Below are 113,343 nucleotides of genomic sequence, written 5' to 3'. Positions count from 1 at the left end.
CAACGTGGCTATACTCCTGGATCCATATATATATATATACACATAAAAAAAAAAATCCTCACCCAAGGATATTTTTGCACTTATCCTCAGATTGAGTGGGAGGGAGAAAGAGGAAGAGAAAGGGAGAAACATCGACATGAGAGGGTCCTGCACAACTGGGAACAAACCGCAACCAAGGTACTTGCCCTTGACTGGAATCGAACCTGAGACTCATTAGTCCCCGGGCCGATGTTCTAACTGCTGAACCAAACTGTCCAGTGTCTGGATCCTTTTTTAAATCCTCACCGGAGGACATTTTTGCATTTATCTTCAGATAGAGCGGGAGGGAGAGAGGGAGGGGGACAGAGAAACATCAATGTGAGAGACACGAGTGGTTGCCACCCACACAACCCCAACTGGGGCCCTGGGACAAACTGCACCCGAGGTACATGCTCTTAGCAGGAACCAAACCCGGGTCTCTCTGGTCTGAGGGCCAACGCTCTAACTGCTGAGCCAAACCAGCCAGGGCCTGGATCCTTTTAACTTTTACAAATTCCACAACTTTTTCACAAATGGCTGTCAACTTGAGCCAGGTAATTTCTTCCATCTTTTGTGTATTTATTTTTTAAAGAATTTTAAACATTTAAAAAACTGTTTTGATTTTTTAGAGATAGAAACATAGATTGGCTGCCTCCCACACGGCCCCTACTGGGGACCGAGCTCACAACCCGGGCATGTGCCCTGACTGGGAATCAAACAGGGACCTCGCAGTCCATGGGATGACACTCAGTCCACTGAACCACACTGGCAGGGCTTGTATACTATTTCTTTAGGTATATTATCTTCTTTCTTCAATATTGGCAAATATAGAATTTCATTTTTTGAGCCATCCATCCTTAGGAGCTAAATTGTTTCCAAATCTCCACTCAGGAGGTCAGAAATGTATTATTCATAGAAGCTCTGATGGGCTATTTGTGACATACTTACTTTTTGAAAATTTAATGTTACCAGACATTTAATCTGTTATAAACATCAAACTTCTATCATCTATTTCTACACAAAAGCCCAATTTATGTACCCTCTATCAACTCTGCTGTACACACCAGTCAACTTTGTAAGGATTTTAAAATTTGAAAACTTGAACTTTTTAATGTTTTAAGTTCCCTCTGAGGAAGATTCCACAAGCATTCAGAAGTTTCTTATTTACTATTCTGGATCGATGTTACCTAAATTACTTTAGTTTTCCTTTTGTGGTTCAGAAAAGAAAATATATTTCATTTATTTCAACAGAACTCGAGAAAGATTAAAAAAAAAAGTCACATATTTTCTTCCAACAAAAAAGGCAAAAAAAAAAAAAAAAAAAAAATCTCTTGTGAAGATCAGAATATTCTCCATGTAGGACACAAGCCAGCTTTTGTTCTATGTACTTAACCTGTTCTGATGACCTGTGATTATGCAATAAGCCCTACATTGCCAATGACAAGGTAAGAAAAATAAAACACTATGATTTTTTTAATGTAAAATTTTATTCAGATATTCAAAAAGACTAATCAAAATAAATTATTTCTAGTAACAGAATCATAAGAGAATGAACTCCTGAGAATATCAAAGTTTTTGTTTCCATACCATTTGTCAATAGGTGATGTGTTTGTACATTTTGCACTCTGTACAGAATCATAAGTTTATGAATGCATTTATTTTATTTTTGTTACAGATGTTTTTTTTCCCCATTGACACCTTCCTCCCCATCCCCCACACCCATCCCATGCATTTATTTATTTAAGTAATTTTTTTTGTTATAGATGTTTCTCCTTCTCCCTCAGTGACACCCCCTCCCCCATTTTGGCTGTATATGAAAGCATTTAATACATGTTGATAAAGATAGGATTAAAAGATTGATCTCACTGACCCCATTTTCTATAAAAAAAATTTTTCCCTTTGATTTTTAGAGAGAAAGAGATAGAACCATCGATGAGATAGAACATCAATTGGTCACCTCCTGCCTGCCTCCCACTGGGGGCATGTGCCCTGACCAGGAATCAAACTGGCGACCTCTTGGTACATGGGTCGATGCTCAACCACACAGCCCCACCGGCTGCGCAGATGAATCCTATTTTCAATGCAAACAAGTCGCCCCTCCAGTCCATGTCCTTCTCATCCCTGAATACTTTAAGAAAGTGAGCACACGCATGTGTGCGCACACACACACACACTCAAACAAAAACTCCCCAAGATCTAGAGTAATTCAGTTTTTCAATTACATTTTAAAATTACTTAAAACCAAATTGTAAAACAGGAAGGCATCAAGATTAAGCTCACCGTCAACCTTTACAAGAAGATTATACTACTTGCATACACTATTCAAGTGAATCTAGACTTGGATGCCCTTGGTTCAAACAAGAACACTTCCTCACATAGGAAGGGAATTACTTAAACAAGCAACCTGGAGTTCAAGTTCTAGGCAGCTGCTCAAGTTGTGATCTACTTCAAACACATAGCTCTAAGTTTATGGGACCAATAATCTACTCTAAGCGAGCCATTAAAAATATCAGTTTCAAGTGGTTTTGGTTCTTTTTAATAATACTTTATTCTTTGTTAGTTACAAAAGACTGAAAACCCAATACCTCCTGGAAAGTAAAATACTCCTAAAAATATAATTAGGATATGACCTGATGGGGAAGCAAAGAGGCAGACAGCACCTTTTACCCACAGAGTCTAATAAAATCTAAGGCATGTGAGTTTTATTTTTGACTCTCACACCTAAATCAACCATCTCCCATGACCACTTCTCATAATCATTATGTTCCTACTGTCACACCATTTTGGGAAAACCCAATCTTCTTCTAGCTAGAGTTCAAATCCCAATATAATAATCCTACCAATTTACCCTATCTTTAGGTGATATCAGCATTCATTTGGACTAAATGGTATTTGGAAAACCAGGTTGCATGGGCAGAGGACTCTCCTAAATGGGACTTTTTTAAATGGTAATTTGGGGGGCTTGAACTCTAGTTCTTGATGTGCACAATAAAGCCTATGTGCAAATCCCAAACTCCATTCTTTACGGGATCTTCTGTTTTTCAGTCATGCTTCACATCTTCTCAAATGTTGCCACTTTGGCTACAGGTTTCAGTTTCTTTAAGTCGTATTTTAAAATGATGAGATTTTTGGGTATTTGCCTTCAAAGATCCACAATATTGTATGGGCAGAGAACCATACAGATACGATTTGAAATGACAGCAGTTCAGTAACTTAATTAAAAAAAAAGAGAGATAACAGAAAAGAAAAAAGGAACCTGGCTTATAATATCAATATATCAAAACTATTTGTGATAAAGAAGTGGCACTGTACATCCTATAACCAAGGAGATACAGAAATATATATCTCAATTATATTCCAGTTTTGGAAAAAATGTGTGTGAATATAGCCCTTAGTCCTAAGAACATAGAAAATAATGAAATCTTCATTTTCCACGTAAAGGTCAATGTTGAATTTGGTGTCCAATCAACACAATGGATCAGGAACATGGGCCACAGAGAACCAATCCTTGCTTTCCCGGAACCACAAGAAGCCATGCAGGTTGTGGCTATCTGTCTGAAGTAAGGGCTACTTAAGGCTATTCAGAAATTTGGCATGTTCTTCTCCTCTTGGTAAAAGGGTTTCTCCTCCTATCTTTGGACCTGTCTTTTCCTAGAAAAATGAAAATAGTTTCATAAGAAATGGGTGAACATTTGCACAGGTCACTAAAATCAGTCACCTCATAAATGCCATACCTTTAGCATTGCGTCCTTTTCCCATTTGAAGAGGCCACAGTTACTGAAACAGAAAAGGTAAGATTTACTCGGCGGTGAGCTATGCATGGGCCCACACACAGAGAGACACATGAAGAGTATTCCCCACTCAAGCACAAGCTGATCAAAGCGACACTCACATTACAGGCTAGGCTAGAATGCTACTGAAAATACACATTACCAGTGATTTGAGAAACAGTCTTCATCTCTGTAATAAGCCGGAGACATCAGAAATGGAATTTCTAATGATAATGTGACAGAGCTGTATGCATGGTATGTGATGAATGCAACCTTGGTTCCTATATTCACTGGGATGACAATTTAGAAAGCTAGCCTGAGGCTTACCCGACCCCTTCTCTTTTTCTTGAACTAAAAGGTAGGGATAAAAAAGGATTAATCAGCCCTGGCTGGTTTTGTCAGTGGTTAGAACATCAGCCCATGGACTGAAGGGTCTCAGGTTCTATTTCCAGTCAAGGCCATGTACCTGTGTTGCAGGTTTAATCCCTGGCCCCTGTTCAGGGTTGTGCAGGAGGCAATCAATCTATGTGTCTCTCTCACAACCATGTTTCTGTCTTTCTCTCTCCATCCCACAATGTCTGAAAATAAATAGAAAAATATCCTCAGGTGAGGATTGGGAAAAAAAAAAAAAACATTTAACTACACATTAGACCACTAGAGCAGGACTACTTAGAGGGAAGTATGACCGGCAGTACAGGTCTGTTCACACTGGCATCACCACAAACACAAAGGAATGCCTTGCTGGACAACAGGACGGCGATGGCCTGACAACAGATACCACATCACAACAGCTGTGCCATCACTAGACAGGAATTTTTCAGCTCCTCTATAATCTTAGAGGACCACCAACCCATATGCGGTATGTCGTTGACTGATCCATCATTATCCAGCATGTGACCGTACGTAAATGAGGAGAGCACTGAATCGACCAGTGATGGTGTACTACAAGCTTTGTGTGATCAGCCACCCTGAACTCCACAGAGTGTCGTTTATGTTGTATTCTATGTGAACACCACCCAACACAGTAGCTCTGCTTCTGTATCTGAAGACCTCACAAAAGTAAAAAAAAACAACAACTTAAGAGTAGGTGAAAATCCCAACTCCCTCAGCAAATACACATATTCCCCAATCCACCTTATCCATACATTATTTATTCCACAAATGTTTCTGAGGACCTACTACAGGCCAGGCAACAGGTATTGGGAATAAAGTAGAGAGGAGGGCAGGGTCCCTTCTCTTCAGGAGCTATAAGAAGCATAGAAATAAGGCTTGACTCTTACAAAGGACTGTGCAGTGTTTTGATGTTAACAGTATCACGTGGGAATGGAAACAAGGGTTCAAGAAGTCTAGATGGGACAAGGAACCCCAGGCAGTCCTCATACCTGCAATGCTTTTTGGGAAGCCTGTCAAGAGAGATGCACCTATTTCCACAGGGACACTTGAAAAACCTTTTCACGCCATCATGCCAATGGTAGTCATGCTGCTCACGGACGCAGGTCTCCACAGGCTTGAAGTGGGTGTAGGCACACTGCACAAGACCAACAGAAGGGCACAGAGCCAGTAACAAACTCTGAAGGAGAAACCTGCCAGCTATGACAGCAATCTGTCCTCTCATCATGACCCAGGTGCTTGCTAGTGGAGTGACCACCTTATCTTCCAGGCGCCATGAGCCCTGTGGTTTCTTGGGTCCCCCATACTGATACCACTTTTTCTCATGTTTGCCCCAATTTCTCGTCAGGCATGAAGCACAAAATAAACTTCTGTGACATCAAGACAACAGAAAGGGCAGGGGAAGAAAAATACTAGAAACTCAATAGCCTGGACAGGGCTGTCCCAGTCACTGCAGTCCCCTGGTCACGGGACACTGAGGCACGGGGCCCACTGAGGAAGTGGATCAGCAACTCATTCCCTTTTTCTTACAAGGCCTCTGAAAAGAATATAACCTTGTTACTATTCTTATTTTTTAAAGTCGCAAAACCAAGACAGAGATACAGTATTAAGTAATTCATTTAATTTTGATTCTCAAAAGGACTGAAGAGAATAAGAAATGGTGGGTGAAGCTTGAAAGGGTGCAGAGATAGTGCAATATTAATTTCTGCTAATTACACCGAATCTAGATAAATAATTTCAGACTTTGGTAACCTTAAACAGTGCAGAGCAGCCCCGGCCAGTGTGGCTCAGTTGCTTGGAGCATCATCCTATGCACAAGGTCACGGGATCGATTCCTGGTCAAGGCACTTACCCACATGCCTAGGTGGCAGGGATATGCCACAGTGGTAGGCAGAATAATGCCCCCTTCCCCCAAAGATGTATATACCCTATTCCCTGAAGCCTATGAGTATGTTATTAGGTTAAGTGGCAAAGGGGGGATTAAGGTGGCTAATTAGTTGATTTTAAAACAGGGAGATTATTCTGAATTATGTGGGTGGGCCCAAAGGAACCGCAGATGTCTTTAAAAGTGGAGGTGGGACAAAGGAGAGGAGGTGGAGTGGTGCTATTGCTGGCTCTGAAGAGAGAGAAAGGGGTTATAAACCAAGGAATATGGGCAGGATCTCGAAGCCAGGAAAGGCAAGGAATGGGTTTCTCTCCAGAAAGAAACACAGCCCTTGAGGATACCTAGATTTTAGCCGTCAGACCCGCACAGACTTCTGACCTACAGACCTTTAAGATAATAAATTTGGCCCTGGCCAGTTTGGCTCAGCAGTTAGAGCGTCGGCCTATGGACTGGAGAGTCCCAGGTTCGGTTCCCGCTAAGGGCACATACCTCGGTTGGTTTGTCCCCAGCCCCAGTTGGGGTCGTGTGGGTGGCAACCACTCAGTATGTCTCTCACATTGATGTTTTTCTCTCTCTCTCTCTTCTTCCCTCTCTCCCTCCTGCTCCATCTGAAGACAAATGCAAAAAAATGTCCTCGGGTGAGGAAAAAAAAAAGATAATAAATCTGTGTTGTTTTAAGCTACCACATCAGTGGTCATTGTTACAGCAGCAACAGGAAACTAATACACCATCTATCTATGTCCTTAGGTTTGCCACTGTGCCAGAGTAAAGCTGTCATCTGAGGTAAAACCTTCACTTATTCTCCAAGGTCTGAACTTTCTTAAGGAAGTCTTTTTGGTTGTGGCTGGTTCAGGACCACTCACTAAATGTAAAGGAGAATCTAGGGCTTTAAAAAGAATAAAGATAGCCCTGGCCGGTTTGGCTCAGCGATTAGAGTATCGGCCTGCGGTCCAGAGAGACCTAGGTTTGGTTCCTGCTAAGGGCATGTACCTCGGTTGCAGTTTGTCCCCGGCCTGGTTGGGTCATGCGGGTGGCAGCCACTCGATGTGTCCCTTTCACATTGATGTTTATCTCTCTCTCTCTCTCCCTCCCACTCTATCTGAACAAAAAACGAAAAAACGTCCTCGGGTGAGGATAAAAAAATAAATAAATAAAAAGAATAAAGATAGAAAAAAATTGTACCTGGTAAGCTAAGCCTCTTCCTCCTCTTACATGCAAATATAAGGCTGACGAGCCAAGCAGGGATGAAATGAATGGTAACAATACAGTACTGAGAAAGAGCTTTTTGGGGGCCTTTTTTCTTTTGTAACTTATTGATTTTGAAATTTGAGAGGGATAGAGGAAGAAAGAGAAAGAAAAAACACTGATTTGTTGTTCCACCCATGCATTCACTGGCTGATTCTTGTATGTGCCCTGGCTGGGGATTGAACCTGCAACCTTGGCATATGGGGATGACACTCTAACCAACTAAGCTACTTGGCCAGGATGGGGGTTGATGGCATCATTTTTAAATTAATGTTGAGAAATAGGGAATTTATTATTTCCTAATAGATGTAGGATAAAAATCCTGCAAATATAGACAATAATACAGTTCATACTCTGCCTCGGGATTCAATTTAGTGGGTTAAGCCCTGAGTAGAAAGAAACAACAAAGGAGGGACACCTTATTGTAATACTTTCAACAAGGTAAATTTATAATAAATAAAACAAAAAATTCTGGCTGTTCAAATAATATTTTGAAGATAAATGAAATAAAAAACTTAATCTTAAAAAAAAAAAAGACAACAGTAATTGGTCCTACCATGATATCCCAAATCAAGTCATTCAACCAAAGCCCCAGAATATGTGACCTGAACCCTGGCCAGTTTGGCTCAGCGGTTAGAGTATCGGCCTGCGGTCCAGAGAGACCCAGGTTCGGTTCCCGCTAAGGGCACGTGCCTCGGTTGCAGTTTGTCCCCGGCCCAGGTTGGGTCATGTGGGTGGCAACCACTTGATGTGTCCCTTTTTTTTTTTTTAATCCTCACCTGAGGATATTTTTTCTATTTTTTGTACAGATAGAGTGGGAGGGAGAGAGTGGAAGGGAGAGAGAGAGAGAAACATCGACGTGAAGGGACACATCGAGTGGCTGCCACCAGCACGACCAACCAGGGCCGGGGACATACTGCAACCGAGGTACGTGCCCTTAGCGGGAACCGAACCCGGGTCTCTCCGGACCGCAGGCCGACGCTCTAACCGCTGAGCCAAACTGGCCAGGGCGATGTGTCCCTTTCACATTGATGTTTCTCTCTCTCTCTCTCCTTCTCCTATTCTATCTGAACAAAAAATGGAAAAATGTCCTCGGGTGAGGATAAAAAAAAAAAGAATATGTGACCTGAGAGTGTGATTTCTAGACACTTGAGAAAGATGTAAGAATAATTTGGGTCCAATGAGCAAAAGGGAAGAGACGTTAAAAACTCATCTGCAGAACTGGGAGCTGAGGTCAAATGAGAGAAAAACCTCACTACAATGCTCCCCTCATCAGAGTTCATTGGTCAGGTCGGCATAAAGTCAGATCCTGGGCTATCGTAAGCAGTTTCATTTCCAATGTAAATAAATGACCTAAGCAAGTCTCTGGTCACAAGATATGGCCCAAAAGATATCCCATAGATTCTCCATGTTTTGCTGAGTCACAACAGCACAAAATAGGGCCCACGGTCAGACTGTCTTCCTGCACTCACCGTCTTGCATGTCACTACTCGACATTTCACTTCTTTGATGTTTCTCATCTTTTCTTCCATTTGTTCTTTTTTCACCAGTGGCTCAAAATAGAGTTCTTGCAGCTCAGCCTCGGCCTGGAAAGACAAGGCATACAGGAGACCTTGTACCAAATCAACATATACTCAGACAACAGTACAATAACAGAACTGAACAGACAAACTTCCTGTCAATGAGGATACTTGATAATAGTTTGCTAAATGCAAACCAAAAAATGATCATAAGGCCAGGGCATATTTTTTCTCTTAAAGACCATGCAAATGTCACTCTTTTTTCTTTTAGCTATACAGTTCAACTGTGTAAAATAGTGTCTGGCACACTGAGAAAAAAAAAGTGGTCATAAGTAGACACAAGTTTTCGACACACTGAAAAAAAGGGTACAGTAGCATATAATTTTCATTCATTCATTCCTTATTATTTTTTATCCTTACCTGAGGACTTTTTTTTTTTTTGCATTTCTCTTCAGACAGAGCGGGAGGGAGAGGGGGAAGAGAGAGAGAAACATCGATGTGAGAGAGACACATCAAATGGTTGCCACCCACACGACCCCAACCAGGGCCGGGGACAAACCGCAACCGAGGTATGTGCCCTTAGTGGGAACCGAACCCAGGACTCTTTGGTCTGCAGGCTGATGCTCTAACCGCTGAGCTAAACTGGCCAGGGCAGCACATGATTTTTAGAACACTAAATAAAAACTTAAAATACTACCATTACTAATAGTGTCATCATGTCAAGTGTGCACCAGAAGGGAATTAGTCCTACTATCCCAATACAGACTCCAGCTATGGAAGGTATTCGATGCCTCCTTAGCAACAGCAGCCCACTCTATTCTATACTCTTCTCTAGACCAATACTTGGTAGGAGCAACCTTGGCTGTTTGAAACAACAGGGAGGAGATTGAGGGCAGTGAGATATTTACAGCAGAAAGTGTTCACAGGTCTGGAGGTTCTGGGGTCTCTGGTGGCTACAAAAGGAAAGAAGTTCAGCTCTACAGTCATTTGAACATCTCTCCTGATTTCAAGTCCAATAAAAGATATAATATAGCCCTAACCAGTATGGCTCAGTAGATAGAGCGGCAGCCCTCACACCAAAGGGCTGTGGATTCGATTCCAGGTCAAGGGCATGTACCCGGGTTGTAGGTTCGATCTGGCCCCAGTTGGGGCACTTGTGGGAGGCAACCAATCAATGTGACTCTCACATCAATGTTTCTTTCTCTCTTGCCCTTCCTCCTTCCCTTCAACTATCTCTACAAAAAAAATCAATGGAAAAAATATCCTTAAATGTTAACAACAACAAAAAAGATGATATATAACCTTCTCATTAGTCATTTGCTAACTGAAAGAATAGCAGATCTTTCAGTGTATCAGCATTAAAAAGGGGCAATAATGCCCCCAAGAGGACATTTGAAAATCTGTGGGAACGTTTTTTTTGTTATCTCAATGACTGTTACCCTTGCTACTGGCAGGGGCCAAGGCTGCTACACCATCTGCAATGCACAGAAGTCCCCCACACAAAGGATATTTCTGAATGTTTTTTGGGACATGTAGATGAAAAACCTGATTACAACCCTTGAACCTAACTGATTTATAAACAAACCTACAATATTTGTGCATAGTTTTAATGTACATTGAATACCCTAAGAGTGCATCTAGGCAACTCCCGTGTATATGGAGGGAGAATTGCACTTCAGTGTCTTCAAATGTTTCCCAAGATTATTCAGTTTGAAAAAACATCACATTTTTGTCCAGACGGTATGGTTCAGTGGACTGAGCATCATCCCATGGACTGACAGTTCTCGATTCAAATCCCTGTCAGGGGACATACCTCACTTTTGGGCTCAATCCCCAGTAGGGGGCATGCAGGAGGCAGTCAATCTATGTTTCTCTCTCACATCGATGTTTTTATCTCTCTTTCTCCCTTCCTCTCTCTCTAAAAAAATCAGTGAAAACATATTTTTTTTTAAGAAACACACATTTTGAAAGAAATAGGCCTATGGAATTTAAGTTACCAAGAAAACACATTTCTATGAGTCTTCCTTTCCACCTGTCTCAAATATTTACAACACTTATAAATACAACACTCTGAGGACTTTATTAGTTCTACTAGGGTGTTGTGTCCAAGTATTTTCATAATAAAATACATATTAAAAAAAATTTTTCCTGGCCGGTTTGGCTCAGGGTTGGAGCATCAGCCTGCAGTCCAGAGAGACTGGGGTTTGATTCCCGCTGAAGGCATGTACATCGGTTGCAGTTTGTCCCTGGCCCTGGTTGGATTGTGTGGGTGGCAGCCACTCGATGTGTCCTTTTCACGTCAATGTTTCTCTCTCTCTCTCTTCCTCTCTCCCTTCCACTCTATAAAAAAAATTTTTTTTTCTTTATTGATTTTAGAAAGAAAGAAGGGAGAGGGAGAGAGAGAGAGAGAGACAGAAACATTGATGAGAGAGAACATCTATTGGCCGCCTCCTGCATGCCTCCTACTGGGGATGTGCCCTGACCGGAAATTGAGCTGGCGACCTCTTGGTGCATGGGTCAATGATTGTCCACTGAGCAACACCAGCCAGGCAAAATACATATTTTTAATATAAATATTTTCTCTTTTCTTCTTTACATTATAGTTAAGAAATTAACATTTCAATATAATTCCACTAGTTAGGTGATATCATTATAAATTTCATTTCAGGACAATAAGAGAACACAAAATATTTTTTGTTAAAAAATATTGGGCCCTGGCCGGTTTGGTTCAGCGGTTGGAGTGTTGGCCTGCGGTCCTGAGAGACCCGGGTTCGGTTCCCGCTATAAGGGCGCGTACCTCGGTTGCAGTTTGTCCCCGGCCCTGGTTGGTCGTGTGGGTGGCAGTCACTCGATGTGTTCCTTTCACATCGATGTTTCTCTCTCTTTCTCTCTGTTCCTCTCTCTCCCTCCCACTCTACCTGAACAAAAAATGAAAAAATGTCCTCGGGTGAGGATAAAAAAAAAATATATATATTGGGAGCATTGAGTTGATAACCACTGATTTAGAGCATTTGAAATGTTAATATAAAAATATTTGAATGAAAAAATTCCTTTTCACATTGCAAGACAAAACAGTAGAGAGTGGTGAGCCATTTTTAAAAACATTAAGTTCACAGCCATAATTACATATAAACACTTTTATAACACTAAGTCTATTTAAATAATGTTAAATAATATCCTACAATGAAAGGGCAAAGGCAAAACTAAAATGTATTGGAAATATTCCTATTCTTCAAAGTAAACTCAAATAAACTGGCATGTAGCTACATCCTAGCTGAGGTCAGAGAAACAAATTCTTAGTCCCACAACAAAGCTCTGGGAGTCAGAAGGGAGGTTCTATTGTCTTTGATCTTTCGAGCTCTTACCTCTTTTAGGATCCCTGTGTGCTTCGATTTTGCTTTTAGAATTTTCTGAAATTCTTCAGATTCCAGGTAGGCAAGCTGTTCTCTCCTTTTTTTTCTGGCAGGTTCCAGTTCATCCTCAGCTAGAGCAGAAAGAAAAAGCATCAGCTGGTACAGCCCAACTACTACTGTCAGAAAATAGTGTGCCTCATTGACTCAGTTTCCTCCATTCTGTCAGCTTCTGCCCACCAGGCCTTTCAAACTTAATTCACCCCACTAGCTACCAGCAGAGGAAGGTGAGCTAAGAAGTAGAAACTAGAATATGGGAGGTAGCAAATTTAACCACTAAATTAAAATCTCTTTTTCGCCTTAATACAGGTGCTGATTATAAGAGATAACAACAAATATCCTATTTACAAACTGATGTTAAAATGACATTGCCATGGTCTTTTTGCAGAGTTTTAAAAATAAAAACAGGGCAATTCTAAACAAAGGAATTTTACTTCTTTCAAAGTAAACCTTTATACTAACATGTAAGTACAAAGATCCAATCAGTAATCCTTTTCTCAAGTTTTCAAATTATGCATAATTTCAATTTAATACAAGTGTATAAAACACAGTTCCAGTTGCGGAAATTCAATTTAGGTATTCTACCTAGAGGTAAACTGATGTAAAATAACTTCCTATCAGGAACACCGGCTATGGCTTAAATATTTCCTTCTCTTTCCTACTGTGAACTCTGATATCTGGAGTACCTTGAGAAGAGAATGTGGTATTCTTTTCCACACGCGCCTTCACTTCCAGGATATCCTGGGGGTCACTTTGCTTCTTTTTAATGCTGTTTGGATTTGTTTTTGAAAGAATTTGTCCTTTTGCCCTTAATTTGGTTATAGCAGCTAACTAGAAAAAAGAGAAGAGAGGGAGATAAAAAAATCTAAAAAATGAGAAAAGCCATCTGTAGCTCTGTACCCCTTTCCAGTTATTAACCAATGAAGTCTGTCAGCTCTCAAATATAAATTGGCAAAATATATCTTCATTGTATTTTGCATTATTATAATCATTAAACTTTAAAAGCATGAGACAGGTCTATAACTTAGTAAATAAAGTCTCAGTTTATTTAAATATCATTAGGTTTAACATTGGCTAGTCTGTAGGCTTCTAGACCCACAGAGGAAGCACATGAACATTTTGGAAGTTTGTTTTAAAACCAGACAGAATAAGGATAGGATAGAATTCCAGCTCTGTCACTTACTGATTTGTAACATTTACAATTAGTTACAACTGTTCAGCCTCAGTCTCTACATTTATAAAATGGGGATGATAGCATTTCTCTACCTTTTAGAGTTGTGTGAATGACATGAGGTAATGCATGCAAAGCATGCACCTGGACACAGAAAATAGCATGTACACATCTACCACAGGTACAGAGTAATAGTGATGAAGACGTGCAATTATTATTAGTGTGGGTACGGCTTTGGCTTCTAGCTCACCTTTGCCTTTCATGTGGTTCTGGCTGCTAATTGAGCAAAGAGACACGGCTGGAGACAGGGTGACTCAGGAAGGGGAGTGGTGAAAAGTGCTGAGCAGTGGGGTTCTAAGCACCCCCAACTCCCACTTCAATCAGAGCCACTTGGTTTTTATGTCTACAGACTGGGCTTCTATGTAAGATTTCTTTCAAAGGATTCTTTAAACCACTATTTTACTATCTTGCCTCAACAACTCCAAGATTTGTTTCCCTAACGTCAGTGTCTCCAGTTGTGAAACAGTATCTTCTTCTAGGAGATCTCCTTCAGCCTGACACAAACGTGTTGAGATAATGGCCAATTTTCTTGGATTAAATTAATGACATTATGTTGATACCATTATAATTTAAAATTTCATTGACTTTAATTATCATGATCAATAAACAGCTGCCATGTGTCTGTCACTCCTGATTATAGGTAGTATAAAGTGTGAAACTCCAGTTATGCCTACGGAAAGCAAACTCAAACAATGAAGAAAACAAATACCAGTTACCTTTTTGGCTTCTGCTAAAGCACTCAGTTTTGGTTTTGGAGGTGGTGACTCATCAAAAAAGAGAACATTATCTCCTTCTGAGACACCTCGCCCCAGCTTGGGTGCCTGTGTGGCTGAGGTTGCTTCCAGCCTGGGGAACTTGGCCCCTGTTGGTGGAGACTGAGAAGGGGGCTGCTGAGAAGATGATGGCACAGCTGGGCTCACGACCTCATTGGAGCTTTGCAAAAATCTTTAAAGAAATATGTAGTCACAAACTCTGTAAGCACTAAGTAACAGACGGGAGACTGCAGGTAGGTCACCAGCTGATATACAGTTGTCAGTAAAATAATTTCCCTTTCCTGATTAACAATTCAGATTAGCATGCTATAAGAAGAATGCTAGTTTCTTTAACTCTTCAGTTGTCTGATTTTTTCATTGAAAAAGCTCCAACTGTTTTACCAGTTTAGAACTGATTACTGTTTTTATCAATTGGCTTGTCAGTGGGTGCTATCTATAGAACACAGCCCTCAAGGTGGGCTATGAACTATATATTCCTAGCCATCTGGTTAGTGTAGGATCTTTAGGAACTCACCATCTCTCTCTGTATTTTAGTTTTCTCTACTGGGAAGAGATAACTTGTGATTAATTTGGAAGCCTTTAACAGAAAGGTTCTATAATTTACAGGGTGAATACTTTTTTTTTATCCTCACCCGAGGACATTCCTTGACATTTTGTTCAGATAGAGTGGGAGGGAGAGAGAGAGAGAGAGAGAAACATCGATGTGAAAGGGACACATGACCCAAACAGGGCTGGGGACAAACCGTAACCAAGGTTTGTGCCTTAGTGGGAACCGAACCCGGGTCTCAGGGTAAATGCTTTACATAGGTTAAAGAGCTATTTAAAAACAACAAAACATCAGAAATCCTCTAGTCCAAACCTCTCACCTTATAGATGAAGAAACTGAGGCTCAAGACCCAATTGTGCATAGTGACAGGCTCAGGATTAGTACAAGGTAATTCAAGGCTAGTATTCTTGTCACTATCACAGGCCCACTCTCGCCAGCTCCAGGCCAAGCCTGCAAACTGCATATCACATCCTGCCCAAAGATACGTTTAACTTGTTCAGCAAAATTCTGAAAAACTACAAATTATAATGCCTTTACACCGACAGGTGCTCTCTTATTTCCCATAAGGTCCACAACTCCATATATATATTTTGTGTGTGTGTGTGTGTGTGTCATGTGTTGGCACATGATGAAAACCTCTACATATACCCCATCTGCACTTCACAGATTATTGTAAGGACTAAATGAGACACTGTGAATAACAGTGCTTGCTATATGTTAAGCACCTATAAGTAGTAGGTCTTACTTGAGCTAAAGAATCTTTGGGATGTTCACCTAATAAATTATATAATGCCTAATCACTGGGTTGTACACTGAAAACTTAATATTGTATGTCAACTGTAACTGAAAAATAAGAAAAAATAAAAAATTATTTAAAGTTATAAAAAACAAAAGGATCTTTGATTTGTTTACCTTCCATATCCATTTCCACTTGATTTTGCCACTTGATAATGATTTCATTTTCAGTGTCTCATTTTTATCATTTACCTCAAGAACTACAAAATCTACTCACTGGCTCAGGCAGTAATTAAAAACCTAATTGTGGCAAACTAAGAAACAGGAGCCAAACGGGTCAACACACGCTTCCCCCTTCCACAGACCCTTTTCAGATGGCATTCCTTTCTCTTCCACAGTGATATTAATTACTGTAACTTGCATCATTCAGTCTCAGGATTTGCTAACCTAAGTCAGAAATATATAACTTTAAATGCTATCTATTTAGGTTATGCTCAAATTAGTGTAACACTTTCAAAGTTAAAAAGGCAGCCAACCATCCAAAATCTAAAGTGCATTTTTGAAACCTCTGAAGACATTCTGAGGATTCCTGAGATGAGTTATCCAAGCAGGGATATTAAATGTTACTCTTACCGTTTCTTGATTTCTTCTGATTTCTTTCTCCTCATCTCCAACATATGCTGCTTCTGTTGCTTCAGGAGGGCTGATGCAGAGATAGACTGAAAGGTAGGTTTTGGGCTCCCCATGATCCCTAAAACACAAGCCACAGATTGAGGGGGTCCTGAGAGGCAGTGGGAACTCAGATATGAATGCTAAGCAGGTGCAAGCTAACTACCTGATGACTTGGTTTTGGCTAAATGTTGTTTCAAGTTTCTGGCTCCAAATGTAGGCAAGTCCATCAATTCTCTGAATTCCTCAGAGCAAGACAAGCTCTTCTGGGCTATTTCTGGAATATAAACATCAGCTTTAGAAGATTTGAAATTTAGACTGTTTGATGTCATGTGGTTATTTTTATTTTTAAAGATTAATTAATTTATTTTTGTTACAGATGTTTCTCTCATGTAACTTTTAAACTCTGCCTTCATAACTTAGTCATTTGTAAATGAAGTACATGGAATACCAAGAGAAAAAAAGGATCTTTAACCTCTAACATCAGACTAGTAGGACTGCAAGAATATGGTAAATATAACTTATTTTGAGTAATGATTAGAATGCTCATATTTGCGGGGCCACTTGATACACTATTTCTGGAATATGCATTATGGACAAGGATCCACAGTAGGCCCTGACCACTGTTATGAATAAAGTCCCAAATGAAGGATGAAGGCAGCATTTTCTGACCTAGACCTGTTTTAACGCAAGATAAAGGATGGGTCTGACAGGAATGTGATACTATTTATTCTAATATTGGACATTAAGAGGTAGACCCAGATATATCAGGAAATTTTAAAAAGTACACTAAGCTAAGAAACAGCCAAGATTAATATGCTGTTTTTTCTTAAGATGCTGCCAACTAAGCATGATTCCTTCAACTTAGGCCATATTGCTCGCTGAGACAGTGATGAGTGAATATTTATAATTTAGAGTACAAACTGTGACCATTTTCAATCCTATAGACTACACATTTAAGCCGGAGAAAGAAATGTAGTCTTGAGAAACAAAGTTACCGAGTTTTTGTTGAGTTTCCTGAATGATCAAATCTGTGCCCTTCACAACCAGATTAGTCAGAGTGGTTTGAATCTTCTTTTTAGGAGCGGTAGCTGCAGCCCTGTAATGACAAAAGTCAACCTCAAAAGGAAATCACTGAACTTCAGTGCTCTGATGAAGTGAGGAAGGCACTGACGTACTCATATTACAAACTACCAAAGTTCCTTAAAACAGCACATAACTAGACTTTCTTAATACCATGAACCTACAGCATAACTGGTGAAAACATTATGTTATAGGTGTAAAACAACAGCAACCTGAAAATTTGCTTAAAGCCATGTGGAAGGATAATTTGGCAAAAGAAATAAAAAATATGCCAACACTTTAGTCACATAGTCTAGGAATTTATCTTAAAATAATTAAAGATTATGCATACCCTGACTGGTTTGGCTCAGTGGTTAGAGCGCTGGCCCGCGGACCAAGAGTCACGGGTTCGATTCCGGTCAAGGGCATGTACCTCGATTGTAGTTCGGTCCCCGGCCCTGGTCGGGGTCATGCGGGAGGCACACAATTGATATGTCTCTTTCACATTGACATTTCTCTCCGTCTCTCCCTCCCACTCTGTCTGAAAATAGATGGAAAAGTATCCTTGGGTGAGGGTTTAAAAATAATTAAGGATTATGCATAAAACAGGGTATTAAAAGCTTTGTTATATTAAAAATTAGAAACGCTATTAAGGTTTAGCCATAGGGAGTTGCTTAAATTATTGTAGAGCCATGTAAAACAATACTATGTAGCCACTAAAAATAATGCCACAAATATTTGATAAAGAAAACATTAATTACTTTGTGTTAAAAGAAGTTATAAAGTATAGAAACAGTATGATTTCTTTTTTTTTTTTAATCCTCACCTGAGGACATTTTTGCATTCATCTTCAGATATAGAGTGGGAGGGAGATGGGAGAAAGAGAGACAAAGAAACATTGATATGAGAGAGACACATCGACTGGACTGGTTGCCACCCACACAACCCCAACCGGGGCTGGGGACAAACTGCAACCGAGGTACATGCCCTTAGTGGGAACCGAACCCGGGACTCTCTGGTCCGTGGGCCGACACTCTAACCTCTGAGCCAAACTGGCCAGGACAGTATAATATCATTTTAAATCACTAAAAATGTATACATAAGGAAAAAAACAACAACAAAAAAACTATCTAGAAGCATATATAACAAGGAAGGAACATATACATACATATTTCTAAATAATATGTATTGCTTTTTGCAGTTTGAAAAAACATAGTGATTTTTTAAAATTTAAAAACGAACTTGATATTACGAAATAGCAGAAAGCGAGAGTACTCTTGCCCAATTTCTGTTGGACATGGAACAAAATCTACACTTTGTTCTTGGATAAACTGTAGCTCCCTTGTGCCAGGTCCCCAGCTGTCACATCCTCAGATGTGCTTTTCACAATAAGGGACAAGGTCACTGATCACCTACTTCAGGGGCTCTGTGGAGAAACTGATATCCCCAGAAAAGAGGCCACAAACACCTACCTCTCCTACCCCTTAGTGAAGCTGTACTGCATATTCGTTTGCTGAATTAAATATGGATTTCAAGAGGTCTGCAATCTCACTCTAACCATGAGGGAAATGATTTAAAGGATGTCAACACAATGATTAACAATCTTTTAACTGCCAAACAATCAGCCCCTGACAAAGTTCCACTATTCACCTCAGAACCCAAACAGGAAGCATGGCCTTTCTGTTAGAGACCATCAACACATGGCTCAATTTCTCCCTGTTCTGTGGATATTCCTCTCTACCTTGTTTTAGGGAGTGAGTTATTAAAGCTAAAATCTGTACAAGTCTTCTAGGCCATTACAGAAATGTATAATCATTAGGTTCATTCCTATAAGACAAGTAAGATCCTGCTCCCAAAAGCAGACCAAGAATGTCTTACATTGAGGCTGCATAAGATGCTGAAGAAACTCCTCCATAGTAAAAACCATCCTGACACAACCGTTCTTTCAGGCTGATTCCTTTGCTGGCAAACTTCTTTGGAATGCGCCCTCCTGAGAAGGTGGACTGCAAGTCAGCTCGCTTGGCACTGAGCTTCTTATACTGGGCCTGGATGTGATACTGACAGTACTCACAGTCCTTCTGCAAAAAGGAAGAGAGGCTGCCTCAGAATTAGGGTTAATACACCAGAAAACAATATAAATACACAATCCCTTTCTCCCAGCTTTGTGGGACACCATTCTTTGTGCAGAGCCCTCCCTACTCACCTCCAAGGCAATTTATAAGATGCAGCCATGCAGTGACTAAAGGAAAGTTCCCTTAAATTCCAATTAAAACACTAATCACTGGAAGAAAAAGGCCACATATTGTATGGTTCCTCTTATATCAGATATCCAGAGCAGGCAAGTGCACAGAGTCAGGAAGCAGGTTAGGGGGTCACCAGGAGGTGAAGGTGAGAGGGATGAGGGGTGTTTTTATGGGGTGATGAAAAGGTTTTGAAATTAGAGAGAGGTGGTGGTTGCACAACAGTGGATATACTAAATATCACTGAAATGTACATTTAAAATGGTTAATTGAATTATGTGAATTTTACCTCAATAAAAACTAATTTTAAAGGTAAGACAAATCATCTTCTAGTGAGATTTTTCTATTTCTCTGGTTGACACTTGGACAAATGCTACTCAGTGAAAGGAACAAGAGAAACAGCATACTATTGTTCTATGGGGCGAGCCCTTAGATATGGTAACAATGAAGTTCTAGCTCTTATGTGGGGATCTTCAGATAATTCACTGAGACCTCTTTTTCCAACTATCCCTCCTTTATATTTCCTACTCACTAGTTCATCTGTGAGGCAGGAATGAGAAAAATAAAAAGAAATGAAACCAAAACTTGTCATTTAGTCCTTTCAAAGAGTTCCAAGATGTGCCACTTCACACCCACTAGGATGGCTGTAATCAAAGACAGATCAGTAACAAGTGTTGGCTGGATATGGAGAAAGTGCAACACTCACATACTGCTGGTGAGAATGTAAAAGCCATTTTGGAAACCAGTTTGGCAGTTCCTAAACATAGTTACCATAGGACCCAGAAATTCCACTCCTGGTATATACCTAAGGGAACTGAAAACATACATCTACACAAAACCTGTATATGAATGTTTACAGCAGCATTTTGTATAATAACCAGAAAGTAGAACCAACCCAAATGTCTACTTATTGATGAATACATATGGTTATGTCCATACAACGGATTATTCAACCATTAAAAGGAGTGAGGGCTGATGAATGTTATACCATGAAAGAACCTTGAAAATATTATGCCAAGTGAAGAGAGCCAGACACAAAAGGCCACATATTGTATGATTCCCCTATATCAGTGATTTTCAACTGCTGTGCTATAAGAATTTTTAAAACATGTTAATACCTGACTATTCAGTCAAGGGCACTAATCTCTTTTCCCTTAGATTGTCAAATAAAAAATGGCTTGCAGAAGCATGGATGAACCTGGAGAGCATTATGTTAAGTGAAATAAGCCAGTCAGAGAAAGACAAGTACCATATCATTTCACTCATATGTGTGGATGCTAATAAACACAATGAACTAAAAAGCAAAATGGCCCAGGCTGGTTTGGCTCAGCTATTAGGAGCGTTAGCCCATGAACCAATGAGTCACAGGTTCAATTCCGGTCAAGGACGCACGCCTCGGTTGCGATTTGTCCTCGGCCTTGGTCAGGTTGTGCAGGAGGCAAAAAACTGATGTGGCTCTATCACGTTGATGTTTCTCTCTCTCTCTTTCCCACTCTATCTAATGATAAACAGAAAATGTCCTCGGGTGAGGAATAAAAAATAAATAAAAATAAAAATAAAAATCAAAACAGACTCATAGAGAGCAGGCTGACAGCTGTTGGGGACGAGGGTGGGGGTTGGGAGGCGGGGTGGAGGATGGTGAAGAGATTGAGCAAAAAAGAAAAAAACTCATGCACAAGGACAACAATGTGGTGATTACCAGAGGGAAAAGGGGGATGGGTAGGTAGACAAGAGTATAGGCGGATAAATGGTGATGGAAGGAGACTTGATTTGGGGTGGTAAACACAATACAATATATGGATGATGTACTATAGTATTATACACCTAAAATCTATACAATTTTATTAACCAATGTCACCCCAATAAATTCAATAAAAAAGAAGGAAAAAAAATGACAACAGTCAACACAGTAACAGCTGTCAGGTGTGAATGAATCAAAACTATACCTATGCCCTGGCCAGCATGGCACAGAGGTTAGTGTGTCACCCCATGCACAAGAGTATTACTTTGGATTCCCGGTCAACAGCACATACCTGGGTTGTAGGTTCAATCCCTGGCCCTAGTTGGGGCTCATGAAGGAGGCAATCAATCGATGTGTCTCACATCGATGCTTCTCTGCACCCCTCTACCCTTGCTTTCCTTCCTCTCTCTTAAAAAAAAAATCATTGGATGAGGACTAACAACAAAAAAATTATACCTATTTTTTTTTGTCAGATCAGCAAAAAATATTTTTGGTGTACTGCAGAATTCTAGTATTTAGTTTAAGTGTGCCATGAGATAAAAAAAAAAGTCGAAAATCGCTGCTCTAGATGAAATGTCCAGAACAGGCAAATCCACAGAGATAGAAGGTACATTAGAGCTTACCAGGGGCTGGGTGAAGGGGGGGAATGGGGAGTGACTGCTAATGGGTATGAGTTTTTTTTGAAGGGGCAGTAGGGGTATTTAAAATGTTGTAATATTACATAGTGATGAAAGTTGCACAACTCTGAATATATTAAAATTATTAAATTATACACTTTAAAAAAGTGAATCGTAATGGTAGGTGAATTATGTCTCAATGAAGCTCTAAAAGAAGGTATAATAAAATTAAAGCTAAACTAAGGTTTTCAGTGTATTTCATCACAGCATTTGGTCTCTGGCACCTGGTAAGAGTTTAGAATTGAGGATGAACTAAAATTTTGTTTCTTATACCTCCTAGTCAGCTGGCAAAGAAGATCAGTTTCCTAAGAGGTTAAATCCCTGCCCTACTCTCAGCTTTTCAAACTGGCAATTATTAACCATATTGAATTTCCTCACTTTGATGCTTCCTGTCATGTAGAAAACTCAGTTCCAAAGTGGTCGTTACCACTAAAGTAGCTACAATTTATTCCTATTAATTCCTTTCTGTAGCAGAAAACATCCTAGCAGAGCTGAAACCAACCAAATTGACAGTCTGTGTACATGGTTCTCCACTCTTCTTCTTTGCTTTACAGGTTCCCAGGTCAAGAGCTTCACCCATAATTAAGACCTTTTGAGGATGATCAATAGATAAGCACACCTGCAGAAATGAAGTAGAATGGGAGTTAAAAGCAGATGAAGATATGATCTTTATCAGCTAGAATAGAAAACAAAACAAAACGGTTAGTGTAAGTTAAGAAGGCTTTGTCAGTCTGCAGCGGTTCTCAAGCTGTGGATCGTGACCCCTTTGGGGGTCAAAGGACCCTTTCACAGGGGTCGCCTAAGACATAACAGTAGCAAAATTAGTTATGAAGTAGCAACGAAAATACTTTTATGGTTGGGGGGTCACCACAACATGAGAAACTATTAAAGGGTCACGGCATTAGGAAGAGTGAGAACCACTGGAAAGGAATTTAAAGCTGGTGTCCTCTAAAAGAGTTTTAGGAATGGGAGGTACAGAAGACATTTAGTTTTCTACCCAGTATCCACCCTTTCCTGTGTCTTTGCTCTCAGAATCTTGATTTTATTTGGTTTGGCAAATGCTGAGCATAGGTTATTGAATTCTGTTCCCAGTTTTCCCAGCACCCTTATAGCTAGCAATGGTCATGTGACTATATTCTGACCAGGGAGATGAAAGCTGGGGTTGGTACAGAAGTTAGCTGGGGAAGCTTTTGCTTTATTTACTAAAAGCAGATAGAGGAGGTTGGCTCACTTTCTGCCTTGAATGGAGAGGTGATGGCAAGAGCTTCAAAGCTATCTTGTGACTAAAAGGAAAATGCTGAGACTCGCAGACACTGGTCCTAGTATCACTACTCTGCCTATGCCTAGTTTTTTTTTTATTTTAATGTGAGAGAAGCAAACCCCACGGTTTACTGTTAAAAAGAAACTATAGTCAAGTTTTCTGCTACTTGTAGTCAAACATATTGAAACAGGTAAAGATTTGTTGCCATTCTCTGATAACAAGGAATCAAAAAACTTTATCTCTCACTCCTCCTGATAATGATCATCTGTCTACAACAAAGTATAAAGTGTAGCTTCTTGCTGGGTCAAATGAAGAAACTGTCCAATTCATACTATATTTAGTTTTACAATTTACTAGAGAAGCAGTAGGTAGTGACAAAACTCTAATGATGCTTAAGATAAAAATTCACTTTAATTCTAAGTTGCAACTATAGTTGTACTAATCAGTGGAGTGAAGTCCTCTCAACTATGAAACTATAAAACCTTGCCATCTTGATACACCATGCAAATCTGAAGCTGAGCTAAGGAGATCTGAGCATAAGAGTTCAAAAAGCTCTAGGAACCTTGGAACTAGTTTTAAAAGATATAACAACAGAAGTTGATACAAAACACTTTAGAGTAGATGGAAATTCAGAATACTGGTAGGTGAGGAATGAACACACAAACAAAAAATCGTATTACCATTCAAGACGGCAGCCAACCACGGTCTGAGGTGGCCGTGGCTGTTACTGTGGAGATTGTGGCCGACTCAGGGCCTTCCACAAAACCGAGTATCGTCCTTGGTCCTAGAAGCGAGGACTTATTCCCAGGGCGACGGCACATACTCGCGCACGGCGTTGTACGAGCTTCTCGGTGTCCCCTCCACGGCCACGCAGGCCCAAATCAAGGCTGCCTATTACCGGCAAAGCTTCCTCTACCACCCAGACCGCAACTCTGGGAGCGCCGAGGCCGGCGGAGTGCTTTACACACCTCTCTCAGGCATACGGGTGCTGGGTAGTGCCACCCTGCGCCGCAAGCACGACTGTGGCCTGCTCAGCGACTTGGACCTGCGCGGACCTGGTGCCCGTCCCTCCACGACTCCCTCAGCGGAATCCGCCAGCTCCGCACCCGCTGCCCGCCCCTCATACCCACTGTTCAACTTTGACGCCTTCTACCAGGCACATTACGGAGAACAGCTCGAGCGGGAACGCCGCCAGAGGGCCGGGCGTGAGGCCCTTCGCAAGCAGCAGGAGCATCGGGCTAAGAAGGGCTTCCACTGGGACGAGATCCGAGACACCACTTTAGTCTTTTCTCCTCACAATCATCATCATAATGGGCATTCACTTTTAATTGGAACGAGATGGGAAGGGGATCAGCCCCCAGCCAGACCCCAGAAAATGGCCTTTCCTGCCTTGAACCCTTCGCTTTCCAGAGTCTACCTCTGCTGGGGTCTGAAGGAACTGCTCTTCCATTCCTCTTCCCCACCCGCCCAACTTAGCCTTTGACCTGCACATCCCTCCCCCTGCGGTCCAGAAAAGGAGGCTTTTCGATGCCCAAGAAGGAGGCTGCAAAATGAAGAGCCCTGAAAGCCCGAGAGGAAAGGGTTTTCTGGAATCCTTTGGGTGCCTGCTTCCAGAGTTGCCTTCCTGATGTCAACTTCTGGAACACTTGCTCCAGAAGTTGTATTGTAAAGCTCTGAGCAAGAATTGTGTGCTCCTGCCCCATGTTTGTGCCATGGGGCTCTGTAACCTTGAAACGTGCAATGTGACCAATTGTTGGTGCCAAAAGAGAAATTCTGAGGTTGCAAAAACAACAAAAAAATCATTACTGGAAATATAATAACATAAAAGCATGATTTATTACCTGAAAGTAGACCAACACAAATCTTGACAGAATTTGACTATGTTGCAAAAGCCCTGCCCCTAGTAATCATGGAAACAGTCTTACCTCCTTTGAACCATCCTTGGGCTTCATGGGGTTAGCATTGAGTAGCCCTATGACGGTACCCTGTTCAGTCTTCCAGAGTTCTTTGTGAACTTCTCCAAACAAGAACAATGACACATACTGCGTCAGGTCGCGAAGATCATTCAGTCGCCAGATGCTAAATGTTTTTCCCTGGAACAAATGTTTACCCTTAATTTTAATGGTTTTTTATTTTTTATTTATTATTATTATTTTTTTATCCTCACTCGGGACATTTTTCCATTTTTTGTTCAGATAGAGCGGGAGAGAGAGAAAGGAAGAGAGAGAGAGAAACATCGATGTGAAGGGACACATCGAGTGGCTGCCACCTGCACGACCAACCAGGGCCAGGGAAAAACTACAACCGAGGTACATGCCCTTAGCGGGAACCAAACCCGGGTCTCTCTGTTCCGCAGGCCGACGCTCCAACCGCTGAGCCAAACCGGCCAGGGCTAATGGTTTTTTAATAATGGGTCACACTGTCTCCATTTACGGTTCGAGTGTTCCATTGCAGAAAAACATGTAAGTATAATCCATCCCGACTATATAATCATCAGAATGTCTGTTAATTATAAATTAATTCTTTCTCTAGGCTTTAGTACTACTCTTCTCATTTAAGAGATGAAGGTGAAGTTAAGGTAAGCCTGTAGCAAACTTCTTACTAGAGTCTCTAATATCAGGTCTAAGTAGTAAATGGGATAGCATTGCCTTTCTAATCTTTGTCTCACTCAATCTCTCTCTCTCTCTCTCTTTCTCTCGCATAGCATTTAATAACTTACTGGTATAAATTTGGTAACTCTTATCACTAATTATATTATTAATATTAATGAGGTTTCAGCTCTATGCTTCTAAATCTCTGCTTAACTGAGAAGGAAAACAAAAGCATCATTTAAAGAAAACTGGTTGCATTTAACTGCAAAATTTCAGAAGCATTATTAAATATCTGAAGAAATGCAACTCAAAATCCTGACCAATTATAATATAAACCTCCACGCTTACAGATTTTTAAGAAACAAAATAATGTAAATAATACCAAACAAAGCTCTTTCACAAAGTCATCCCAGAGTGGGTATGGTTATAGGTTATTGTGAGTTATTGCCTTGACTTAAGTATTGTAATTATTTTTCCATGGATTTGTACAATGTCTTTATTGGAAGAGTTCATGTAAAATTTCACACCTATTATCTCAATGTTATTATACCCAGTTGCAATACAATTAAAAACTTAATCAAATAGAAACCAGACTTATTCATGTTTACCTAGACAGAACAGGGCTAGGGAAGGACTCAGAATCTAAAACTGAACTCCTGGTGTCAGAGTTCGTAAAAAATAATCTAAAGTTTGCCAAGCTCTAAATTAGAGAATAAAATCAGTACTGAGCATGAATAATCACAGTATTTGAGCAATGGGAGGGGCTTACCACATAAACAAACAAAAGCCAGTTCCTTCATTTTACAGATAAGGGAGGTCCTTAAGTAAGTAAGGGCCACTCTGTGGTCACATAGCTAGTTAAAGGAAGAAGGAGGCTTAGAACCCAGATTTTCGGAATTGCCAGGCCAAAAAAGAATTTTTCTGTTACACCTCAGTCAACTGCAATTTTAAAACTTGTTAGATCTTTTGTAATATCCATCACATTAAATATACCACACTGTGCTGGCACAGGTCAGTAATTTCAGAACTGTGATTAAAGTCTTACATCTAGTAAGGCTCTCAAAGGATCTGTGAACTTGGCCTCTTTGATTACCTGCCCCAGTCTTCCATAAAAGGGACTACAGTATCAGGGGTAACCATGTGTCCCCAACACAATGACCAGGGAAATGCAGTGAGAATTATGTGGGCAATGAAGAGCCCAAGAAATATATTACCCAGATCTTTTTTAAGTAAAGCATTCTTCACACACACACACACACACACACACACACACACACACACACCTGAAATACCAACCGGCAACTTGAGAACTTGCTAGCAATTATTTCAAAATGAAATACTGATGGGCTCTGGGTAACAAATCAAGAGCACGAGTCCCCACTGCCAGTTTGTGATGAAGCAGCTAAGAAATCAATAAAATGCCAATGACAGATCTGATAAGGGGTTAATTTTCAAAATATATAAAGAACTTACACAACTCAACACCAGGAAGACAAACAATCCAATTAAAAAATGGGCAAAGCAGCTGAATAGACAGTTCTCCAAAGAGGACAAATGGCCAAGAGATATCTAAAGATGTTCAACGTCACTAATCATCAGAGAGATGCGAAGTAAAACAACTGTGAGCTATCACCTCACACCTGACAGAATGGCTACCATCAACAAATCATCAAACAAGTGCTGCCAAGGACGTGGAAAAAAGGGAACCCTAGTACACTACTGGTGGAAATGCAGACTGGTGCATCCACTGTGGAAAACAGTATGAAGTTTCCTCAAAAAATTAAAAATGGAACTGTCATTTGACCGAGCAATCCCACTTCTGGGAATATATTCTAAGAATCCCGAAACACCAATCAGAAAGAATATATGCATCCCTATGTTCATAGCAACGTTATTTACAATAACTAAAATTTGGAAACAGTCCAAGTGCCCATCAGTAGACGAATGGATAAAAAAGCTGTGGTACATTTACACAGTGGAATACTATGTGGCTATAAAAAAGAAGGATCCCTTATTGTTTGCAACAGCATGGATGAACCTGGAGATTATTATGCTAAGTGAAATAAGCCAGTCAGAGAAAGACAAATATCACATGATCTCACTTACATGTGGACTCTAGTGAACAAAATAAACTGAAGAAAAAAATAGGTCCAGAGGTATGGATTCATAGAACAGACTGATCTCAGAGTGGAGTGGGTGGGAGGAATAGGAAGGGATTAACCAAATATATATGCATATATGCATAATCCATGGACAGAGACAATAAATAGTGTGGTGAAGGCAGGGAAGAGAGGGGAAAATGAGGGACATCTGTAATACCGTCAACAATTTAAAAAACAAAACAAAACAAAATCAATAAAATGGCTCACACTATTACAGCTCTGCGGAGTGACTTTCTTCAATATAACCCCAAATGTCACCCAGTCTATTTCTTCCAGCTTCTCACTTGCCATCTTTTCCTTGAGCTGAGACAGTCTGATCAGTTTTCGACCAGTCATTTTCTTGTTCATTTCTGTGGAGGACACTCGAGGCCGTCTGGGACAAGAAATCAGCAATTAGACTATCAGTCTAAATAACAGATTATCTGGCACTGTAGCAGGTTGGTTAAAAGAGGTGCTATAGACATAAATATCTGATAAACCTGTTTTCAAGGAGGTATGATTATATAATATGGACTAGGCGAACATATTTATGGCAGATAAATAAAAATAATACAATTTTTAAAACTAGGTTTGTGCTTCCTTGGAATTGGGGCTTATATAGAAAATAAAAAAATCACAAATTCTTTAAGTTAATATCAATTATGTTATATAATATCCTTTAAAAATGTCTTCTGACTTTAAACAATGTCATGAATTGGTATATATATAAATAAGATATTTAAATTTCCTCAGTTCTTGCCATTTGACCCAGTGACCCCACTTCTTGGAATATACCGTAAGAAGCCTGAAACACCAATCAGAAAGAATATAGTACCCCCATGTTCGTAGCAGCACTATTTACAATAGCTAAGATCTGGAAACAGCCCAAATGTCCATCAGTAGACGAATGGATAAAAAATATGTGGTACATATACACAATGGAGTACTATGCAACTGTAAGAAAGATCTCTTATCCTTTGAGATGACATGGAGGGACCTGGAAAGTATTATCCTAAGTGAAACAAGCCAAACAGAAAGACAAGTATCATATGATCTCACTTATTTGTGGAATATAATGAACATAACAGTCTGAGTAATGGGGTAATTCCAGAGACATGGAAGTGGGGTACAGACTGACAATCCCCCAGAAGAGGGGGTGGTGGGAGAGAGATAAACCACAGAACTTATATGCATGTATGCATGAACAATGGACATGGACAACAAAGCTGTGGGGAGGGTGGTGACAGGGAATCAGTGGGGGGAGAAAGGAGAAACATCTATAACAAAAATAAATTAATTTAAAAAAAGGGAAAATAAATAAATAAATAAATAAATTTCCTCAGTTCTGCAAAAATTGCACTGGTTCTACTATTTCTAATCAGATTTTTGTAAGCCAATATTTTTATATAATAAATAAAGGCTTTAACTTTAGCTTCAATTAATACATTCTTGTTCCTAATGACTTGGCTAAAACCTGGTAAATTTGCAAATATTTTTCTCTAGTAAATATTAGTATCTGTTCCATGTTTGATCATATTATATATTCAAAGACAAGAGAAAATACAAATAAATATGCCTTTAAACCCTGGCCGGTTTGGCTCAGCAGGTGGAGCGTTGGCCTGCGGTCTGGAGAGACCCGGGTTAGGTTCCCACTAAGGGCACGTACGTACCCTGGTTGCAGTTTGTCCCCGGCCCTGGTTGGGTTGTGCGGTGGTGGCCACTCAGTGTGTCCCTTTTACGTTGATGTTTCTCTCTCTCTCCTTCCCACTCTATCTGAACAAAAAATGAAAAAATGTCCTCAGGTGAGGATAAAAAAAAAAAAGCCTTTGATTCTTTCAGAAGTCCTCTAGAATAGCAAGTCCTAGAGCTAATTCTGAATAATAAATAATATTCTGGAGAAATCCTTTTCTTTGCCTGATTTCTGTGAGTTAGCAGGCCAGCATCAGATTACTATCCTTCGGAGTACTTTTAGGTTCTGAGGTTCAGGTACAACAATGGCAGGGACTCAAACAATTTTGCAATTCCCTACATTTGTAGGCCACTGAGAAGCTTTGGCTGAGCAGTTTCAACTATGTCTACTTTCATTCAATTCCCACGTGTATTACACATGCATCAGCAACATCTTTCATTACCTACTGGGATTGTCAAGTGGGAGCTGGTTGGGGCAGGAAGTATCATCTCAGGAAGGACATGTTTACCTTGACAAAGAAGCTAAAGCTCCTCAATGAGCTTTTACTGTATTTCATCCCTTAGACTCTGTCTCAAACATAATTAAAACATCAATTTTTTAAAAAAATTTGGTGTACTGAGTCTTCATAACACACGCCTACTGTATTACTTTACATACAGTACCATACTGCAGAATGGCAGCTACTTGTTCTTCCCCTGCTTAATAAATACAATTTAAGAGCTTGGCAGTTTTAGTTTAGATTAACAAAGGTTAGGTATTCTAGAGGGGATGCACTTGGCTACTCAAAAGGACTGTACTAAAAGCAATCTGGTCTCAGAGTAAAGATTACTACTCTGCCCTGGGCTTCAAGAAAAGAAATAATGGAGTTGCAATGGAGTAGTGGTATACAGCAGAGGAGCAGAGGATTTTTAAAAGTCCAGGCTTTTCACTGAACTGATCCTGGGATTTAATCCTATTTTAACTGAATATCTTAGTTCTTCCACATAATAGGTGCAAAGAATATAAATTTAAAAGTTATTAGAAAAAAAGAGCAGTTATTTTTCTTTTTTTTAATCCTCATCCGAGGACATTTTCCCATTTTTTGTACAGACAGAGTGGGAGGGAGAGAGAGAAAGAGAGAGAGAGGGAAACATCGATGTGAAAGGGACACATCGAGTGGCTGCCACCCGCACGACCAACCAGGGCCGGGGACAAACTGCAACCGAGGTACGTGCCCTTAGCGGGAACCGAACCCGGGTCTCTCCAGACCGCAGGCGGACGCTCTAACTGCTGAGCCAAACCGGCCAGGGCGCAGTTATTTTTCTTAACATCAATCTTAAGATACGATTATCCTGGTTAAACTGTATATACCTTTATAAATTTAAAAATAGTCTTTATTAGCCCTGGCTCAGCAGTTGGAGTGTCAGCCTGCAGATCAATTAGTGGCAGGTTTGATTTCCATCAAGGGCACGTACCATGGTTGCGGTTCGTCCTGGTCCTGGTCAGGTCATGAAGGAGGCAATCAGTTAATGTCTCTCTCTCATCGACGTTTCCCTCCCCATTTATGATGATAAAGGGAAAAATATCCCTGAGGATTAAAAAAACCAAAACAATAGTCTCTACCATTGTTTCTGTCAGTTTCTGATTAAATATACTATCAATTTCATATGTATACAGGTCTATATAAATACATATAAACATGTAAAAGTCTTTCTTAAACATTTCATATGCGAATGTACTGAGCCACACATCCAGTACTCAGTGCCCCTTTGTCAAGTTCCAGAGCTACTGGTATTATGTGGACCTGCTGAACAAATACTATTTCTAAAAGGCTTAGTCCTGCCTGGCCAGTGTAGGTTAGTGGATTGAGCATTGTCCTGGACTGAAAGGTCCTGGTTCTATTCCCAATCAGGGTACATGCCCAGATTTTGGGCTCTCTCCCTAGCAGGGGGCATGCAGGAGGCAGCCAATCGATGTTTCTCACATTGATGTTTCTGTCTCTCTCTTTCTCTCTCTAAAAAATCAGTGAAAACATATTAAAAGCTCAGTCCTCAGAAAGGTGGAAGAGGCATCTGGCAGGGCATGAGAGCAGAGGGGCTGTCAGTTACTGACCTGAGCCTCAGGCCGGAGAAGGCTTCTAAGCTGACCGGCTGAGCCGTGTCCCCAGAACTCCTGGGGGCCCCTGCACCCTCATCTCTAGTCATCCCACTAGGTTTGTTCCCATGAGTCATTCGGAGCGGCTGGGAGGGTGCACCTGTCATCCTTGAAGGTGAGCTTTTGGGCTCTAGAAAACATAAGGTGAAAAGAAAACCACACTGACAACTACAACATTTTAAATAGAATTGTTGCTTTTTCCATCCATACATGCAATAACCAAATATTGAAAGAACAAAAGAAGCCCACAGATCATTTCTGTACTACCCTCAAAATGTCTGTAACGATGGAAATGTTTTATACCGGTGCCGTTCAATACGGTGGCTGCTGGTCACTTGTAAATGACTACTGTTTCTAAGGAAATGAAAGTCTAATTTAGTTTACTTGAATTTAAATTTAAACAGTCACATGTGGCTAGTGGCTGCTGTATTAGACAGTGCCACTTTCTCCACACTGTTCCTGTACACTGACATTTACCAAGTATTCACCATACATGGGGCACTGCGGTAGATTTGAGCTCTCCTTCAGAATTCCTTAACTAGTGGGTATTTATGCTTGGATCAAATTCTACCCGAAGAAAATCCAAAGTTAGCTTCCTTTCTTTTTTGTTTTATTTCATTTCAATCCATTCCATTTCATTTGTGGGGTGGGGGGAACTGGGTGGATCAGGTATTCTACTGACATGGTTACTTTTCATATTTTAGAAGTATTTGATATTGCTCCTGAAGGTCAGAATGCTTGTGTATCTACTTCCTTAATAAAATGTCACTTTCTCTTAAACCAGATTTTTGTTTACCCTCACAGAGACTTTAAATCACTGCTCCCAAGCTAGGGGCCAGGGCAACCCTGAACTTGAGACTCTCTAGAAATCATGTCCATGCACCACCCCCTCAAAACCAAACTTTGGAAGTTACCTAATTAAATACTTTGGTGATGACAAACATCCTAGGGGGATGGACACTATTAATAAGTAGATACATAAAAGATAAACTTGTTTTCAAATAAATATGAACACTCAGAGGCTGCAATTATTCTCTACTATTGTGCCATATGCCAATGCTATTCAAAAGGACCTTTTGTTTAAAACACACATGGTCAAAAAATGCTGCATCCTCTAAGCCATGTCATCTACAGACCGTTTTGTCTTCCATCTTCCAAAGAACAATCACTTTGGGCAAACTGAGGCAATACAACAAATCAACAGAGAGAGCTTATAAATCTTTTTCATCTTATTTTGTGTGCATATATGTGTACACTGAAATAGGCTTTTATTTGAATACTGTTCCAGACTCCTGGCAGAGAAATCTTTTCAAATGAATCTTCTAATTTAACACAACCTACCTTCAAATAGAACTTGACCACTTTACTTTATAAAGGAATCTGTACCTCAGTCTCACAACCCCAAGATTAAATCTCTAGACTGCGAGCATGAGAACTCAATCCAGTGGTTATATTTACTGCAGTTCAAATCAACTACAGGATTAGAGTTAAAAGAAATTTCAACCCATTAAGTATTTACTACATACCAACTCTCTACTTAAAAATCATCTAAGCACTTTAAGATGTAGAGAAAGAGTACATGATAGAGCAGATGGTTCCCATTCCCAAGAAACTTTTCTCAGTGAGCAGATGAAACAGATGCCCACCCCCCACACATACACGCACAGATCCATGCGTGTGTGCACAGTAGTACCAAAATATATTTTCAATAGAATCAGAGTAGTGAGAAACCAGGTGGCCTTGAGTACTACACCTGCAAGTGAAACTTTTGGTGTCCGAGCCACCCGCTTGATTTTTGGCAGAGTAGGGACATCAAGCTCTGCAGAAAAGCATGCCGACTCCTGAATTCTCTGAACTTTCTTCTCCTTGAGAGGGGGACGTGGAGACTTATCTACTTGATTAAAAATAAAAGAAATTGGTAAAGAAAGTTTAGAAAGGGGCTCAACAAGCAGTTTTACAAGGAATGGGATGCAGAAATAATAATTTCTTAATGATACAAATGCATACTATTCCTAGAATTATAGTCTCATTACCAGGAGATTTATGTGGACAGGTTGGACTTGCAGGCTGTTTAATTGTTGTCATTTTTAGCTGTTCTTGTAAGGACTTCATTTGCTCTTGCAACTTCCTTAATTCATCTAGGGGGAAAAATATTGACTTAAGAACCAAACCAGAAAAAATATTATACATGATGAAAGTGATGGAATTATTTTTGGTGTCCACCCATCTTTCCCCAAAACCTCAAGACCTACAATATAATCACATACTAAGAACTCACAATTAACTTTTGCATTTCAAAGAGGTCCCTTTAGAGCAGAGGTTCTCAACCTGTGGGTTGTGACCCCTTTGGGGGTCGAACGACCCTTTCACAGGCGTCACCTAAGACATAACAGTAGCAAAATTACAGTTATGAAGTAGCAATGAAAATAGTTTTATGTTTGGGGGTCACCACAACATAAGGAACTGTATTAAAGGGTCATGACATTAGGAAGGTTGAGAACCACTGCTTTAGAGAAATAAAACTTATTTCAAGTAACCAAGGCTCTAATACCAAAGCTAGTTATGACTCTGTACTACTGACAGATACCACACCTATCTACAGTTAAGTTTTTAGGAACCAAGACATTATTACATTTATTTCACAAATTGATTATCATAATTAATACAACAAATGCTTGTCCTGTATCAGAAGAAACTGACAACTACTGAATTTTATTATAAATTCAAAATATAAGAGAAGATGCCAGAAATAAGGGCACTCCTCAAAAGCTTCTGTTCAGAAATGGTCTCCTGCTCAAATAGAATGTGTAGTAGCTTTTATAGACTTGTTTGTGGTTCCATTTGCATATAAATTACAAAGTAATGTTTTTTGTAATAAGCATGAAAAGTGTTAGGGTCACCTGGCAAAGGATCAACTATAGCTGGCTGTCTCTGACACATACATGTCACTGGCTATCACTCTGTATGCTGAAATGCTGGTCTTAAGTGTTTGACGTACTAACTCTGACAATTTTTTTTTTTTTTTTTACAAAGTCATTAATCTCCACCCTTCACTCAAGAGCTATCTTGATGAAAACTGTCAGACTGGTGGTCTTCATCTAATCTAGAGAAAGCAAGTAGTCAAGGCACCTTGTAACTCTTGATTAGTTTTCCCTTGATTGGGAGCAGGAGCAGGGAGGGCTTTGTTTTTAGTTGACTGCAATGCAGGAACAACTTCTTCATCTGATAAGTCCCCCATATCTCCAAAGACAGTAGCCAAGTTTTCCTTTTGGTCTTGAGTCTTTTCCACTTCACCATCATCAGCATCCTCTGTGTAAGATTCACCGTCACCATCAGCATCGAAGAGCTCATCAAATGCATCAGGTTTACCATCATCCTGGGTCGAGGGGCGGCTTTCTTCTGAATTACAATCCAAGGATAACTCATTTTCCTCCAGCAGTGCAGTCAGCAGAGACAATTCATCTTCCTCCACTAGGGGAAAAAGAAGAAAAAGGAGAGAAAATAAGCCCACCTGAGAAGAACTGCTAATGACAAGCATAGTTAACTAAAACATTCAACATTCATAAGGCAATTAAAATGACTCTAAATTCACCATTTTTCCTGGTATAATTACTGATCTTATCTCCACCATCTCTTTCCCAAGGGATTCTCAGAGGACTCTGGACTAAGGAAGAAGGAGCCAATATCTGCTTAGTAACCACACTGGGCCAGTCACTAGGCTAGATCTTTCCCTCTATATCAAACTAATGAGACAACTTCCTACATACCAACTTCAACTCACAAGGGAGTAACTGAAAAACACAATGAATATATATTTAGGCCCTTGATGTATATATTCCCCTAGTTTTTGTTTGAGCAATTTTTAAAAAATATAGAAAGGTACACACAATTACATAAAAAGTACTCATATCCCATCACCCAGAATTAACCATCACTAACATTTTGTCAAGTTTACTTTTAGCTTTTAGTTTTTTAAAAACTAAAAAAAAGAGCCCCGGCCGGTTTGGCTCAGCCATAGAGCGTCATCCTGCGGACCAAAGAGTCGCAGGTTTGATTCCGGTCAAGGGCACATACCTAGGTTGCGGTTCATCCCCAGCCCTGGTTAGGATTGTACGGGAGGCAACCAGTCGATGTGTCCCTCTCATGTTGATGTTTCTCTCTCTTTCTCCCCCTCTCACCCTTCCCCCATTCTATCTGAAGATATTTGAGAAAATATCTTTGGGTGAGGATTAAACAAACAGAAAAACAAAAAAAAAACCTATAAACAAAACAAAACAAAACCCTTATGCCAAACCTTATCCCAGCTCCTTAGCACTATACCTCCTGATCCCCACTGCAATACTATCATAATTTTGGTATATCATTCTAGTCCATTTTTCATACTTCTAACATAAATGTATAGATACTCATAACCATTACACAGTATTTGGTTGTTTTAAAAATATTTATATAAATTATTTCACACTGTATTACTCTGTATCCTATTTTCATTCAACATTGCATGTAAGATTGATCAAAATATAAACATATACTTGTTTATTTCGAATGCTATTCAGTAGTAAGAACGCATCACATTTTATTAATTCATTTTCCAATAAAGAGCATGTGGGCTATTTCCAATTTTTTTACACTATAATCATGTATACACCTTGCACATGTGTGAGTTTCTTGAAAATATATGCCAAAGGTCAAAGTCTTAGATTTCTGGGAATGAACATTTTCCAACTTTACTAGATATTGCCAAAAGTGGTTGTATTCTCATTAGCATTGTACTCAAGTTCCATTTCTCTCTACCACCTCATCAATATCTGATGGGTCACCTAAGATATTTTGCCAATCTACTGGATGATTTAAAAAAGCAGCTCATTGTTTTGATTTGCATTGCTGGGATTACTAGTGAGGTAAAGACTTGCTTATGTTAATCGGCCAGTAGATTTCTTTTTTTGATTTGTCTCTATTCTTTGCTCATTTTTCCCCCTATTCATGGCAGTGTTCCTTTATGAAATCAGAAGCATTTAAAGGAAAAACGTCAAGAATATTTGATTCACTCCCTCACTGGAAAGACAGGAGCTGAAGTCCAGACAGGTTAGAGGCCTGCACAGGATAATGTGGTGAAACAGGGCAGCATAGGAGCCTGGGTTAGGATGGAGAGCTCTAGATCTGGAAATCAGTTTCCTTTCTACTACTCTATACTCCTATACCAGATGGGAAAGAGACAACAGCCAAAGTTAAGGCCTACAATCTAATGAAAGGGTCTGAAGCTTGAAGTCAGAGGTTGCATAAAAATTAGTTTTGAGTGCTTAATCCACAAAGACTCTAAGACTGCAAGGTGCAGAAAGAGAGAAGAGGCAATCTGACTCCCTGTGCTCCAGGAGAGATGGTCATGTCCTGGCAAGTGAGCCTCCCTCTTGATCCCAGCTGCTGTAGAGAGCACCCCCAAAGAAGAGGCCTTGGCCCACACCACTGGGAATCACAGGTGAAAAATGTAACCTTGTGGTTCCATACTCTGGTCTTGAACCCATCTTCTTTCATGAGAGCAGTAGGGCTAACCAATGATGTCTACCATCCCAGTTTACCTCAGTCATCACCAAAAATCATCTGTTTTCCCCATGTTATGTTGACCCCATCTTCCTGCCTCCTTACGCACAAACCTCTGGGATCTGCTATCGGGAACTCAGAATCTACTACCAGCAAGTTTCCCTATACACTTAGTGGATGTTAAAACAGAAATCAGGCTTCCCCTTCCATGGAATATCTTTAATTGTCCATACCTCAGAGAATACTGTCCAGCATGCACCAGCCATGCAATAAATATATGGTAAACAACTCGAGGGCCCTGATGTCTTCTTGCCTACCACTGTCACTTTGGAGCTATTAACCTTTATTCAAGACCACACAACATGACATATGACAGATTTTTTTTCATCAAGAAGCCCTCCTGGTTGCTTTTCATCTATTAAATTCCCCTGGGATGCCTCCCTCTTCCCCTTTATCTTTATTAAAAAGTCCAATCTAGCCCTGGCTGGTTTGGCTCAGCAGTTGGAGCATTGGCCTGTGGTCCAGAGAGACCTGGGTTCGGTTCCCGCTGAGGGCATGTGCCATGGTTGCAGTTTGTCCCTGGTCCTGGTTGGATTGTGTGGGTGGCAGCCACTTGATGTGTCCCTTTCACGTCTATGTTTCTCTCTCTTTCTCTCTTCCCCTCTTACTCTGTCTGAACAAAATGGAAAAATGTCCTCAGGTGAGGATAAAAAAAAGAAGTCCAATCTACTGACCCTCCTACAATAGTTTTACCATCCCTCATACCCCATTTTTCCAGTTCCCACTTTGGAATCATGTTCCATCATTATAATCACTGCCTTCTAAGACTCTTCATTGTCATGCCCTCAGGTTCCTTGACAAAATCTTTTCTTTTTTATAGTGGCATGTGTTATTAAATAAATACAAAACAAAACTAAAAATATATACAAAGTGCCCTGGCCAGTGTGGCTCAGTTGGTTGGAGTGTCACTGAAAGGTTTCAGGTTCCATCCCCGTAGGAGTGTGTATGGGAGGCAACCAATCGATGTTTTCCCTTTACATCGATGTTTCTTTCTCCCTTCCTCTCTCTAAAATCAATTAAAAAAGCATATCCTCAGGTGAGGATTAAAAAAAAATACACACAAACACACACACATATATATACAAAGTGATACATAAATGATACCTCATGTCTAAATTCAGTTCTAAAGGTCTGTAGTAACCTAATAATAAACAGCTGACTACAGTCAAGTTATAACAGGTTAAACGGTGTCTTATCCTGCTCCAAAAGTACATTATTTTTTTTGTATTCATTTTATAGCCAATTTTATCATTCATAATTCACTGAATATTTTCTATAAACTTGTCTTTATACAATTTCTAAAATTTTATGAATGTTGACCTTGACAAAATCTTAACCCAGACTAAACCCAACAGACTGCCCCCTCCACACCTGTACCCCAACTGGTGAACTTTCCTAGAGAAACACCACCATACTGTTTTAACTTTCAATATATACCAGCCAAGAACACAGAGGCATTCAATAGTGCTTAAAAATCCCCACGCTGCCCTGGCCGGTTTGGCTCAGCAGTTAGAGCGTCAACCCGTGGACCAGAGAGTCCCGGGTTCAGTTCCCACTAAGGGCACATACCTTGGTTGTGGTTTGTCCCCAGCTCGGGGATGGGGTCATGTGGGTGGCAGCCACTTGATGTGTCTCTCTCACATCATTGTTTCTCTCTTTCTCTTCCTCCCTCTCTCCTCCAGCTCTATCTGAAGATAAATGCAAAATGTCCTCAGGTGAGGATAAAAAAAAAAAAATCCCCATACTTCCCTAATACATTGCTTTCCTATTCTTCAACCATTTCAGTATCTTCTCAAACCTCTGATGCTTCTCCTCCTTCTTTCAGATGATTTTGTCTCACACTTAAAAAAGAAAGGAAGCAATCAGATCTCATCATCTTTTGCTATGAAACCTGAACATATTTTCTCTGCTTTTCCTTCTATGAAAACGAATGAAGTGTCTAGTCCTATTTATGTCCAGTTCTTCCATTCATTAACTGGATCTCATTCCTCTCAGCTCCCCAAGGATTTCAGCCTATAATCACCAGCTCTCTCTCCCCCACATCACCATCTTTTTCCATTTTCTTGAGCATTTCTCTCAGCATACAAACTCATTCTAGTGTCTCTCGTCCTACCAACTACCAGATATTTTCCTTCCCTATTAAGAGTGTAAGCAGGAATGTTGTTCAACAGTGTTAACTCTAGCACCAGGAAACATTTTTTTTTGTTTGTTACTCCTCAACTGAGGATATTTTCCCATTGATTTTTAGATAGAATAGAAGGGAGAGAGGGAGGGAGATACATCGACCCTGACTGGGGCTGTAACCCAGGTACATGCCTCTGACCAGGAATTGAACCCGAGACCCTTTGATCTGCTCCAAGCACTGAGCCAAACTGGCCAGGGCCCAGGAAACATTTTGATTTCATCTATATTGTATCAAATTGTGAGGTCATGCCAACCAAATGAGATTTTATTAGATACAATAATTTCTTAATGAACATATACCCATTCACCACTTACTTTCATGACCTTCTCATGGCAAAAAAGTATACTTTATATTACATAATAAAGTGTCCTGTAGATAATTTGATGATGTTAGGAAATAGGAAACTATCATTATACTGAAGGTGCAATCAATTTCACATATCAGTGTTGTGAATTTCAATAACATTTAATTACACATTTTTTTTTAAAAAGGGCAATGTGTAATAGATCTGGACTTAAAAAAAAAAATACAGTTTCAGACAATGAACTCAATTACACAACCAGAAAAAGAATGCATTTTATTTGTTAGCATCTCTTCATAGCCAGCAGAGTTTTGCACTGCTCCCTGGCTAAGCTCTGCTAATTACAGCAACATTATTAAATAAATATCTGCACACATTCTTGCAAAATGAACAAAACTAGAAAGAACTACAAGAATTTAAGATAGAGTTAGACTAAAACCACTTTCAACAGATTTCTTACTAAAAAATTTTAATATACTCCTCTTTAGAGGGGAGGAAGGGAAGAAGGAAAGGAGGGAGGGTGGGAAAGGGAGGAAAAGGAAGGGAAGAGGGATGGGGAAGGGAAGAGAAAAGAGATACACATTGATTTGTTGTTCCACTTATTTATGCATTCATGGGTTGATTCTTGCATGTGCCCCTGATGGGGGACCAAACCTGCAACCTTGGTGTATTGCGATGACACTAACCAACTGAGCTATTCAGCCAGGGCTAAATAGATTTCAATATTAAATGTGAACTCTGAGACTGCCTGGGTTCAAATCCCTACTCTGACCGTTTCACTTGTGACAAGTTACTAACTTTAGTCTTTCTGTATATAAAATACAATTGCTATGAGGATTAACTTAGTTAATATAATTAAGGATCCTAGAGTAGTGCTTGGCACACTGTAAGTACATGTTACCATTATTTTCAAAGAAATAGATGCTGCCAGGAGAAGAAACCCCACTTGATTAAAACAAGTAACATTCACTGACTGAAGTGAACTACTCAGACAATATTTGAGGATGGGGTAGCTATTTTCACTATTTTGCAAATCCATAGACTGAAGGGTGATTTTCTGAAAACTGCCAGGACTTACCATCCATGTTGTCTAGGGAACAGTGGTGACAGTGAATTTCAAAGGAGGATTAGGTGCCCAGGAGACAGCAGTAGTGAAGAATCTTGGCTCTGTGAAATCATCGTTGGAGAAGTCATCCTTGATTCTCTCTTGCTCACACTGCATATCCCAAAGTCCAGAATCCTAAAAATCCTAGGGTCTCTAACTGTAGAATTCATCCAGAATACGATCATTTCTCATCCTCATTGCCAACACCATCTTCCTCCTAGTATGGAAGCAGCCCTCACCTCCCCCCTTTTGGGCAAACTATGGTTATAGAAATTCAGGTGTTGTACAGAGGAGTTTGGATACTAGATTATATGGATGAGACAAAGTGTGAACAGTACTATTGTGCTATCTATTGGGGAATCTGCTGAATTGTAAACTCTTTGAGGATTTAGAAGGTAGAAACTGTCTTGTTCATTTCTATAACCAACCACCCTTTCCACCCAAAACCATGTCCTTTCCTCACCTTCATATCTAGGGCAATCTGATAAGTGCTCTGGGTTCTAGCCCCAAAATAGTGCTCAAAACTTCAACTTCTCCCCAACTTTATTGCCAGAAGCCTAATCCAAGCCATCATCAATCTTGTGCCCCAACTACGCATTAGCGTCCAGTATTGGTCTCTTTGGCAATCTGTAACCTAGTCTTCGTATAACAACCACAGTAATCTTTTAGGAACAGAAATCCGATAGTGGTATTCCTTTCATAAAAATTCTTTAATGATCTTCCATTGCCCTTAGAACAAAATTTACAAAGCCCATGAGACAACGGATACTCTTACGTACTTCCATCCTTCCTGTGCGTCCACCCCTCCCAACTTGACCATCCCCTCAGACATGTTCCAGCTCTATCTGCCTGCATTCGGCTTCCCGAACACACGAGCGCTCCCAGGCCTCAGGCTCTTTGGAAGTTCTTTCCTAGCTCCTTCTCACCCTTCAGTCTCCGCTTAACTATAAACTTGTCTAAGCCTTTCCGGACCACTCCAACTCACCCTTTTCAAGATTTTACCACACCACTGTGTGCTTGTTTGTTTTCCTTTTTAGATTGTAGGTGTCACAGGGCATATAAATAATGTTTGGAGCCCCGTACACGGCACGTAGTCGGCAATTATTAAATTATGACTTAAAAAAAAACAAACCACGAATAAGTCCAAACGACATGCACCTGGCAAGCATTTTAAAAGTTACTTTAAAAAAGAAATCACTGCCCTGGCCGGTTTGGCTCAGCGGTTGGAGCGACGGCCTGCGGACTAGAGTCCTGGGTTCGGATCCCACTAGGGGCACGAACCAAAAAAAAAAAAAAAAAAAAAAAAATAGATCACTGGTCCCTTAAAGTAAACGGAACCTCACGACGAATTTCAGAAGGGCCGGCAACTGCGCAGCCCCCGGACCTCCCGGTGGCGCCCGCCCGGCGCTGTCCCGAGGCCGTCCCCGCTTTCGTCTCACCCACGCGCTCCCTGATCCCGGAGCTGTCTAACCTCTACCGCACACAGGCGGCCCCTTTCTCCCGTGCGCGGCGGCCCCTTTCTCCCGCCGCCCGAGGGCCGCTCACTCACCCAGTTCCGCTTCTTACTCGGTTCGGCAACCCTTCCCGAGCTACAGCCAGACCCGCCAAAATTCCACTTTGGCTCCACCCCGTCTCTGACGCTAGACGCACGCCTACGCACGCCTACTTGGGATCAAGCTGATTGGCTGCGTCAGAGCTCTAGGAGGAAACGACCCGGGGGGGAGGCGTAAAAAAAAAAAAAAAACCCTAGCCTTGCGTAGGGCAATCTGATTGGTTCACGTGACCGGCGCCCTCTTTGTTGGGGGCAAGGGGACTTCCGGTCGGCGAAGGCCTAGCCACCTTGAGGTAAAATAAAGTGTTTTGGTGCCCTCCAGCGCCGCGAAGTGTAAGTATTCTCTAATGGTATTTTTACTTAAGGTCGAAACTCAATTCCTAACACTCTTCCGGGATCATGTCATCCGATTCTGAGCCTCATTTTCTCTTTCTATGGCCTTAGGTATAGAAGGTATTGGACAAAGCTGTGATCCATACTCTAGGAATTTAGTCTAATTTGGTAGATGTGATATATGCGTAATTAGCATAAGGCGACTACTAATGAGTACCAGTCTTGCTGGAGAGGAGGCAACAAAGAAGACCAGCGAGAAACGTTGAAATAACGAATTATGTGGACGATGATGAGCTCCAGGTCAAGCCTTATTTTTCTGTAAGCAGTGAAAAGACACTGTTTGAGCAGGTAGGGGAGGATGGATGGTAGCTGTATAGAGTAAAGGTGTGGGTGGCTACGTGCTTAGACTCTGGAGTTAAGACTGCAAGATTGTGTGTGTTTGTTAATCCATACCCAAAGATCCTTTTCCATTGGTTTTAGATAGAGTGGAAGGGAGGGCGGGGCAGGGGGATGGGACATCATTTGAGAGAGACAGACACAGGAGCCAAACCGGCCAGGGCAAGACTGCAAGGTTTTTAACTGCCACATACTAACTGTGCAACCTTGGGTGAATTACTCAACCTCTCAGAGCCTCAATTTACTCATCTGCAAAATGGATGATAATCCCTATTTTATAGGGCATCGTGAGGATTGAGAAAACTTTGAAAATACATATACTGTGCCTAGCACATATAATCATTAAATGTGTATTAACTTATATTCTTACTTCTTTATAAGGCATTGCTTAGGAGATTAAGCTAACAAAGATAGGTACTCTGGAACTGAATGTACCAGAAACTGGAGGCAGAGAAGCACATTAGAAAATTGCCATAGTCCTAGACTGTAAGAGTTGAAGGGAAGGGACAAATAGGAAACATTATGAAGGAAAACCTATCTCCTTTGGAAAAGGAGACAGTGGTCATGTTGGCAATACCTGGGGGAAACTGGCAGAATTATAGAAATGGACTAGAAGTCTAAAGGAAGAGCTTGTTGTGGACAGAAGAGATGATAAGTTCAGTCTGAGGGGATGCTTTGGAGATTTCAGCAGATACCTCTAGATTTGTGATTGAAGCCAAAGGGACTTATCAGAGCTTTAAGTGTAGGTTTTGGGATGTGGCTTAGTGAATACAGTTGAGTTTTTTTAAGTAGAGAATGTAGAAGCAGAATATCTGGGTATGTTTACCTGGTTAATGTACCAGATGCCTAAATCGATTTTCCCATTCTTAGACCCAGCAGGAGGCAATGCTATTCAAAATCAGAAAATCAGACCTTCTACTGGGAGAAATAGCCAGTTTCCACAGCCCACTGCCCCCCATCTCTCTGTAGAAATGTGTTTACATTTGCCTTCACTTCTTCCAAGCTGTACTGTACAGACCTCTCTAGAGTCTTATCCCAAACTTGAATTTGTCCAACAAACTGGACAAAGACCCTGTACTGAGAAAAATGTTTTATCCTTGATCAGAGACAACCCTATACTTAGAGATGAATGGCCCTGCTGAGAAAGGGGAAAACCCAAGCTACTTAATTTTCATAACAGAATATTGTCTTTGCTGCTTTTCACTCAATCTACAGGTTAAACAGCATAGTATGATGTTTTCCAAGGGAATCCAATAAAAAACACTATCCTTGGTGGTTTCAGTGAACTCATTAGAATGTTCAATACCCAGGCCAGTTTGACTCAGTGGTTAGAGTGTTGGCCCTCAGACCAAAGGGTCAAGGGTTTGATTCCTGATCAAGGGCACATACCTGGCTTGCAGATTCGATCCCCAGGACCCAGTCGGGGTCATGTAGGAGGCAACTAATTGATGTGTCTCTCTCACATAGATGTTTCTCTCTCCCGCCCTCCCTCCCTCCCTTCCATTCTATCTAAAATATCAGTGGAAAAATATCCTCAGGTGAGAATTAACAACAACATAAAAAGAATGTTCAACATATTTCTTCTTCATTGTGCTAGGTTAATAACTACAATGTATATTTTATCTATGTGAAATACCTATATATCTAAAGGACAAAATTGCTACATAAATCTCTCAGTTCATTGAGACTTCCTGAATTAATACTTTTTGTATTATACTTCACATCTTTGCAATTACTTAGTTAGAAAAAAAAATAACACTTAAATTACTCAGCAGTGACCACATTTTCATAGCAAGAGTGTAATGTTATTTCAATAATTTTTAAATGACATACTATATAAGTCAAAGGATGCCAAAGATTGCTAAATTATTTCTACTTTTTTTAAAATCCTCACCCAAGGATATTTTTTCTATTTCTCTTCAGATGGTGTGGGAGGGCAAAAGAGAGAGAAACATTGATGTGAGAGAGACACATTGATTGGTTGCCTCTCAAACAACCCCAACCAAGGCTGGGGACCGAACTGCAACTGAGTTACATGCCCTTGACCGGAACTGAACCTGTGACTCTTTGGTCTACAGGCCGATGCTCTAACCACTAAGCAAAACCTGCCAGGGCAAATTATTTCTACTTTTTATTTGCCTTTCATAGAAAAGCAGTTTACCTTTTGTTGTTACACTAAAATACCTAAATATCAGTTCATCTACTTGATTTCTGATGATGGCATAATAAATTTGACATTTCATTAAAGGCAATTTCAAATTAGCCCATTTATTAATGGATCAAGTAGAATTATTAGCCAATCTTCACAAGAATCTTTATTTTATGATGCACACAATGCATTTTATGTGTGTTTATATTAAATAATCTTATAGCCCCGGCAGGTTTGGCTCAGCGGTTAGAGTGTTGGCCCGCGGACCACTGAGACCTGGGTTCGGTTCCCGCTAAGGGCACGTACCTCAGTTGTTTGTCCTCGGCCCTGGTTGGGATCATGTGGGTGGCAGCCAGTCCATGTGTCTCTCTCACATCGATGTTTCTATCTTTCTCTTCCTCCCTCTCTCCTTCCCACTCTATCTGAAGATAAATGCAAAAATGTCCTCGGGTGAGGATAAAAAAAAAAAAAATAAATAATCTTATAGTTCAAAGTTATTTTTCTCATTTTTTAGAAAATAATAAACTTTATTTTTTTAGAGCAGTTATAGGATTACAGAAAAATTGGGTGGAAAGAACAGAGAGTTCCCATATGGTCCCTTCAACACATAATTTCCGCTATTATTAACATCTTGCATTAATATGGGACATTTATTACAACTGGTACATTATTACAATATTCATTACAATATTGATACATTATTATTAACTAAAGTTCATAGTTTACATTAGGGTTCACTCTTTATGTTATACATTCATGCGGAATAATTTAACTGCCCTAAAACTCCTTCGTGCTCTTTCCTATTCATTTCTTCTCCCCAACCCCCAATTTTTGGCAACCCTAGTCCTTTTACTGTCTCTGCAGTTTTTGTGTAAGGGTAAGATCTATGTCTAGAATCAGTTTTTTTCTTTTACATGTGGCTATCCAGTTGTTCCAGCAGCATTTGTTACAAATACTATCCTTTTCTCCATCAAATTGCTTTTTTTCTCTATCAAAACCCAGTGAACTCTCTGGGTCTGTTTCTGGGCTCTCAGTGCTGTTCCTTGTATATATTTGTCTATTCTTTCACCAGTACCATGTTGTCTTGATTACTGCAGCTTTATAGTAATTCTTGAAGTCTGGTATTGTCTTCCAATTTTATTCTGAAATATTGTGTTGGTCATTCTGAATCTTTTGCCTCTCTATAAATTTTAGAATCAGTTTGTTGATATCCACAAAATAACTGGCTGGGATTTTGACTGGGATCATGTGGAATCTATCGATCAGGGTGGGAAGAACTGACATCTTGACAACACTGAGTCTCCCTATACATGAATGTGAATTATCTCTTCACTTAGTTCTTTGAGTTCTTTCATCAGATCTTGTACATATTTTATTAGATTTATACCTATTTCATTTTTTGGTACTAATGTAAATGACATTGTGCTTTTTAATTTCAAGTTCCAATTGTTCACTGCTAGTGATATTAGTAATTTGTGTCTTCTATTTTCAGTTAACCTGGCTAGCAGTTTACCAATTTTATTGATCATTTCAAAGAACCAGCTTTGGTTTTACTGATTTTTCTCTATTGATTTCCTGGTTTTAATTTATTTTTGCTCTAATTTCCATTATTTTCTTCTGCTTAGTTTGTGTTTAATTTGCAATTTTTTTCTAGTTTCTTAAAGTGGAAACTTAGATTATTGATTTTAGATATTTCTTGTTTTCTACATATGCATTCAGTGCTATAGATTTCCTGCTAAGCACTGCTTTTCGTTCATCCCCCACATTTTGGTGTTATATTTTCATTTTATTTGTTCAGATTATTTTAAAATTTCTCTTGAGACTTCTTCTTTAACCCATATAATACTTATAAATGTGTTGTTTAATCTCCAGGTGTTTAGAGGATTTCTAGGTATCTCAGAGTTGTGACGAGCTTAATATTTTTACTTCAACAAAGTAAAATAATATCCCCCAAAACTGAAATGTAAAATCATTTTCTATTTAGGATAATATAGAAATATATTTTCTCCAGTATAAAATAGTAAGGAAAAAAATTAAACCAGAAGCCTTAAACAAGAAATTAAAAGTAAAATTTTCATAGTTAATTTTAGAAATGTCTTTAACAAACATTCTCCCTGGGCTGAAGGGGGGGAAATCTTTTAATCTAAATTATTATTGAATTTGTACAACGTGTACTCTTGGCATGAAGACATAATTAACTATTTTGATTCCTGTTTGATTCCATATATGTGTGTATTAAATCAAGTTTACCTAGGAGAGATTCTTATGACAAAAGCAAACACAGGAGATATTTTAAAATCTCTTAAATGTTTTAGGTTCTAGATACCTAGGTCATTGTTTGCTTTTATGACTAGTCTGGTATTAGCTAATAACTGTAGGTTCACAAAATATGTCACATCCCTACCTTTTCACCTCCTTAGCAAGAACAATTTCTAATTCAAACAACCATACTGGTCTCTAGTAAAGAGATTTGCTCATATTCATAGAATTAGCAAAACAGATCTGAATGAAGTAATAAGCTTATATGAAGCTGAATCTAGAAAATGTACCCTATGAAATTAGCCAGTCACATATGAACAATGTAAAAGATTCATAAACAAAATTTTATTTTGCAATAACTATTTTTGTGATTATATAGCTGGATCTAGGAAGAAAATGCATAAATAGCCGTTCTTTTCAGAAATGAACAGACTTTCCACTGTACAAACCCACATGCCTGCAGCACAATGAAAGAACAAAGAAAACGTCTTTGCACTGTGGTTATATCAAATCCAGTGAACCTAATGTATCTACTTCATCTATGTCAAAAAATTTTCCCTTTGTCCTGATGACCAAGTAAAAGTTCACAGTACTTATATGAAAAAAGCCATATCATAACTTTGTACAATTACTTAGGCTGCAATAAAACTACAACATACACATATATACACAACCTCAAATAGGTCTGTCTTTAATGGATGAAGAAAAATAACAGTATAACTGATTTCACAAATACTTCAGAGACATTTTTCTTAAAGAAATCTGTGACCACTTCATTTTTCCAGCCTCCTTAAAATGTTCTTCAAACCTTGGCTGGTTTGGCTCAGTGGTTGGAGCGTCAGCCTGCGGACCAGAGGGTCCTGGGTTCGGTTCCCGCTAGGGGCACGTATCCAAAAAAAAAAAAAAAATGTTTATCAGCAATACTTCTTCCATCTAATTACATTTACTGTGTCCCGTGATGTCACACACTCATTAACTGCATGAACAGTTCAGTGCTTACATAAACCGAACATTTTAAAAAATGAACCTATTATCCGAAGAATGGTACATTAAGAATTCTATTTTGTGAGTTTATGGAAATTAACACACAGAAATGTCCTACATGAACATACTGATTTTCTTTCTCCTAAAACAAGCATAATGAGCCAAAATACTTGAGTGAAAACAAGTAACACAAAAAAGTAGACCACTTGGAGGAAAGAAATCTGACATTTACCAGCAATTTGGGGGAGGCGAAATGTCAACTCTTAAATGATGCAGTCCATGACATGAATTTGTAATGTATCTATGTCGGGCAGAACTTCTCCACATTTGGGGCAAGAATGAATTGGTATATTTTGCTGCTGCTGTAGCCGCCAGTTCATATCCTCAGCTCCTGGGAGTAAGCATTAAATGAAATGTTATTCCATTCCTTCCATGTTACCAGCAGTCTACTTTGATGGATTTTAGTAACAGATGGTTAATTTTAACATCAGTTAAACATTGAAATCTATACCTAGTGGGAAGTGAATCCAGGTCATTTTTGTCTTTTACTGAAGTAATCTACACACAGAAAATCTATAAAAGTAATACCTTCTTCCCTATTATTTTAAGATTTAGGCTCTATTCCAGGTTCTGGGTACATGAAAATACATAGTTTTATTTCTAGCTATCAGATAATACATGGATATTTGAGAAAAGAAAGAGATAGATGAGGATAATAAGCTGAAGAGGAAAGATGTGGAGAAAATGATGAGCAGAGCATGGAGAATATTTGAGAGAAGAAAGAGATAGGTGAGGGTATAAGCTAAAGAGGAGAGATGTGCAGAAAATGATGAGCAGAGCATGGAGAAGTGGTATCCTACAACAGTATGTTATCTCCTTAGAAGCAGAGCCAGTACTTGTGTTCATTCAGCAGATACTTTTGAGTACCTTGTGAGATGGAAGAGAAGGATTCAGATATGGTGGGGGTGTCAGACAAGAAAAGTGACAGCATGACATGTGAGGGAAGTACCATGGCTGTGTCATGCACAAGGTGGTTTAGTGGGAGGACAGAGAAAGGCACCTGGCTCAGACTGCTCCATGCAGACAGGCCCCCTGGATGAGGCCTATTCCACTTGAGGCTTAAGAATGAATAAAGGTTATCCAGGCAAAGTGAGGAGAAAGAATTGAAGAATGAGTCTGTCATTTCCTCCAATTTTGGAGCTGGACCGAGGTTCAAGTCTAAATCAAAGAATGCTTGAAATGAGCCTTCTCTAGGTAGGTTCCACACGTGCAAATTGTGATCAGTGCTGGAAATGACTTCTGGCTCCTTGATCTGACCTTTCTGGACAAATGCAAACCATTTTTGTTTTGTAGAGTCTCACCCAGATCTCCAGACTTTCATTCAATCCCCAAATGTTTTTAGGGGGATAACAGTGCAGGTAACCTTTAACATGGTTATTTGCTTCTGAGCATATTACTTGAATTGAATAACATGTGAGAGACTATTATAGATAGTTTGTATTCAGCAAACTTTAGAAGTACCCTTGAATAGAAATACTGATCACAAGGCATGATTTCTAAAACAGGGAGCTTTCTTTTTTTCTTTTTTATTGAATTTATTGGGGTGACACCAGTCAACAAAGTATACAGTTTTCAGGTGCACAACTCTACAACATACCATTGGTATATCACACTGTGTGCCCACCAGCCCAAGTCAAGTCACCCTCCTTCACCATTTACCCCCCCCCCCATACATTCCCCCACTCCCCCCCACTCCTGGCAATACCCACACCATTGTTCCTGTAGCAGGGAACTTTCTAATGGTCTCATTGTTCTACATCAGGGATCAGTAAACTTTTTCTGTAAAACGTTTACTGGAAATCAAACTGTCGACCTCTTGGTGCGTGGGTTGATGCTCAACCACTGAGCCACACTGGCCAGGCTGGATTTTTTTTTTTTACCCTCACTCGAGGACGTTTTTTGATATTTTGTTCAGATAGAGTAGGAGGGAGGGGGGGGGGGGAGAGTGAGAGAGAGAGAGAGAGAGAAACATCGATGTGAAAGGTACACATCGAGTGGTTGCCACTCGCACGACCCAACCAGGGCTGGGGACAAACTGCAACCGAGGTACATGCCCTTAGTGGGAGCCGAACCCGGGTCTCTCTGGCCACAGGTCGATGCTGTAACTGCTGAGCCAAACTGGCCAAGGCTGGAATATTTTTTTATAAGACAAAAAAGCTTACTAGGAATAAATTTTAACTTTGTGATGAATTTTAGATTATAATACAAGCCAAACAGTGTTTGACCAATTCTTTTTCTTTTTAATGTCAAGAGGCATTTGCCTTAGATGAATGAAAATCTTCCCTTAAGAAATCTAAGTGCAAGAGATTGCCCTTTTTGACTCAAGACAATTGTGTAGGTATTTCTAGATATGAGGTATATTGGTGTTCCTAGGATATTTAAAATTAGGTTAGAGAAAATGCATAGACTTCTGGTCAAGATGGTGGCGTACGTAAATGTGGTATTGAGTCCTCGCACAACCACATCAAAGTTACAACTAAACTACAGAACAACCATCCTTCAGAACCGCCTGAAATCAAGCTGAATGGAAGTCCTACAACTACGGAATTAAAGAAGCAGCTACATCGAGACTGGTAGGAGGGGCGGAGGAGCGACGGGCTGGTCCCACACCCACCTGTGGCAGATAAAAATTAGGAGGATACCTTGGCTGGGAAGGTCCTTCCTGAGGACTGAGGAGTCCCCATCCCACACCAGGCGCCCGGCTCAGGGTTCCAGTGCCAGGAAGAGAATCCCCATAACTGCTGGCTGGAAAAACCAGCGGGAACTGAGGCTCAGGGAGGCTGAGGCAGCTGGAGCCCCAGGCAACTCCTCTTAAAGGGCCCGCACACAGACTTATTGGACTCTCTCCCTCTAAGCTTGGAGGGGAGGCAGCTCGAGGGGCACCAGAGACATACAGGGAAGAACTGTTTGGCATTGGAGCGAGGGCTGGAGAGGGGGCTTTCTCCAGGACAAACGTGCTGTCAGAGGCCTTTGCTCCTTTGGTGAGCCCTTCCCTGGGGTGGCAGACAGCCGCCATAGCTGGGACTCCAGCAACCTGGCTCACATTGGTTGCCCCGCCCTGGTGATTCCCTGAGGCCCTGCCCCACCCAACTTTCAGGCCCACCCAAGCTGTTGCCAGTTGCTTAACCATAGGATTGGCCTGTCATGGATCCTGCTTCAGGTTTTCCTGAATTCTTTCAAACAAGCAGCATCTGGTCTCAGCTAGCCCCATACCTCTCGTTAAGCAATACATAGACACAAACACAGGGAGGCAGCCAAAATGAGGAGATAAAGAAGCAGGTCCCAAATGAAAGAACAGAACAAAACCCCAGGAAAAGAACTAAGCAAAATGGAGATAAGCAAACTTACAGATGCTGAGTTCAAAATACTGATTATAAGGATGCTCAATGAACTTAGTGAGAATCTCAGTGAACTTAGGGAGGGCCTCAAGAGCGTAAAAAAGGACCAGTTAGAAATCATGGATACACAGTTAGAATTGAAGGAGGCATTAACTGAAATAAAGAATAATTTACACAGCTTCAATAATAGAGTATGTAAATCCAAGGAGCAAACCATCGATTTGGAATATAAGGAAGCAAAAAATCCCCAATCAGAACAGCAAAAAGAAAAAAGAATCCAAAAAAATGAGGATAGCTGTCATTTAGAATTGATGGACATATAAAGAGTTTCCCAGACAAGAAAAGTTAAAGGAGTTCATCACCACCAAACCGTTGTTATATGAAATGATGAAGGGTCTTTTTGAAGAAAAAGATAAAATATATGAACAAACAAAATGGCAATGAATACATATCTATCGACAATTGAATCTACAAAGAAAATGAACAAGCAGAACAGAAACATTCTCATAGATACAGAGAACATTTTGTTGGTTGCCAGATGGGAGGAGGGTTAGGGGAATGGGTGAAAAAGGTGATGGGATAAAGAAGTACAAATTGGTTGCTAGATTGACAAACCTCAAAGGGAAGGGGGTTGGGGGGTGGAAAGAAATAATCCAAAGAATTTATATGCATATATACATAACCAGTGGACACAGACAACAGTGTGAGAAAAGGCAGGAGGGGTTGAGAGTGGGAAGGGGTCAATGGGGGAAAAATGAGGAACATCTGTAATACATTCAACAATAAAGATTAAAAAAAAGATTAAAAAAAAGAAGAAAATGCATAGCAGTGCTCAAGTAGGTAGATACAGCTTTCAGAGAAGGATAGAGCTTTCTTTTTACCCACTGATGCAAAAATTGCCTGAGGCTATTGTTTTTTTTTTTTTTTTTCTTTTCTTTTCTTTTACTGATTTTACAGAGAGAGGAAGTGAGAGAGAGAGAGATAGAAACATTGATGAGAGAGAACTTTGATTGGCCTCCTCCCGCATGCCCCCGACTGGGGATCAGGCCCACAACCTGGGCATGTGTCCTGACTGGAATCGAACCAGTGACCTCTTGGTGCATGGGTCGACACTCAACCACTGAGCCACACCAGCCAGACCTGAGGTTATTGTTTATGTCCATTCACATGCTGCTACCTCTCTGCCTGTGCCCCATGAATACTATGTTTACTTGTATCCTGAATTACTACCTCTTATATTTACTTTAGTCTGTTTTTTCCCTGTAAAGGAACTTTGGTGGTGGTTGTGGTAGAGGAAATAGGAGGAGATAGGAGAAAAGGGATACTCAGAGAAATTTCCCCAAGATTTAACAGTTAACGATACATACTAATATTATTTCCTTACTCTTGATAACATTGTGATCTAGTTCCATTTCAATAGTCAGTTGTTATGTGGAAGGGACTTAGACTGGATCAGCATAAAAAAAAAAGTAACCAGTTGGGAAATTGATAACACAGAGGCAATGCTACACCTGGCCCACACCTGTGTCAGGTTGGGGCATGTGACCATTTCTGCACATCTGTCCACGTAACAGCGTCAGAGTACGGAGGGTGTTGACGTCCAGAGCAGTTTATCACAGGTGACTTTTGTTACTATTCTCCTTTATCTTACAGATGTCAGATGCAGACACTGGTGTTTAAATATTTTTTCCCTATAAGTTATTAGAAATAGATAAGTATTATCTTTGAGTTTCATTTCAGGATAGTAAGGGAGATGTGACAAAATACGTGTTCTAAAAGGGGGCCTTGGAGCTACTAGGTTGAGAATCACTAGTTCTAGATTCTTCTCTCTCTCTCCCCCTTCCTCTCCCCCTCCTGCTCTATCTAAAGATAAATGCAAAAAAAAAAAAAAAAAAAAAAAAAATGCCCCTCGCCCTCTTATAGGGAAAAAAAATGTCCTTGGGTAAGGATAAAAAATACGTGTGTGTGTGTGTGTGTGTGTGTGTGTGAGATGATCAATTTCATTCAGGAAATTAAAATCTGGATGTAGTACATAACTGAATGACAGTTTATTCCATGCAGTACTGTGTAGTGGTTAAGGGTCAGATAGATAGCCTTGGGTTCCGAGTCCGATTCTGCCCCCAATCCACCTTATCATCCTGAGCAACTTAACCTTGCCTTCTATAAGATAGTGATAATATATACCTGATAGAATTGTGTGAAGGTTACATGAAATACTGTGTATGAATGAAGTGATCAGCACAGTGGCCACTCATAGTAAACTGTCAGTGGTAACATCATTATGTGCATAACAACAGGTAGTAGGTGAGTATATCAGCTCTGAGGGAGCTTATTTAAAAGAGACTGGCCCAGCTGGTGTGGCTCAGTGGATTGAGTGTCGACCCATATACCAAGAGGTCACTGGTTTGATTCCCGGTCAGGGCACATGCCCAGGTTGTGGGCCCCATCCTCGGTGGGCAGCCAATTGCTGTTCTCTCCCATCGATGTCTCTCTCTCTCTCTCTCTCCCTTCTTCTCTCTCTAAAATCAATAAAGAAAAATTATTTAAAGAAACAAACAAAACTTAAAAAAATAAAAGAGACTTAAATTTATATTTAGAACACAAATAATTATAATAAATAGCAGGTAAGTACTAAAACAGGAATAAATTACTCTGGAGATTCAGGAGGAAGAGGTCACATTCTCTTGGTATCAGAGATGGTATTTGCAATGGGTTTTAAAGATGGGATAAGAGTTCACTGGAAAGAGACTAGAGGAAGACAAGCATATGAGTGAGGGAAGGGCATCTACATGAAGGACACCCCATAAACAAGTATATGTAGTTATACAAGTTTAGGGTAAGTTCAAGGAACAAGGAATGATTTAGTTGGCTAATTGCTATAGGGGAATACAGTGAAAAAAGACTTAGAAGTTTGGCTATGCCAGGCCTTAACTGTCAGCATGGAGAGTCTGGTCTGGATTTAGTAGGTAATGGATGGGGAGATTGGGGTACTGTGGAAATAAGACTGATGGGTACTACATTTTTGGTAGCTTGATTTGAAGTCCATTATATATGATGTAGTGGAATTTATTTTTAAGTATCTTCAAGGATAGTTATTCCCTGGAATCTTGAAAGCCTAGAATCACACATGACTCACCTCTTTGAACAAGGTAATCCTGTTGGTCGGGGTCACTGGTTCTGGCCCCATGACGGCTCTGCATTTCCATCAAGGACTGCCTACTGGGATTAAAAGCGACACTCTATGTGATATTCTAAAACCCAGAAATATGTCAAAATAAAGCACACATTCAGCAGAAGTTATGAGGAAAAAAGAGCTGAACTACAATGCCAAGGTGCATAGAAACCAGAACTTAAGATTAACTTGAACTGTAAATATTACTGGTACTCAGACACAATGATTTTTTAAAAATCAATTAGAAAGTAACCAAACTGTCAATTGATAGGGGAATGAATTAGAAAAAGTGACATAGCCCTGGCCGGTTTGGCTCAGCGGTTGGAGCGTTGGCCTGCGGACCAGAGTCCCGGGTTCGATTCCCACTAGGGGCACATACCAAAAAAAAAGAAAGAAAGAAAAAGTGACATATTTCTAATGAAACACTACAGAGCAATTAAACAAAATGAGTTAAATCTGTACATATATACACACAATTTAAAAATCACAATGTTATGTAAAGCAAGTTGCAAAACAAGATTTATAGTGATCATTTTGTAGTTCAAGCACAGATAAATTAGTATTATCTTATTTTAAGATATTATACAGATGTGTCTATATGTAACAATATAAAATGGATGGGGGTGCTACCCACCAACTTCCAGGCCGTATAGGGAAGGGAGAGAGAAATATAATGAAAGATGGAGAACAAAAAGACTTCAAACTCATCAACAACTCCTTTTTTCTTTTAATAAAAATATACTTGAAGCAAATAAAATAAATACTAGTAACTGTCAATTCTGGATGGGGAACATATTAGTGTGTATTTTAATCTCTGTATTTTTCTATTTCTATATTTTTCAATTTTTTCTCAAAATGAAAATTTATCCTCACCCGAGGACTTTTTTTGTTTTTTTTTTCCAATTTTTGTACAGATAGAGTGAGAGGGAGAGAGAGAGAGAGAGACATCGACGTGAAAGGGACACATCGAGTGGCTGCCACCCGCACGACCAACCAGGGCCGGGGACAAACTGCAACCGAAGTACATGCCCTTAGCGGGAACCGAACCCGGGTCTCTTCAGACCGCAGGCCGACGCTCTAACCGCTGAGCCAAACCGGCCAGGGCTCAAAATGAAAATTTAAAGGACAGAAGCAATTTTAAAACATTAAAAAAATTTTTTTAAATTGATTTTTAGAGAGGAAGAGAGAGGGAGAGGGAGATGGAAACATTAATGAGAGAGAACACTGACTGGCTGCCTCCTGCATGCCCTCCACTGGGGATCGGGCCCACAACCTGGGTATATGTCCTGACTAGGAATCGAACCAGTGACCTCTTGGTGCATGGGTCTACCCTCAACCAGAGTCACACTGGCCGGGCAGGACAGAAGTAATTTTAACAGCATTTTCTTTTACGATATATTACAAAATTATTATTATTTTTTTATTTTTGTCCTCACCCGAGGACGTTTTTCCATTTTTTGTACAGATAGAGTGGGAGGGAGAGAGAGGAAGAGAGAGAGAGAGGGAAACATCGACATGAAAGGGACACATCGAGTGGCTGCCACCCGCACGACCAACCAGGGCCGGGACAAACTGCAAGCAAGGCACATGCCCTTAGCGGGAACTGAACCCGGGTCTCTCCGGACCGCAGGCGGACGCTCCAACTGCTGAACCAAACCGGCCAGGGCTTACAAAATTATTTGAAGTGATAGGACTTTTTCATTCATGACAGTGGCAAGCTATGACTTTAAAACTGTCCTGTTTTCACAGCTAATAGAAAAGCAAAGAACTTGATCAGGTTTCCCCAAAATACTGCCAAGCCTTGTAAGTCAAACTAAGTATAGGAACCCAGTCAAGTGAAGTGTACCCAGAGATTCTTAGAGCTCATATTAGGAACTATCTTTGCCAGATCCTGCAATGAAATGTGCTCTAAGTCTTCCCCTCACCTTACCTGCCTCCATCTTCAAAAACATTATTGTCTTTCAGCAAAATTGCCAGCTGCAGTGCCAGTTGTTCCTTTTCTTCATGAATCTTCTCTCTTGCTGCTCTTTCAGCATGAAAATCTGAACAGTAAACCTCCATCTGTTAGAGGAAGAAAGAGACAGCAGTTACTATCTAGATGATGTAGATTCTCTACAGCTCACCTGTTGAGGTGAAGAGGTAGTGCTGTAGCCTGTGATATGCCTTCTAAATGACAGGTACATGTTCCTGATAGAAACCAGTATAGTGACCGTGACTTTCCAATTACCTTCAAGTAGAAGACACAAGTTGTGTATGTGTGTGCACTTTAAACAATTAGAACCCAGCAATTACACTGATATAGGTGGTTTAAATACTGTATATACCATCAATTCAGTAAAATTCTCTGGTCTCTTTTTTAAAAATTATATTCAGGATTAGCTTAATATAGTAAATGGTTTATTTACTGGTATATTTATGAAGGCTGGCCTTAAATTTAAAAAAACAAAACAGATGCTATTTATTGAATTCTAAATATATGCAAAGTTCTATGTTGACTATCTTATTTCACTTCATCAGAAATCTTGGGGCCCTTCCCATGATTACTTATAGACCGGAAGCCAGGACCTCAGTTCTCTTTCCCATCTTACAAGATGGCAGGTGAAAAAACTGAGAAGCTGCATACGAAGAAGAAACCTGGTGCCAAGAAGGCTGATGCTGGTAGCAAGGTTAAGAAGAGAAGCCTCAAGGCCAAGACACCTAAGAAGGGGAAGTCCACTGCAGCCAAAAGCCTGTCCTAGTCAAAGGAATTGGCAGATATTCCTGGTCAGCTTGTATTCCCGAAAGGCCATGTACAAGAGGAAGTATTCAGTGGCTAAATCCAGGATTGAAAAGAAAAACAAGAGAAAGTTCTTGCTACTGTCACAAAACCAGTTGGTGGCGACAAGAATCGTGGTACCTGAGTGGTTAAACTTCGCAAAATGCCTAGATACTATCCTAATGAAGATGTGCCTTGAAAGCTGTTGAACCATGGCAAGGAACTCTTCAGTCAGCATGTAAGAAGACTGCAGACTAGCATCACTCCCAGGACCATTCCGATAATCCTCACTGGATGCCACAGAGGCAAGAGGGTAGTTTTCCTGAAGCAGCTGAGCAGTGGTTTGCTACTTGTGACTGGACCGCTGTCTCTTAAACAAGTTCCTCTACGTAGAACACATCAGAAATTTGTCATTAACACCTTCACCAAAATTGACATCAGTGGTGTGAAAATCCCCAAATATCTCACTGATACTTACTTTAAGAAGAAGCTGCACAAGCCCAGACACCAGGAGGGTGAGATTTTGGACACAGAAAAAGAGAAATATGAGATTGCAGAGTAGTGCAAGGTTGACCAGAAAGTCGTGGACTCACAAATAATGCCCCCCCAAAAAGCTGTTACCTATCAATAATAACCTTAAATGTAAATGGTTTAAATGCTCCAATCAAAAGACACAGGGGAGCCCTGGCCAGTTTGGCTCAGCAGTTAGAGCATCGGCCTGCAGTCCAGGGAGGCCCCGGTTCGGTTCCCACTAAGAGTGCATATCTCGGTTGCAGTTTGTCCCCAGCCCTGGTTGTGCAGGTGGCAGCCAATCAGTGTGTCCCTTTCACGTCGATGTTTCTCTCTCTCTCTTCCCACTCTATCTGAACAAAAAATGGAAAAATGTCCTCAGGTGAGAATAAAAAAAAAAAAAGACACAGGGTAGCCCTGGCCAGTTTGGCTTAGCAGTTACAGCATTGGCCCATGGACTGAAGGGTCTTGGGTGTGATCCCCGGCCTTGGTCAGAGTTGTGAGGGAAGCAAGCAACTGATATGTCTCTCTCACATCAATGTTTCTCTCTCTCTCTCTCTCTCTTCCTCTCTCTCTCCCTTCCTTCTACTGTATCTAAAAATCAATGGAAAAATATCCTTGGGCAAGGTTTAACACAACAACAACCACAAAAAAGGCATAGGGTAGCTGACTGAATAAGAAAACATGACCCATATATATGCTGTCTATAAGACCTACCTCAGAAGAAAAGACTCACACAGAATGAAAGTGAAGGGATGAAAAATTTTTTTCTATGCAAATGGAAATGATAAAAAAAGCTGGGATAGCAATAGTCATATCTGACAAAATAGACATCAAAAGAAAGGCCATGCCCTGGCCGGTTTGGCTCAGCGGTTAGAGCGTCGGCCTGCGGTCCTGAGAGACCCGGGTTCGGTTCCCGCTAAGGGCGCGTACCTCAGTTGCAGTTTGTCCCCGGCCCTGGTGGGTTGTGCGGGTGGCAGCCACTCGATGTGTTCTTTCACATCGATGTTTCTCTCTCTCTCTCTCTCTCTGTTCCTCTCTCTCCCTCCCACTCTACCTGAACAAAAAAAAAAAAAAATGGAAAAATGTCCTCGGGTGAGGATAAAAAAAAAAAAAAAGAAAGGCCATAACAAGAGACAATCAAGGCCACTTCATAATACTAAAGGAATCAATACAACAAGAGGATATAAACCTGGTCAACATATATGCACCCAGTGCAGGAGCACCAAAATATATTTTTAAAAAAGCTTCTGGAGGACTCTAAGGAAGAGATCAACAGTAATACAATCATAGTAAGGGACTTTAACACCCCACTGATATCACTGGATAGATCTTTAAAAAATCAACAAGGAAACAGTGACCCTAAATGACACACTAGATCAAAAGGAAGAAGCAGAAAACCCGAATAAGATGATAATAACTGATGAAATTGAAGCAGTAGTAAAAAAAACTCCCAGCAAACAAAAGCCCTGGTTCAGATGGCTTCACAGGGGAGTTTTACCAAACATTCAAAGAACACCAATTCTCCTCAAACTATTCTAAAAAATCCAAGAGGAAGGAACACTTCCAAGTTCTTTCTACTAGCCCAGCATTATCCTAATTCAAAAACCAGACAAAGACACTACAAAGAAAGAGAACTACAGGCCAATATCCCTGATGAACATAGATGCTAAAATCCTCAACAAAATATTAGCCAACAGGATCCAGCAATATATTAAAAAGATTATATACCATGACTAAGTGGGATTTATACCAGGGATGTAAGGCTGATACAATATTCACAAACCAATAAATGTGATATATCACATAAACAAAATGAAAGATAAAAATCACATGATCATATCAGTAAATACAGAAAAAGCATTCAACAAAATCCACCCATTTTAAAAAATATATATTTTCATTGATTTTTTTAGAGAGAGAAGAAGGGAGAAAGAGATAGAAACACTGATGTGAAAGAGAAACATCGACTGGCTGCCTCCTGCACACCCCCTACTGGGGATTGAGCCCAAAACCCGGGAATTGAACCAGGACCTCTCAGTCCATGAGATGATGTTCAATCCACTAAGCCACACCGGCCTGGCTGGAAAACACTATTTTAAAAAATTAAAAATTGCTCTGGCCGGTGTTGGTCAGTGGTTAGAGCATCAATTCTGGTCAAGATTACAAACCTTGGTTGCGGTTCGGCCACCTGTCAATGTGTCACTCACATCCAAGTTTCTCTCTCTCTCTCTCTCTTTCTCTCCCTCCCTACACTCTATCTGAAGATAAGTGGAAAAATATCCTCAAGTGAGGATTAAAAAAACCCAAAATATTAAAAATTGATTTGACCCAGTAATCGTACTCCTAGGAATATATCTTAAGAATCCTGAAACACCAATCAGAAAGAACAGAATAGAATATACACCCCTATGTTCATAGCAGCATTATTCAAAGTAGCTAAGATATGGAAATAGCCCAAGTGCCCATCAGTAGATGAGTGGATAAAAAAAGCTGTGGTGCATATACACAATAAAATACGATGCAACTGTAAAAAAGAAGTATATATTGCCCTTTGAGACAGCATGGAGGGGCCCAGAGAGTATTATGCTAAGCAAAATAAGACAGTCAGAGAAAGAGAGGTATCGCATGATATCACTTACATGTGAAATCAAATGAATAAAATAAAACTGATGAATAAAATAGAAAGAGGCATGGAAACATGGAACAGACAAACCTCAGAGAGAAGGAGGTGATGGGAAGAGATTAGCCAAAGAACTTACATGCATATATGCATTACCGAGGGACGCAGACAATAGGGTGATGAAAGCCTGGGACAGGAGGGGAACCGGAAGGAAAGGGGCAATTTGGGAAAAAGAGGGAGACATCTTAATACTCTCAACAATAAAGATTTAGTTTAAAAAATCCTGGGGATGTAAAATTGCTATACTCATTTCATATTACAAGTTTAATAGCTCTTATCTTGGGGAAATTAGTTAAGAGGTCAAACCAGATTGAAACCCATATACCATGTACTCTTCCATATGCCATATCACTTCCCACAGTGGTAGCCAGCCTCCAAGATGATGCCAGTGATCCTCACCTCTTGTTATTCATAATCTCTTGTACTCCCCTCCCACAATGTATAGAGCCAACCTGTGTAACCACTAGGATACTGCAGAAGTGATGGTGTGTGGCTTCTGAGACTAGGTCATAAAAGACACTATGGCTTCTGCCTTGTTCTCTCCTGAATCACTTGCTCTGGGGGAAGCTAGCTGCCATCATGAAGTGCTGAAGCAGCCATACAGAGAGGCACACATGGTGAGGAACTAAGGCCTTCTAACCACAGCCATGTGAGTGAACCATCTTGGAAATGGATCTTCCTTCTTGACTATAGCCTCATAAGAAACCCTAAGCTAGAATCACCCTGCTTAAGCTGCTCCTACATTCCTGGCCCATAGAAAGTGTGTGAGATAACAAGTGCTTACAGTTTTAGCTGCTAAGTTTGGAGAGTAATTTGTTACCTAGAAATAGATAAATACTATGTCATGATAGCAATTTCTTCAGTTACAAAATTTATCAAGTAAAAGTGAACTGCTTAATAATGAATTGAACATTATTTTCATACAAGTTTTTAACTTGTTATATTTAAAAATTAGGTTTTTTTTCTTTTTAAATTTAGGGATTCTAGGATATAAATTTTAATCCATTACTTTTAAAAGTGAAATTAATAAAAATTTAAATATTCTATCACAATTGTAGCTACAAAAAGAAAGCATGTAATGAAGAGATCTATATAAGGGAGTTCCTGCCATTTGCGAGTAATCCAAAATGTTAAGGTATCATTGATAGATCATGGGCTTTTCTGAGTTAGACCTAAATTCAAGTTAGAGTCATGAATTTAGGTTTGAGCCAGTAAGAATTGGGTCTTTGTTTTGTCCATTGCTATATCTCCAGCAGTGAGAACAGTACCTGACATATTACAGGTGCTCAAAAAGAGACTTGTTGAATGCGTGAACAACAATATTCATCAAAGCAAAACAAATATCTATGTACAGAATGTGGCAGAAGTAATGACTACAGTATCATGAGGTGCCCAAACAAAGGAAACACTATAAAAACCTCAGGTTGAGATTCTGTTCCTGCAGAAATAAAATTAAAGCCCCTAAGTCCATTCTACCACCTTCAAATTTCACTGAGTCAGCCACTCTGGGCAGCTGGTAATGAGTATATAGGGAATAATAAACTGTTAACATTGTTATATTAAAAATAATCTGTGCCCTGGCCAGTTTGGCTCAGCGGTTAGATCGTCGGTCTGCGGTCCAGAGAGACCCGGGTTCGGTTCCCGCTAAGGACATGTACCTCGGTTGCAGTTTGTCCCCGGCCCTGGTTGGGTCGTGTGGGTGGCAACCACTCAATGTGTCCCTTTCACGTCGATGTTTCTCTCTCTCTCTCTTCCTCCCACTCTATCTCAACAAAATATTGAGAAATATCCTTGCTGAGGATTAAAAAAAAAATCTGTTATTCAGGTTGGGAACGTTTTAAAGAATGATGCAAGCATGTGGGGAAATAGGATCTCTCATCTACTTTGGATGAGATAGTAATTTTGGTTGTGCATTTTTGGAAAATAACTTGGTAATACTTATTTAACTTAAAAACAGGCATACCCAATGACCCAACCATTCCACTTCTATATCTTACTAAAGATTCCACAAGTGCACAAAGATACACAAGAATGTTTAGTTCAGCATTGTTTATAATAGCAAAAATACTGGCACAACCTACATGTCTATCAAGAGAGGACTGGTTAAATTTTTCATGGTAGTGCACATTTTGGAACACTACGCAGCCATTAAAAAATAACACATGAGGGAAACCCAGAAATGATTGCTGTGGACTTCCGGTCAAGATGGCGGGTAGGTAAACGCGGTATTGCATTCTCCCACAACCACATCAAAGTTACAACTAAACTACAGAACAACCATCATTCAAAACCGCCTGAAATCAAGCTGAATGGAAGTCCTACAACTACGGAATTAAAAAAAAAAAGCAGCCACATCCAGACTGGTAGGAGGGGCGGCGGCGCGGTGGCGCGACGGGCTGGTCCCACACCCACGTGTGGCGGATAAAAATCAGGAGGCTCCCGTGGCTGGGAAGGTCCTTCCTGAGGACTGAGGGGTCCCCGTCCCACACCAGGTGCCCCGCTCAGGGTTCCAGTGCCAGGAAGAGAAGTCCCATAACTTCTGGCTGGAAAAACCAGCAGAAACTGAGGCTCAGGGAAGCTGAAGCAGCTGGAGCCCCAGGCAGCTCCCTAAAGGGCCCGCGCGCGGACTTATCGGACTCTCTCCCTCTAAGCTCGGAGGGGAGGCAGCTCGAGGGGCGTCCACGGGGACAAACGTGCTGTAAGAGGCCTTTGTTCCTTTGGTGAGCCCTTCCCGGGGGCGGCAGACAGAAGCCATAACTGGGACCCCAGCAACCTGGCTCACACTGGTAGCCCCGCCCTGCTGACTCTCTGAGGCCCCGCCCCGCCCCACACAACTTTCAGGCCCACCCAAGCTGTTGCCACTTGCTTAACCATAGGATTGGCCGGTCTTGGATCCTGCTTCAAGTTTTTCCTAAATTCTTTCTAATGAGCAGCATCGGGTCTCAGCGAGCCCCATACCTCTCATTAAGTAATACACAGAAACAAACACAGGGAGGCAGCCAAAATGAGGAGACAAAGAAACAGGTCCCAAATGAAAGAACAGAACAAAACCCCAATAAAAGAACTAAGCGAAAGGGAGATAAGCAACCTAACAGATACTGAGTTCAAAATACTGCTTATAAGGATGCTCATTGAACTTAGTGAGAATCTCAGTGAACTTAGGGAGGGCCTCAAGAGCGTAAAAAAGGACCAGTTAGAAATCATGGATACACAGTTAGAATTGAAGGAGGCATTAACTGAAATAAAGAATAATTTACACAGCTTCAATAATAGAGTATGTAAATCCAAGGAGCAAACCATCGATTTGGAATATAAAGAAGCAAAAAATCCCCAATCAGAACAGCAAAAAGAAAAAAGAATCCAAAAAAATGAGGATAGTGTAAGGAGCCTCTGGGACAACTTCAAGCGTGCCAACATTCACATCTTGGGGGTGCCCGAAGGAGAAGAGAGAGAACAAGAAATCGAAAACCTGTTTGAAACAATAATGGCAGAAAACTTTCCTAACTTGGTGAAGGAAACAGACATATAAGTCCAGGAAGCACAAGAGAGTCAAAACAAGATGAACCCCAAGAGGCACACACCAAGACACATCATCATCAAAATGCAAAAGGTTCAAGACAAAGAGAGAATCTTAAAAGCAGCAAGAGAAAGGCAGCTAGTTACCTACAAGGGAGTTCCCATTAGGCTGTCAGCTGATTTCTCAAAAGAAACTTTGCAGGCAGAAGGGAGTGGCAAGAAATATTCAGAGTGATGAAAACCAAGAACCTACAACCAAGATTACTCTATCCTGCAAAGCTGTCATTTAGAATCGATGGACATATAAAAACTTTCCCAGACAAGAAAAAGTTAAAGGAGTTCATCACTACCAAACCATTATTATATGAAATGATGAAGGGTCTTTTTGAGGAAAAAGATAAAATGTATGAACAAACAAAATGGCAATGCATACATATCTATCAACAATGGAATCTACAAACAAAATGAACAGGTAGAACAGAAACATTCTCATAGATACAGAGAACATTTTGTTGGTTGCCAGTTGGGAAGGGGGTTGGGGGAATGGGTGAAAAAGGTGAAGGGATTAAGAAGCACAAATTCATTGCTAGACTGAGAAACCTCAAAGGGAAAGGGGGTTGGGGGGGGTGGGAAGAAATAAACCAAAGAACTTATATGCATAACCAATGGACACAGACAATAGTGTGGGAAAAGGTGGGAGGGGGCGGGAGTGGGGAGGAGGGGGTCAATGGGGGAAAAATGTGGAACATCTGTAATACATTTTACATCCAACAATAAAGATTTGAAAAAAAAAAAAAAAATAACACATGGCTGTGAGTAACAACAAGAAGATACGTCCAAGATGTATCATGAATAAAAATGTTGTAGTACAAAAGGGATAAATAGTGTGACCCCCATTTTTAATTAAGCAAACAAATAAATAAAAACATAAGAAATTTACTACACCCTCACCAAAATGCAATTTAGGGTAGCTGGAGTTCCACTTTCTACTTTATACATTTCTCTATAGTCTAAAAATTCTATTTCATAATGAGTAGTACAGTTTATGTAATTCAAAAATAAAAATATTTTAGTACCTGCCCTGGCCAGTTTGGCTCAGTGGTTAAAGCGTCGACCTGCGGTCCAGAGAGACCCGGGTTCGGTTCCCGCTAAGGGCACGTACTTCGGTTGCAGTTTGTCCCCGGCCCTGGTTGGTCGTGCGGGTGGCAGCCACTCAATGTGTCCCTTCACGTCGATGTTTTTCTCTCTCTCTCCCTTCCTCTCTCTCCCTCCCACTCTATCTGTATAAAAAATGGAAAAATATCCTCGGGTGAGGATTAAAAAAAAAAAAAAAAAAAAAAATTTTAGTACCTAATAATCCTAAAACCACCTCTAAGATATATCTTTAGTTACTTAGAAAGAAAAAGGTTTTTCACCCTTTTTTGTGATTTTTAAAATCTCAGGCAGGATACATTCTCACTCATAAACTCTTCTCCAGGTATTCCACCCACCAGTAACCAGAGTAGGCCAAAACAGTCATGACAAGCCAATTGTACACAAATTCTTTCAGAGATAAATTAAAGAGGAAATGTGTCTTAACTTGATTTTATAAGGCCAGCGTAACTCTGATATCAAAATCTGACAAGCAAAAAGAAAATTCCAGGCCAATCTTACTTAAGGATATTGATATAAAAATCCTAAGCAAAATATGAGCAAACCAAATTTGGCAATATATACAGAGAAGGAATGCAGTTTAATATTTAAGAAATCAATGTGATTCACCACATTAGTAATTAAAGGGAAAAGCATATAATTACCTAATTATATCATTATATAGAGAAAAAACATTTCTTTTTTTTATCCTCACCCGAGGACATTTTTCCTTTTTAGTTCTGGTAGAGTGGGAGGGAGAGACAGGAACAGAGAGAGAGAGAGAGAGAGAGAAAAACATGATGTGAAAGGGACACATCGAGTGGCTGCCACCCGCACGACCAACCAGGGCCGGGGACAAACTGCAACCGAGGTACGCGCCCTTAGCGGGAACCAACGCGGGCCTCTCAGGACTGCAGGTCGACGCTCTAACCGCTGAGCCAAACCGGCCAGGGCGAGAAAAAACATTTCTTACATGAAAATTAACTTCTCGAAATAAAAAATTTTGGCAAACAAGAATAGAAGGAAATTTTGTAAATCTGATAAGTGATATCTACAAAAAGCCTATAGCAAACATCACAAACTTAACAGTGAAATGTTGAAAGCACAGCCTCTGAGACTAGGAGCAAGGCAAGACTGTCTGCCATCTCCATAGTTATACAACATTATACTGGGGTCCCAGCCAGTGTGACAAGGCAAGAAAAAGAAACAAAAGTAAAAGACTAGAATGGAAACACACATACACACACACACGACACTCATTATTCAAATGATATCATTAATGTACAAAGTCCCCCAAAATTCAGAAATATTAGAATTAAAATGTGAGTTGAGCAAGTTTATTGCATACAAAGTCAGTATATGAAAATCAACTGTGTTTCTATATAACAGAAACCCTTAGAAAATGAAGTTTTTTAAAAAGATGCTATTTATAATAGTATCATTGAAATATAAAATATCTAGGAATAATCTAATAAAAGAAAAAACCTCTACTAAGAAGATTAAAAATATTACTGAGTAGAATTAAAGAGGATATACCATATTCATGTTTTGGAAGAGTCAATGTTATAAAGGTATCAGTTATCTCCTAAATTATTGATATGTATTTAATATAATTCCAATAAAAACCCCAGTAGACTTTTCTGTGTGTGTGTAAAATGTAAAGTAATTTCTAGAATTTGTATGAAAATGAGCCCTGGTGGGTTTGGCTCAGCAGCTGGAGGTTCAGCCTGTGGACCAAAGAATCACAGGTTTGATTCCCATCAAGGGCACGTAATTCAGTTGTGATTTGGTCCCCAGCCCTGGTCAGGATCATGCAGGAGGCAGCCAATTGATGTGTCTCTCTCACACTGATGTTTCTCTCTCTTCCTCCTCCAACCCACTCTATCTGAAAACGAATGGGAAAAAAATATCCTCAGGTGAGGATTTAAAAAAAGAAGTTTTAAAAATATTGATGGAAATAATACAAAATAAAAAATACATATTTTAAATACCATTACTTTTCCATTTGAGAATATAAGTAGGGTTGGTTTCACTTAGCTCATGTTTCAAAATGCAGCTTACCTGCGCCCTAAGCACTGTCATGGTTTCCAGGTCCTCCTCCTGCTTGGCAATTGTCTGCTTCATCTCATCCATTTGAAGCTGCTTGGAAGCCAGGGCTTTCTCTGCCAGTTCCAATTTTTCATTTAGTTCCTGCAGCACTACCTTATCCTCTTTTTCTGACTGTAAAACACAAGTTTATTCTAGAAATGAGCTTCAAATAATTCAATCTATTTTAGTAAAATATTAAAGTTTTATTTTTTTTAAATGATTGTCTCTAAGCTGTTTTGTTAATAAGCAATGATAACTTACTTGAAAAGTTGTATTCACTTAACTTATGGCTTGCAAATAATACTTTCCCAATTTAAAATAATAATAATAATAAAAGAAAACACTAAAATAAGGGAAATTATAACTAATCCCGATCTCAGTGAGGTTGTAACTTGTTAATACTGCTACTTTTTCATTCATATCACTCTTACTTTGTGAAGTCAGTGGAAAAAGGAAAACTGTTTAAATTAAAAATGTGCTAGGTCTTGGAGAGGAACAATAATCTATTAAAAAATAAATGAAAAACAAAAAGTATATTTATAAGGATATAAACTCAAAGACGCCTTCTAATTCAAAGCGTCCATCATCTTTATTTATTCCAACTTTACTTAAGTAAAAGTGACAAATAAAATTGTAAGCTATTTAAAATGTACAGCATGATGATTTGATATATGTACATTGTGAAAGGATTCCTCCCATCAGTTTAGTTAACACATTTGTCACCTCACATATCTATCTCTGGTATTACAATGACCATACCATGCATGGCATTATTACTAATTTAAGTTGCAGCCCAATAAGTCTAGGGTCTCAAGTTCAGACAACAGGCAAGCTAGCCTTGTAATAGTTCCATTCAGTAGATGGCCTCCCCAGCCCCAGCCAGCAGTCTTACTATGCACAGAGGAGCCCACGCTCTTAGTCCTCCTACAAACCCACCCACCGTGATAAATGCTGGAAGTTTACTTTCTGACTGTAGGACATCGGTGCTACCTTTGTTCACAAAGCACATTACACAGGCATACCTCGTTTTATTGCACTTGGCTTTACTGTGCTTTGTAAATACTGTGTTTTTCACAAATTGAGCCAGCAAAGAAATTATAACTTGTTAAAGGCTCAGAAGATGGTTAGCATTTTTTAGTAATAAAGTATTTTTTAAATTAAAGTATATACATTTTTAAAAACATAATGCTACTGTACACTTAAACTACAGTGTAAACGTAACTTTTATATACCCTTGGAAACTAAAAAATTCAAGTGACTTGCTTTATTGCAGTAGTCTGAAACTGAACCAAAAATATCTCTGAGGTATGCTTGTACACACATAGAACATCAGAAGTTATAAGCACTTAGCACAAGAAATCAATTATAAACTGAATACCTTTGAAACCAGACTTAAAGACCAACACAACTATTTTACATATAAAATGTTCAATAATTTCCGTCCTTACTAGGCTATCAAGGTAATATTTTTCTATGAGTACCTCTTTTTGTTTTAGTTCTTCAATTGTTTTCAATGCATTACTGTATTCTTGAAGAAGCCTGTTGTGTGTGAACTGTAGAGTGGCTAATTTGGACCTGTTTAAAAAGAAATTGAGAAATGGAATCTTGGAGAAAATATCATAGTAACTTACAGTCTTGCCTCCCAACATTCTTCTGAACACTCAAAAGTAGCAAAATCTTTTCTCCTACTTTAAAAAAAAAGAAAAAAATGTGTTTGTTTTATTCCTCACCTGAGGATATTTTTCTACTTATTATCAGATAGAGTGGGAGGGAGGAAGAGAGAGAGAGACAGAGAGAAACATTGATGTGATAGAGCCACATTGACTGGTTGCCTCCCATAGGACCCAACCAGGGCCAGGGACGAACCACAACCAAGGTATGTGCCCCTGACCAGAATCAAACCTGCAACTCATTGGTTGGCGGGCGGACGCTCTAACCACTTAGCAAACTGGCCAGGGCAAAATGTTTGTTTTTTAAATCCTCACTGGAGGATATTTTCCCACTTATTTTCAGCTAGAGTGGTAGGGAAAGGAGGAGAGAGAGAGAGAGAAACATCAGTGTGAGAGAGACACACCGATTGGTTGCCTCCCTCAAACCCAAGACTGTTTGGTCTGCAGGCTGATGCTCTAACAACCACTGAGCCAAACTGGCCAGGGCAAGAAAAAAATGTTTTTATTGATTTTTTTTTTAAGAGTGAGAAACATCAATTGATTGCCTCCAACACCCACCCCAACCAGGGACCAAACCTGAAACTGACTGGGAATTGACCTGGCAACCTTTTGGTGCACAGGACAGTGCTCAACCAACTGAGCCACACCAGCAAGGACTCTTTTCTCCTACTTTTACCATCCTACCACCTACAAGCATTTTCTTACTTGCAAAGAAAACAGTTTTTTCCAAAAAAGTCAAAATAAGATTACAAAGTAATTTTCATAATTTTGTTACACTAAAAGTTAAATTTTATCTCCTTAGAAAAGTCTCCCAGTACGCCTTCAAATGAGAAGAAATTTAAATGTATTCTCAAAGTCTAATTCCAATCTGTATAAAAGCTATTCTATTTTCTTTTCTTGGGTAGCATTCAGTCACAGCATACTCACTTTTCCTCTTCTGTTTTTCCTTGCTCCAGTTTGATTTCTGATCGCATGCTTTCCACTTGTAGCTCTAACTTTTTGTTATTATAAACAAGCTCTTGCTTTTCATTCAGCTCTGATGGGACTGCAGAATTTTTTCTTTCAAGGTCCTGACATCTATGAAAGATAAAAATAGCATGAGGATAAACAAGGCTCCTTCATTTTTCAGTGGTTTTTAAACAAATCCCAAGATTATGTAGCAAATATAAAGAATTTGGGGATTGCATTTTTCGAGGATTTAACTGTATAAAATAAAATATTTTATCCTCCTTGCTTCTTTACTAGAAGCAAGTAGTATTTCTGAACCCTTATGCCTACACATAAAAAAAATACAGGTTTTTAAAAATTTACGAATTTCTAAACCCTAATATTAAAAAGCACAGATAGAAGATCACTCAAACTACTGCCCACATGGAATAATCGTTTTAAGTAGTCATGAAAATATATTTATGTTGTTTAGTCACAGACTAGAGTAGTAAATTGGCTAAAGATGCCTCTCTTACAGTGATCCATGGATATCTTTTGTATTTTAAAAAGTGATGGGTTCTGTTAAGCACAAAGACTGTGACTTCTGACAAAGATTCAACAGGGGAAAAGGAAGTACCCTAAGTCCTCTTAAAGGTCAGAAAAAGAATTTCAATATAATAATAGCAAATATGAACCAGTGAAGTTATGTGCAAGGCATCAATGCCAAGCATGTTAAACATGATCTCGTTTACCATGACATAGGAATTATGATACACATTTTACAAATAATAAAACTAAAGCTCAGAAAGGTTAAAGTTATTTAACTTGCCCAAGGTTAATACCACAAATAAGTTGCAGATTTGTATTTTAACCTAGGTCTGTTTGGCCAAAATCCTTAGCTGTAACTGCCATGCTTAGAAAGTGTAACTCCAAGGAAACGTGTGTGTGTTATGCTGGAAATATGTTTGCCAACTAAGCCAAAAGAACATCAACTCAGCTTTCTTAAATTTTGGGGTAACTTCTTACATCAAGAGAAACCAGCAAATGCAAAATTCTCAATTTATATATTAGCCTTTATAACTAATTGAAATTTTTTTCTAAATAAATCTCACTCAAGTTCTTCTTGCTACTTGCAGCTTTCTCTTATGTTTGTTCACATTAATGCTGTCAGCTCAGGTGAGTCGCAAGAAATCCAGCTCACTGCTTTTTCAGGGCCTCACACAGGCCCGTATGCTTAACAAATGCCCCCAAACAGCAGAATCAGAGTGCCCAGGGCCCCATTCCCCCCTATTACTACAAGTATTTCATGTTTGTATATTAACCTGTACGTTAACCCAAACATTAGTATTTTCTGAATTCATATTTTAATTAGGTCTCTATTTTTCTTTTGGTCAATAACACAGTAACAAAACTATGTTTTTATGTAGTAATATATTTTATTAAAATGTACACTTTTTGAAGGAAGATAACATTCCTCTCATTCTTACTTTTCTTGAAGTCGCTTCTTCATTAGCTCAGCTTCACTGAGTTTCGTATGAGCCTCTTGAAGCTCCTTAAACAGGGTTGTCACCTGAAGTTTCAAGGCTTCCACTTCACTTCCAACCTGTCACCCAGGAAATCCCAAACATACATATGTGATCCACATCAGAGATTAAATGCACCTCTTTGTGAGGAAACAGTGTGAACCATTAGTGTCCAGTTAAGACTGACTGGTAAATTGATTAAACTTTTGACAATGAATGCCCCAAATATCTTGTATGAAGAAAAATGTTTTGGATATAACTCTGTTTCCTTATAGAGCATTAACAGATGAATTGGGATGCACTTGTGATAATAATGTGATCAAAATTAAAATGAATCCCAACCATGGTTCAGGGGCGCACAGATTACAGCGGTTGCAAAGCACAGTCTAATTTATCCAGATAGCAACTCAAACCCATATTCCTGGCTAATTTATGTTTCTAGTTTACTCAACTATTTCCTCTGTACCACCTTTCTCCTGGTAGCTCTAGAATTTTTGTCAATGAGTTTTATGGTGCTTTGGAAGTCCCAGTATTTCTTTCTCTATTATTGGTTGTCTAATTAGTCAATTGGGTATTATTATTCACAGGTTGTCTCTTCATCTCAGTTTTTAAAATATTCTCCATTTCCTGGAAAATAGGGGTCTTAGCCCTGAGCATGGCATACAGTAGGCATTCAGTATATATTTGTTAAATAAATGAATTAGCTAAATTGCATGGGCTGTTGTGGCTCTTACCACTTCCCGGCTTCATCAACTTTCTCTAGGTTTAAGACAATATTTGCAGATTCTAAGACAGTCAATGAGTTCCCATGAAACAATGCCTATATAAGCACGAACCTTTCTCATTTAAACTGCTTTATTCAAATCAGTAGTGAGATAGAACCAAGATTTTTCACTTCTATTCAAGTTTCTGAGCCATATCCTTAAATGATCTCATTATAAAGTAGGCAATATTTTCTCACTTAGCAGGCTTTCTCACTTAGAAGGCTTGTTCACTTAGCAATTTAGGAGAGGAAATCAGTCAAGAAGAGGTAGAAGAGTGATTTCCTACAATCACTATGATAGGAATACATCTCACTACAACTTACAATGAATGAAATTCAAATCAGAACAAGGGAATATAACAGAAAAAGAAAATATTCAACATTACAATGATTTCTATATTTCTAAAGCTAATAATACATCACAAGATTCGACTCCAGGTTCTGTATTACTCTTACATCCATCATGGATGTGAAAGCAGTCTTACAATCTTAGTACCCACCGTTTCTGTGTCTTTCTCCTTTTCTTCCTCCTTTTCTGTGCTCCCCTCTGTCTGGGTCTCAATCTCAGAATGATCATTGGCTTTCTTTTCAAAATCTGAAATTCTAAAAAATTATAGAATAGAGAAAATTTACTTTGTCTTTGGATTCAAAAGGAATAACAATTGCAGAAGCACCAAAAAGAACATTTTTCAAAATTTGGGTAAAGGATCAGGGGTCTTCAAAATCTCTTTGCTTTCAATGTAATGGCTTTGGTTGAGCTTTCATCCTAAAATTGGCTAGAACTTATTTAAGAGATGAATGCACACAGCGGAAAAGGTATAACTCATCCTGAAGACTGAAAAACACTGACTCTTTCATGTCACTGACATAAACAGAAATGTTTTTTAAATTTGTGTTTGTGTCTGTACACATGTGCATGCTTGTGTGTTACATGAGTGTTTGTGTCCTTTATAAAGATTCAGCAGAGAAGGAAAGACTTTTCCTTTTTGGACCTATCTAAGTTTACAAGTCCCTAAAAACAAACAAATGCGGCAATATCCTTCCAATGAATCATAATCAAATGAAAGCTATCCCAATAAAAATGAAACAGAGACTTGTGGTTAAATATGGTAGATTTCTCCCACTCCAAACCCCACTAAAATGACTTTTTAAAAAAATCCTCACACGAGGACATTTTTCCATTTTATCTTCAGATAGAGTAGGAGAGAGAGAGAGAGAGAGAGAGAGAGAAACATCGATGTGAGACAGACACATCGACTGATTGCCTCTGGCATGACCCCAACCAGGGCTGTGGACCAATCACAACAGAGGTACGTGCCCTTGACCGGAATCAAACCCAAGACTCTTCGGTCTGCAGGCCAACACTCTAACCGCTGAGCAAAACTGGCCAGGCCTAAAATGACTTTTAAAAAGCCATGTACTACAAGAGCAAAGAGAAAGGGAGAAGAAATAATAGTAGGATTTGGGAAGCATAGGTGTGAATAGGAACTGACTTGGCAGCCCCAAAACTCTGGATCTGAAGCCAACAGAGTCAAGGTGTAACTCGGTTTGCACTGTGGGACTCAAAAGGCTCAGGAGTTAGTGACAACAAGTACCTCTGGACATGGGGATAAAGGTGGGGTATGTTTAAGAAGGATTAGAAGATAGTAAAATAAAGGGACCCTTCATTAATCAGAGTTGAGGGTTTGGATTTCCTACTGAAAAGAGGGGAGCTTACACCACAGAATACTGAGACCCTCAGTCGTCTACTTATCTGAAGAATCCAGACATCTAGAAAAGTATGCTCCAGGCAGGAGACTGGAAGAATTTCCTCTGGAGTATGTGACCAGGAGGAGAGAAAAGATTTTAAGTTTCTGACATGGGGTTCCCCAAGGAAATCTACCAGACAGATCTGCCTACATGTGCATACATGATCAGACAGCCAAGATGACCAGACGTTTGAGGAAAATCTTAAACTGAAACAGAAAAAAGTAAACAACAACAAAAAAGCAACCTACTGAAATTAGAATATGCTGGAGTGGGGGTTGGAACTTCCAAAGAACTATCATTAATATCCTTAAAGACACAGGAAACATTACAACCATAACAAAATGCAACATTATAAAAAAGGAACATTCAAAGGCCCCCACCCTCCCTCCAAAAAGGAAGATGAAAGTTCATCAAATGTATCAGAAAAGAGGAAAGAAAGAAGAGGACTGAGTTAAGAAAATTAGAGGATTTGTCCAGGAGGTCCAATTCATAATGAGTGGTGCTAGAGAGAACATAAAAAAATTGAGGATAAGAGATTGCAACTAGTCTGGCCGGTGTGGCTCAGGGGTTGAGAGTCTACCCATGCACCAGGAGGTTGTTGGTTCTATTCCCGGTCAGGACACATGCCCAGGTTGTGGGCCTGATCCCCAGTGGGGGTCATGTAGGAGGCAGCCAATCGATGTTCTCTCTCATCAATATTTCTATCTCTCTCTCCCTCTCACTTCGCCTCTCTCTAAAATCAATGAAGGGAAAAAAAATTTTTTTTAAAGAGACAGATTGTAACTAAATTAACTCAAGATAATTTTTTAAGAACTGAAGGACACAAGTTTGCAAAATGGAAGAGCCCACATGTCCAGAACAAATGCGTGAAAAACAGGCTCACACCAAAGCACATGAGACGTTTCATTCCAGAAGATTAAGAATCAAATTATAATGGATTTCTCAGCAATAATATCAGAAGCTATAATACAATGAAGTAATACATTCAAATTTCAGAGGGAAAATTATGTCCAATATAGAATTTTATATCTAGCCAAACTATCCATAAAGTATGAAGACAGATTTTCAGATCTGCAGATCTTAGAAAATATACTCCCCATATTTCTTTCTTAGTAAATTAGTAGAGATGTGGTGAGCTCTATTTGAAAAAAAAAAAATTTTTTTTTAAGAGTAAGAAAACACTGGATTCAAGGAACAGGTGATCCAACACCAGAGAGCTGAAGGAATTCTGCAGAATGATGACAAAGAGATTCCAAGATAACTGAAATACAGCAGGCCCCAGAAATCAACCAGTCCAGCCTCCAGTCTTCAAGAAAAGACTACTACTGGACAGTACTAACATGTGTGGGAAACCGTAGGGGTAAAATAAGCGAAATTTAAAAAGGTACTTATTCATAGGGATAAAAAAGGAGAAGTGGTCAAGACATAGAACACGGCTTATCTGAGAACTGTGTGTGTGTATAATAATCTGAACACTGATTAGTGATCTAACTAAATATCAATGTACTGTAATCAATTTCAGAGTTGGGCTGGGAGAGGAAGGGTCCAGAAGTATATGGGTGTGATGATGATGGGGGTGAAAGACAATTAAATCTTCATCTTTCAGAGTGGGAGGTCAATAGATTATGTTTAAAATAGGGGGGACATTTTAGGTAGCAATTTAAACCTGATGTATGACGATAAATATCAAAAGAACCAGCTAAATATGTTGAAAGTGGTTTTCCGGGAAGTAGGAGAAGGAGGTGGGGGATTTGGTCAAGGAGCTGCTGTTTTTCCATAAAAGCTTATAAAATATTCTTTAAACTATATGCATGGAAAACTGATTTTTTTTTTTTTAGTACTCACCCAAGGACATTTTTTGATATTTTGTTCAGATAGAGTGGGAGGGAGAGAGAGAGAGAGAGAAACATTGACGTGAAAGGGACACATTGAGTGGTTGCCACCCACATGACCCAACCAGGGCCGGGGACAAACTGCAACTGAGGTACATACCCTTAGCGGGAACCGAACTCCGGACCGCAGGCCAATGCTCTAACAGCTGAGCCAAACTGGTCAGGGTGCAAAACTGATTTTTAAAGAGGAACTTAGTGGTGATAAAAAAAAATAAAACAAACAATATTGGTATTTGTTGCAAATTACCAAACCTAATTGGTGCACAGACACTGTTGCCAGATAAGTAAATAAGTGGATTATGAGCCACTTGGTGCAGGGTTGAAGGAGAGCCTTTATCACACCTCTCACACACACTTCAGCAGCATCTTGACCTACATTTGACTTAAAGCCTATCTTAATTTTCTAGGGCAAATTTTCCATCTTGGGCTGACTTTTCCCTGCTACTTCTTGATTTTTCTGGGCCACACTTACCATCTCCAAATTGGTTGTCAGTTTAAGTTTGCTTAGAAAACACAAAAACGTGACTTATTAATCTTGGTAAACAAAGAAAGAAAGACAAAGTTACTGTCCCCCTGCCCACATATCATCCCAAATTGTTCAAAATGAATTTTAGATTATGTATACCCCTGTTTCTCACTAGAGAAATGAAAATGATTAAAGATTTACTTATTTATTTGAGAAAAAAAGACATGGAATGTATTTTCATCATATTCTATATAGTGTGTAAATCAAGCCAAGTTGTTCACATATCACTGGTTTATTGCTAGGTTTCAGTCCTGCCTTAACTAGGGAGAATCATCATTTGATATCCACAAAGAGAACATTAATGTCGGCAACTAATCACTGACTTGCCAGTTGTTAAGTAGTGAGGGAAGCACAAAGCAGAATTTTAATCCAATTGAGAAAGGGACCCTTTACTAGTGAAACATCCATCTCAAAGCAGGCCTGACACCCTGGCTGGTTTGGTTCAGTGGTTAGAGCTTTGGCCCGTGGACCAGAGAGTCCCGGATTCAGTTCCTGCTAATGGCACGTACCTTAGTTGTGGTTTGTCCCCAGCCCCAGTTGGGGTTGTGCGGGTGGCAACCACTCGATGTGTCTCTCTCATGTTGATGTTTCTCTCTCTCTCTTCCCCTCTCTCCCTCCCACTCTATATGGAGATAAATGCAAAAATGTCCTCGGGTGAGGATTAAAAACAAAAAAAAGCAGGCCTGACTTTCTAGCTGCCATCTGAAGAGCTATGCCTCGTAGCCTCCAGCCATAAAGCTTTAATTATTTTGAAAGCAGGAATATATATAAAAGATCAGGGTATATAATTAGCAAGTTCCTAAGTGTATACTTTTTAAATTATTTATTTATTTATTTTAGATATGTTTTGATTTTTTAGGGAGAGAGAGAAACAGCTATGTGAAAGAGAAACATTTATCAGCCACCTCCTGCATGCCCCCTCCTGGGGATCGAGCCTGCAATCCGGGAATGTGCCCTGACTGGAAAATGAACTGGGACCTCTCAGTCCACAGGACGATGCTCAATCCACTGAGCCTGATGGGCCAGGCTACACTTTTTATTTTTTTAACCCTCACCCAAGGATATTTTTCCATTGATTTTTAGATAGAGTTGGGGGGAGGGCATCGATATGAGAGAGACATTGATTGGCTGCCTCCTACATGACACCCTGCCTGGGGCTGGGGATCAAACCAGAAACTGAGGTATATGCCCTTGATCAGGAATTGAACCTGTGATTCTTCAGTTTTCGGGCCAATATTCCAACCACTGAGCCAAACCAGATAGAGCTGTTTATACTTTGTTGTTGTTGTTGTTAATCCTCACCTGAAGATATTTTTCCATTGCTTTTTAGAGAGAGGCTGGGGATCGAACTGGCAACCTGGGCATGTGCCCTTGACCGAGAATCGAACCCACGACCCTTTGATGCACAGACTGATGCTCTAACCACTGAATCACACTGGCCAGGGCCTAAGTTTACATTTTTGTTATCAAAGCTAATTATGTTGTCTAATAAAGGATGAATTACTGGCTAAACTTGACACTTAGAATGGTGTACAGAGGAAACGTACAGGAGGAAACATGCCCCAAATAAACTAACACATTGATTACTCTTGACTATTAAAGTATAACATTTTCCCTTTAAAATCAGCTGTAATAAGATGGTGGTGTAGGGAAGTGCAGCACTCACATCCTCCTACAACCATATCAAAATTACAACTAAATTACACAACAACCATCATTCAGAACTACCTGAAATCTAGTTAAACAGAACTCCTATAACTAAGGATATAAAGAAACCACATTGAGACTGGTACGAGGGGCGGAGATGCAGAACTGGCTGGTCCCACATCCATGTGTGGTGTGTGGCAGATAAAAATTGGGAGGGATAGCCCTGGCTGGTTTGGCTCAGAGGTTAGAGCATCAGCCTGCAGACCAAAGAGTTGCGGGTTCGAGTCTGGTCAAGGGCACGTACCTCGGTTGCAGTTGGTCCCCGGCCCTGGTCAGGGTCGTGCGAGAGGCAACCAGTCCGTGTGTCCCTTTCATGTCGCTGTTTCTCTGTCTCCCTCTCTTTCTCTCTCCCTCCCTCCCACTTTATCTGAAGATAAAAATAGAAAAATATCCTAGGGTGAGGATTAAAAAAACAAAACAAAAAAAAATCAGGAGGGATAGCAAGGCTCCAGAGGTCCTCCCTGAGGAGCAAGAGTCCCATCCCTACACCAGCCCCCCCCAGCCCAGGGTTCCAGTGCAAGGAAGAAAAGTCCCCAATAACTTCTGGCTGTAAAAACCAGCACTCACTTGCTCTGAGTTCCAGTGCTGGGGCAGCATCTTGAAAAGCACAGGGACACATGGGGAGGAACTGAAGTGTCTGGCATCAGGGAAAGAGCTGGAGGGGCAGCTTTCTCCCAGGCAGAGGTACTGGCAGAGACCACTGTTCCTTTTCTGAGCCCTCCCTGCACAGAGCCAGCAGGTGGGTACCATATCTGAGCCTCCATCAACCTGGCTATCACTCTTTTGTCCACCCTGGTGATTCCCTGAGTCCCTGCCCCACCCAACTTGTGGGCCCACCCAAGCTGTTTCTAGTGGCTTTTCCATATGAATGGCTTGTCCTGGCTCATGCTTCAGACTGCCCTAAAATTTCTCAAACGAGTAGCATCAGGCCTCAGTGTGCACTGTACCTCTTGTGAAGTGGCCCCAGGCCTGGCACTAATGGCAGCTGACCTTGGTTTGCAGCTTGGTCTCTTCTGGGCACCTCTAAGCCCAGCATAAGTAATGGCCATCTGCAGATTGCTTTGTTGCTCATGCTGGGTGACCCTGGGCACAACACAGGTGGCAGCAGACCTTGGCCTGCACTTCCCAGAGGCCCCAGAGCCAATGCATCTGGTAGACAGCTTCAGACCACTTTTAGACCATGTCAAAGCATCACCAACCACCTCCACAAGCAACACACTCAAGGGGCAGACTCATCAGGCACCGAAGTCCTGCTGAAATAAGTCCTGCTAAATCGGGTCAGCCCCTACACAGCAGATCCTCCAGGGTGGTTGTAGTAAGTTCTTGTAGCCAGTTGGCTTGAGGGTATATCCCTTCCATTGACATGCCAACTCCAATTGGCAATCAAGGCTCAATTACAATAGGAGGGGGTACCAGCCCAAATGGGGGAACACACCTGGAGTGCCCAGCTCTGGTGAATGCAGAGGCTGTGCCACTGGACTCTACAGGACACCTACTACATAAGGCCACTTTACCAAGCCCTGGAGATAAACAGAGGGTATCTGCCAAAATGGGGAGACAAAGAAGCATGTCCCAAATGAAAGAAGAAAATTCCAGAAAAAGAACTAAATAAAATGGAGACAAGCAATCTACTAGATGCACAGTTCAGAACACTGGTTTTAAGGATGCTCAATGAACTTAGGGGAAGAGTAGATGAACTTAGTGAGAAACTCAACAAAGAGATAGGAAATATAAAAGTGGATCTAGAAAACATAAATAAAAACCACTCAGAAATGAAGAATACATTAACTGAAATAAAGAATACATTACAGGAAATCAACAGTGAAACAGAGGATCAAATCAGAGATTTTGATGGTAAGGAAGCAGAAAACACCCAATCAGAACAGCAAAAAGAATAAAAGAAATGAGGACAGTATAAGGAGCCTCTGGGACAACTTCAAAGGTACTACCATTTATATCATGGAGGTGCCTGGTGAAGGAAATAGACATACAAGTCCAGGAAGTGCTGAGAATCCCAAACAAGATGAATTTAAAGAAGCCCACACCAAAACACATCATAATTAAAATGCCAAAGGTTAAAGACAAAGAGAATCATAAAAGCAGCTAGAGAAAAGCAGTTATCTACAAGGGAGCTACCCTAAGACTGTCAGCTGATTTCTCAACAGAAACTTTGCAGGTCAGAAGGATTGGCAAGAAATATTCAAAGTGATGAAAAGGAAGGACCTACAACCAAGATTACTCTACCCAGCAAAACTATCATTTAGAATTAAAGGACATATGAAGACCTTCCCAGACAAGAAAAAGCTAAAGTTCATAACCACCAAACGAGCATTACATGAAATATTAAAGAGTCTTCTTTAAGATGAAAAACAGATTTAAAATATGAATAACAATATGGCAATAAATACATATCTATCAACAACTGAATCTAAAAAAACAAAATAAATGAACAAACAGAACAGAAACAGACTCATACATACAGAGAACATTTGATGGTTGCCAGATGGGAGGTGGGGTTAGAAGGATGGGTGGAAAAGGTGAAGGGATTAAAAAGTACAAATTGGTAGTTACAGAATAGTCACAGGCTGTAAAGTACAGCATAGGGAATGTAGTCAATAATATTGTAATAACTATGGATGGTGTTAGATGGGTTTGAGATTTTTCAGGATAATCACTTAGTAAGTTATATAATGTCTAATCACTGGGTTGCACACCCGAAACTAGTATAATATTGTATATCAACTGTAATTGAAAAGTAAAAAAATATTTAAAGTAAAAAAATAAATAAAATCAGCTGTAATAATTAAGATGTAGAAAAAAGTCTTTTATTTATGTATTTATCTGAGCATTATTTGTATATTTTGGGATTTATCAAAAAGGCAGGACAAATATTTTACTTCATTAGAATACATGGTACTAGTCTCCTAGAGGTCAACCGTTGCACTTTTTTAAGCAGTAGGAATAAGGGGCAAAAAACTAAGATTTAGAGCTACAATGCCTTTTTTACCTTAAAAAAGAGTTGACAATCAAATAAGTCATTAGAAAAATGCTGATGTATCTTCCAGGTTAACCTCATTCTGAATAAATAACATGTTTCATATTTTAAGAATAGATATTCATACAGTTAAAAATTTAAAATGCTTCAGTTAGAAAGTGCTTCTTATAGTACTATAATTTTAAAGTCAATGAGCCATTTAAATGTCTGAGAGAAATGATTATGTCATAGTATATTTATGATTAAATGTTACAAAAACTGGAACCCTAGAACTACTGCATAACCTCTCTCATGTCTTATATGGTCTAGCACTTTGCATTTCTAAAAAGTGCATTCACAGATAGACATCCATTCACTTCACAGCTCTATAAAATATATTTTACCCCAAACTGTGTGTATGTTTGTGTGCCGTGTGTGTATCCTACAGTCTGTAAGGGAAGTATTTCCCTTATACCAAAACCAGACAAAGACATCACAAGAACAGAAAAACTACAGACCAATATTGCTTATGAATAAAGATGCAAAATCCTTAACAAAATATGAGCAACCCAAACCAGCAACATATAAAAAGGATTATACACCATAATCAAGTGGGATTTATCCAGGATGAAAGGTTGGTTTAAATCTGAAAATCAATCAATGTAACACATTATGTTAGTGAAGGTTTAAAAAAAACTCACACCATACATTCTCCATAGAAACATAAAAATTTAACAAAATCCAAAACCCTTTCAAATAAAAATTTCAACAAACTAGAAATACAAGGGAGTTTCTCAACCTGATAAAAGCATCTGTGAAAAACCCACAGCAAACAGTCATCATACTTAATGGTGAAAGTCTGAAAGATTTCCTAAGATTAGGAACAAGACAAGGATGTCTCCTCTTTCCACTTTTATTTAACATTGTACTGGAAGTTCTAGCCACTGCAATCAGACAAGAAAAAAATATCCTAGTTGGTAAGGAAGAAGCAAAACTATCTCTATTTGTAGATGACATTATCTTATTCAGTGGTTCTCAACTTTCCTAATGCTGCGACCCTTTAATACAGTTCCTCATGTTGTGGTGACCCCCAACCATAAAATTATTTTTGTTGCTACTTGATAACTGTAATTTTGCTACTGTTATATCTTAGGCAACCCCTGTGAAAGGGTCGTTTGAACCCCCCAAAGAGGTCGTGACCCACAGGTTGAGAACTGCTGTCTTACATGTAAGAAACACTAAGGAATGCATTTAAAAATATTTATGCTAATAAGTGTGTTCAGCAAGGTTGTAGGCTATAAGATCAATATACAAAAATCAGTTGTACATCTATACACTAGCAATGAATAATCCATAACTGAAATTAAGAAAACCATTTTATGTATAAGAGCACCAAAACACTAGAATATATAGGAATACATTTTGAAAAAGGAGTATAAGACTTGTATGCTGAAAACTATAAAACATCACTGAAAGAGATTAAAGATGACTTACATAAATGGAAAGATATCCCATGTCCATGAATCAGAAGACTTAATATTGTTAAGATGGCAGTGCTCCCTAAATTGATCTCCAGAATCAATGCAAATCCTAACAAAATCCCAGCTGGCTCTCTCCTCTCCCCCAAAATTAACAAACTTAGCCCTAAGTTTATATAGAAATACAAGGGACCCTCAAATAACCAAAACCATCTTTTAAAAGAAGAAAAAAGTTAGATGACTCACTTTTCAATTTCAAAATTTACTCTAAAACAATAGTAACTGAGACAGTGTAGTACTGGCATAAGGATATATAGATCAATAATTGAAGGTTCAGAAATTAATCTTTGCCTTTATGGTTAGTTGATTCTACCCAAGGTACCACGGCACTTCAGTGAGGGAAAGAATAAGCTTTTCAACAAATGGTGTTAGGAAAACTGGATATCCATACACCAAAGAATGAAGTTGAACTCTTATTTCACACCATAAAGAAAAAATTCAAAATGGATCATAGACTTAATGTAAGCATTAAAACTATAAAATTCTTAGGAGAAAACATAGGAGGGAATCTTTGTGACCTTGGCTTAGTCAATGATTTCTTAGATATACTAAAAGCACAAGAGACAAAAGAAAAAAAAATAAAAGTAAAAATTGTGCTACAAATGATACCATCAAATAAGTGAAAAGATAATCCACAGAATGGGAGAAAATATTTGCAAATCAAAAACCTCATAAAGGCCTTGTATCTAGAATATACAATGAACTCTTATAATAAAAAGACAATCTGCCCGGCTAGTGTGGTTCAGGGGTTAAGTCAACCCATGCACCAAGAGATCACCGGTTCAATTCCCATTCAGGGCACATGCCCAGGCTGTTGGCCAAATACCGGGTGAGGGGCATGCAGGAGGCAGCCAGTTGATGTTCTCTCTCATCGATGTTTCTCTCTCTCTCCTTCTCCCTTCTTCTCTCTCTCCTTCTCCCTTCTTCTCTCTCTCCTTCTCCCTTCTTCTCTCTCTAAAATCAATAAAGAAAAAAAAAATTAAAAAAAAAAAAAGACAATTGCCCTGGCCAGTTTGGCTCAGCGGTTAGAGCGTCGGCCTGCGGTCCGGAGAGACCCGGGTTCGGTTCCCACTATGGGCACGTACTTCGGTTGCAGTTTGTCCCCGGCCCTGGTTGGTCGTGCGGGTGGCAGCCACTCGATGTGTCCCTTTCACGTCGATATTTCTCTCTCTCTCTCTTCCTCTCTCTCCCTCCCACTCTGTCTGTACAAAAAATGGAAAAATGTCCTCGGATGAGGATAAAAAAAAAAAAAGGCAAGGCATGCTTATATCAAGTTTACCTATTTCATACCTTTCTTTGGCTTCCTTTAGTGCATTTTCAAGTCTTTCCACCTTCTGGTTTCCTTCCCTTAGGCAAAGCAGGAGCTGGCTCACAGTTAATTCCTCAGATTCCAAATAATTTCTGGCACCTTCTGCAGATCTGCTCCTACATCAAGGCAGTATAGAGGTTAAAAGGTTTTCATCAGAAAACAGAAATGTGTAAGTCTAAGAATATAATTGGAGCCAACTTAAAGGAACTGCTTTCCAGAACAGTCTCCAAGCACAGCTGGCCCTGTGGCCCCCAGTGCTACAGGCCTCCTTGCTTTCCAGGGAAAATGGAGACTAATGAGTAGGCTCGCTTTACACTGCATGTGCTCACAACAGCAGACCACAGAAACCAAAGAAACAGCGGAGCAGGGTAGTCCTGGCTCCCAGTGCCCAGCTTCTCTAGAGAACTACTCTCAAAGAGGACCACAGTCAAAGTACACAGCATACATGCTGCCAGTGGTGACATGCAGGCCACCAGCCTGTCTCCAACTCGACAGAAACATCACCTTCTCGAGTTGAGAAGATATTCACATAATCAGGCTTGAGAATAATGGAACTGTTGGTAGGCACTGTTGGTATGTCAAATATTTTTCTTGATTTCAAAATATAACTAAATCAAGAGGCAGTTCAGTGACAAGCAAACAGAACCATGACCAATGCTACAACAACTAAACATTCCGGATGACTGCGCTAATGCTAACAGCAGCTACCCTTTCAGTAATCTACTCAATTCACCCATCTAATAAATAGCCAGGAGTAAATTCTGGTTCCCAACTCCTAAGCTCAAACTCCAAACCTAGAAATCAATCTCTGACTCCTTAATATGCTTTCAAACAGGATCAAGAAGCTACAATTAGAAAACAGCTGTGTGGCTTGAAAGAGGAAGTGGTCTGTGCATATGGACCTAAATGAGGAGTAAGTGGCCTGGAAATTTCAAACAGGCTTTCTTCCTTCCTACCACTTCCAGTCAAGTCTTCTGATATTTTTTTAAAAAAAAGCAATATGGGGAAAAACTGAAGACTTTCTAATTAAAAAAAGGGAATAACTTTCATTTATGCCAATTGCTCTGATTGAAGAAAGAATATTATCTACACTTATTTTCTCTCTTATACAAGTGCTTGGGAGCATAACAGAAAAACAACACCACCACCAACCCATTTTCATGTTTTATAAATACATTCATCAAGATATAAAAGAAAGATATTAAACGTCTATGAGAGAGGAATGGGGGACATCTGTAATACCCTCAACAATAAAGATAAATATATTTTTTAAAAAGTCTGTAAGGGAAGAGACCCTTAGAGAAACTTTCAGATAACTGTCTCTTTTAAGTAGAGGAATACAGCAATAACTGGCTTAGGAGGATGAGATGATAGCCCGCCTGGAGGAGTGCTATGTGCAAGAGTCTCAGGGGCCCAATCCTTCTACCATCTCCCCAAAGTTCCCCCACCAGTTACAAGGTCTGCTTCCTAGTAGGTACGTGGGGCAGGTCAACTTGACACTCTTCAGGAACCACCCAGAGACTCAGCAGTAACCATCATTGTTTTTTTTTTAATCCTCAACCGAGGAAATTTTTCCATTTTTTGTTCAGATAGAGCAGGAGGGAGAGAGAGGAAGAGAGAGAGAGAGAAACATCGATGTGAAAGGAACACATCGAGTGGCTGCCACCCGCACGACCAACCAGGGCCGGGGACAAACTGCAACCGAGGTACGTGCCCTTAGTGGGAACCGAACCCGGGTCTCTCTGTACCACAGGCCGACGCTCCAACCGCTGAGCCAAACCGGCCAGGGCACCATCATTGTTATAGAAGATTACCCAGTAGTAGTATTAGTCACCTTGGCTTGTACTCAGGAATGAGCAGGCCAGAGAAAATGGAAATATACCACTTATCAGGCTGGGCAGCCTGGTGCAGCTCCAACTGCATTGGTATGCAAATTAGGAAACTTAGGTCTTTTGATTGAGAACAAGGTTGCTTTCACTTTTTATCTGAAGGAGATGAAACACCTTGAGTGGTGAGGGTTAATCAGCCTGAAAAGGCATCAAACTTTGTTTTTAGTCTCTGCCAGTATTAGCTACAACATTAAATAGCGTTTAAACCAAACGTTCTTTAAAGATCCTAGTATAAATTAATAATAAGTGACTTTTTCAGCCCATGATGTTTGACCTCCCAGTGGGGACCTGGAAGTGACAAGACTGTCCAGTCTGCCTGTCCACAGCCCTGATCTTTCTTTACATACATGTCAGCGGAATCAATTCTTGTGAGCCCAGAACTCGTTTTGATTTCTTTCAATGCCACATCTGCTTCTCCTTCCTGTAGAAGCAGAGATGAAAGGGATTTAACACAATATGTCTATAAGACAAATCCTCTATCGAAAGATAAAAAGGCAAAAGATCAAGAATTTTGATGGCATGCAACCTAAGGAGCCTACCAAACATTTAAATGTGAGATGTTTACATTTGGTCATTCAAATGGAATGGAAATGTACCCTTCCCTCACCCAACATGCCCTGTCAGGATTATAAATATCTAGCCGAAGTTGGTCTTCTCTCATTCAGCACAGTCAATCTGACCGCATAATATGAAAGCTTATCTCCTGTTCTCCTTGGCAGTTCCCTTCTTTCCTAGTTTAAGGTCACATAGAGCTAGTGACAACTCCACATACCTTTCCTGTACAGTCCTTTAAAATGCAAAATGCTAGAGCTTGCTGAAGCAAAGCTAAGTTTTCTGCGAACAAGGCTCACAAAGCACAGTCAGCTCCTATTAGAAATCCTATTAATCTTGGGTCATTTAGGAAACAAGATTAAGACCCTTCAATGACTTGAAGGACATTTTTATTCTAATGAAGTAGCAGGCTAGTCTTCCAAAAATACACAAAGATATTCTGGATAGTTTTGATTGTGTACACTCTTCCTAAATCTTGGGCAGTGCTTTCCAATTCACAGAGGCAAGGCAAGGAAACCAGGTTTACACTAAAAATAACAGAACTTATATGCCTGTATGTGTAACCAATGGACATAGACAACAATGCTGGGGTGGGGTGGGGTGGGGTGGAGGACAGGGAGGAGGATGCCTGGGGGAAAAAAGAGAAACATCTGCAACAAAAATTAATAAAAATTAAAAAAAATCAATACAATAAAAAAAAGGAGACATTATCAAACAAAAAATAAAAATTGTTTAATGGGACATAAAAAATAAATAACTGTCATTTATCAGTGTTAACCATGCACCCTGGAGGCAGAAGACTTTTGGAAACTCTTCAAAAGTTCTTTGGACTTCCTGAATTTTATCAGTTATTTGCAGAAGGTTAATGCTCTTTGATCAAACTTGCATTTCATAATCTTTAGTCATTTGCAGAAAGGGTATTCTGGCAAAGTATGCTTTCAAAAAGTATTTTAATTCTCTTGATTTCAGTGACTTTTAATGCATCTAAAATGTACTAGGGGGCATGGATGGCAAGGTTTTTAAGAGCCATTCTCTACCTCTATCAATCTTCAGTGCAGCAAATGAACCAGAAAATAAGGAATGTCACACTCTAATATTTCAGACACATCAGTAGTTTAGCTTTTTGCAAACTGCCCTCATCCCCCCACCCTAGCTCCCCTTATCTACAAGGTACATTTTTCTCTTTCAGAGACACAATAAATTTCTTTTCCTTTATCAGACATGCACTTTGACAAAGCTAAAATAACAGTGTGTATGACAGGACTGGATCTTTGCGTGTTTTTTCCTTCTCTTCTTAGTCTCTTTTAGTAGCCAGGCAGAGGCCCCTCTGTGGTTCATCCACCTTTCAGTAGGACTGCCGCACACCCAGACCCAGCCGTGACAGGTGCTGCACATGTGCTTAGAACATGCCATCTTGCATAGCTCACTTCACTTTGAGGGCACATAAAAGAGAGTTTGACAGCACTGGCTTCACACTCTGTCCTCAGAGGTTCCCGAGTAGCTGCTGTTAGAGAAGTCGAGACAGCCCCTCCACCTACAACTACAGCAGCTCTGCTCCTGTTCTCCACTTCTTTTATTCTTTAAAAAAAGATATTTTTTATTTTGTTAATCCTCACCCGAGGATATTTTTTCATTTATTTATTTATTATTTTATTTTTTTCAGATAGAGTGGAAGGGAGGGAGGGAGAGAGAAACATTGATGTGAGAGAGACACATTGATTGGCTGCCTCCTGAACGACCCCAACTGGGGCCAGGGATGAACCTGCAACCCAGGTATGTGCCCTTGACCTGATTGGGAATCAAACCTGAGACGCTTCAATCCATGGACCTACATTCTAAATGCTGAGCCAAACTGGTCAGGCTTCCACCTCTTATTCATAAGTCCTTGTTTGAAAATGGGGTACTAATATTAAAAAGTGTTGTAAAGCCATTAGTTTACTGTATCTGATTATGATTCTGCTCACCTAAGTGAAATGCTGAACACAGCTTTGCGACCTGGTCTGAAAAAAATTTATGTTTTTTTTTTTTTTGCTTTTTAGGTCTGTCACACAATATCTGATTTGTGAGGATACTAGAAACAAGGACTAGCTATTTCATCATATAAGGTAACTGATGTTTTTCCATTTCAGCTATGATAATTCTTACAAACATCATTACACTTAAAAAACAAGAGCTAATTTACCTTTGCTACACTGAAATTTCCCCACTAAGTGGCTTCTCTATGTTGAAAAAGAAACGGTGGCATTTGTATCAAATTTGCTTAACACAAAATCAAAATACTTACAGCCATCCGTATTTCAACAAAGGAGTCTTCAGAGGGGCCACCTGAGCTCAGCTTGAGTTGTAACTCAGACACAATGCCCAGCAGATCTGCCTTTTCGGCTTGAAGTCGTGATACTTGGGTTTTCAGCTGTTCCATTTCCTGATCTGCTTCTGCTTTGGGGACCTTGGGGTCCCCAGTGGAGTCCTGGAAATGAGGAGGAGAAAAGCAAATTAATGAATTAAACTAAGGCCCCAGCATCAAACTCGAGTGCCACAAACCCACTGGCAAGGCAGTTTCTCAACATCTTCGTCCCCTGTGCTTTACAGTAGAAAATTCTCAATTTTCCTTGTCAATTTATTTTGATATAATGTTTAAAATAAACATTTTTACATTATTTTATTGTATTCAAATAATAAAAAACATGGAAATAACCTCATGACAAGAAAGACATGCTTCCTCAGCATGCTAGGATAATCTGGTATCATGAAAATAAACAACCAGCATGGAGACTTGACTCGAGGTGGTGAACACACAATACAGTGTACAGATCATATGTTGTGGAATTGTGTATCTGTATAATTTTGTATACTTGAAACCTGTATAATTTTGTTAACCAGTGTCATCCCAATAAATTAAAAAAAAAAAAGCGATTTTCCAATAACTGCTTAATGCTTTATTTTTAAATTGATTTTAGAGAGGGGGGGGAGAGAGAGAGAGAAATATTGATTTGAAAGAGAAACATCAATCACCCCAACCAGGGATTGAGCATGCAACCTAGCATGTGCCTGACTGGGAATGGAACCTGCCACCTTTAGGTGTACAGGATCATGCTCCAACCGAGCCACCCAGCCAGGGTGCTTTCGCAGTATATTAAAACGCACACACACACACACACACACACACAGACAACAACCAGACTTTGCCAATGGCAGAATTATAACTTATAGTCCAAAAATACCAGAAAATAAGGACAAAAAGCTGCCACAACTTAACTTCTTGCCCACCCCCCTCCACATTCAGTAATTGCAATGGAATGAACATAACATGCAACTCAACCTCTTGTTTCTACCCCCCTCCCCCAACAAATGTATGCCCATCCCACTCTCCCCATACCTGTCATGTCTCTACTCAGAAAGCAAAGCACCAAGGACATCACTTGGTACAGTAATGGCAAAAACACAATGAAAGGTTCAAAATTCTCCCAGGAATGTAGTCTGGGTACTATAATACTCTGTGTTGTTGTTTTAACATTGTTAAACGTAAGTCTGGGGATAAATAAGCAAACTGAAAATTCAGAGGCTAGAAACGAAAGAAAAAAATTAAATTTCAGCTTCTATACACATTAATAATAAACATTAATATGTCACTAATGTCAAGTGCATATTGTGTTCATCCCATTGCAATTACTGAATGTGACAAAGTCAGAGAAGCAAGACCCTGCTGAGCTGCGGTGCTTTACTCGGGAGCTGATCAGTGAATGTGTTGCCTTGAGTAGATTTGCTTCGTGTCTGGCCTCAGTTTTCTTGAGTTAGAAAGAAAGACACAGTACCACATGGTTTCTGTGGTCTCTGCCAGCTGTGACCTCCTCGACCTCTCTGATCTCCTCCTCAGGAAACCTACACTGTTCTGTGGGCATGGCATCACCTTAAATACAAACACTTGAGATTATCTGAGGATGAAAATTGACAAGTACACACACACACACACACATCCTCTGTGATAAATTTCCTAAGGAGTGGTAAACAGATCCAAAGGCTCACAGTGGAACCAAAAAGTATCAGAAGGGCATGTGCCTGTACCATAAACCAGCTTGTCCATGAAATATTAAAAAGCACAGTAGGCAGGGGCCCCTCCCACCATCCAGATCATCATGGTCGTCTTCATCTGGAGCAGGCCCCTGCTAGGAATCTACTTAGAGAAAAGCAACTTATTGTGAAATGAAGTTAGGTGTACAAGGAAAGGTTAAAAGCGTGTGCTGTCTCTTTTAGTAATGACTCACACCAAGGAAACATACACGTAAAGGAATAAACACACATAAGGAAAGGTACTGCTCAGCCTGGAATCAGGAGTAAGTAGGTGAGGGCAAGATTATGCCCCGTTAGGAGTCTTCACATTTACCCACCTGACCTCTCGGGGGACATTTTATTTTATTTTATTTTTTTATTTTTATTTTTTTATCCTCACCCAAGGATATTTTTCCATTTTTTATACAGATAGAGTGGGAGGGAGAGAGAGGAACAGAGAGAGAGAGAGAAACATCGACGTGAAGGGACACATCGAGTGGCTGCCACCCGCACGACCAACCAGGGCCGGGGACAAACTGCAACCAAGGTACGCGCCCTTAGCGGGAACCAAACCCGGGTCTCTCCGGACCGCAGGCCGACGCTCTAACCGCTGAGCCAAACTGGCCAGGGCTCGGGGGACATTTTATAGAATGGATTTTTAAAAACTATCTTGGCATAAAGGTAAGAAATCATTTTGTTTTCTTTTTTTAAAGGAGCTTCTAAAGCTTTATTTGAATTTTCTGTCTCCATATAAGTATGTTCTTGGAAAGAGAGTTTTAAGCATGTGTCTGAGGACCAGGGATGGCCATGACACCATCTCAGACTGTCAGGTTCATTGTTTTTTCCACAATTGTGAGCATCTCTTAACTCTCCTTGGGAAATTATGAATCTTCTTATTTGTCCATACACCCCTTGTAGGATAACACTTGTAGGATAAAATGGAGTTTCTCTCCATGTTAACATTGAGTGTCTTCATTACCTAGACTAGAACGCCCGTGGTTCAGTCTCCCCACTCTCAACTCCCATTCCACTATTTGTTATGCTGTCATCACTTTTGAGCACTTACCATTGACCTTTGTGTGACAGCAGCTTCTAGGTCTTTCTGTATATTTGTGTAATGTCTCTATCCTACTGTCCTGGTGATGTATGCAGGTTGATAAGCCTTTTTATAATCCAAGAAGAAAAGTCTATCTAATGACCTTTGCCTAGCAATCTGCAATTAAAAGTTAAAAAGTATTCTTTAGAGACATTATAATGTATAATTCAGTGAAACAGGACAGAGCCATTAATGCCTCAACCTCACATGGAGGATGGAAGGCAGCTCTCTGAAGGAAATTCCCAACTCCCTGGCCTTGTGTGGCACAGAAGGCATGAGAAGCCCTGGTGGCCTGAGGGACATTTCCTGTAGAAAGGGCAGCAAAGGTAGGCCAGCATGAGTGAGACACGCCCAAGGCCTGAAGAACTCTACTAAGCTAGGAAGATGACGGCCTAAGGTTTAAAAATCATCTCAAATGATCCATGAAACAAAAATTAAGGAAGAGACAGGCAGACAGGAATGGGCCTGGGAGGCACAGTTTGAGGGAGAAAGCTGATGACCAAGGGTCTTAATGAGCCGTAAGTGTCTCTTTGCCCCCAAACACTCAAGTCCTTTGTCCCAAGAACTCGTTTCTGAATCCTGCTTATAGCTTGCTTCAACTTAACATCTGCATTGAAAGAAGCTTTCTAGAGCTTTGGCTTCTGATCTCAACTTCTTTCAATACTGGGACATGTAGGAAAACCTATAGGCAGACTATCTCAGACAGACAAACTGCTTCTGGAAGCTTCCTTTTTGTCTTCAATGTGATAGGCTCCAACTGGCTGAAGCCAGCTGCTAGCTCACATCCCAAAAGCCAAGGGAACTATCTATAAGATATTTTGTTCCAGAGAATAGAAAATTACTCTTGTATCCCAGGTGGTCATTTCAGAGTACTGTACCTCAAAAATATTTGGCCAATGAGAGACTGCCCCCAGAAAAGTGACTTAATACTCTTGGAACTGTAAGATACACTGAAGAGGTGATAAACCCTATCAACAGTGAAATATTTCCAGTACAAATATAAATGTATTAAAGCTGAATGTTTCCATTGTCTCATGAGCACGAGCTGATGCATAGATCATTGATATAAACTATATTTTTGTAAACAACTTTTCATTCTTTAGATTATCCAATATCACCCCTTTTTCATTATTTTCTTTCTGCTTTATTTGTCTGCATTCTTTACCCATTTAAGAAATTAAACATAATTAAAAGTAAAGTCTCAAGAAAAGTCACTGATATCAGGATTACATCCTCCCTTATTCAACCCAGTGCTCCAGCTTCCAAAGGGCTGTTAAGTTGCAGGTTTGGACAGCAGATGTCACCTTAACAAACAATACTCTGAGCTTTAGAGTGTGGGCAGAAGAGACGGCACATGTGTCTGATTTGTATATTCACTAATACCGACATCCACTCTTGGTTGTGAGTGTATTTCCCAGGTTCTTTGGGTTAATGAAAACATGGCAACCCGATATAACCTCCTATCACAACATGACATTTGTCAAACTATTTTTCAGAAGTAAATGTAAAATGTAAAGCGAAGAATCTGTTTTAAACTGAGAGGAAGGATGGTCAGTAAGTAAAAATTCTGAATAACAGTAAATTTTAAAAATGTAATTTTAGCTCTGGCCAGTTTGGCTCAGAGGACCAGAGAGTCCGGGGTTCGGTTCCTGCTAGGGGCATGTACCTCCATTGCAGTTCGTCCCTGGCCCTGGCTGGGGTTGTGTGGGTGGCAACCAGCTGATGTGTCTCTCTGACATCGACGTTTCTCTCTCTCTCTTCTCCCTCTTGCTCTATATGAAGATAAATGCAAAAATGTCCTTGGGTGAGAATAAAAATAAAATAGCCCTGGCCAGTTTGGCTCAGCAGTTAGAGCATCAGCCTGCGGTCCAGAGAGACCCAGGTTTGGTTCCTGCTAAGGGTATGTACCTCGGTTGCAGTTTGTCCCTGGCCCTGGTTGGGTTGTGCAAGTGGCAGCCACTCGATGTGTCCCTTTCACGTTGATGTTTCTCTCTCTCTCTCTCTCTTCCTCTCTCTCCCTTCTGCTCTATCTGAATAAAAAATGGAAAAATGTCCTTGAGTGAAGATAAAAAAAAAAAATGTAATTTTAGCCCAGTCAGTGTGGCTCAGTAGATTGAGCATCGTCCCACGGACTGAGAGGTCCTGGTTCGATTCCCCGTCAGGGCACATGCCCGGTTGTGGGCTCGATCCCCAGTGGGGGCATGTAGGAGGCAGCAGATCAATGTTTCTCTCTCACATCAATGTTTTTGTCTCCCTCCCTTCCTCTCTCTCTAAAACAATCAATAAAATATATTTTAAAAATATAATTTTATATCAAAGACATACACCAAAACTAACACTTGCCCTATTCTAGACAGAGGTCCTTCTGCTCTGTCTATAATGAATACAGAATAATGATTTATAACCTCAAAATTCTTCTGACTAAAATCAATATGGCCAAAGCTTTACAAATTTCTTTCCCCAAAAGAGATTATTCATGACCTTTAAAATTGCAACCAATCTTCTCAGCACGAACACTTCTTTCAAAATAATGCAAAACACCCATCTAACCTGAACCATGAAAGGGTTTGATCTTCAAACCCTAGACAAATGAGATTCCACTACAAATATTAATAAAATAAAATCACAACTAATCAATCTGCTCACCTCAAATGACCTTTCTGTTTTCCCTTTTAGTTTTCCAAGTTCTTCCTTTAATTTTTCATTTTCATGACTCAGAGCCATAAGGTGCTCTTTGGCTTCTTTGCTCTGGCTCTCAAAAAAAAGGCGTTCTTCCTTCTGTTTCTCTGTCCAGGCTGAGAGCTCCTGAAATCGCCCTTTCATAGCTTGGTTATTTAACTTCATGGCTTCTGTATAGGGTTCAGAGGGAGGGTATCACACAACAAGGGACTATACTTGATTTAATGAATCAAACTGCCCCTCAAACCACTTCACTGTGAGGCTCTGAATCTGAAGATGTCATGTTGGGCCTGGGCCCAAGTGTCAGCCAGAAAAAGACTGTAGCAAGAGGAGTACTTTTTGCTTCCAGACAGAACTTGCAGGTCTAATGTTATTTCTAGTCCTCAAGTCTCAAGAAAGTAAAATTGATTTGGGTACCTCCATATAGCACAAATATCTACAAATAACTATACAGACTAATGTCTGTGACTACTAGATTCAAATACTGGGCCCGCCAAAGGCCATGGCTTGATATTAGAATGCTTTCTCTTAACAAGGTCATATTTAGGACTAACTGAAATAATAGCAGCCTTTCTTTCTTTTTCCTTTTAAATAGGCTAAATGTCTTCATGTCATTGCCCTGAGATACAAAAAATACTTTTTATTCTGACCTGTACCCCAAAGTAAATAATGGAAACAGTTTTAGCCTTACTAAACACTAAATTCTGTGCTCTATCTGCCCCCAGGGAACCAGATAGAGAACAGGGAGTTCACCTACAAGCCTTATTACAAAGGGATTAGGTTCAGGAAGGCCCGGGATGAATAGAGAAACACAGGGGCCAGGTGCTGCTCACCTTTCAGTTGGTGATTCTCAATCAGGAGTTCTTTCAGTTGCTGCAGCAGCTCCTCTGGGGTAAAAGTGTTCAGGTTTGGGTGAGCCAGATTGGGGGGTCCATTTCCTGTGGTTTCATTGGGGCTGTCCCCCTTTTCAGTCAGGCAGTTAAGTGGTTGGTAGGACATGGCAGCAGTTCCTATGGAAAAGTTACAAACAAAAATAGCTGTCTCCCCTCTGCAAGGGGTCCCCATGAGTCTCCCAAATCCATTAGCAATTGCTAATAAGTATTCCAAGAGTCGCCTACTCTCTCTCCAATTATGTTTGAACATTTACGATTCTTCCTTTTAAATAAAAAGATATATCCTAGCTTCAGTGTGCATGTGTGTGCACGTATATGTCTGGGTATATGGGTATGTAGGGGTGCAGTGAGGAGCTGGGGTATGGAAGAGGAAAAGTGGGCATAGCATCATGAGGATTGGGATCCTAACACAAGTCATGCAAGAGGGTTTCCATATATATATTTTTAGACATGGGCAAAGTATTGTTAAATTGATTTCCCTGTGCAAATCTTTAAACCCAAATCTCCATACTTTGGGTGAATTGTATGGTATATGAATTATATCTCAATAAATCTATTCATAATCTTCATATTTTGTTTCTTATATTTTTGACTAAGAAGAAAGGGGGGACTAACATATTTTGGATGCTTTCTATGGTCCTGAATCACTGCACCACAGATGCCAGTTTCTAATCCTCACTGAAACTCAACTATATATCTCTTTTACAGGGGACGAAGTGGGGTTCACTGAGGTTTCATAGCTCAGCCAAGGGCACATAACAAGAGGCACAACAAAGTTATCAGGTATGATTCTAAACCCAGACCTGTAATATGATAAAGGTATGACTAAATATTTAGGCTTCAGTATTCGACAGTTTTGCAAAGCACACTAAAAAGACTAGAAACCCTTGCCTAATTATTGCATATTCTAAGACTGTTTTAAGCATACCACTTTATTCTGTAGAGGGGTCAAAGTGGACATAAATAAGAGAAAGTGTATCCCAACTCTACCTCTATATGGCCTACCACCTGGGCAAACACAGAAATCTCTTCTAATGACTGGCTATATGCTATAGGCAAACATTTTCTTTTTCATACTCCATGAAGGTGATAAGCCTTTTCATGAAGAACTGCAGAGTCAGCAAATCAGTCACCGGAAGCTGAGGAGAGAGATGGGCACTATCTGACCTATCACTGTATCACAACATCTACGATACTGTCAAGTGTCCATATAATAAAATATAACTACACACATGGAGTGCAGGACAGTGCTTCTTCCCAATCCAACAGGAGGTGATACCTGGACTCTCTGGAGGTCCCTTGGAACTGAGAGGCTGGCAACTGGCCTTTGGTCTGAAGGAAGTTGTATGTATCAGAGATGGTGCTACTACTGACAGGACAGTAGTCCCCAGGACACTATCACTTTTAGGACTCCTCCCTGGGATAGCCAGCACAAGGAAAGGCATTCAAATGAAATTCTTTAATGAGGCTGGCAATTTCTGGAGGTAGAAAACACTGATAAAGCATAATATTCAACTGTGAGCCTTTAGAAGGCATCTAGTTTTACACATCCTAATTCATTTAGAAAAGAGGAATAACACTGAAGTGTGCTCTCTCTTGGCATCAGGTGACTTCATGGACTGGTTTTGTTTTCCCCAATAAAATAATCTGCATTATTGTGCATAAACTAATTTGGATAAAAATAATCTGAATAATGCGAGTTTTTCTGGCTTTCTATAAAGTTAATTTTTGCACAGAATGTTGGTGCTAACATTTCATAAAAATGAGTTTTTACTTAGTTACAGTGTTCCCATTTCTTTTGCAGAGGAATATTATATTCAAGGTAATAGACCTAAAGATAAAATCCTTGTAATATATATCACTTACTTGTCCGCATTAAATGTTCTCAGGTAGTCAATGATTGTATAATTAAAAAGTAAATGGAGCCCTGGCCGGTTTGGCTCAGCGGTTAGAGAATGGGCCCACGGACCATAGAGATCCAAGTTTGGTTCCCGCTAGGGGCATGTACCTCAGATGCAGTTTGTCCTGGGCCCTGGTTAGGGTTGTGTGCATGGCAACCACTCAATGTGTCTCTCTCACGTCGATGTCTCTCTCTCTCTCTCTCTCTCTCTTCCTCCCTCCCTCCCTCCCACTCTATCTGAAGATAAATGCAAAAATGTCCTTGGGTGAGGATAAAAAATAAATAAATTTAAAATAAAGTATAAAAAAAAAAGTAAATGAAAACATTTAACAGATATATATTTTTAAAAAGTGTCTAAGCAGCCCTGTCCAGTTTTGCTCAGTGGTTAGAGCGTCAGCCCTCGGACCAAAGAGTCAAGGGTTCAATTCCAATCAAGGGTACAGACCTTGGTTGCGGTTCAGTCCCCAGCCCTGGTTGGGGTCATGCAGCATGCAACCAGTCAGTGTGTCTCTCCTACTACATCAATGTTTCTCTCTCTCTCTCCCCCTCCTCCCACTCTGTCTGAAAAATAGATGGAAAAATATCCTTAGGTGAGGATTTAAAAATAAATAAGTAAAATAAAATAAAATAAAATAAAATAAAAGTATTTAAGCAGATATCTGTAGATGGGTTTGGTTTCATTTTATTATATGTACACATTTCTCCTTAATGTTTTTTCCAAGAGAGGAGAAAGAGAAAGAAAGGAATGGAGAGGAGTGGGGAGGGGAGGAAAGACAAGAGAAGGGAGGAAAGGGAAGGAAGAAAGAAGAAAGATTTTCTTTTGAAAATCGGGCAGATATTTCTTCCTTCTTGATTTTCCTTTATACCTCCACCAAGTTTTTAGATACAACTATAACAAAGTTAAAGTGGTTCTAGTTGTTTAATCGGTGCTTCTCACTTTTTCAGGTTGCCCAGACTTTATAAGAATAAGGAAAAAAAAGTAGGGTTATACTAAGGAAGACAGTAGGAAAAATACTGGGTGCACTAACCAGATGTGTGACCTTCAGAAGTCATCAGGCCTCTTGCTATGGTGTATTGACTTGTCTAGCAAATGATGATGATTATGGTTGGTTTCAGCTTAAAAAAAGTCTTCTTAAGCTTCTAGCAAGATCACTGGTCAACCTACACTGTTCAACACATGCACCCTAACACCCTCATGGTAGTGCCATCTCCTCTGTCCTAGTTATAGTAAACTCTTTGTTATCCAGCATTGTTAGGAAAATTTATTTAGTAATGCAAATGTCATAGTAAATAAAAAGTTAGCATCTATGCTGAACATATGCATGTAAAAACCAAAACTAAAAAGCATGTAAATTATTACCAAATTTTTACTAAAAGCAATTTAATCAATTTTGGTGACTCAAAGGGCACTTTATGGTTTTAGAATGTTTGGAGGGCCTCATTAGGAGTTATCACAGTACAGTGCGTATGGGAAACATCTGCTGGTGAAGCTGAATTCTCTGTTTTTAACATTACCTTGAGCTCTTTCGTTAAGCAGACACAGAAATGCATTAGAAATCCTTGCACACATCTTCAAAGGTTACAAAATTTGGAACTAAGCCATTTATTCCAAGATTTTACCTAATAACAGAATTTCTCATGAAAGGCCAATTAATCTAGATCCTAAATGTGTCATTTCTAAGCAAAGGTGATATTTAACTACAAAAGGGTAAATTCATTTAGCACAGAATTTGTCAAGATTTTGCCAAAGAGAAAGAATGAGAACTAGTTGGAAGGTAAAAGATTCAAAGCAAAATCTCCAAGACTTAATTCCCAGATCTGCTATTTGAACTCCTGGTTATATATTTTTATCGTTCTTAATTCCAGAGGTCAAGTAATTATAGCAATGACTTGACTTTATAGGCATGAGCTTAAATCTTATTCCTGAGTTGGCCTTAAAAATGATCCAGTCCAACTCCTTTATTCAATGCAAGAATGTCTCACCTAGTTTCCATGACAGATGGTCATAGAGATCAGGCTTGAATGACTTCAATGATAGAAAATATGAGCAATGACCTTAGCAGACAACAGGATGACTCTGATGATCAGAAAGTCATTTAGAAATGTCTTATACTGACTTCCACCCATTGGACATTGGACCAGTAGGCATAATACAGAATAAACCCAGGCCCCAGCCCTGGTGTGGCTGATTCTCCAGATTTGCTGATTAAGTATTCATAGGTTCAATTCCCAAGTGGATAAATTTGCTTCTTTTTTTTTTTAATTGAATTTATTGGGGTAACACTGGTTAACTAAATTATACTGGTTTTAGGTGCACAATTCTACAACATATCTGTACACCTACTAGTCTTCTACGGTTCTATGGCGTGCACTTCCAGATTCTTAAACTCAACTTTAAAAACTTATTTTGAAAACTAGTGCTGTTTTTTATATCACTACAAGGGTATCTGGATGTCATTTCATAACACATATTCTGTTATTCAATCCTCATACACACGTCAAAGTGAAAACAATGAAAACTTTTAATATAACTCTTTTCTTTCTGAATGAATAGATCTTTTCAAAAAACAGAGTTTAACTTTTTCCTTTGGATTTACTATTCCATAGATTCCAAAGAATAAATCGAATAGTCCAAGTCTCTAAAATTCACAAAAAAGCAGGGTTTAACCATGTGCTTCTATTTGAGCGGGTTTTGTGGGGAGGTCCATAGGAAGGTAATACAGTGACCAATTCCTTTTAAGAATAAAGCTTGTTTTGCTTTTTGGAAGGTTTAGTTGGATTCCATAGCATAAGACACAACTTGAAATCAATTACAAAGAAAAAAGATACTAATTTTATAATGTTGTTCACAATATATAAAGAATACTTAGCCCTGGCCAGTTTGGCGCAATGGTTAGAGTGTCGGCCTGTGGACCAGAGAGACCTAGGTTCGGTTCCTGCTAAGGGCATGTACCTCGGTTGCAGTTTGACTCTGGCCCCAGTTGGGGTCATGTGAGTGGCAGCCAGTCAATGTGTCTCTCTCACATCAATGTTTCTCTTTCTCTCTTCCTCCCTCTCTCCCTCCCACTCTATCTGAAGATAAATGCAAAAAGATGTCCTCAGGTGAGGATAAAAAAATAATAATTAAAAAAAAAAGAATACTTAAACTGGCCTAGTAGAAAAAGAGATCAGTTACCCCCAAAGACTCTGTCCTCTCTCTACCAACTACATTTAAACTTTACTTGCTTAGTCCATTCCAGGGAAGTCTCTGGCCTTGACCTCTGCTCCAGGATCCCTCCAGCCCACTACAAACTGGGCACATCCTGGGGGTTAGCCAGGGCCCCCTAGGCAAAGAGCAAGGTGTATGTCTGGGGGTTAGTGGGACAGTTCTCCTAAATGCTGCTTGCTCAGATCTGAGGCTCCTGATGTCCTAACACCACCTTACTGTTCTAAGGCTTTCCTTTCCCATGTCATCTATAAACAGCTCTGTGGCATAAATTTCCACACAACAATTATCCTGGTGAGGTGGCAGACCAGAACCTGGGTTTCATTTTCTCTTACTGATGTTGACTGCTTACACATTTACGACAGTAAAAACAATTCCTCAGCCTCATAAATATTCATATTCTCACATTCTCTCTCTCACTTTCTCTTTCTGTCTCCCCCTGTTCTCTCAGATAGCTTTAAAGATTCCCTTCAGCCCTGGCTGGTTTGGCTCGGTGGTTGGAGCATCGGCCTGCGGTCCAGAGCCCCAGGTTCAGTTCCCGCTGAGGGCATGTACCTCGGCTGCAGTTTGTTACCAGCCCTGGTTGGGTCGTGCGGGAGGCAGCCACTCAGTGTGTCCCTTTCACACTGATGTTTCGCGCTCTCTCTCTCTTCCTCTCGCCCTCCCTTAGGGAGAGGTCACTTATTCTTTAGTGTTCCTGGGCCATCTCATAAAGCTAGAGTACATTTTAGGTTGCATGTCTTCAAAAAGTGTTTATGTGGAACTGGCTGTATATAATCATTCCCAACCTGAGGGAGGGTGTCAACCTTAAACCACCTTGGTGACCTGCAAAGTAAGTCACCTGCAGTTTGCTAGGCCAGTAAAAAGGGGGGAAGGGCGCTTTGGGACGGCAGCCCCCTCTGCCCTTTCCCTTTAGATCAGGATCTGCCAGGACCTGGAAACCCTCCCACCGGGGGGGACACCCCACCCCTCGCCACCCCCCGCCCCCTACTGGCTCAGGGTCGCAGGGAAGGGGGCTGCGGGAACAGCTTCCTGGGCAGAGGAGGTGCCACCGCCTCTCCCAGCCTTGCCCACCCTCTGCCCCAGCTCACCCTGCGCCCGCACTCTCGCCTCACTCCTGGTCACTGCTTCCCCCGCATTGTGCCTGCTGGGAGAGCGGAACTCTGGACCCGGATGCAGACGCCGCCCAGGAGACGCGCTGGGGCTAGGGGAGCCCGGGTCAGACAGGCAACCACGCAGCCCCACCCAGCGGCGCTCAGCTGACCGTGGCGTGGGCCTCCCCTCCTCTGCCGGGGAATTTGCCGATCCGCCTCTCCGCAGGCCCCGCCCCCTCAAAACTCCGCCCTTTTTTTTCCCCCTGGCGCAGACCTGCAGCGAGCCAGCTGTGCCGCTCAGGCTGGGTCTGGGCGGGGAACCCGGGACAATGAGGGCTGCGCCTAGGTGTAAATCTGACGTTAACTAAAAATAAATTACTAATTAAATCAGGTATGCGGAGTCGGTCCTCCCTGTGGGGGTGGGGGTAGGTAAGGCCAGATATACAGGGGGTTGCTGCATCCCATGGAAAGAGGAGAATGGTCTCAGGAATCCTTGGAAAGAGGCTTCATCTCCGTTAAAAGTCTTACATCTGGAGTCCCCTTTTCTCCACACCCTGCCAGCACTTGTTTGAGGATTTGTTGATGGCTGCCATTCTGACAGGTGTGAGGTGATACCTTATAGTTGTTTTATTATCCTCACTGGAGACATTTTTTTGCATTTAACTTCAGATAAAGCAGGAGGGAGGGGGGAAGAGAGAGAGAGAGAAACATCGATGTGAAAGGGACACATCAACTGGTTGCCACCCACACTACCTCAGCTGGGGCCAGGGACAGCTGCAACCGAGGTCCAGTGCCCTTAGCAGGAACCAAACTCGGGACTCTCTGGTCTGCAGGCCGACACACTAACTGCTGAGCCAAACTGGCCAGGGCCCTCATAGTTGTTTTAATTTCTATCTCTCTGATGATTAGTGACACAGAGCATGTTTTCATATATCTCTTGGCCATTTGTATGTCCTCTTTGGAGAGGTATCTATTTAGATCCTCTGCCCATTTTTTAAATTGGATTGTCTTCCTTTTGTTGAGTTAATGAGTACTTGATATATTTTGGATATTAACCCCTTATCCAGTGTATCATTGGCAAATAATGTTCTCTCATAGAGTGGGTTCCCTTACACTGCTAATGGGAATGCAGACTGGTGCAGCCACTATGGAAAACGATATGGAGTTTCCTCAAAATATTAAAAATGGAACTGCCACCCTGGCCGGTTTGGCTCAGCAGTTAGAGTGTTGGTCTGCGGTCCAGAGAGACCTGGGTTCGGTTCCCGCTAAGGGCGTGTACCTCGGTAGCAGTTTGTCCCTAGCCCTGGTTGGTCATGCGGGTGGCAGCCACTCGATGTGTCCCTTTCACGGCGATGTTTCCCTCTCTCTCTCTCTCTCTGTCTCTCTCTCCCTCCCACTCTATCTGAACAAAAAATGGAACTGCCATTTGATCTAGTGATCTTGGGACAGGCCAGTAAGCCAGGACAAGTGGAACAGAGAAACAGACAGATCGCTGAACAAACTGACAGAGCAATTTATAGTGTATATAGAAGCTCACCTTCCTAGAAATAACATGTAGGTCTCAGTTATATTTCAGTTCCAGACCCAGAAGAGCAGCAAAACCAGGTAGACAACACCAGAACCAGCTGCATTGACTAGCAACCCCCTGCCCTGACACTGACCAATCAGTGAAGACCAAGAGCCTGAAGGAGCACACCTAGAAAACTGATGAATATTCTGTTGAAACTCCCCTGAGGCCACCCCTAAGATTCCTGCCTGCAAGAGAAAAATAAAAGCCTCAAGACAAAGGACCCCGGGCTTCCTCTCCTTCCCGGGAGCACACCCATTCCCACCACCCTTTTTTTGCCCCACTGGCATGCATCTCCCAGACTCTAAGAGACCCCACAAGGCTTGCAACCAGGGCAGCAATTGGCAATGGTAGTTCATCCCAGGCAAACCCCTTAAACCCGTCCCCAAGGCCCCCTTTTCTCTGACTTCTTAAGCGAGCTGAAGCAGACCAGCCTAGGCTCATTTCCCAGCCCTTTGTTGTTTCACTATTCCCAGCTTTAATAACCATGCTCTAAAATTCACCTGAACTCATGCTGTGAAAATTTTCCTCCATCAAGTCAAGAACCCACACACTACTGTCCTGGCCCTAGGCAGACCCACTCAGGGCCAGGTCCCCTTTCCAGTAACAATCCCACTACTAAGAATATATCCTAAGAAGCCTGAAACATCAATCAGAAAGAATATATGCACCCCTATGTTCATAGCAGCTCTATTTACAGTAGCAAAGATCTGGAAACAGCCAAAGTGCCCATTGGTAGATGAGTGGATAAAAAAGCTATGGTACATGCACATAATGGAATACTATGCAGCTGTACGAAAGAAAGGTCTCTTGTCTTTTGAGACAACATGGAGGGACCTGGAGAACATTGTGCTAAGTGAAATAGGACAGAGAAAAACAAGTATCACATAATCTCACTTATTTGTGGAATATAATGAACACAATAAACTCTCAAACAAAATAGATCCAGAGACATGGAAGTAGGGAACAGACTGACAAACCTCAGAGGGAAGGGGGGTGGAGGAGTGAGAAGAGAAAAACCAAAGAACTTATATGCATATAAGCATAACTGATGGACACAGACAACAATGCAGTGAAGGGGGAGTTGGGAGCAGGGAGGGGGTGTCAATGGGGGAAAAAAAGGAGGGACATATGTAATACTTCCAACAACAAAGATCTATTTTTTGTCTTACATTTGGATATAGTTAACTGAGCATGGGTGGCTCTCCACCTGATTTTGCCCTTAAAATATACTTTAATTTAAAAACAAAGAGCCTGCAGGATGCCAGTTGGGCTCTTGGTCCTAGAGAGCAGGCCAAATTTGACCCTGTATGCTTCAGCTGCCCCAAGTAGGGGGTTACTAGATTGACCTGGATTGTACTTGGGAAGCAGGAGTATTGATCTGCTGGACCAGAGGAGGGAAGATGCCTCCACATTAGACAGATATAAGAGAGATGAAACAAGACGAGGAAGGAGAGGAAGTGCTCTAGTTTGCATCCTAAGGTCTGTGAGCCATGAGGAACAAGGAGGGGGTCACAGGACACAGAAGGCATCTGATCATGTGGTCAAGGTCTAGGCCAACATGGTGTGGTAGGTGCACCCAGCAGGCAACAGAACCCTCAAACAAGACAAGAAAACAGAACTCAGGGCAGGGTCCCATGTGGTCTGAGAGAGAGAGAGAGAGAGTCTGGGAGCCAGTCTGTGCTGAAGACTAAGAAAAATGTCTTACTGGGAAGAACTTGATTTACGAATAAAGGAGCAGATGCTGCTGAAATCAGTGGGAATAAGCAGCACTTTTATGCTTGCAGGCCGCTCACCTTGGGGATGGGGGCAGCGGGGTGGATCCTAATACAAATGGGAAAAGGCGGAATTCCTTTTCCTGGCATCTCCTAGGGGTTCAGCTTCCTGCTATCTAGACTGCCTGCTCCAGTCCGGCTCCCCCTTCACACCACCCTGGAGTTTACCTCTGGAACAGGACAGAGGCAGCTAGCAAGTCATAACTGCCCCCAGATCCAATTCCTAAGGGTCCCTTCTAGGCCTGTTAGGGGTGCCTGGGGTGAGTCACACTTCACTGGGCTTCTTTCTATTTTAAACTATATTAAGGTGATATAAAATGAGTGTCAGAGAAGCTGGGGGGTGGGGTGGGATGGGAATGAATAGGGGTGGGGGAAGGTCATACACCAGGCTGCCAAGGCTGTAGAGTAGAAGATTGGAGGTTAATTGCTGGTAAAGTAGTCAAGGTAGTTTTCTCCTGAACTACTTGCTCCCAGTAGGGGGCCTCCGAAGCCTTGAGAATCCCCACCACTTCTTAGCTATGTGACCTTGGACAAATTACCTACTCTTGCTGTACCTCATTCTCTACCTGTTAAATGGAAACTCTAATACAGGTCCAAAAGCCAAAAAGTGTTGAGAACCAAAGCATTTGTTAATTAATTTGGAGGCTAAATTTGACCTAAACTGACATAAACCGTTTACAGTCTTTATTTAGACTACTTGTGATTATTTGTTTCACTAAAGCCACATTAATTAGTTTGTATGAGAGCTGCTTTAGACCCTCTTGGGGGTTATGTTATATAGATTACATACATGTGTTGCCTTGCTAAAATCCAAACAATTCTGAATTCTGAATCTGAGCTTGCTCCAAAGGCTTTAAATAAGGGATTTGGATCTACAGCACTTACTACCTAAAGTCATTGTGAGGATTAAAGGAATAATGTTACCAGTGTAACTGGCTAATTGTTAATATTAATAATAGGAAATAAGCAAAGGGGAGGCCAGATATTGTAAGCATGGTCATCTGCACAGCTTCACCAGGAAGCTGCAATTTCACACTTCCCAGGGGACCACTAGTCCATTCCTGGCAAATGCCTGGCGGAAGGGAAATGGGCACAGTGGGCCCATGCACAGTGAAGTAGGGGTGACATAGGGAAGGTGCTTGCCTGTCAGTCTAACCTGGGAACAAAGATCATTGGCTAGGAGGGTGGACCCCAAAGCAAGCCCACAAAAGGGTGGATCCACACACAAAGGAGTCTGCTCTCTTATTCCTCTTGCTTTGCTCCTGCTTCCTTGCACCGGCTTGTTCCAGGCCCTGTGCTGTACTGCCATGTGGCCCTAGAAGCTGCAAGGCCCATGGCCATGTGGACCCCACACACAATGGACTGCAGCTGGGAATACAAGCTAAGCTAGCCAGATGCTGGATTGGACTGTGCTTCAATATAGAAAAAAATCTCTGGGCAGTGGCTTTAAGCCTAGCTCTGCTGAAAGACAAAATGGGACTTTCTCCATGGCAGGACGGAGGGAGGGGGGGAACTTGGAAACACAAGGGTTTAATTCCATAGAAATAAAGCTTTTTCATTCTCCTGTGGAGGCTCTGGAAATTCTTGTTCCCATGGCACCTCAAGAGCTCCCCTTCTATCAGCAACAGATGGGGATGTGAAGGACATACCATTGATAACAATAATACCTGTAAAACGCTCAGAACAATGCCTGGTGTGGAGTGATAGGGTTAAAGCCCTCTCTGTTTCTAGCCTGATTAGTCCAGGGTAGTGTCTCCTTCCTCTCACACTTCTGTGAGTACATGGACTCTAAGTACACCTAAGAATACTGCAATTGTAACATGCTTTTAGCTATTTACCTTTGTGGTAGGTGAGTACAAAGCAGTGTGGTAGAATATTTAGTGAGATATTTGTTTCATGATCTCTATGCTTCTTCCCATTCCCTAACTCCCTCAGTTTGGAGAAAGCAACTAATCCCTTTGTGTTTCCTACCTCAAGGACCTTTGCAGGATTCTTGGAAGACCAACCTTTCTTCTAGTCTGTAGAGAGAGCCCATTCTTACGAAATAATTTATCCCAGATGTCCTAGGGGAAGAGGGAAGAGAGGCAGGATGAGGTGGGGAGCTTTCACAGCAGTAGGAGGGAAGAGTAACTCCCCTAGAGTGGAGGGATTGGGGGTTGGTGGTCTCATGAGCATCAACAACTCAAGCCTCAGCCCTTGTAGCATCAGGACACATGGCAAGCTCTTGTAATACATCTGTTGGACCTTGGGAAACCTGGTCCCACAGCTTTGGCAGATTCAGGCTTGTCACTGGAAATAACAGCAACATGCCTTCTTCTCCTTAGAAGAACCCGTATGTTGGATAATGAGGGTATCAGTATCAAAGTTAATAGGCTGAAGAATAAATAGCCCTGATTCCAACGGTTCCCACAGCCCTCCTGGATTTTGCATGCCCTAGAGAAAAAAGGAGAGCCTCCACTCCAGACCTCAGGATGCCTGACAGTGGATTTCCCTAAACTCCTACATGGGCTAGGTGGAGAGAAAGTAAAAATATGTAATATTTTATATACATCTGAGCTAGTAAACTAATATTCATACTTGACACACCAGATCCAAAAGATCTGCCTATACTATAGATCTGCCTATACTGTGATTTTATAGAGATGAAATGTTTTGGAAAACAGAAACTGAGAGACAGAAAGACATGTGGTTGCCTGGGGCTGGGAGTGGCTTTGACTGTGAATGAGCTCAAGGGAATTTTGGGGGGTGATAAAAATATTCTAAAACTAGATTGCAATGATGATTGCACACCTCTATCAGCATAATTAAAACCATTGAATTGTATGCTTACAATGGGTGAATTTTGTGGCATGTAAAGTAGACTTGAAAACACGAAGAAGAATACTAGAGCCAGCAGTAAATAATCATACTGTCTTGCAAATGGTATGCCCCTTCCTCTCCTCTATTGGGCCAGCATCTACTCTATAGCTGAGCTGAGTGTGGGCTTCCTTTGAGCTTTAGTTAGATTCAGTTTGCCATTGACTCTAAATATTCTGAGGATGGGATCCTCAAATAGTTCAACAAAATTACCACATAACCCAGCAATGCCACTGTGAGAAATTGGAAACAGGAACTCACCTAGTGCATGTGTAAGCTCTAACAGGTCAGCTTCCTCTTACAGATATCTGGCATCTGCTTGTGTGAGAAGTGAGGTATGTAGTCTCGGCTTCCATCAGAAAGAGGCTCTGGATTAGGGTCTAATTTACCACCAATTTGCAGCAGCCTCCGCCACATATCCTGCGATGGAGGAACTGTTGTAGACTCAGACTCCGAAATGGGTTCAAATTAAGAGAGCTTTATTAGCCACGCAGCGACTATCCCATCCTACGCAGAGGAGAGAGCAGCCCCGAGCTCAGGGGGAGGGTTGCTTATATAGTTGTCTTAGCCCTAGTTGAGAATTAGGGCTAAAGGTTTGCTGAGCAAGCAAGCACATACAGAAGCAGATATCTGAGGTTAGCCATTATGCCTGAGGGATGAATTAACTATACAATGGGTTAGCCGTTATACCTGAGGGATAAACAGTTTCAGTTTGCACAATGCAATGGTTAACTATACAATATAATGGTTAACTCTGGCTGATGTATATCTCCTTCCTTGCTTAATGGAAAAATTTTTATTGTATGTTCACATAGCTTGTGTTTGTTCTTCACAGAACAATGACTCTGCTTTATGAAAAGCCAGAGCACAACGTGTATGTGTGTGTGTGTGTGTGTGTGTGGGGGGGGTGTCTTCCTTCTTCTTTGTCCTCTGTCTCTAAATCGTAAAACAGTAAACTCATTGGGAAGGAATCAGCTGTTTATCCCTCAGGTGATAGTTGGTCCTCTGTGAATATTACATAAAGATAACATAGTACTTGTGCATTACTTCCTATTCTTTTCCCATTAGGTATACACCGACGCTTAGTCCCTGCCACCTTCTCTACAAGTCAAAGTGGAGCATGGATTAAACATTAAATCCTTGTTTGTTTGTTTTTGCTGTAAAATTTTAAAAGTTCCTGGAGCAAAATTTTCTGATAAAGTATTAGTTAGCCAGAGCCAATAATTTGGGGAAATAGTCGCTGTAAGATGCTACAGTTCTTTGTCATGGTCTGAAAAGCATTACCGTTATCTTCTCTGTGTGCTTGAGGAGTGAGAAATGGCCTGGGTATCTAATTTTCTACATAGTTTTTTGCTTCTGATTAAATGACTTATCTGTCAGTGTTGACGCATGAAATTTGTTGTTTCTGCATCTCACTTTTTTTCAGAATGAGGTGTCTCACTTCACAGAAGTGTGTGGTGGAGTTGGAGGCCTGAGTGTCAGGCTACCTGGACTTCACCTGAGAACTCAGAAAGGGACAGAGTATCCGAAGCTTGACCTCTTCATCAATGAGGTAAAGAGGCTGGGACAAATGATCTCTTAGCTTCCCTTCAGCTTGAAAAAAATAGGAATTCCTTTTGGTTCATTATATTTGGTGTTCTATTTTAGTAGATGCCAAATTAACTTAATTTCAGGCATCTTTGTTTTTGTATTAATCAGGATTCTTCAGAGAAACAGAACCAATAGGAAATAGGATATATATATACACACACACACACACACACACACACACACACACACACACATGAATTGACTCATGTGATTATGGAGCTGACAGGTTCCAAGATCTGCAATTGGCAAGCTGGAGACCTGAGAGAACTGATGGCACAATTCTATTCTAGTCCAGCAGCCAGCAGGCTTGAAACCCTGGAAGCCTGAAACCAATGTCCTACTAGTTCAAGACAGTCAGGCAGGGGGAATTCCCTTTTATCCGAGTGAGGGTCAGCCTCCAGTTCCATTCAGGCCATCAGCTAATTGAATGAGGCCCACCTACATCAGGGAAAGCCATCTGCTTTATTCAGTCTTATCAATTTAAATGTTAAACTCATTCAAAAACACCCTCATAGAAACACCCAGAATAATGTTTGGCCAGAAGCTGGGCACCCCGTGACCCAGTCTGGTTGACACATAAAATTAACCATTGTACACCTAAAATTAACCATAGACACTAACTTTATGCTTGGCTAGTTAAATGATCATAACTGATTTTGCAATTTGAAAAGTACTCTGTTTTTATGAGAAAGTGTATTTATATAGGCTTTCAAATAGACTATAATAAACCTGGACAAAAAATTTTAGCTGGCTTGCCTATGGCTTTTGCACACTCTCACCAGACTACATTAACCCTTTTCTGGTTTTGTGCACAGTTCCTATTTTCTTTGTCATAGGCCAATAGACAGTTATTCAATTTATAGACATGATGCCCTGATGATCAATAATACATGTTTCTCTGAGGTTGGTCTCAGATCGTCACAACTAGATGCCAGGAACACTGAGTGCTAAGGTCCATGGTTCAATTCTCCAACAAATATGGCTTTAAATCTTGCAACTAGTACCCCATTGTTATTCTTAACCTCATCCATTTCTCTTTCTGGTTCCACTGGGAACTAAGAGAGAAAATTACTTAGATTACACAGGAGTTATTCCAATGTGGAATTTACATAAAGCAATTCTCACCAAATTAATTTGCTGTGGTCCCAGGAAAGCAGTAAAATGTCCCAGCCAAAATATACATCTTGCAGAGACAATTGGATATTCATGGAATATTGTGGCAATGGTGGCCAAGCTTGAAGAGTTGCTGTGAAAACATCAAGATGAAGGTCTATTTGTGAACTTGGGAGTGCTGAGGCAGTATTCCTCACTGCAGTAATTTCAGAAATCTCACGTACATTTAGAACTTTCCCATTCATTGGATCTTATTGTAATTCTGGGAGGCTGTTCCATTCTTTTTATTATAGAAACAAGGGAAGAGTCTTTGTGAATCTTTTTATAAAACAATTTCCTGTTTACCTTGGCTCCCATATTGTGAATTTTTTTATTCACTTTCAGTACAAAAGTATATTTTAGTTGATTCTGCCTTGGTTGGCTCAAGCATGCTTTCTTTGGCTCAGTGTTTATGAAATGTCACCCAGCAACTGCCCACTGCCCCCAGCAGCCTTTGTTTTCTGCTCTTATCCTCCACTTGCCAATTTCGCACCCTCACTGTCTATTTGTCTCATCAACCTTTCCCACCCGAAGACTATACAGTCTTTGGTATGACTATACAGACACTTTGGTATGTTATCAATACAGGGTGTTGTTACCTTTCCAGAGCTGTTTCCATTTAGAATTATTTCTAATATTGTAATAAAAACCTTGTCAGTTAAATGAATTTCAGGAATCCACAGCAGGACAGCAGGAAGATTTTGTTTTTTGTCTTTTTTTTAGAGTTGGGCCCTTCCCAGTATGCTTGATATGAAGCATATCATATCAAAAATGATATCAAAAATTCATATGCAGTAGTTGGCTAATCACTAGTTATTACTCTTCTTCAAAATTGTCTCTGCTTTCTTAAACATTTAGTCTTCCAATGGACTTTTTTTTTTTATCCTCACCCAAGGACACTTTTTTTTTTATCCTCATTCGAGGACATTTTTCCATTTTTTGTACAGACAGAGTGGGAGGGAGAGAGAGGAAGAGAGAGAGAGGGAAACATCGATGTGAAAGGGACACATCGAGTGGCTGCCACCCGCACGACCAACCAGGGCCGGGGACAAACTGCAACCGAGGTACATGCCCTTAGCGGGAACCGAACCCGGGTTTCTCCGGACCGCAGGCGGACGCTCCAACCGCTGAGCCAAACCGGCCAGGGCTCACCCAAGGACACTTTTGCATTTATTTTCAGATAGAGCAGGAGGGAGAAAGGGAGGAAGAGAGAGAGAGAAGCATCAATGTGAGAGAGACACATCGAGTGGTTGCCACCCACATGACCTTAGCTGGGGCCGGGGACAAACTTCAACTGAGGTATATGCCCTTAGCGGGAACTGAACCCAGGCCTCTCTGGTCCGTGGGCCGATGCTCTAACCGCTGAGCTAAACTGGCCAGGGCGGAATTTAATTATTTTGAACAGGTCCAAATCAGATTGAAATTGCATTGAATTTATCTGTTAAATTGGGATAAAAGGCAGCCCACAGACCACATTTCGAGAAATGCAGCTCCAGCTTGTCCTTCCAGAATGTATCAGCCTGCAAAAGGTACACTGGGGTGCCCTGGCCTGTTTTGCTCAGCGGTTAGAGCGTTGGCCTGCAGTCCACAGAGACCCGGTTTCGGTTCCCACTAAGAGCATGTACCTTGGCTGCAGTTTGTCCCCAGCCGTGGTTGGGTCTTGTGGGTGGCAGCCACTCGATGTGTCCCTTTCATGTCGATGTTTCTTTCTGTCTCTTCCTCTCTCTCCCTCCTGCTCCATCTGAATAAAAAAATGGAAAAATGTCCTTGGGTGAGGATAAAAAAATAGGTATCCTGGGGTGCCGTTCCAGCCTTACTCCTGATTTTACTCCTGCTCTGAGAGTCAAGATACGTTCTCAGTAAGGGTTTGAGGAAAATCGCTGCTTATGATAAAAAAATCCAGCATCTCTATGAGGAGATGGAACAGCAAATAAAAAGTGAGAAGGAGCAGTTTCTCGTGAAAGACACAGACAGGTTTCGGGCCTGCAGCCAGGAACTGGAGCACAAGCTGTTGTCTAAGGAGCAGGAGCAGGAGCTGGAGCAGCTCGCCCAGAAGCAGAAGCAGCTGGAAGGCCAGTGCACAGCCCTGCATAATGACAAGCACGAAACCAAGGCTGAGAACACCAAGCTGAGACTCATCAATCAGGAGCTGGCCCAGGAGCTGGAGCGGACCTCCCAGGAGCTGCAGGATGCCCAGCAACAGCTGGAAAACCTCCAGCACGAGGCCTGCACGCTCCACCAGGAGAAGGAGATGGAAGTGCACCACGTGACAGAGAGTCTGCAGCAGAAGTCAGCGGCTCCTGAAGCAGCTGGAGTTCCTGAGGGAAAGGAACAAGCACCTTCGGGATGAAAGGGACATATGTTTTCAGAAAAATAAGGCAGCCAAGTCGAGCACCGCTGCTGCCAAGGCAAGCTGGAAGCAGAGATCTGGCTCTGTGACAGGCAAGTATATGGACAGCAGAGGGAGGGATCCTTAGAAGCCAGTCAGAGGAGGAAGAAGTGTTTGGCATGCTGAGGAGGAGAAGCTCCCTGGGCCTGAGTGGGTATTCGCTTACAGAAGAGGAGCCAGGAACCAGGGAGTCAGGGGCTGAGGGTCCACTGCCCCGGGTGCTCCGCAGAATCATCT

The 113,343-nt window shown here is 40.6% G+C and overlaps 2 protein-coding genes and 2 pseudogenes across 6 annotated transcripts; 2 read left to right on the top strand and 2 right to left on the bottom strand.

Moving 5' to 3' along the window:
• Positions 1–3,384: 3,384 nt before the first annotated feature.
• MCM10 (minichromosome maintenance 10 replication initiation factor) lies at positions 3,385–40,980 on the bottom strand. 4 transcript variants are annotated; one of them, XM_036254693.1, is made up of 19 exons: positions 40,892–40,980; positions 34,859–35,200; positions 33,763–33,867; positions 33,483–33,623; positions 31,688–31,859; positions 28,135–28,300; positions 25,100–25,267; positions 22,416–22,532; positions 19,134–19,333; positions 17,192–17,292; positions 16,360–16,470; positions 16,158–16,227; positions 14,186–14,414; positions 12,925–13,069; positions 12,194–12,312; positions 8,781–8,894; positions 5,171–5,316; positions 3,753–3,795; positions 3,385–3,669 (listed from the first exon to the last, which is right to left on the bottom strand). In XM_036254693.1, the coding sequence occupies exons 1-19, from the start codon at positions 40,896–40,898 to the stop codon at positions 3,586–3,588; spliced, it is 2,580 nt and encodes an 859-aa protein (XP_036110586.1). In that variant the 5' UTR covers positions 40,899–40,980; the 3' UTR covers positions 3,385–3,585. The 4 variants fall into 4 exon arrangements, with proteins under 4 accessions (XP_036110586.1, XP_036110569.1, XP_036110578.1 ...); XM_036254676.1 differs by having other exon boundaries at positions 3,388–3,669; positions 16,158–16,275; XM_036254685.1 differs by having other exon boundaries at positions 3,388–3,669; positions 16,158–16,275; positions 33,483–33,620.
• On the top strand, positions 23,063–24,502 carry LOC118638223 (annotated as a pseudogene).
• Positions 40,981–48,513: 7,533 nt separating the features above from the next.
• Positions 48,514–101,890, bottom strand: OPTN (optineurin). 2 transcript variants are annotated; one of them, XM_036254719.1, is made up of 14 exons: positions 101,775–101,890; positions 95,519–95,695; positions 94,653–94,855; positions 89,148–89,330; positions 86,659–86,732; positions 84,404–84,538; positions 73,228–73,330; positions 71,929–72,044; positions 70,442–70,591; positions 69,326–69,419; positions 67,818–67,976; positions 57,092–57,222; positions 55,126–55,208; positions 48,514–48,982 (listed from the first exon to the last, which is right to left on the bottom strand). In XM_036254719.1, exons 2-14 carry the CDS (start codon positions 95,682–95,684, stop codon positions 48,855–48,857), a joined length of 1,725 nt encoding a protein of 574 aa, XP_036110612.1. In that variant the 5' UTR covers positions 95,685–95,695; positions 101,775–101,890; the 3' UTR covers positions 48,514–48,854. The 2 variants fall into 2 exon arrangements, with proteins under 2 accessions (XP_036110612.1, XP_036110603.1); XM_036254710.1 differs by lacking the exons at positions 48,514–48,982; positions 101,775–101,890 and adding an exon at positions 53,631–53,680.
• A 10,311-nt stretch (positions 101,891–112,201) lies between these two features.
• LOC118636434 overlaps positions 112,202–113,343 on the top strand; it is a 1,937-nt pseudogene continuing 795 nt past the window's right edge.

This window comes from Molossus molossus, unplaced genomic scaffold (assembly GCF_014108415.1).
Source record: "Molossus molossus isolate mMolMol1 unplaced genomic scaffold, mMolMol1.p scaffold_m16_p_1, whole genome shotgun sequence".
Lineage (NCBI taxonomy): Eukaryota > Metazoa > Chordata > Mammalia > Chiroptera > Molossidae > Molossus > Molossus molossus.
Note: the sequence above shows the minus strand (reverse complement) of the source record. Positions and strands in the feature narration are given on the sequence as shown.

Excerpts from the sequence above, each read along its gene's own strand:
- MCM10 (XM_036254676.1), bottom strand. Across the intron at positions 19,334-22,415 it reads GTACACAGACTGTCAATTTG|AAGGACTGTGAGTACTGTCA; the intron begins GTTGGTTTCAGC and ends TCCTTTTTGCAG. Across the intron at positions 8,895-12,193 it reads ACACAGGGATCCTAAAAGAG|GCCGAGGCTGAGCTGCAAGA; the intron begins GTAAGAGCTCGA and ends TTGTCTTTCCAG.
- OPTN (XM_036254719.1), bottom strand. The coding sequence starts at position 95,684 with ATGTCCTACCAACCACTTAACTGCCTGACTGAAAAGGGGGACAGCCCC. Across the intron at positions 72,045-73,227 it reads AGGAGAAAGACACAGAAACG|GTTGGAAGTGAAGTGGAAGC; the intron begins GTGGGTACTAAG and ends CCTGGGTGACAG. Across the intron at positions 55,209-57,091 it reads GTTTTTGAAGATGGAGGCAG|TAGGCAGTCCTTGATGGAAA; the intron begins GTAAGGTGAGGG and ends TTTTAATCCCAG.